This window comes from Dendrobates tinctorius, unplaced genomic scaffold (assembly GCF_039654945.1).
Source record: "Dendrobates tinctorius isolate UK_male_01 unplaced genomic scaffold, ASM3965494v1 ptg000163l, whole genome shotgun sequence".
NCBI lineage: Eukaryota > Metazoa > Chordata > Amphibia > Anura > Dendrobatidae > Dendrobates > Dendrobates tinctorius.
In genome coordinates, this window is record NW_027361830.1 from 7,255,393 (window position 1) to 7,399,571 (window position 144,179).

The following is a 144,179-nucleotide window of genomic DNA, read 5'->3' on the forward strand; positions in this document are numbered from 1 at the left end:
TTGTTGTCCTCCAGGGGCAGAGGCGTCCCTGTTCAGGGGGCCCCACGTTGCGCGCCACTGTCGAGGTAGCTATTTTGGGAGGGCTAAATTAACCCTTCACGGTTGATCCAGTGATTTCCAAATTATTCCAGTGTTGCTAGCAACTCAAATGACCACACGGAGACTGGGGTCTCTGTACGGGAGGATCGAGGCAGATCACTAAGCCCCTTTATTTTAGTGACATCTTTTATAATCTTTTGCTAAACTATGCAAGGTTCTCAAGTACCAATAGCATCATTTCACTTTATAAGCCAATAATATTGCAAGAAAACCGGAAACTACATATAAGTCCGTATCCAAATAGAAAGTAGTATAATGGCATATTCTTCAGAGTTTAACATTCCCACCTCCCTTATCTTATACAGATGGGAACAGTCTGGTTTCATGACAGCCCATGCCAATTATAAAAATTTATCTTACAACAACAAAAACGGAGAAACGAAACCTTACAAAGAAATGGAGAAGTGAAACTTAAGCTCTGATTTTAGTATTAACCCCTCACAGTATAATGCACCTCATAGTCATTCATACAGTATAATGCACGCCCCATAGTCCTGCACGGGCTATATAGTATACTGCATACCACATAATCTTCCATACAGTATAATGCACCCGCCATAGCCTGCTAAATCGTGTAATACACCCCATAGTCCTCCATACAATATTATGGCCACCACAAAGTACTTTCTGATTAAAAAATATATATATAACAATGTTCACCTCTCCTCATTCCCCCGCTGCTCCTGTCTCTGCAGCGGGCATTCCAAAGCACCACCACATCTCTGGACAAGGGTTGCCATCATTGTGTCTGCTACACTAAGATGTCAGACACCGAGTGGGAATGATGGGAGAATGAGCTTCAGCTGACGCTCCCTCTGTCATCATTTGTTTTAACTACTGTACATCCGCATTTGGTAAGCCGATACAGTTGAATGTGCGATGACAGGTGGAGGGCCCGTGCTGGTGCTGGCACCACCCCGTCTCATGGGCCTCATAGCAACTGTGTGGCCTGCCACTGTTGGCGGAGGGCCACTGATCAGACTATGTATGAGTTACAAAGTGGGGGCATCAATCTGTTGGGGGGTAGTGCTGTGGAGACATCACACTGTGTGTGAGGGGCACTGTGGCAGCATCACACTGTGTGTGGGCGAATGCATTGTGTAGACATCAGTCTGTGTGTGGGTGTATTTGAAACACAGGCCAAAAATTGTTTTATAGAGCAAAAAAATACCTCTAGATGCCCCCCTGGGGTGGTGGCTTACTGCATCTACACGTAAAAGCACTGGGCACTTTGTAAGTATGTTTACTCTTTGTGGCTTGATCTACCTAAAACCTTACACTCTTTCTTAAATGATTGAAGCACTTTGATTTTGTATTTAGCCTTATGAGTTATGCACTTGCACTTTATATTAGGCTCTTAGCATTCATGCATTTATAATTACAGTCATATGTAAAAGTTTGGGCACCCCTATTAATGTTAACCTTTTTTCTTTATAACAATTTTGTTTTTTGCAATAGCTATTTCAGTTTCCTATATCTAATAACTGATGGACTCAGTTATATTTCTGGATTCAAATGAGGTTTATTGTACTAACAGAAAATGTGCAATCTGCATTTAAACAAAATTTGACCAGTGCAAAAGTATGGGCACCCTTATCATTTTCTTGATTTGAACACTCCTAACTACTTTTTACTGACTTCCTGAAGCACTAAATTGGTTTTGTAACCTCATTGAGCTTTGAACTTCATAGCCAGGTGTATCAAATCATGAGAAAAGGTATTTAAGGTGGCCACTTGCAAGTAGTTCTCCTATTTGATTCTCCTATGAAGAGTGGCATCATGGGCTCCTCAAAACAACTCTCAAATGATCTGAAAACAAAGATTATTCAGCATAGCTTTTCAGGGGAAGGATACAAAAAGTTGTCTCAGAGATTTAACCTGTCAGTTTCCACTGTGAGGAACATAGTAAGGAAATGGAAGAACACAGGTACAGTTCTTGTTAAGCCCAGAAGTGGCAGGCCAAGAAAAATATCAGAAAGGCAGAGAAGAAGAATGGTGAGAACAGTCAAGGACAATCCACAGACCACCTCCAAAGACCTGCAGCATCATCTTGCTGCAGATGGTGTCACTGTGCATCGGTCAACAATACAGCGCACTTTGCACAAGGAGAAGCTGTATGGGAGAGTGATGCGAAAGAAGCCGTTTCTGCAAGCACGCCACAAACAGAGTCGCCTGAGGTATGCAAACGCACATTTGGACAAGCCAGTTACATTTTGGAAGAAGGTCCTGTGGACTGATGAAACAAAGATTGAGTTGTTTGGTCATACAAAAAGGCGTTATGCATGCGCTGTATTGTTGACCGATGCACAGTGACACCATCTGCAGCAAGATGATGCTGCAGGTCTTTGGAGGTGGTCTGTGGATTGTCCTTGACTGTTCTCACCATTCTTCTTCTCTGCCTTTCTGATATTTTTCTTGACCTGCCACTTCTGGGCTTAACAAGAACTGTACCTGTGTTCTTCCATTTCCTTACTATGTTCCTCACAGTGGAAACTGACAGGTTAAATCTCTGAGACAACTTTTTGTATCCTTCCCCTGAAAAGCTATGTTGAATAATCTTTGTTTTCAGATCATTTGGGAGTTGTTTTGAGGAGCCCATGATGCCACTCTTCATAGGAGAATCAAATAGGAGAACTACTTGCAAGTGGCCACTTTAAATACCTTTTCTCATGATTTGATACACCTGGCTATGAAGTTCAAAGCTCAATGAGGTTACAAAACCAATTTAGTTCTTCAGGAAGTCAGTAAAAAGTAGTTAGGAGTGTTCAAATCAAGAAAATGATAAGGGTGCCCATACTTTTGCACCGGTCAAATTTTGTTTAAATGCAGATTGCACATTTTCTGTTAGCACAATAAACCTCATTTGAATCCAGAAATATAACTGAGTCCATCAGTTATTAGATATGTGAAACTGAAATACCTGTTGCAAAAACCAAAATTGTTATAAAGAAAAAAGGTTAACATTAATAGGGGTGCCCAAACTTTTCCATATGACTGTAACAGCTTTGAGGTGTAAAATCTATGGATAGGTTCAGCCAGGATAGTGTAATATTTAATATTTAAATTTTGCCCAATATGAAGGCTCTATACAGGATGCATTCATTGATGTTTTGTAAGTAACTATTGTTCTACCTGCTTGAATTTTTAATAATATTTTAATATGATTCAATCTCTATATATAAAAATGAATGTGTGTGTGTGTATCACCAACCAATCACGAAGCATCTTTCATTTCACTAGAGCTGTTCAAAAGAAGCTGAGCTTTGATTGGTTGCTATGAGCAACAGTTTTCCTTGCAAACAATCACTAAGCATCTCTCATTTCTCCAGAGCTGGTTAAAAGAAGCTGAGCTGTGATTGGTTGCTATGACCAACAGTTTTCCCACTTGACAACACCTCAGCAGACAATGACATGGTGGGAGAAATCTAGCATCCCTGGGAACATAAGCTCCCAGCCATTGTCTGCCCCCCGAAAGGAGCAGAGAGCACATGACAGAAATGAATCCCCCCATCCTGTGCCCATATACACATCACACATCCTCCATCATATAGGCACATCTTCCCTCTTAAAGGGATCATTGGTATGGAAGTCAGAGCAAATCCATCCAGCGTTTTGGTTTTGACCCCAGGCCTCTCTTAAAGGGATCCCCGGTATGGAAGTTAGGACCATTCCACTCAGCTCTGTGGTTCTGACCCCAGGGTCTCTTAAAGGGATCATTGGTATGGAATTTAGGGCAAATCCACTCTGCGCTTTGGTATTGACCCCAGGCCTCTCTTAAAGGGTTCCCCGGTATAGAAGTCAGGGAAATTGCCTTCAAATGCTCTGGTACTGACCCCAGGCTCTCTTAACCCCTTTACTCCCAAGGGTGGTTTGCATGTTAATGCCCAGGCCAATTTTTACAATTCTGACCACTGTCCCTTTATGAGGTAATAACTCTGGAACACTTCCATGGATCCCGGTGATTCTGACATTGTTTTCTCATGACATATTGTACTTCATGATAGGGGTAAAATTTAATTCATATAACTTGCGTTTATTTGTGAAAAAAATGGAAATTTGGCGAAAATTTTGAAAATTTTGCAATTTTCCAACTTTCCAACTTTAAATTTTTATGCTCTTAAATCACAGAGATATGGCACTCAAAAAACTTAAGTAACATTTCCCACATGTTTACTTTACATCAGCACAACTTGGGAACCAAAATTTTTTTTTGTTAGGAAGTTATAAGGGTTAAAAGTTGACCAGCGATTTCTCATTTTTACAACACCATTTTATTTTTAGGACCACATCACATTTGAAGCCACTTTGAGGGGTCTATATGATACAAAATACCCAAAAGTGACACCATTCTAAAAACTGCACCCCTCAAGGTGCTCAAAACCAGATTCAAGAAGTTTATTAACCCTTCAGGTGCTTCACAGGAATTTTTTGAATGTTAAAAAAAAATTAACATTTAACTTTTTTTCACAAAAAAAATTACTTCAGGTTCATTTTTTTTTATTTTACCAAGGGTAACAGGAGAAAACGGATTGGAAAAGTTATTGTGCAATTTGTCCTGAGTACGCCGATACCTGATATGTGGGGGGGAACCACTGTTTGGCCGGGGTCACACTTGCGAGGAATACGGGAGAGTGAGAGGCGCTAAAAGCACGCATTAGACACGGACCAATGATTCTCTATGGGGTCCCTCGCACCAGCCGTATATTTCTCCTCAGTATCCTATGCTCCGTGACACTCGCAGCATGCATCATGCATCCGTAATACACCAATGCAAGTCTATGGGTGCGCAAAAAATACGGATTACACACGGACCACACATGTGACTTGCGAGAAATACGCACCCGGTGTCTTTTAGCAAAGCCGGCAATTCAGTGCCCTATACAGTAAACTCACACTGACAGTTTTAATAAAGAAATGAAAGAATAGACATAGACACATAGAATATATATATATATATATATATGCATTCTATGTGTCTATATCTATTCTTTCATTTCTTTATTCAAACTGTCATAGGGCTCCATTATATGTCCAATTTGCAAGCCTGCGAGAAAACTCACCATACGGATGCCATACGGATTACATACGGATGCTCACATGCGCAAAATACGCGACCACACCTTGATTACGGATGACATACGGAGCACTGTTTAGGGGTCTGTCATCCGTATTACGCATGTAAAATACTGACCGTATTTTGCGCAGGTTAGTGTGACTCCAGCCTTTGGGTGCATGGCAGAGCTCGGAAGGGAAGGAGCGCCGTTTGACTTTTTCATTCCAAAATTGGCTGGAATTCAGATCGGATGCAATGCCAAGTTTGGAGAGCTCCTGATGTGCCTAAACAGTGGAAACCCCCCACAAATTACCCCATTTTGGAAACTAGACCCCCCAAGGAACTTATCTAGATAAGTGGTGAGCACTTTGAACCCCCAAGGGCTTCACAGAAGTTTATAACGTACAGCCGTACAATTAAAAAAAATCATATTTTTTCCACAAAAATGATCTTTTCACCCCAAATTGTTATTTTCCCAAGAGTAACAAGACCCCAAAAGATATTGTGCAATTTGTCATGAGTACGCTGATACCCCATATGTGGGGGTAAACCACTATTTGGGCTCATGGCAGAGCTCGGAAGGGAAGCAGCGCCATTTGACTTTTTGGCTGAAATTGAGATCAGACGCCATGTCACGTTTGGAAAGCCCCTGATGTGCCAAAACAGTGGAAACCCCCCAATTCTAACTCCAACCCTAACCCCAACACACCCCTAGCCCTAATGGCAAAATGGAAATAAATACATTTTTTTTTATTTTGTTATTTTTTAAGGGGTTCAATAAAGGGGTTAACTAGTGGGACAGTTTTATAGGGCGGGTCGTAACGGATGCGGCGATACCAAATATGTGTACTTTTATTGTTTTGGTTTTTTTTATTTTCAAAAAATGAATTTATTAGGGAATTTTTTTAATTTATTTAGCAATCTTTTATAAATTATTTTTACACTTTTTTTTTTTTTTTTCACTTTATTACATTGTCCCAGGGGGACATCACTCTCATGTGACAGATCGCTGATCTGCCACATCACAGATCGCTGTGACAGATCAGCGATCTGTCACAGGCAGTGCTGCAGGCTTCCTCATGCCGGAGCTTTGCAGGCATGAGGAAGCCGCCTCCCTGCAGGCCCCTGAAGGTCCCCGCCGCCATTTTGGATTCGGGGACCTGCAGGGAAGGAGACCCCTGCAGCAGCGCTGCTGTGGGGAGCCCAGGGAAGCACGGAGGGAGCGCCCTCCCTGCCGATGCTTCCCTAAACCCCCGGTACACTGCGATCGTGTTTGATCGCAGTGTGCCAAGGGTTAACCTGTCGGGGGCGGTCCGTGACCGCCCCTGACACATAGTGCCAGGTGTCAGCTGTGATCGCGCTAGATGTACTATTCCGTCCTTGGGACTTAGGTCCCAGGTCACATGTACGTCTAATGTAGGAAAGGGGTTAAAGGGATCTGTTATGCCGCGCTCACCAGGAGGCGGGGCTTCGGCCCCGACGTCACTCCCTCCGGTACGGCGGTCCCTCAGGGGTCCCCGTCGGGTGCGCACGCGCAGCTCTCGTCCCCGGGTCTCCTCCTCCATGTCACGTTTGCGCTTGCGCGCTCCTGTCTGTGCTGTATCGGGCTCGGTCCTCTCTATGGTATTGGAGGTCCTGACCCGGAACCACTAGTGGTCATGTGCTTTTTGGCTAGGTCCTGACCCGGAACCAGTAGTAGTCATGTGCTATATCAGACGACCTCCCCCTAGGGGAGGTGCCTGATTATTGTTGTGCTTCCTGGCTGGGTAAGCTGTGTCCCAGCCTGGCTGTGCGCTGTTCTCAGGTCCTCTGCTCTGTCTGCTATTCTGTGGTGCTTCTAGCACTTGCTCTGAACCCTTGTTGCTTCATGCTCAGTTGTGCCTCCTGGCACATCCTCTCGTATCCTGTCCCTTGTTTCTTGCTCCGCCGTGCCTCCTGGCATTCACTCTATTCCTGTGTTCTGTTACTTGCTACACGCCTTATGTGCCCACGTGTACCCGTCTAGCACTACCCTGTACTCAGCGCACTCCCGTGTACTCTCCTGTGTTCCCTAGTATCCTGCACCCTCCAGTCACACAGTCTCGTATCTCCTGTGAGCCGGCCGCCTGGTGCCAGCAGTCATGGTATCGTATCCCCTGGGGCTTGCTCCTGACACTCCCTGTATAGGGGGTGGTCCTCACTAGGCTAGCTCGCCCTGGGAGGGTTGGTGCCGCGACCCAGAGGGTCCACTCCAGGAGTCGCTAACACTCTAACAGGATCTCCTGTATGGAAGTTAGGGCAAATCCCTCGGCACTCTGATTCTGACCCCAGGGTTCTATTAAAGTGATCATTGGTATGCAAGTCAGGGCAAATCCACTCAGCGCTCTGGTTCTGACCCCAGGCTCTCTTAAAGGGATCCCCGGTATGGAAGTTAGGGAAAATCCACTCAGCGCTCTGGTTCAGACCCAAGTCCCTTCTTAAAGGGATCCTCGGTACAGAAGTGAGGGAAAATCCACTCTGCGCTTTGGTACTGACGCCAGGCCTCTCTTAAAGGGATCTCCGGCATGGAAGTTAGGGTAAATCCCTCAGGGCTCTGATTCTCACCCCAGGCTTCTATTAAAGGGATCATTGGTATGGAACTCAGGGCAAATCCACTCAGCGCTCTGGTTCTAACGCCAGGCCTCTCTTAAAGGGATACCCAGTATGGAAGTAAGACCGTTTCACTCAGCGCTCTGGTTCTTACTCCAGGCTGACGGGATGATGTGGGATATTAGTGGTAGTTGTCCGGTGGCTCTGGCTGATGGGATGATGTGGGATATTAGGAGTAGTAGTCCAGTGGCTCTGGCTGACGGGATGATGTGGGATATTAGGAGTAGTAGTCCGGTAACTCTGGCTGACGGAATGATGTGGGATATTAGTGGTAGTTGTCTGGTGGCTCTGGCTGGTGGGACGATGTGGGATATTAGTGGTCGTTGTCCGGTGGCTCTGGCTGATGGGACGATGTGGGATATTAGTGGTCATAGTCCGGTGGCTCTGGCTGATGGGACGATGTGGGATATTATAGTGAATGTGGCTATGCAGAATGGGCGGGGCTCTGCACTCAGCTTTATATATATATATATATATATATATACTAGCTGAAGAGCCCGGCGCTGCCCGGGCATAGTAACTAACTGTGGTTAGTTATAACAAATTATAATTATCCTCCATCCTATAGTCCCGTGCCCATATACCCATCATACATATCCACGATCCCATAGGCCCGTGCCCATATACCCATCATACATATCCTCCATCCTATAGTCGAGTGCCCATATACCCATCACACATCCTCCATCCCATAGTCCCATGCCCATATACCCATCATACATATTCTCCATCCCATAGTCCCATGCCCATATACCCATCACACATCCTCCATCCCATAGTCCCATGCCCATATACCCATCATACATATTCTCCATCCCATAGTCCCATGCCCATATACCCATCATACATATTCGCCATCCCATAGTCGAGTGCCCATATACCCATCACACATCCTTCATCTCATAGTCCAATGCCCATATACCCATCACACATCCTCCATCCCATAGTCCCGTGCCCATATACCCATCATACATATCCACGATCCCATAGGCCCGTGCCCATATACCCATCATACATATCCTCCATCCTATAGTCGAGTGCCCATATACCCATCACACATCCTCCATCCCATAGTCCCGTGCTCATATACCCATCATACATATCCTCCATCCCAGGGGTCCCCAACCGCCGGTCCGCGGCCCAGCACTGGGCCGCTGCAGTGCCCTTGCCGGTCCGCGGACACAAGGTGAGCCAGGGGCGGTCAGTGGCGTAGCGGGGGCTGGGGCGGCGCGCAGCAGCTCTTAGCGGCGGGCAGGGAGCGATCAAGCAGCTCCGCTGCCTGCAAGAGGGAATAGCAGGAGCGGAGCTGCAAGGACCCGTCCACTGCGTCCAGCTTCCTGCCCGCCGCCCGCGCTTCCTGTCTCTGACACAGAGAGGAGCGCGCCGCTGCTGTGTCAGTGCGAGGAAGCGCGGGCGGCGGACAGGTGAGAGGAGAGAGGTGGTGTCTGTGTGTATGTGTATGTCTGTGTCTGTGTGTGTGTATAATGTGTGTACATGTATGTCTGTGTGTGTGTTGGTCTGTGTTTGTGTAGCCTGGCCCTGGAGGAGATGGGGACATGAGGAGAAGGCCATGAGGGGAGTGATGGGGTGAAGGCAATGATGGAGAGATGGCAGTGATGGGGTGAAGGCAATGATGGGGAGAAGGGAGTGATGGGGTGAAAGCAATGATGGGGAGACAGCAGTGATGGGGTGAAGGCAATGATGGGGAGACAGCAGTGATGGGGTGAAGGCAATGATGGGGAGACAGCAGTGATGGGGTGAAGGCAATGATGGGGAGACAGCAGTGATGGGGTGAAGGCAATGATGGGGAGACGGCAGTGATGGGGTGAAGGCAATGATGGGGAGATGGCAGTGATGGGGTGAAGGCAATGATGGGGAGACAGCAGTGATGGGGTGAAGGCAATGATGGGGAGACAGCAGTGATGGGGTGAAGGCAATGATGGGGAGAAGGGAGTGATGGGGTGAAAGCAATGATGGGGAGACAGCAGTGATGGGGTGAAGGCAATGATGGGGAGACGGCAGTGATGGGGTGAAGGCAATGATGGAGAGACAGCAGTGATGGGGTGAAGGCAATGATGGGGAGACAGCAGTGATGGGGTGAAGGCAATGATGGGGAGACAGCAGTGATGGGGTGAAGGCAATGATGGGGAGAAGGGAGTGATGGGGTGAAGGCAATGATGGAGAGATGGCAGTGATGGGGTGAAGGCAATGATGGGGAGAGGGGAATGATGGGGTGAAGGCAATGATGGGGAGACAGCAGTGATGGGGAGAAGGCAATGATGGGGAGAAGGGAGTGATGGGGTGAAGGCAATGATGGGGAGAAGGGGGTGATGGAGCACTTATTCAAAACCTATGGTGAGTTGAGTCACATTATAAATGTTATTTAATTATAAGTATGCACTGCTACACTACAACCGTGTCCATAGCCCCGCCCCCTTATGACCAAAGCCCCGCCCCTGCCACACCTCCATCCCCGCCCTGCCGGGCCATGGAAGAATGGTCTTGCTTGAAACCGGTCCCCGGTGCAAAAAAGGTTGGGGACCACTGCTCCATCCCATAGTCCAGTGCCCATATACCCATCACACATCCTCCATCTCATAGTCAACCATTATGACATCATAATGAGCGGCGGGGCTTGCAGCCTATGGTGACATCAGCGTCGCCATGGCAACCATTGTGACATCATAATGAGGGGCGGGGCTTGGTACGCACACACTGTTTCCCCATTATGTAGATAGGGGCATTACGACATCATAATGAGGGGCGGGGCTTGACGCACACACACTTTTTCCCCAGTATGTAGATAGGGGCAAAATTGTTTGGTGAATTGGAATGCGCGGGGATAAAATTTCGCCTCACAACATAGCTCAGGACATCAGACGGTGTGTGAGGGGCACTGTGGAGACATCAGACGGTGTGTGAGGGGCACTGTGGGGACATCAGACGGTGTGTGAGGAGCACTGTGAGGACATCAGACGGTGTGTGAGGGGCACTGTGGGGACATCAGACGGTGTGTGAGGGGCACTGTCGGGACATCAGACGGTGTGTGAGGGGCACTGTCGGGACATCAGACTGTGTGTGAGGGGCACTGTGGGGACATCAGACGGCGTGTGAGGGGCACTGTTGGGACATCATACGGTGTGTGAGGGGCACTGTGGGGACATCAGACGGTGTGTGAGGGGCGCTGTCGGGACATCAGACGGCGTGTGAGGGGCGCTGTGGGGACATCAGACTGCGTGTGAGGGGCGCTGTGGGGACATCAGACGGCGTTTGAGGGGCACTGTGAGGACATCAGACTGCGTGTGAGGGGCACTGTGGGGACATCAGACGGCGTGTGAGGGGCACTGTGGGGACATCAGACGGCGTGTGAGGGGCACTGTGGGGACATCAGACGGCGTGTGAGGGGCACTGTGGGGACATCAGACGGCGTGTGAGGGGCACTGTGTGGACATCAGAAGGCGTGTGAGGGGCACTGTGGGGACATCAGACGGCGTGTGAGGGGCACTGTGGGGACATCAGACGGCGTGTGAGGGGCACTGTGGGGACATCAGACGACGTGTGAGGGGCACTGTGGGGACATCAGACGGCGTGTGAGGGGCATTGTGGAGACATCAGACGGCGTGTGAGGGGCACTGTGGGGACATCAGACGGCGTGTGAGGGGCACTGTGGGGACATCAGACGGCGTGTGAGGGGCATTGTGGGGACATCAGATGGTGTGTGAGGGGCACTGTGTGGACATCAGACGGCGTGTGAGGGGCACTGTCGGGACATCAGACTGCGTGTGAGGGGCACTGTGGGGACATCAGACGGCGTGTGAGGGGCACTGTGGGGACATCAGACGGCGTGTGAGGGGCACTGTGGGGACATCAGACGGCGTGTGGGTGAATGCATTGTGCAGACATCTGACTGTATTATGTGAGGGACACGGTGGAGACATCATAATGTGTGAATGTGCATCTTGTTGTCTCAAACTATGTGTTGGGCCATGAAAGTGCTGCTGTAATGGACAGGAACACTAAAGGGCTTCATTAGGGGGACTGTTTTTTATGGGCGCACGAAGAGTGCTGGGTGAAGTCAGTGTTTTGTATTCGTTAACAATGAGCTGCGCCCCGCAGTAGTGGCCTCTTTCTTGACATCACAGTTGGGAGTTATGGTTTTTGTTATCATTTCCATTCCAATAGCTAAAAGCTATTGTAATTTTCAGCTCTGCCGCTAGATGGCAACATAAGATCTCCCACAAGCTGCCAAGTAGACAGAACCCTCTTGACGGCAGAAAAATGCCATATAAACAGGAAGAAGCGCGGGAGGCGGGGTCAGTACGGGACACAGTTCTGCTGGAGACACGCTGCATAGTGTAGCCGGGGCTGCCTCTCTCCTGCGTCAGTCCTGCTGGCTTCCCCCGTTTCCTCCCCGTGTGACCATCTTTGTTCAGGCTGGACTCCCTCACGCAGTCGGTCATGCTGCTGCTGGCCGCCGCCTTCTTAGTGGCGTTCGTTCTGCTGCTGTACATGGTGTCTCCGCTCATCAGTCCCAAGCCCCTGGAGCTGGCAGGTGCCCATGTTGTGGTGAGTGCCCTCCCTGCTGATGGGCTGTGTGACGTCACGATCCCTCTGTATATGCCTGTAGGACATACAGGTGCAGATCATGAGGGGGCTGTTCTTGTTCTTTCTGATCATGGCTTCCACGCACTTGTGTGTTATACTCTTGTGGGAATAGATGATGGAGCTCAATATGGAAACCCTTGTTATGTTACCAGTCTAATACATGTACAGAGCGGTGGAGACCTCACGTCCTGCAGCGCGTGTAGTCACACATGTCACATGTAGCTTATTGATGTGAGCAGGCTGCGGGATGCAGTGACTGACAGGAGGCAGAGCACGGGTTAGCAAGTTTAATAACAGGAATACTCCACACAGGGAGGTAAAGCGTTAAACAGTATAAATGGCAAAGGATGTTGTGAGGTGAAGAACGGTTCGGATAATGGCAGTTCGGTTGTACACTTATCATGTCAGAAGTCTCTCCTACTGTAGATGCTCCTTGAAAGTCAGTAGTGCTGACAACAGCTGGCGCAGTGCTTGTCCTGGTGATGACTGTGGTCTGTCTTCTGGTTACAGTGTCTGGTACCTTCCACTGGGCCCCTAGTCCATATGCTGATGAGGCCAGAGGAGCATGGGCCACGGCACTGTCTGAGCCCGATGTGGCCCCCTCAAGTCTCTGGCAGCGGTGCTTGGGCGCGGGCCTACGCTGTATGGATGCTCTGGGGCCGGAGTACTCACTGGTTCCTGCTACAGTGTCTGACAAGGGTATGGGCCACAGTCCTGTACGAGCCCAACGTAGCTCTGCAAATATTTACTGGCAAAGTCAGGGTGCAAGTGTCTGTCCCTTTCCCCGTCACTCTTATGGGGCATGTGTTCTGTAGTTACGGAACGTTCGGCACCTTGTCCTCTGGTAATCACCGGGCTCACATTGTATATCTGTCTCGTCTCTTTTCTCTCTCTGCAGGAGACGGTGGGCGCTGGCCTGCACGATGCTAGTGCTCCCCGGACGGAGCACTCCTCTGTGGTCTTCTATAGACCCAGCTTCCCTGAGCGCAGTAGTCCCTCTCTTTCTGGTCTGCAGCAGCACGCCTGGCCCTTCTCTCTGCTGGGCCCCCTCTGCAGGCAGTGGGGCCTGTTGCAGTGCCAGTACTGTGTGGAGGGATGGAGCGCAGCGCTCCTCTGACCGTGCGATGCCCCGGTTTCGCACCAAACTCCGCTGCTTCGCACACTCTGCCTTTTTATCCCCCTGCTATTCTGTCAGGAGGAACTTCCATCCCACTAATGCTTACCCCTGGCAACAGGGGATGCAGCCTCAGCAGTTCCGGACCCGGCATGCAGGTACCCGCAGACCGGTCGTCCCCCTTACATTGATATCATGGCACTACTATGATGGCCCTTGTTAAATCTGGAATAAGGCAACTTTCCCTTGCACATCTTTCTGTATAAATCTGATAAGATCCCCTGGAAACTGACCTGCAAGTTGGGTTATTAACTGCAGCAGGTCGGTGGTGCATGGGTGCTCTGTAGACTTGTCACTAGGATGTACTCCCCTCTTAGTAAAGATATACTCGCCCCGTGGCAGTCAGTATAGTGGCTTGTAGCCATAACGTGACTGCTGCAGTGATCCTGTTGACTCGACATGTCACTGGTGGGGGGGACACACGCTATACAGAGAATGGCAAGGTCCAGACAGGCATTATAGGGGCATCAGGGGATTGCAGATGTGGGTATACAAGTATCTGCACTTACGGTATATGTTGCTGTGGATTCATGCAAACGTCTGTGAGTGAAAATCCATTCCGCCTATCTGAATAAAGCCTCATTCAGACGTCCGTGCATACACTGTCCAGAGTCTCCTGACCCAAACTTGACAGTCTTAGGAATGTATGAGGCTGTGAAGTTCAGGACCTGCATCACTGTCCCTACGTTAAACTTATTACACTGACACCTGAATCAAATTTTGATGGCAAGCACTTAGTTTTCTGCATCACGTATTTATTGGAAAATCTGTTTTTAATAGTCACATCCATTACAAAACTACCCAAGGACCATAAGATACGTAATCCTAATAAGGATCAAAGTTGGAGCTAGGACTTTGCAGTTTGGGTCTTAGCATCGCACATAACAATTCTGTTTATGGTTTAGTTAATTGTATTTTTTTTTTTCTTTTTATTTCTTTTAAAAATAGGTGACTGGTGGCTCGAGTGGTATTGGTAAATGTATTGCAGTTGAATGTTTCAAGCAAGGCGCTTTTATCACTTTGGTTGCTCGTGATGAGGTAAGTTTTTATTGTATGTTCTTTACTTACATTTAAACTTTTGTACTGTAAACTCAGACAGCAGCTGGAAATAAAGCAGAAATGTAACTCCAGGTAAAACTGAGTATATTGAAGTATAGTATCCACATGCCCTCACTCTCCCACCCATCTGATTTAAAGCAAACCTGTCAGCTGAATTGTGCACAGTAACCTACAGACAGTGTCAGGTTGGCGCCGTTATACTGATTACAATGATACCTTGGTTGATGAAATCAGTCTTGTGGTTATTTCTTAATCTTTATTTTCAGTTAATGAGATTCTCATGCTCTGGGGGGTCTGCATGTGGGCTCTGCTTACATAATCATCTATGATCCCTCACTGACCTGCCCCCTATCTTATATACTGCATAGATGTGTGGGGAAAAAAAATTAACATTCATAACACAGGCGGTGGTACCTGCACTATAGCATGATCCAATTCCTAATATGCATTTATGATTTAGTCATATAGTAGTGTGTGGGGGGGAAAAAATAGTCATCAAAATGGTGGCGGCGGCCTGCGCAGTAGCATCTATTGCGTTCCGATAGAGGCTACTGCGTAAGCACTGGCGCTATTTTGCTGGAGCCTTTTTTTTTTTTTTTTTTTTTTTTCCCTCAAGCAAAATGGCCGCGCCTGCACAGTAGCATCTATTGGAATGCGATAGATGCTATTGCACCATTTTGATATTTTTTTTTTTTTATACACAGTACTATGACTAAATCATAAATGAATATTAGCATTTTATCCATTGTCATGCTACTGCGCCTGCGTGATAAATGTTAATTTTTATTCCCACACAATATTTTATGCAGTATGTAAAATAGAGGGCAGGTTAGTGAGAGATGAGTGACGTGTCATAAGCCATACAGATACATATGTAAGCACTACATAGGCCGCCCCAAAGCTTGAGAAACTCATTAATTGAAAACTACAAATAAAGATTAAACAACCACAAGACTGATTTCTTCAACCAAGGTATCATTAATCAGTATAATGACTCCAACCTGACACTGTAGGTTGCTCAGCACAGTCCTGCTGACAGGTTCACTTTAGAATACTCCTTTAGCTGCTTTTAATGTTTGATGCTTCCCCCTGCCGTCTGGTTGCTGGGGGGGGGGAGGTTACGCTCCTATAGATTCAGTCTGGACCAGCAGCTTGGTCGTGTTGCTGGTGCGATCAGTGTGCTCTCCCCCATGCTGCTAGGAGAGGCACATGGGACGGAGTCTGTCTGGATTTAGTCTTCGGCCCTGCGTCTAAGTGGCTTGAGCAGGTTGGAGAGCATGGAGCCTGCAAATGGCATTCTCTTATCTATCCCAGGAAATGAGCTGTGTACTACAGAATTTAGGAATGAAAACTGATACTTTTAACTGGGTAATTGCGAAGTTATTGTTTTTACAATTTCTCTGCAACTTTAAGAATTTGATAATATCTTACGACCACCCCCCTTTAATGAAACACTGATCTATGCTTCAGTACATTTACTTAGCAAATCTGGTTAAACTGTCCCGTACCCTCAGCAAGTATGCGATGTGTCAATATGCCCTATACGTTTACCTAGGGATGATCTGGCCATTGGTGTTTTCTCCACTTTGTGTTCCTGAAAATAGTAATAGACACATATGGTGCACAGACCCACACTTGGCGCAATGAAGAAATATTGGCAAGTATAAAGCATACAGCTGCTTATGATAAACTGCAGGGCTCCGAGACTGAAAAGGTGCCAATAAACCATCAATACCTGTGATTTTCCTAGGGAGAGAGTAAGAAGGTGTCAGATGTGTCAGCCTCACTGGCAAAAGGATCAGGGATGTAAACTCGATGTTCCCTATCCACCATTATCTGTCAGGAGGCCAGATTTGACGGGTCTGTCTGCAATCATAAGCAAGTGAGGGGATAACTGTCTACTAATACACATCTCTCTTAGGTGGAGAGTTGCTTAGCCAACCTTTTATCCATATTTCACTGTCTCGCACCCAGGATAGATTTAGTGCAGCACTATTTGGTATTTTCAATCTTCCAAAAAAAATTATTTTTGCAAAAAATATTCAGACAATCTGAATGTGGCAGCTGTAGGTTATGCACCTGCCTAATGTACAAAATTATAACATATTGGTGGGGGGATAGTAGAGAGTCCTTTGGGCACTACCAGTAGCATGTTGAGGAATGGTGGAATGTTTCTGTACATCCATGATGATCACATTGCAATAAATATGTAGAAATATAAGGCTATGTGCACACGTTGCGGATCCACAGCGGATTTGGCCCTGCGGATTCGCAGCATTTTCTGCTGCGTTGTACAGTACCATTTTAGTCAATCTAAAATGGAAAACGCTGTGCAGACATTGCAGATTTTTCCATGCGAATTTTCTGCAGATTTAAATCCGCAGCATGTCACTTCTTTGTGTGGATTCCGCAGCGGTTTGGCACCTGCTCCATGACGGGTGTCAAACCGCAGGGCAAAACCGCTGTCTAATCCGCAAGAAAATACGCAGGTCATTGGACCTGCGGATTTTGACAAATCTGCGTGGAAAAGTCTGCAGCAGAATCCGCAACGTGTGCACACACCCTTAGGGTAGGACGGAGTAGATCAGTGTTATTTTCTGTGTAGGCTGGCCTACATTGCTGGCACTGTTCATTTTCTGATCTGTAGATCACTTTCTGCATAAAATGCACGTACTTATTAGAAATGTAATCTCAAAGTAAACTTTTACTATGGACAGAAATAGAAGAAAGGGATGTTGGCTGAACTTCAACCTGTACTATCTAGAAACTGCACTGAACTAAGCTGAGCTCTTCGTTGTAGGTTTTTTTTTTTTTTTTTTTTTTCTCCTCTGAGTATTTGGCTGACGTCTAAGAGTAGTTGATTTGACATTTGAACTTAAATTTTTTTTTCCGTTCATTTCAGAGCAAACTAGTTCAGGCCAAAAAGGAAATTGAAAAGTATGCTATAAATGACAAACAGGTAAGACTTGTGTGGAACATTGTAGTGCTACAAGTATTGCATTTTTTTTTTTTTTTTATTCCGGTTTTAACCCATATCCGACATGCGTCGTACATATACAGTGCTGCAAAAACTCCGTTCCCACAAACCACAGTACATGCATGGTGCCGCGATCGCTGGGGCTCTGAGTGCCACTGCAATCGGATGCGGATGTCAACACTTTGTGAAAGCCGACACCCTCCAAAATTGCCCACAATCGGTGCTAGCACTGATTGCACATGTTTAACCCCGCTAATGCTGCTGTCAATAGTGACAGTGACATCGAGGAGCATCGCACAGGGAGGGAGCTCCCTGCCTGCTCCCAAAAGCACAATGCGATGTGATTGCGTTATGCTGATTGTCTCCATGGTGACCTATGCCTGCTGGGTCCTGCAGGAAAAGTGGCCTGTCAACGCCTGCTAAGGGTACTGTCACACTTAGCGATGTACCAGCGATCCCGACCAGCGATATGTCGCGGTCAGGATCTCTGGTACATCGCTAAGTGGTCGCTAGTGAGCTGCCACACAGGCAGATCTCACTAGCGACATCGCTGGGGACGGGGGTCGCTACTTACCTGTCACACCAGGCGATCCTGCGTCCTCCTGCCCGGCTCCACGCGTCACTCGTCGTCACAGCAGGAAGCGCCGCAGGAAGCTGACGAAGAGAAACAGTCCAGCCTGTTCTCGCGCGATCAGCGATAAGCAGCGGGGGAGCGGTCGGAGGTGAGTATCAGACACAGCGATATCGCTAGCAATATCGCTATAACGTCACTAGTTATAGCGATATTGCTAGCGATATCTTAGTGTGACATGCCCTTAAGAGCTGAAGCTGACAAGCCTCCTCCCCTGCCTGACGTTTGGTGCTGCTATGCTCTGCAGTGCAGAAGTATTGCAGAGTATCAGAACAGCGGTCTGTCAATGCAAGATGATATTCCGTCCTGGGACATTGGGGATTTTTTTTTTTTTTTTTCGTACAAAGAGCAAAAAAGGAAATGCAAAAATATTAATCCAATAAATATAATATTTACACATATTTGGTTTTGCCGCATCCGGCACGACCCGCTCGTTAAAACTATCCCACTACTTAACCCATTAAGTGAACATCATAAAAAAGTAAATAAAAATGTAAATAGAAATGGTATCTCTAAAAACATAATTTTGTCCTGCAAAAAAACAAGCCGTCATAAAGCTCCGGCAGCGGAAAAATAAGCTTTAAATCTCAGATTAAAACAATGCAAAAATAATTTCTCTTTCGCCTCATTGGGGGACACAGAGACCATGGGGTGTATGCTGCTGCCACTAGGAGGCTGACACTATGCACAAAAAAGGCTAGCTCCTCCGCAGTGTACACCCCACCGACCAGCAGGAAATTCCTCAGTTTAGCTTAGTGTCAGTAGGAGGTGGACACGGGTCTTTCATTAGACCCCTATCTACCTCCATGTGCGTCGTTCCTTTTCAGGTTTCCGGAGGGATACAGTGTGAATGGTCACAACTGTACTCCCACAAAGAGACTGAGTACGGCGTGTACTGCCACACCGTATCCTCATAGCTCTGTTTCGGGACCACAGCTTAGCACGGGTGCGTGCCAGCGATCCGGAGAGTCCTCGCCCCCCCCCGCCTTCCGCCCACTCGCCTACCAGAGCCGGTCGGTCGGATGAGGTGCGGATACCACAAAACACGCAGACAGCGTGGGATATATCAGGTACCTTTATTGCAAACGGAGGTGAGTATGCAGTCCAAGACACGGCCCCTGGCGGTTTCAGGATTCTTGGGAGCGGTCGCAGAGGGAGTACTGTGGAGTCTCTGCGCCGCCCGTGCCTCCCGGAGGCCGCCGCATTCTTACGGGCCCCGGCTGTTGCGTGGGCCTTGTTCTATGCTTCTCCTCGGCGTTCGGCAGGGGATCCAGGTCATAGGTAGGGAGGTGGCCGCGGCGACGCAGCGAGACCTCTGCGCCACCCCGCGCTGACAGGCGGCCGCTGCCATTAATTTAGTCCCCGGCTTTATTTCGGGCCTTCTCTGACGTCGCGGCCACGCCCCCGCTCTCTCTCATAGGCGGGCTTTTCTCCCACCCGTTCTAGGACCACCCACTGCCTCTCAGAGCCTGCGGTGGGCAGCGGGCGGTACCCTCTGGCTCAGTGGCTAGCTCCGCTCATCTTCGTTTGAAGGCGCGCATTTATCCTGGTTCCCTCAGGCTGCCGCCATTTTATTAGCCTGTCAGCCGGACACACAGGGATTCCACGTTCTCCTCTGCTGGGGCCCTGCATCTTCAGACGAGCTGTGTATCAGCACCTTTGGGGACACCGCATCATGAGTAACTCTGCAACTGCAGACTGACACCCTTCTCTGCCTTCTGTCCCCAAACCTTCCAGCATTCTTCAGGGATCTTCTTTTCTCCTTCATTACGCCTAACTCTAAGGCTGATCGTGGCCGTCTGCCTGCCCCCACGGGCTCTCTAGTCCAGTTCTTTGCATGCTCCTCTTGCAATCGCAAACTTCGCTCAACGACCCCGTCCAGGAGCCACCTATTGTGCAATGTGAAAGCGACACCCCCCCCCCCCCCCCCCCCATTCCTGGTTGGGCCTTGTCTCTTTCACAATCTGTGGCAGACTTCACCAGGGTGTCTAAGTCCCTAGTAGCCGTCCTTGATAAGTTGCCCCTGGACACTTCTGCAGGGTCCAGCAGGTCACAGGAAGCTCCATCTGAGCCAGCCAGCAGAAGCTGCAAAAGTCCCAGACAAGATCTCCGGCCGGGATCCCCTCCTGGCCTCACATCCCCACGTAGTCCTTCCCAGCAGTCGCCCTCCCGTGCTTCCTCACCCGAGTCAGGTGAAGCGTTCTCGGATGTGTCATCCGAAGGGATCTTGGAGCTGGACGCGGACATGAAGGTTACGGTACAGAACCTCATTGCTGCGATTAACCACACCTTCGAAATCTCAGACTCCCCTGCAAAATCCTCAGAACAGGAGGTTTCGTTCAGACGGGCAGAAACGCCTCCCACTCTTGAGTTTGGCAAGATCCTTACCAGGGAAAGAGAATATCCGACCAGGCGATTTCAAAGAGGGAAGCACCTTGGCGTGCTGTACCCGTTTACCAAAGAGCTCACCGACAACTGGTCTGCTTCCCCCTCGGTAGACGCACCAGTGTCCAGACTGTCTAACAACACGGTTCTCCTGATTTCAGGTGTGGCGTCACTAAAGGATTCTAATGATCGGATTATAGAATCTTTAGCAAAGTCAACATTCGAAGCGGCTGCAGCGGTGCTAAGCCCAGCCTTCGCTTCCTCTTGGGTAGCGAAGGCCATAGCCACTTGGGCAGAGGATCTCCGCAAGGGCATCCTAGATAAGGCCCAACCAGAGCAATTGGCCGAAGTGGCCAACCAGATCTCCCATGCAGGGGATTATCTGCTCGATGCCGCGTCTTGCGCAGTTCAGGCATCAAGCAATGTTGTGGCAATCCAACGTACAATTTGGCTCAAGGCTTGGCAGGCGGATTTGTCTTCAAAAAAAAGTCTCTTACCAATCTGCCTTTTCAGGGAGCGCGTCTCTTCGGATCCCAGCTGGATCAGATTATTAAGGACGCCACTGGAGGCACGAGTTCCCTCCTCCCTCAGTCCAAGCCTCGCAGACCTCCGCTAAAACGTCAGTTTTGGACTTTCCGCCGCTTCAATACGGCAGACAACTTCTCTAACCAACAGAGAACGCAGGCACGTCAGGATAGAAAAAAGGTGTCTTTTAGACCCACTCCCTCCTGGCGATCTCACTCCTCCCATGGCAGATCCTCCAGATCTGGACGGTCGACATCAGCATGACTATCAACGAACTCCCGAGGGTGCTTCCCAATTGGGAGGTCGACTTCTTTTCTTCAGAGACGTCTGGCTTGCCTCAGTACAGGACGCTTTGGTCAGGGAGGTTGTATCATCAGGGTACAAGATAGAGTTCATGTCTTGGGATCGTTTCTTCGAGTCCCAACCTCCAAAAGATCCTGCCTTAGTTCCGGGGTTCTTTGCGTCCATCGCCTCTCTCCTCAGTTCAGGAGTGATCGTGCCTGTTCCTGAGTCAGAACTGTTCACAGGGTTTTACTCAAACCTGTTTGTGGTACCGAAAAAAGGGTGGTACAGTTCGCCCCATCTTGGACCTCAAGTTACTCAACAAGACAGTCCGACTGCGTCATTTCCGAATGGAGTCTCTTCGGTCGGTAATCGCTTCCATGGAGACGCAGGAGTTCTTGTGTTCAATAGGCATCTTGAATGTCTATCTACATGTTTCCATTTTCTCCGGCCATCAAATTCCTGCGTTTCGCCAGGAACATTACCAGTTCGTGGCACTGCCGTTCAGTCTCGCCACCACACCCAGAGTATTTACGAAGATCATGGCAGCGTTGATGGCCTTGTTGAGAATCAGAGGTCTCGTTCTTTTTCCGTACCTCGACGACATTCTGATCAAAGCTCCATCCTTTCATCAAGCTCGCCAAAGTCTTACCATCGTCCTCTACACCCTGTCCAATTTCGGGTGGCTCTTCAACAAAAAAGTCCTGCCGTGTTCCGACACAACATCTTGTGTTTCTGGGTCTATTGTTCGACACTCGTCGATCGAAGGTTTTTCTCCCACAAGAAAAGATTTGCTCCCTGCAGCGGGATGTACGATCGGTGCAGATCTTACGACTTCCATCACTCCGGACAACCATGAAAGTCCTGGGAAAGATGGTGGCGGCGACAGAGGCAGTTCCCTTTGCCCAATTTCACTCCAGACCTCTCCAACACGCCATAATGTCTCGGTGGGACAGGTGTGTTCTCTCCCTGGACCACCCATTTCGTCTTTCATACCGGGTCAAGCAGTCCCTAAATGGTGGTTGACGTCTCCTCTCATCTCCCTAGGACGGTCATTCCTCCCCTTTCACTGACAGATTGTGACATCGGATGCCAGCTCCTCGGCTGGGGGGCAGTGTTCCGCAAACACTGTTCAGGGTCGATCGACTCAGGAGTCAGCTCAGCCGATCAACGTCCTTGAGATACGAGCGATTTTTATCTGTCTCTCGTTCACTGGGAGAGGGTTCTCAAGGGCCTGCCTATCTGGATTCAGGCAGACAATGCCACAGCGGTGGCATATGTCAACCGCCGGGGGGGGGGACACGGAGTGTCTCAGCCCTGGCAGAAGTGTCCAAGATTCTTCATTGGGCAGAGATTTCAGTACCGGCAATATCTGCGGTGCATATTCCCGGCGTGGACAACTGGGCCGCCGATTTTCTCAGCCGCGAGGGTCTCGCGGCGGGAGAGTAGTCCCTACATCCGGAGGTATTTCTTCAGCTTTGCCGTCGTTGGGGAATCCCGGACGTAGATCTGCTAGCTTCTCGCCTCAACAGGAAAGTCCCACAGTTTGTATCCAAGGCTCGAGATCCTCTAGCACTAGGCGCCGATGCTCTGGCCATTCATTGGTCGCAGTTTGAGCTCCCCTACCTGTTCCCTCCCCTGCCTCCTTCCCAGGCTGTTGAAGAAAATCAAGGCGGAAGGAATTCCAGTCATCCTCTTCGCCCTGAATTGGCCCAGAAGGTCTTGGTTTGTGGTCATCGTCAACCTTCTCGCGGACTCCCCCTGGAAGCTTCCAGACAGGGCAGATCTGCTGTCTCAAGGTCTGACTTGCCACCCCAATTCTCGGCCGCTCAATTTAACATCGTGGTTGTTGAGACCGAGGTTTTGAAACGATCAGGCTTTTCGGATCGAGTTATTCATACCATGATCCGGGCCAGAAAGCCATCGTCTTCCAAAATGTATTACTGTACTTGGAAGGCCTATTTCACTTGGTGCGAGGCCAACGACATTCCGCCCATGCAATTTTTGCTTCCTTCGGTTCTGGCGTTTCTTCAGGCAGGGCTTGATGCAGGCCTTGCCCTCAACTCTTTAAAAGGTCAAGTTTCGGCGCTGTCCATTTTATTTCAGAAGACGTTGGCATCCCGTCCTCAGGTCAATACCTTCCTTCAAGGAGTGGCCCATACGGTTCCTCCGTACCGAGCGCCAGTAGATTCTTGGGATCTTAATCCGGTTCTCGAGGTTCTGCAAGGTCCTCCCTTTGAACCTCTCAGGGAAGTTTCCCTATCTCTCCTTTCATGGAAAGTAGCCTTCCTAGTAGCCATCACCTCCATCCAGCGCGTGTCGGAATTGGTGGCCCTCTTGCCGCTCTCCTTTCTTGGTACTCCACCAGGGCAAGGTAGTTCTGCGGTCTCGGCCCTCTTTCCTTCCTAAAGTGGTGGCCACATTCCACCTGAATGAGGATATTGTTCTCCCGTCCTCTTGTCTGGGTCCAACTCACCCTCGGGAGCGCTCCTTAAACAAGCTGGACTTGGTCAGGGCAATGAAGGTCTACCTAGCTAGGACGACTCCTTTGCGGAAGACAGACTCTCTTCATCATTCCGGATGGAGCGCGAAAAGGTCAGCCGGCCTCCAAAGCTACGATTGCTCACTGGGTCAGGTCGGCAATTTTTGAGGCCTACCGGGTCAAACATCGAGTGGCCCCTTCGGGAATTAGAGCGCACTCTACCCGGGCAGTGGGTGCCTCCTGGGCGATACGTCACAGACTTCCGCGCTGCAGCTTTGCAAAGCTGCAACCTGGTCATCGGTTCACACGTTTGTGAAATTCTACAAGGTCCACACCTACGCTTCGGCGGACGACAGCCTAGGTAGAAGGATCCTGCAGGCTGCGGTAGGGAGTCCGCTGGCCTGATGGAAGTTTGTGGGTTTTTTTTTTTTTTTGTTTTGTTTTTTTTTTCTCCCCACCCCAGGGACTGCTTTGGGACGTCCCATGGTCTCTGTGTGCCCCAATGAGGCGAAAGAGAAAACAGGATTTTTGGGTTGCTTACCGTAAAATCTGTTTCTCGGAGCCTTCATTGGGGGACACAGCACCCTCCCATGTTCTACAACTCCTGTTATTATGTTTGTTGCTTGTTTACAGTTGAGTTGTTCTGTTTTCAATCTATTCTGTTACTTCTCCTACTGCTTTCTCACTAACTGAGGAATTTCCTGCCGGTCTGTGGGGTGTACACTGCGGAGGAGGAGCTAACCTTTTTTTGTGCATAGTGTCAGCCTCCTAGTGGCAGCAGCATACACCCCATGGTCTGTGTCCCCCCCCCCCCCCCCCCCCCCCAATGAAGGCTCCAAGAAACCTTTTACGGTAAGCAACCCAAAAATCCTGTTTATAGAAGAAAAAAGTTTGTTTTGTGTAAAAGCACCAAAACCTAAAAAAATACAAGTGGGGTATCCCTGTAATTGTACTGACCCAAAGAATAAAACGGCCTTATCAATTTTACCACACGCAGAACTGTATAAAAAAAAAAAAAAAAAAAAAAAAAAAAAATTCTGAATTGCTGTTTTTTTTTCTCAATCTACCTCCTAAAAATCGGAATAGAAAGCAATCAAAAAATGTCATGTGCCCAAAAATGGTACCAATAAAAACCTCAACGTGTTCCCCGAACAACAAGTCCTCATATGACTGTCTGCCGACATATGGAAAAATTATCTGTCTTAAATATGGGAATGCAAAAAAACCAGTTTTTGCAATAAGTGTAGTTTAGTGTGTGATGGCAGCCAAACATAAAAACCCAATATAAATCTGGTATCGCTGTAATTGCACCGACCAAAAGAATAAAGTCATCTAATCACTTATACTGCACGAGGAACAGCATAAAAAAATAACATAAAGCTAATTTGTCACCTGCTGGGGTTTTGTTTTGTTTTGTTTTTTTTTTTTTTTTTTTTTTTCTTAATTCTGCCTCCCAAAGAGGCGCTTACACCGGGGTTTCCGTATAAATCTCTGAAGTACGTTATTCAGACGGGACCTCCGGTGGAAGATTCTCTGAGGCAGATGGTGTCACTGTGGACACCGTCTGACCTGTGATCTGGCGGTGTCCAACTTTTTAGATGAATATAAAAGCACTGTCAGCCTCAGTTTTGTGCACTTCTGAAAAGGACAGCCCTGCACAGAGGCCAGACTGAGTCCAGAGTAGCTCTGCTGCCTCATTATAGTGAATGGATCCCGCGGGGGTTTCATCTGAATCACGTCACTCAGAGATTTGGATGGAAACCCTAACGTAAGTGCTCAGCGTAAAGCGCCGGAAAAATGTAGTCTTAAATTTTGTTAAATATTCCAAATGAAAGCTTCCACTTGGTCTGCAAAAAAAGCAAGTCCTCACTCAGATCTGTCATCTTAACGGAAATATAGGGGGCTTCCACGTTACTGGTAGCACAAAGGCCCTGGAAAAGCAAAATGGCTCCTCGCCCCTCAAAAGAAATTCAGAAAATTCTGAGCCCCAGTGTGACTAAACCACATTTAGCGCCCACATGTATGGCATTTCTGTAGTCATGAGAGCCCACCTAATTTGCGGGTGCGTGTCTCCTTAAGCATGAGCTGGGCATAATGTACTGGTCACTACAGTGGCATTGTGCAATCTCCACTCAGCAACTTCCAGAAACAAGTAGTAGTGGATAACACTCATGGAGTCTAAATCGTTACTACACCTGTAGATAAATTCCCAAAGAGCTATAATTCCTAAAATGGGGTCACTTGAGGGGGAATTCTGCTTTACTAGCACTTGGGTGCTCTGTATATGGAGTCCTTACGCCATTCTAGGCAAATAGTGCTCCTTCCCTCCCGAGTCTCACCATGTAGCTATGCAGTACTGTACAGCCACATATGGCATATGTCTGCATTGAGCAGAAATCGTGGGATAAATTCTGGTGCCATTTGTACACATTTCACAATATGAAAATGTAAAATTTGGGGCTAACAGTCTTGGTGGTAGAAATGTAAATTAATTTTTCTTCACTGTCCAATGCTCTAAGTCTGACATGCCTGTGGTGTCAATATGATCACTGCACCCCTAGATGAATTCACTAATTGGTTTATTTTGTAAAATGGGGTCACCATTGGGTTCTGCCATTCTGGCACCTAATGGGCTTTGCAAATGTGACCTGGCACTGTCCAACCAGACCAGAAAAATCTACATATGGCTCTCCTTCCCTTCTGAGCTTTGCACTCTGTCTCAAAAGTAGTATTCCCTGACATATGGGGTATTTGTGAGCTGAGGAGAAATTGCATAACAAATTTTGGGGTGCATTTTCTCCTGCCATCCTTTTGAAAATGCAAAATTTTGGGCTAAAAAAAAAAACTTGTGGTTTAAAATATATTTCCCAATGAAGGCTCAGAGAAAACTTGTGTGAAGCAGAAGGTGCTCACCACACATCTATATAAGTTCCCTGAGGGGTCTAGTTTCCAAAATTGTATCACTTGTGGGAAATGATATTTATTAACTATTTTGTGTGACATGACTCTGATTTAAAGGCTGTGGTGTAGTAGTGACCACTCTGTCCGCTAGGGGGCGCTGTGTGGTTGTCCCAGGACGAGAGTATAAGCATTTCCAGTGTCCTTTCTCGTCTGGGAGAGATGGGGCTGTCTTCCTGACAGCAAGGAACGCTGTGTTGAATGGCTGCACGTGCCTGATTCCCTGGAGGGAATGAACGTCTGCAGCATGATGAAGGAACTATGAGGAAACCCTGACGTGTGTGAGATAACTGAGGCTGAAGAGCCTGTGTATGCATAACCTGTGTGACCACAGGATAAGCAGAGTGAAGCTCTGTCATGGACGTTATGCTGATGTTATGAAGTTTATGTTGCTGCTGTGGGTTTATGATGATAAATAACCCACATGGACTATGATTGTTTATGGAAAACCCGTGCCGGATGTGGTTTTGTGGCTGCTAAGCGAGTATCCCCTACTTGAATAACAGCGCTACCTTACAAGGCATAAAAATTAAGTTTGAACATTTTTGCCAAATTTCGTTTTTTTTTTTTGTTTTTTTTTTTTTTTTCCCCCACAAATAAATACAAGTCATATCAAAGAAGTTTTTTCCACTATCATGAAGTACAATGTCATGAAAAAATAGTCTCAGAATCAGCGGGATCCATTGAACGCGTTCCAGAGTTTAACATATAAAGTTACACTGAACAGAATTGAAAAATTGACCTGGTTAGTAAGGTGAAAAGAGGCTTCGGTGTAAAGAGGTTAAGTATTTCATTTTTTTTTTTTTTTTTCTTTAGGTTGTGTTGTGTATATCAGTTGACGTGTCCAAAGATTACAGACAAGTAGAAAATGTCATAAAACAGGTAAGGTAACTTCTATATTTTGTGATTCCTATGTATAATTTGGGCATTATCATTGAATGCAAGTGTACATGTCTCCTTTATGCCCTGTGATATCTGCATAATGGAAGTGCTATTTTACTAGCAGGAAGGATGTTAGTGTCCCTTCATTGTCCCCACCGAATATATTTGGGTCTGACTAGTTTCTCTCATGATATCCAACAATTTTAGCAGACAAAATAGCGCATCATGCTTTTTGTTTTGTTTTTTTTTTACAGAGAATACCCAATGTCATCATACCCTCTAAGTTCATTTTGGAAGGGTTTGTCCTTTTGTTTCTGCATCACTTAAACGCTACGTGGGCACATAGCCTAAGTCCGGACACTGAAAACCGGATTCCTTCCCAGAAATCGTGCGTTTTTTTCCGCGCGATTTCACCGCATGTGATATTCAAGCACTTTCCCAGCGATTTGAAGCATCGCTTGGAAAGTGATTGACAGGTTGGTCACACTCGTCAAACATAGTGTTTGACAAGTGTGAGCAGCTTTTTACTATTGAGGCTGCCTATGCGGCCTCAATAGTAAAAGATAGAATGTTAAAAATGATAAAAAATCGGGGTATATTTACCTTCCGACGTCCCGTGCTGTCTCTGCGACTCTCCCGTTCCCAGCGATGCCTTGCGAGACCTGTGATGACGTTGGTCTCGCGTTGCTATAGCGATCTCACGAGACCACGTCATCACAGGACCTTGCCGCAAGGCATTACTGAGAACGCTGAGGCCGGGAAGGCAGCACGGGACGTCGGAAGGTAAATATACCCCGATTCATAATTATTATTTTATTTTTTTTTTATTTTTTTTTACAGGGCTATGGTACCCAGGGCCTGGAGGACAGTCTCCTCTCCTCCACACCGTGGGTACCAACCGCACATGAGACTCTTAACTTCGCGCATGGTGGGCATAGCCACATGCGGGAAGTAAGCGATTCTCATGCGTTTGAATGGGTGCGGAATCGCAGCAATTCTTTGCGATTCCGCACAAAAGAATGAGCATGCTGCGATTTTGTTTTTTTTTTTTTTTCCCGCGATTCGATTCCGCCGCGGAAAAAAGCGCAGCATTAGCACAGCATGTGCGGAATGCCATAGGAATGCATGGGGGGCGTTCTGTACATGATTTTTAAACGTTTTCGCGGCAAAAATGCTTAAAAATCGCATCGTGGGCACACAGCCTAAATGTTCCTATAATAAAGTAATGCGTTCCTCATTAAGGTCAATGGAGAAATGCTGCAATGTATAGTTTATGCAGTTCATGGTGGGTGGTAAAAGGGCACTTGGTATCAGCAGCAGTTCTGCACTTGGTATGCATATAAAGTATACCACCTACCAGATGACACCAATAACCTATGTAGATCCAGCCTGAATGGTTGAAGTTGTGTACTTTATAACAATGAGGAGGTCATTGACATTTATATAGAAAACTAACAATACTGCTGAGGATCTAGTTTACAGACTTGTACATAATATGATAGCTGCATTATTTGTTTTAGGCTCAGGAAAAGCTTGGACCAGTGGATATGTTGGTGAACTGCGCTGGCACATCAATTGCTGGAAAGTTTGAGGAGATAGACATTGATCGTTTTTCAGTAAGTTGTTTTTTATTTAGTTTTTTTACCTTTTGTGTATATTCACACAGGTTGGTGATGGTGCAGCAAAAATAAATAACGACAGGAAAATAAAATTAAAGTGCATGTTAATCTGTAATTGTGGGAAGAAAAGTCCCGCACCACACCAAACTTGAATCACCAAGTTAAGTTGCATGTTCACCAAGATATATGCATTGATTCAGCCTTTACTCGTCCCTCTCAATGCATGTATCCGCGTAAACGACGACTACTTTTGCATCATGTCTTGAGCGCTGCAGATCTTCTTTTTACAGTTTTTGGAAGTTTAGACGAGGACATTATACTGCTCTTCACCCTATTATTGTACTGCTAAGGCCAGGTTTACATGTCCATTATCCATAGTCTGTGCTTCAATCACAATACCCGGATGGGCTGGCAGTGTAAAATGAATTGCCTGATGGGCAAAGTTCAGGTGAGAGGCTTGACTGGCATTGTGATCCAAGCATTCGTGTATCATGGACACATGAACCTAGCTGAAAGAAGAATGCTATTTGAAGAATGGATCTCTTTTGGCAAGTGGTAATTTAGCAGAGAAACACCACCTTGGTGGCATACAAGACCTTAATATCTTGTAAATTTAAACTTGATCCTATGGAGTGAGAAATTATTTATGTATTTTCATAGCCCTAATAAGTGTTCTTGTTTCCATAGTGATCCATGTCAGAATTGCTGTGGGATCATTTTTTAACCCTTTAGTGACAGAGCCACTTTGGTACTTAATGACCAGGCCAATTTTTACAACTCTGACCACTGTCATTTTTATGAGGTTATAGCTCTGGAACACTTCAATGGATCCCACTGATTCTCAGATTTTTTTCGTGACATATTGTACTTCATGTCAGTGGTAAAATTTATTCGATATGACTTGAGTTTATTTATGGAAAAAAAAAAACACGTAAATTTGACAAATTGAGAATTTAGCAATTTTCAAACTTTTAAATTTTGTACCTTTAAATCAAACATTGGTGTCACAAATAGTTAATAAAAAAAACATTTCACACTTGTCACCTTTACATCAGGACAATTTTGGAAACCTTTATTTTTTTTTGTTTTGTTAAAACGTTAAGGGTTAAAAGTTGACCAACGATCTTATTTTTCCAACAAAATGTACAAAACCATTTTTTTGTAGGGGCCACCTCACATTTGAAGTGCGTTTGGGGGGATCAGTATAACAAAATACCCAAAAGTGACACCATTGTAAAAACTGCACTCCTCAAGGTACACATAACCACATTCAAGAAGTTTTTTAACCCTTCAGCTGCTTCACAAGAATTGAAGCAATGTGAAAGGAAGAAAATAACTTTTTTCACAAAAAATTTACTTTGGAACCATTTTTTTTTATTTTCACAAGGGTATCGGGAGAAAATGGACCACAAAATTTGTTGTGCAATGTCTCCTGAGTACGCTGATACCCCATATGTGGGGGGAAAAGCCACTGTTTGGGTGCATGGCAGGACTCAGAAGGGAGGGAGCACTGTTTGACTTTTTGAACGCAAAATAGGCTGGAATCAGTGGTGGCGCCATGTTACATTTGGAGACCCCCCCTCCGATGTACCTAAACAGTGGAAACCCCCCAATTCTAACCCCAACACAGCCCTATCTCTAATCCCTAACCACAACACTAATCCTAGCTTTAGCCTAACTCTAAGGCTGTGTTCACACGTTGCTTTTTTTTGCGTTTTTACCAAATAAAACGCTTAAAAGTAGCTTCCCATTCATTTTAATGAATTCCACACTTTCTGTGCATATTGATGCGTTTTTTTTCCGTGAAAAAACAGCATCGCAGAAAAAAATGCAGCATGCTCATTAATTTTCCAGAAAGTTCCGCATTGCTAGCTATTTTCTAGGTGACTGGGACCGCTCCGGAAAAGAACGCATTAAAAATGCGTGCTTTTTGCACAAAAAAGTGCAGAAAATGCGTGGAAAACTTGCAGAAAAAACGCGCGTTTTCTGGGAAGGAGTCAGGTTTTCATGCAGAAATTTTCTGCGTACGTGTGCACATAGCTAACCCTAATGGAAAAATGGAAATAAATAGTTTTGTTTTATTGTTTTTCCGTAACTAAGGGGGTGATAATGGGGGGGATTTATTTATTTTTTTTTTTTTTTTTTTTTTTTTTTAATTTTGATCACTGTGATAGGGAGTATCACAGTGATCAACATGAACGAATAGGAAAAAGTTCCTACTGTTGCAGGGTGCCAGCCAGCAGATCTCGGTGGGGACACTGCACATGTGCCCGCCATATTCTCCCGGAAGAAGATGCCAGCATCCCGGGGGACTTCATAGGGGGTTTCAGGGAAAACTGAGGTACCGAGGGGATAGGGGGACCCTACTTTTCTCTCCTCTGATGTGCGATCACATCAGAGGAGAGGGAGAAATTAATTGGAAAATCTGACTTTTTTTTTATTTTTGCAGTCACCGTTATACCATTAACCCCTTCACCCCCAAGGGTGGTTTGCACGTTCATGACCGGGCCAATTTTTACAATTCTGACCACTGTACCTTTATGAGGTCATAACTCGAACGCTTCCATGGATCCCGGTGATTCTGACATTGTTTTCTCGTGACATATTGTACTTCATGTTAGTGGTAAAATTTCATTCAAATAACTTGCGTTTATTTGTGACAAAAATGGAAATTTGGCAAAAATTTTGAAAATTTCGCAATTTTCCAACTTTGAATTTTTATGCCCTTAAATCAGATACGGCACACAAAAAACTTGATAAGTAACATTTCCCACATGTTTACTTTACATCAGCACAATTTTGGAACCAAAATTTTTTTTTGTTAGGAAGTTATAAGGGTTAAAAGTTGACCAGCGATTTCTCATTTTTACAACACCATTTTATTTTTAGGACCACATCACATTTGAAGCCACTTTGAGGGGTCTATATGATAGAAAATACCCAAAAGTGACACCATTCTAAAAACTGCACCCTTAAGGTGCTCAAAACCACATTCAAGAAGTTTATTAACCCTTTAGGTGCGTCACAGGAATTTTTTTGGATATTTAAAAAAAAAATGAACATCTAACTTTTTTTTTCATAAAAAAAATAATTCAGGTTCAATTTTTTTTATTTTACCAAGGGTAACAGGAGAAATTGGACTGCAAAAGTTATTGTGCAATTTGTCCTGAGTACGCAGATACCTGATATGTGGGGGGGAACGACTGTTTTGGCGCATGGCAGAGCTCAGAATGGAAGGAGCGCCGTTTGACTTTTTCAATGCAAAATTGGCTGGAATTCAGATCGGACGCCATGTCACGTTTGGAGAGTCCCTGATGTACCTAAACAGTGGAAACCCCCTACAAGTGACCCCATTTTGGAAACTAGACCCCCCAAGGAACTTGTCTAGATATGTGGTGAGAACTTTGAACCCACAAGGGCTTTACAGAAGTTTATAACGTACAGCGGTACAATTAAAAAATCATATTTTTTCCACAAACGATCTTTTCACCCCAATTTTTATTTTCCCAAGGGTAACAGGACCCTAAAAGTTATTGTGCAATTTGTCCTGAGTACGCTGATACCCCACATGTGGGGGTAAACCACTATTTGGGCGCATGGCAGAGCTCGGAAGGGAAGCAGCGCCATTTGACGTTTTTGGCTGGAATTGAGATCGGACACCATGTCGCGTTTGGAAAACCCCTGATGTACCAAAACAGTGGAAACCCCCCACAAATGACACCATTTTGGAAACTAGACCCCCCAAGGAACTTATCTAGATGTGTAGTGAGCACTTTGAACCCCCCAGTGCTTCACAGAAGTTTATAACGCCCGGGCGTGAAAATAAAAAATCCGTATTTTTTCCACAAACATGATCTTTTAGTCACCATTTTTTTTATTTTCCCAAGGGTACCAGGAGAAATTGGACCCCAAAAGTTGTTGTCCAATTTGTCCTGAGTATGCTGATACCCCATATGTGGGAGAAAACTACTGTATGGGCACACGTCGGGGCTCGGAAGGGAAGTAGTGACGTTTTGGAATGCAGACTTTGATGGAATGGTCTGCGGGTGTCATGTTGCCTTTGGAGAGCCCCTGATGTACCTAAACTATTGAAACTCCCCACAAGTGACCCCATTTTGGACACTAGACCCCCCACGGAACTTATCTAGATGTGTGGTGAGCACTTTGAACCCCCAAGTGTTTCGCAGAAGTTTAGAACACTCGGACGTGAAAATAAAAAAATCATATTTTTTTTTCCACAAAAATGATATTTTTGCCCCCAATTTTTTATTTTCCTAAGGGTAACAGGAGAAATTGGACCCCAAAAATTGTTTTGCAATTTGTCCTGAGTAGGCTGATACCCTACATGTGGGGGTAAACCACTGTTTGGGCGCATGGCAGAGCTTGGAAGGGAAGGAGCACCATTTGACTTTTTCAACTCAGAATTGGCTGGAATTGAGATCAGACGCCATGTTGCATTTGGAGAGCCCCTGATGTGCCCAAACAGTGGAAACCCCCAATTATAACTCCAACCCTAACCCCAACACACCCCTAACCCTAGCCCTAACCCTAAGGCTGTGTGCACACGCTGCGGATTTTGCTGCGGTTCAGCAGCAGTTTTGGCCGCTGCGGACCAGCAGCAGTTTTTGCTGCGGTGTACAGTACCATGATTCCCTATGGGAATCAAAAACCGCAGTGCAGACGGTGCGGAATTTTCCGCGCGGATTATCTGCGGTTTTCAATCCGCAGAAAGAATTGACATGTCAATTCTTTCTGCGGATTCCCCTGCGGTTTGCCATCTCCTCTATTGAGGAGATGAAAAACCGCAGGACAAAACCGCAGAGCAATCCGCAGGTAAAACCGCAGGTCTTTTGACCTGCGGTTTCACCTGCGGATTTTACAAAATCCGCGCGGATGAATCCGCACCTAATCCGCAGTGTGTGCACACAGCCTTACCCTAACGGGAAAATGGAGATAAATCCTTTTTTTTTTTTTTTTTTTTTTAGCTTTATTATTTTTCCCTAACTAAGGGGGTGATAACGGGGGGGTTTGACTTACTATTTATGGCGGTTTTTATGTTTGGCGGCTGTCACACGCTAAAAGACGCTTTTTATTGTAAAATAGTTTTTGCATCACCACATATTGAGAGCTATAATTTTTCCGTATTTTGACCCACTGAGTCATGTGAGGTTTTATTTTTTGCGGGACGAGTTGACGTTTTTATTGGTACCATTTTCGGGCACGTGACATTTTTTGATCGCTTTTTATTCCTATTTTTGGGACGCAGAATGAACAAAAACCAGCGTTTCATGAATTTCTTTTGGGGGGGTGCGTTTACACCGTTCCGCCTGCGGTAAAATTGATAAAGCGGTTTTATTCTTCGGGTCAGTACGGTTACAGCGATACCTCATTTAGGTCGTTTTTTTATGTTTTTGTCGGTTTTATGCAATGAAAACTATTTTATATAAAAAATTATTTTTGCATCGCTTTATTCTGTGAGCTATAACTTTTTTATTTTTTCGCTGATGATGCTGTGTGGTGGCTCGTTTTTTGCGGGACAAGATGACGTTTTCAGCAGTACCATGGATATCTATATGCGTCTTTTTGATCGCGCGTTATTACACTTTTTGTTTGGCGGTATGATAATAAATCATTATTTTTTTGCTTCGTTTTTTATTTTTTTAAGGGGTTCGCTAAAAGGGTTAACTAATGGGACAGTTTTATAGGGCGGGTCATTACGGACGCGGCGATACCTAATATGTGTACTTTTATTGTTTTTGGTTTTTTTTTATTATTTCCAAAAAATGGGTTTATTGGGGGACTATTTTTTTTTTTTTTTCTAATTTATTTGGCGATTTTAAATTTATTTTTATTTCTTTTTATTTTTTTTTTACTTTATTACATAGTCCCAGGTGGGACATCACTGTCCTGTGACAGATCGCTGATCTGTCACATCACAGATCACTGTGACAGATCAGCAATCTGTCACAGGCATTGAAGAAGACTTCCTCTTGCCTGCGCTTTGCAGGCACTGAGGAAGCCAGCTTCCTCAGGTCCCCAAAGGCCCCCGTCGCCATCTTGGATTCGGGGGCCTGGAGGATAGGAGCCCCCCGCAGCAGCGCTGCACATTGCGCTGCCGTGGGGGGCTCAGGGAAGCACGGAGGGAGCCCCCTCCCTCCCGATGCTTCCCTTTAACTCCCGGTACACCGCGATCATGTTTGATCGCGGTGTGCAAGGGGTTAAGGTGTCGGGGGCGGTCCGTGACCGCCCCTGACACATAGTGCCGGGTTTCAGCTGTGATAATCAGCTGACACCCGGCCGCGATCAGCGGCGCTCACCATGTGGGCGCCGCTGATCGCGGTAGACGTACTATCCCGTCCACGGTCATATGGGCCCGGGTACCGTGGACGGGATAGTACGTCGGATGTCGGGAAGGGGTTAATAACAGCAATTGCAACACCGGGGTCAGTAAAAACCGACCCGAATCATTTTCTCTGGGGTCTGCCACCCCTGGTAGCTGAGACCTCGGAAAAATTCCGACTCTGGGGGGTGCTATACCCTTATTCCTCAGCGCTGTTAAAAAGCAGCGCTGTGGTTGAAGTATCCTTAAAGGGAATCTGTCACCCCTTTTTTTTTTTTTTTTGAGATATCGTATAATGATATTCAACTGTGTGTCGCGTAAGGATTCTCTTAGTACTTTTGCTTCTCCCTGACCCCGCACCTTTCATGCATAAATTACCTTTTTTATATCAGTTCAGATGTATGTAAACTGCCATGGTCCGGTCTGATGGGCGGGGCTTATTCACATGCTCCCCCCTCCCTGTCTTGAAGTCTGAACTGAGAAAAGTAAGTTAATGTGTATGCACAATGTAAGTGCATATTAACACATGACCATTAACCAGAGAAAACAAAAAGCAAAAAACACAAATAAAAAGTGAAAAATAAACTGCAAATAATGCATAAAGGTAATAATAAGGGTATTTAGTAAACATAATTTTGATCAAAATAATGTACAAGCCATCCCACCACGTCACGGCAACCCTTGTGGGACAGTCCTACTCTAGTATTTAAAACCTTTTCACTTGCCAAGTGACGTGAATGTGAACAAGGATTGAGTGACTGAACCACTAGTAAAAGCATAGGCCAGACTGGAGGGTGAAAGTGAAAAGGTTTTAAATACTAGAGTAGGGACTGTCCCACAAGGGTTGCCGTGACGTGGCGGGATGGCTTGTACATTATTTTGATCAAAATTATGTTTACTAAATACCCTTATGATTATTACCTTTATGCATTATTTGCAGTTTATTTTTTATTTGTGCTTTTTGTATCAGCCTAGGTAACTTCAATATCGGGCAGAAAACTTACTAAAAGGATGATACATATATAAGTTAACCCTTTAGTGGCAAGCCACAGCTTAGCAGAAAACTAGTTGGTCTGTGAGAATCTAACTGCTGAGTCCTGTACTGATGAATAGAACGGTGAAATTGTAGCCCTGTCAGGATGGAGCTGCAATGCACATGTTTGACCATTGCTTTTATTCATCCCTTTTTCCAAGCAATGCAATTTGGTTTTTCTGTAGCCCCCATAGAGAATGAATGGGGCAGAGGTGGAGAACCACCTCGTACTTGACTAAATCAATGGCCCTTCTTTTAATAAGCCGATCTGGTGTAGCATGACTCGCTTGAGTTGGCACCAGAGGGAGCTGTGCGCCAGCAATCACTGATGGGTGTCAGGTGATTCTGTCAGCTGACACCTGGCTCTCAGTGCCTGCACTGCATCCTGTACATTTAACCCTAAATGCTGCAATGGGTGAGATTGCAGCAGAGAGCAGGCAGAGGGAATGACGTCCCGATCGTGGCCAGGGTGAATAGATGTAGTCATGACATCCGGGTCACCAGACACTAAGAAGTTTGTCACATCATGATCGAACCGTGTCTGCAAGGCTGACGGGCTATAAGGTATATCAATATTCCTGCAATGCTATACCTTTCAACTGTGACCATACTACAGTAAGGCAAAATCCCATTGTAGGACTGTTTTAAAAAAACAAAAAAGTGTATGTGTGTGTATATATATGTGTGTGTATATATATATATATATATATATATATATATATATATATGTACAGTCCCGCCCACTCCGCATAGCCACATTCACTATAATATCCCACACCAGCCAGAGCTACTGGACTACTTCCCCCTAATATCCCACATCACCCCTTCAGCCAGAGCCATTTTACTACTACCCCTAATGGCTGACATCATCCCTTCAGCCAGAACCACCGGACTACTACCCCTAATATCCCATATCGTGATTGGTTTGTGATGCACACATAATACACAAAAATATAATCTCTATCTCTCTATCTCTCTATCTCTCTATCTCTCTATCTCTCTATCTCTCTATCTCTCTATCTCTCTATCTCTCTATCTCTCTATCTCTCTATCTCTCTATCTCTCTATCTCTCTATCTCTCTATCTCTCTATCTCTCTATCTCTCTATCTCTCTATCTCTCTATCTCTCTATCTCTCTATCTCTCTATCTCTCTATCTCTCTATCTCTCTATCTCTCTATCTCTCTATCTCTCTATCTCTCTATCTCTCTATCTCTCTATCTCTCTATCTCTCTATCTCTCTATCTCTCTATCTCTCTATCTCTCTATCTCTCTATCTCTCTATCTCTCTATCTCTCTATCTCTCTATCTCTCTATCTCTCTATCTCTCTATCTCTCTATCTCTCTATCTCTCTATCTCTCTATCTCTCTATCTCTCTATCTCTCTATCTCTCTATCTCTCTATCTCTCTATCTCTCTATCTCTCTATCTCTCTATCTCTCTATCTCTCTATCTCTCTATCTCTCTATCTCTCTATCTCTCTATCTCTCTATCTCTCTATCTCTCTATCTCTCTATCTCTCTATCTCTCTATCTCTCTATCTCTCTATCTCTCTATCTCTCTATCTCTCTATCTCTCTATCTCTCTATCTCTCTATCTCTCTATCTCTCTATCTCTCTATCTCTCTATCTCTCTATCTCTCTATCTCTCTATCTCTCTATCTCTCTATCTCTCTATCTCTCTATCTCTCTATCTCTCTATCTCTCTATCTCTCTATCTCTCTATCTCTCTATCTCTCTATCTCTCTATCTCTCTATCTCTCTATCTCTCTATCTCTCTATCTCTCTATCTCTCTATCTCTCTATCTCTCTATCTCTCTATCTCTCTATCTCTCTATCTCTCTATCTCTCTATCTCTCTATCTCTCTATCTCTCTATCTCTCTATCTCTCTATCTCTCTATCTCTCTATCTCTCTATCTCTCTATCTCTCTATCTCTCTATCTCTCTATCTCTCTATCTCTCTATCTCTCTATCTCTCTATCTCTCTATCTCTCTATCTCTCTATCTCTCTATCTCTCTATCTCTCTATCTCTCTATCTCTCTATCTCTCTATCTCTCTATCTCTCTATCTCTCTATCTCTCTATCTCTCTATCTCTCTATCTCTCTATCTCTCTATCTCTCTATCTCTCTATCTCTCTATCTCTCTATCTCTCTATCTCTCTATCTCTCTATCTCTCTATCTCTCTATCTCTCTATCTCTCTATCTCTCTATCTCTCTATCTCTCTATCTCTCTATCTCTCTATCTCTCTATCTCTCTATCTCTCTATCTCTCTATCTCTCTATCTCTCTATCTCTCTATCTCTCTATCTCTCTATCTCTCTATCTCTCTATCTCTCTATCTCTCTATCTCTCTATCTCTCTATCTCTCTATCTCTCTATCTCTCTATCTCTCTATCTCTCTATCTCTCTATCTCTCTATCTCTCTATCTCTCTATCTCTCTATCTCTCTATCTCTCTATCTCTCTATCTCTCTATCTCTCTATCTCTCTATCTCTCTATCTCTCTATCTCTCTATCTCTCTATCTCTCTATCTCTCTATCTCTCTATCTCTCTATCTCTCTATCTCTCTATCTCTCTATCTCTCTATCTCTCTATCTCTCTATCTCTCTATCTCTCTATCTCTCTATCTCTCTATCTCTCTATCTCTCTATCTCTCTATCTCTCTATCTCTCTATCTCTCTATCTCTCTATCTCTCTATCTCTCTATCTCTCTATCTCTCTATCTCTCTATCTCTCTATCTCTCTATCTCTCTATCTCTCTATCTCTCTATCTCTCTATCTCTCTATCTCTCTATCTCTCTATCTCTCTATCTCTCTATCTCTCTATCTCTCTATCTCTCTATCTCTCTATCTCTCTATCTCTCTATCTCTCTATCTCTCTATCTCTCTATCTCTCTATCTCTCTATCTCTCTATCTCTCTATCTCTCTATCTCTCTATCTCTCTATCTCTCTATCTCTCTATCTCTCTATCTCTCTATCTCTCTATCTCTCTATCTCTCTATCTCTCTATCTCTCTATCTCTCTATCTCTCTATCTCTCTATCTCTCTATCTCTCTATCTCTCTATCTCTCTATCTCTCTATCTCTCTATCTCTCTATCTCTCTATCTCTCTATCTCTCTATCTCTCTATCTCTCTATCTCTCTATCTCTCTATCTCTCTATCTCTCTATCTCTCTATCTCTCTATCTCTCTATCTCTCTATCTCTCTATCTCTCTATCTCTCTATCTCTCTATCTCTCTATCTCTCTATCTCTCTATCTCTCTATCTCTCTATCTCTCTATCTCTCTATCTCTCTATCTCTCTATCTCTCTATCTCTCTATCTCTCTATCTCTCTATCTCTCTATCTCTCTATCTCTCTATCTCTCTATCTCTCTATCTCTCTATCTCTCTATCTCTCTATCTCTCTATCTCTCTATCTCTCTATCTCTCTATCTCTCTATCTCTCTATCTCTCTATCTCTCTATCTCTCTATCTCTCTATCTCTCTATCTCTCTATCTCTCTATCTCTCTATCTCTCTATCTCTCTATCTCTCTATCTCTCTATCTCTCTATCTCTCTATCTCTCTATCTCTCTATCTCTCTATCTCTCTATCTCTCTATCTCTCTATCTCTCTATCTCTCTATCTCTCTATCTCTCTATCTCTCTATCTCTCTATCTCTCTATCTCTCTATCTCTCTATCTCTCTATCTCTCTATCTCTCTATCTCTCTATCTCTCTATCTCTCTATCTCTCTATCTCTCTATCTCTCTATCTCTCTATCTCTCTATCTCTCTATCTCTCTATCTCTCTATCTCTCTATCTCTCTATCTCTCTATCTCTCTATCTCTCTATCTCTCTATCTCTCTATCTCTCTATCTCTCTATCTCTCTATCTCTCTATCTCTCTATCTCTCTATCTCTCTATCTCTCTATCTCTCTATCTCTCTATCTCTCTATCTCTCTATCTCTCTATCTCTCTATCTCTCTATCTCTCTATCTCTCTATCTCTCTATCTCTCTATCTCTCTATCTCTCTATCTCTCTATCTCTCTATCTCTCTATCTCTCTATCTCTCTATCTCTCTATCTCTCTATCTCTCTATCTCTCTATCTCTCTATCTCTCTATCTCTCTATCTCTCTATCTCTCTATCTCTCTATCTCTCTATCTCTCTATCTCTCTATCTCTCTATCTCTCTATCTCTCTATCTCTCTATCTCTCTATCTCTCTATCTCTCTATCTCTCTATCTCTCTATCTCTCTATCTCTCTATCTCTCTATCTCTCTATCTCTCTATCTCTCTATCTCTCTATCTCTCTATCTCTCTATCTCTCTATCTCTCTATCTCTCTATCTCTCTATCTCTCTATCTCTCTATCTCTCTATCTCTCTATCTCTCTATCTCTCTATCTCTCTATCTCTCTATCTCTCTATCTCTCTATCTCTCTATCTCTCTATCTCTCTATCTCTCTATCTCTCTATCTCTCTATCTCTCTATCTCTCTATCTCTCTATCTCTCTATCTCTCTATCTCTCTATCTCTCTATCTCTCTATCTCTCTATCTCTCTATCTCTCTATCTCTCTATCTCTCTATCTCTCTATCTCTCTATCTCTCTATCTCTCTATCTCTCTATCTCTCTATCTCTCTATCTCTCTATCTCTCTATCTCTCTATCTCTCTATCTCTCTATCTCTCTATCTCTCTATCTCTCTATCTCTCTATCTCTCTATCTCTCTATCTCTCTATCTCTCTATCTCTCTATCTCTCTATCTCTCTATCTCTCTATCTCTCTATCTCTCTATCTCTCTATCTCTCTATCTCTCTATCTCTCTATCTCTCTATCTCTCTATCTCTCTATCTCTCTATCTCTCTATCTCTCTATCTCTCTATCTCTCTATCTCTCTATCTCTCTATCTCTCTATCTCTCTATCTCTCTATCTCTCTATCTCTCTATCTCTCTATCTCTCTATCTCTCTATCTCTCTATCTCTCTATCTCTCTATCTCTCTATCTCTCTATCTCTCTATCTCTCTATCTCTCTATCTCTCTATCTCTCTATCTCTCTATCTCTCTATCTCTCTATCTCTCTATCTCTCTATCTCTCTATCTCTCTATCTCTCTATCTCTCTATCTCTCTATCTCTCTATCTCTCTATCTCTCTATCTCTCTATCTCTCTATCTCTCTATCTCTCTATCTCTCTATCTCTCTATCTCTCTATCTCTCTATCTCTCTATCTCTCTATCTCTCTATCTCTCTATCTCTCTATCTCTCTATCTCTCTATCTCTCTATCTCTCTATCTCTCTATCTCTCTATCTCTCTATCTCTCTATCTCTCTATCTCTCTATCTCTCTATCTCTCTATCTCTCTATCTCTCTATCTCTCTATCTCTCTATCTCTCTATCTCTCTATCTCTCTATCTCTCTATCTCTCTATCTCTCTATCTCTCTATCTCTCTATCTCTCTATCTCTCTATCTCTCTATCTCTCTATCTCTCTATCTCTCTATCTCTCTATCTCTCTATCTCTCTATCTCTCTATCTCTCTATCTCTCTATCTCTCTATCTCTCTATCTCTCTATCTCTCTATCTCTCTATCTCTCTATCTCTCTATCTCTCTATCTCTCTATCTCTCTATCTCTCTATCTCTCTATCTCTCTATCTCTCTATCTCTCTATCTCTCTATCTCTCTATCTCTCTATCTCTCTATCTCTCTATCTCTCTATCTCTCTATCTCTCTATCTCTCTATCTCTCTATCTCTCTATCTCTCTATCTCTCTATCTCTCTATCTCTCTATCTCTCTATCTCTCTATCTCTCTATCTCTCTATCTCTCTATCTCTCTATCTCTCTATCTCTCTATCTCTCTATCTCTCTATCTCTCTATCTCTCTATCTCTCTATCTCTCTATCTCTCTATCTCTCTATCTCTCTATCTCTCTATCTCTCTATCTCTCTATCTCTCTATCTCTCTATCTCTCTATCTCTCTATCTCTCTATCTCTCTATCTCTCTATCTCTCTATCTCTCTATCTCTCTATCTCTCTATCTCTCTATCTCTCTATCTCTCTATCTCTCTATCTCTCTATCTCTCTATCTCTCTATCTCTCTATCTCTCTATCTCTCTATCTCTCTATCTCTCTATCTCTCTATCTCTCTATCTCTCTATCTCTCTATCTCTCTATCTCTCTATCTCTCTATCTCTCTATCTCTCTATCTCTCTATCTCTCTATCTCTCTATCTCTCTATCTCTCTATCTCTCTATCTCTCTATCTCTCTATCTCTCTATCTCTCTATCTCTCTATCTCTCTATCTCTCTATCTCTCTATCTCTCTATCTCTCTATCTCTCTATCTCTCTATCTCTCTATCTCTCTATCTCTCTATCTCTCTATCTCTCTATCTCTCTATCTCTCTATCTCTCTATCTCTCTATCTCTCTATCTCTCTATCTCTCTATCTCTCTATCTCTCTATCTCTCTATCTCTCTATCTCTCTATCTCTCTATCTCTCTATCTCTCTATCTCTCTATCTCTCTATCTCTCTATCTCTCTATCTCTCTATCTCTCTATCTCTCTATCTCTCTATCTCTCTATCTCTCTATCTCTCTATCTCTCTATCTCTCTATCTCTCTATCTCTCTATCTCTCTATCTCTCTATCTCTCTATCTCTCTATCTCTCTATCTCTCTATCTCTCTATCTCTCTATCTCTCTATCTCTCTATCTCTCTATCTCTCTATCTCTCTATCTCTCTATCTCTCTATCTCTCTATCTCTCTATCTCTCTATCTCTCTATCTCTCTATCTCTCTATCTCTCTATCTCTCTATCTCTCTATCTCTCTATCTCTCTATCTCTCTATCTCTCTATCTCTCTATCTCTCTATCTCTCTATCTCTCTATCTCTCTATCTCTCTATCTCTCTATCTCTCTATCTCTCTATCTCTCTATCTCTCTATCTCTCTATCTCTCTATCTCTCTATCTCTCTATCTCTCTATCTCTCTATCTCTCTATCTCTCTATCTCTCTATCTCTCTATCTCTCTATCTCTCTATCTCTCTATCTCTCTATCTCTCTATCTCTCTATCTCTCTATCTCTCTATCTCTCTATCTCTCTATCTCTCTATCTCTCTATCTCTCTATCTCTCTATCTCTCTATCTCTCTATCTCTCTATCTCTCTATCTCTCTATCTCTCTATCTCTCTATCTCTCTATCTCTCTATCTCTCTATCTCTCTATCTCTCTATCTCTCTATCTCTCTATCTCTCTATCTCTCTATCTCTCTATCTCTCTATCTCTCTATCTCTCTATCTCTCTATCTCTCTATCTCTCTATCTCTCTATCTCTCTATCTCTCTATCTCTCTATCTCTCTATCTCTCTATCTCTCTATCTCTCTATCTCTCTATCTCTCTATCTCTCTATCTCTCTATCTCTCTATCTCTCTATCTCTCTATCTCTCTATCTCTCTATCTCTCTATCTCTCTATCTCTCTATCTCTCTATCTCTCTATCTCTCTATCTCTCTATCTCTCTATCTCTCTATCTCTCTATCTCTCTATCTCTCTATCTCTCTATCTCTCTATCTCTCTATCTCTCTATCTCTCTATCTCTCTATCTCTCTATCTCTCTATCTCTCTATCTCTCTATCTCTCTATCTCTCTATCTCTCTATCTCTCTATCTCTCTATCTCTCTATCTCTCTATCTCTCTATCTCTCTATCTCTCTATCTCTCTATCTCTCTATCTCTCTATCTCTCTATCTCTCTATCTCTCTATCTCTCTATCTCTCTATCTCTCTATCTCTCTATCTCTCTATCTCTCTATCTCTCTATCTCTCTATCTCTCTATCTCTCTATCTCTCTATCTCTCTATCTCTCTATCTCTCTATCTCTCTATCTCTCTATCTCTCTATCTCTCTATCTCTCTATCTCTCTATCTCTCTATCTCTCTATCTCTCTATCTCTCTATCTCTCTATCTCTCTATCTCTCTATCTCTCTATCTCTCTATCTCTCTATCTCTCTATCTCTCTATCTCTCTATCTCTCTATCTCTCTATCTCTCTATCTCTCTATCTCTCTATCTCTCTATCTCTCTATCTCTCTATCTCTCTATCTCTCTATCTCTCTATCTCTCTATCTCTCTATCTCTCTATCTCTCTATCTCTCTATCTCTCTATCTCTCTATCTCTCTATCTCTCTATCTCTCTATCTCTCTATCTCTCTATCTCTCTATCTCTCTATCTCTCTATCTCTCTATCTCTCTATCTCTCTATCTCTCTATCTCTCTATCTCTCTATCTCTCTATCTCTCTATCTCTCTATCTCTCTATCTCTCTATCTCTCTATCTCTCTATCTCTCTATCTCTCTATCTCTCTATCTCTCTATCTCTCTATCTCTCTATCTCTCTATCTCTCTATCTCTCTATCTCTCTATCTCTCTATCTCTCTATCTCTCTATCTCTCTATCTCTCTATCTCTCTATCTCTCTATCTCTCTATCTCTCTATCTCTCTATCTCTCTATCTCTCTATCTCTCTATCTCTCTATCTCTCTATCTCTCTATCTCTCTATCTCTCTATCTCTCTATCTCTCTATCTCTCTATCTCTCTATCTCTCTATCTCTCTATCTCTCTATCTCTCTATCTCTCTATCTCTCTATCTCTCTATCTCTCTATCTCTCTATCTCTCTATCTCTCTATCTCTCTATCTCTCTATCTCTCTATCTCTCTATCTCTCTATCTCTCTATCTCTCTATCTCTCTATCTCTCTATCTCTCTATCTCTCTATCTCTCTATCTCTCTATCTCTCTATCTCTCTATCTCTCTATCTCTCTATCTCTCTATCTCTCTATCTCTCTATCTCTCTATCTCTCTATCTCTCTATCTCTCTATCTCTCTATCTCTCTATCTCTCTATCTCTCTATCTCTCTATCTCTCTATCTCTCTATCTCTCTATCTCTCTATCTCTCTATCTCTCTATCTCTCTATCTCTCTATCTCTCTATCTCTCTATCTCTCTATCTCTCTATCTCTCTATCTCTCTATCTCTCTATCTCTCTATCTCTCTATCTCTCTATCTCTCTATCTCTCTATCTCTCTATCTCTCTATCTCTCTATCTCTCTATCTCTCTATCTCTCTATCTCTCTATCTCTCTATCTCTCTATCTCTCTATCTCTCTATCTCTCTATCTCTCTATCTCTCTATCTCTCTATCTCTCTATCTCTCTATCTCTCTATCTCTCTATCTCTCTATCTCTCTATCTCTCTATCTCTCTATCTCTCTATCTCTCTATCTCTCTATCTCTCTATCTCTCTATCTCTCTATCTCTCTATCTCTCTATCTCTCTATCTCTCTATCTCTCTATCTCTCTATCTCTCTATCTCTCTATCTCTCTATCTCTCTATCTCTCTATCTCTCTATCTCTCTATCTCTCTATCTCTCTATCTCTCTATCTCTCTATCTCTCTATCTCTCTATCTCTCTATCTCTCTATCTCTCTATCTCTCTATCTCTCTATCTCTCTATCTCTCTATCTCTCTATCTCTCTATCTCTCTATCTCTCTATCTCTCTATCTCTCTATCTCTCTATCTCTCTATCTCTCTATCTCTCTATCTCTCTATCTCTCTATCTCTCTATCTCTCTATCTCTCTATCTCTCTATCTCTCTATCTCTCTATCTCTCTATCTCTCTATCTCTCTATCTCTCTATCTCTCTATCTCTCTATCTCTCTATCTCTCTATCTCTCTATCTCTCTATCTCTCTATCTCTCTATCTCTCTATCTCTCTATCTCTCTATCTCTCTATCTCTCTATCTCTCTATCTCTCTATCTCTCTATCTCTCTATCTCTCTATCTCTCTATCTCTCTATCTCTCTATCTCTCTATCTCTCTATCTCTCTATCTCTCTATCTCTCTATCTCTCTATCTCTCTATCTCTCTATCTCTCTATCTCTCTATCTCTCTATCTCTCTATCTCTCTATCTCTCTATCTCTCTATCTCTCTATCTCTCTATCTCTCTATCTCTCTATCTCTCTATCTCTCTATCTCTCTATCTCTCTATCTCTCTATCTCTCTATCTCTCTATCTCTCTATCTCTCTATCTCTCTATCTCTCTATCTCTCTATCTCTCTATCTCTCTATCTCTCTATCTCTCTATCTCTCTATCTCTCTATCTCTCTATCTCTCTATCTCTCTATCTCTCTATCTCTCTATCTCTCTATCTCTCTATCTCTCTATCTCTCTATCTCTCTATCTCTCTATCTCTCTATCTCTCTATCTCTCTATCTCTCTATCTCTCTATCTCTCTATCTCTCTATCTCTCTATCTCTCTATCTCTCTATCTCTCTATCTCTCTATCTCTCTATCTCTCTATCTCTCTATCTCTCTATCTCTCTATCTCTCTATCTCTCTATCTCTCTATCTCTCTATCTCTCTATCTCTCTATCTCTCTATCTCTCTATCTCTCTATCTCTCTATCTCTCTATCTCTCTATCTCTCTATCTCTCTATCTCTCTATCTCTCTATCTCTCTATCTCTCTATCTCTCTATCTCTCTATCTCTCTATCTCTCTATCTCTCTATCTCTCTATCTCTCTATCTCTCTATCTCTCTATCTCTCTATCTCTCTATCTCTCTATCTCTCTATCTCTCTATCTCTCTATCTCTCTATCTCTCTATCTCTCTATCTCTCTATCTCTCTATCTCTCTATCTCTCTATCTCTCTATCTCTCTATCTCTCTATCTCTCTATCTCTCTATCTCTCTATCTCTCTATCTCTCTATCTCTCTATCTCTCTATCTCTCTATCTCTCTATCTCTCTATCTCTCTATCTCTCTATCTCTCTATCTCTCTATCTCTCTATCTCTCTATCTCTCTATCTCTCTATCTCTCTATCTCTCTATCTCTCTATCTCTCTATCTCTCTATCTCTCTATCTCTCTATCTCTCTATCTCTCTATCTCTCTATCTCTCTATCTCTCTATCTCTCTATCTCTCTATCTCTCTATCTCTCTATCTCTCTATCTCTCTATCTCTCTATCTCTCTATCTCTCTATCTCTCTATCTCTCTATCTCTCTATCTCTCTATCTCTCTATCTCTCTATCTCTCTATCTCTCTATCTCTCTATCTCTCTATCTCTCTATCTCTCTATCTCTCTATCTCTCTATCTCTCTATCTCTCTATCTCTCTATCTCTCTATCTCTCTATCTCTCTATCTCTCTATCTCTCTATCTCTCTATCTCTCTATCTCTCTATCTCTCTATCTCTCTATCTCTCTATCTCTCTATCTCTCTATCTCTCTATCTCTCTATCTCTCTATCTCTCTATCTCTCTATCTCTCTATCTCTCTATCTCTCTATCTCTCTATCTCTCTATCTCTCTATCTCTCTATCTCTCTATCTCTCTATCTCTCTATCTCTCTATCTCTCTATCTCTCTATCTCTCTATCTCTCTATCTCTCTATCTCTCTATCTCTCTATCTCTCTATCTCTCTATCTCTCTATCTCTCTATCTCTCTATCTCTCTATCTCTCTATCTCTCTATCTCTCTATCTCTCTATCTCTCTATCTCTCTATCTCTCTATCTCTCTATCTCTCTATCTCTCTATCTCTCTATCTCTCTATCTCTCTATCTCTCTATCTCTCTATCTCTCTATCTCTCTATCTCTCTATCTCTCTATCTCTCTATCTCTCTATCTCTCTATCTCTCTATCTCTCTATCTCTCTATCTCTCTATCTCTCTATCTCTCTATCTCTCTATCTCTCTATCTCTCTATCTCTCTATCTCTCTATCTCTCTATCTCTCTATCTCTCTATCTCTCTATCTCTCTATCTCTCTATCTCTCTATCTCTCTATCTCTCTATCTCTCTATCTCTCTATCTCTCTATCTCTCTATCTCTCTATCTCTCTATCTCTCTATCTCTCTATCTCTCTATCTCTCTATCTCTCTATCTCTCTATCTCTCTATCTCTCTATCTCTCTATCTCTCTATCTCTCTATCTCTCTATCTCTCTATCTCTCTATCTCTCTATCTCTCTATCTCTCTATCTCTCTATCTCTCTATCTCTCTATCTCTCTATCTCTCTATCTCTCTATCTCTCTATCTCTCTATCTCTCTATCTCTCTATCTCTCTATCTCTCTATCTCTCTATCTCTCTATCTCTCTATCTCTCTATCTCTCTATCTCTCTATCTCTCTATCTCTCTATCTCTCTATCTCTCTATCTCTCTATCTCTCTATCTCTCTATCTCTCTATCTCTCTATCTCTCTATCTCTCTATCTCTCTATCTCTCTATCTCTCTATCTCTCTATCTCTCTATCTCTCTATCTCTCTATCTCTCTATCTCTCTATCTCTCTATCTCTCTATCTCTCTATCTCTCTATCTCTCTATCTCTCTATCTCTCTATCTCTCTATCTCTCTATCTCTCTATCTCTCTATCTCTCTATCTCTCTATCTCTCTATCTCTCTATCTCTCTATCTCTCTATCTCTCTATCTCTCTATCTCTCTATCTCTCTATCTCTCTATCTCTCTATCTCTCTATCTCTCTATCTCTCTATCTCTCTATCTCTCTATCTCTCTATCTCTCTATCTCTCTATCTCTCTATCTCTCTATCTCTCTATCTCTCTATCTCTCTATCTCTCTATCTCTCTATCTCTCTATCTCTCTATCTCTCTATCTCTCTATCTCTCTATCTCTCTATCTATCTCTCTATCTCTCTATCTCTCTATCTCTCTATCTCTCTATCTCTCTATCTCTCTATCTCTCTATCTCTCTATCTCTCTATCTCTCTATCTCTCTATCTCTCTAACTCTCTATCTCTCTATCTCTCTAATCTCTCTATCTCTCTATCTCTCTATCTCTCTATCTCTCTATCTCTCTATCTCTCTATCTCTCAATCTCTCTAACTCTCTATCTCTCTATCTCTCAATCACTCTCTATCTCTCTATCTCTCTATCTCTCTATCTCTCTATCTCTCTATCTCTCAATCTCTCTATCTCTCTATCTCTCTATCTCTCTATCTCTCTATCTCTCTATCTCTCTAACTCTCTATCTCTCTATCTCTCTATCTCTCTAACTCTCTACTCAACAATCTCTATCTCTCTATCTCTCTATCTCTCTATCTCTCTATCTCTCTATCTCTCTAACTCTCTATCTCTCTACACACTATCTCTCTATCTCTCTATCTCTCTATCTCTCTATCTCTCTATCTCTCTATCTCTCTATCTCTCTATCTCTCTATCTCTCTAATCTCTCAATCTCTCTATCTCTCAAACTCTCTATCTCTCTATCTCTCTAATCTCTCTATCTCTCAATCTCTCTATCTCTCTATCTCTCTATCTCTCTATCTCTCTATCTCTCTATCTCTCTATCTCTCTATCTCTACTCTAATCTCTCTATCTCTCTATCTCTATCTCTCTATCTCTCTATCTCTCTATCTCTCTATCTCTCTATCTCTCTATCTCTCTATCTCTCATCTCTCTATCTCTATCTCTATCTCTCTACTCTCTATCCTCTATCTCTCTATCTCTCTATCTCTCTATCTCTATCACTCTCTCTCTCAACTCTCTATCTCTCTATCTCTCTATCTCTCTATCTCTCTATCTCTCTATCTCTCTATCTCTCTATCTCTCTATCTCTCTATCTCTCTATCTCTCTACTCATCTCTAACTCTCTATCTCTCTATCTCTCTATCTCTCTATCTCTCTATCTCTCTATCTCTCTATCTCTCTATCTCTCAATCTCTCTATCTCTCTATCTCTCTATCTCTCTATCTCTCTATCTCTCTATCTCTCTATCTCTCTATCTCTCTACTCTCTATCTCTCTATCTCTCTATCTCTCTATCTCTCTATCTCTCTATCTCTCTATCTCTCTATCTCTCTATCTCTCTATCTCTCTATCTCTCTATCTCTCTATCTCTCTACTCTCTCTATCTCTCTATCTCTCTATCTCTCTATCTCTCTATCTCTCTATCTCTCTATCTCTCTATCTCTCTATCTCTCTATCTCTCTATCTCTCTATCTCTCTATCTCTCTATCTCTCTATCTCTCTATCTCTCTATCTCTCATCTCTCTATCTCTCTATCTCTCTATCTCTCTATCTCTCAATCTCTCTATCTCTCTACTCTCTACTCTCTCACTCTATCTCTATCTCTCTATCTCTCTATCTCTCTAATCTCTATCTCTCTATCTCTCTACTATCTCTCTATCTCTCTATCTCTCTATCTCTCTATCTCTCTATCTCTCTATCTCTCTATCTCTCTATCTCTCTATCTCTCTATCTCTCTATCTCTCTATCTCTCTATCTCTCTATCTCTCTATCTCTCTATCTCTCTATCTCTCTATCTCTCTATCTCTCTATCTCTCTATCTCTCTATCTCTCTATCTCTCTATCTCTCTATCTCTCTATCTCTCTATCTCTCTATCTCTCTATCTCTCTATCTCTCTATCTCTCTATCTCTCTATCTCTCTATCTCTCTATCTCTCTATCTCTCTATCTCTCTATCTCTCTATCTCTCTATCTCTCTATCTCTCTATCTCTCTATCTCTCTATCTCTCTATCTCTCTATCTCTCTATCTCTCTATCTCTCTATCTCTCTATCTCTCTATCTCTCTATCTCTCTATCTCTCTATCTCTCTATCTCTCTATCTCTCTATCTCTCTATCTCTCTATCTCTCTATCTCTCTATCTCTCTATCTCTCTATCTCTCTATCTCTCTATCTCTCTATCTCTCTATCTCTCTATCTCTCTATCTCTCTATCTCTCTATCTCTCTATCTCTCTATCTCTCTATCTCTCTATCTCTCTATCTCTCTATCTCTCTATCTCTCTATCTCTCTATCTCTCTATCTCTCTATCTCTCTATCTCTCTATCTCTCTATCTCTCTATCTCTCTATCTCTCTATCTCTCTATCTCTCTATCTCTCTATCTCTCTATCTCTCTATCTCTCTATCTCTCTATCTCTCTATCTCTCTATCTCTCTATCTCTCTATCTCTCTATCTCTCTATCTCTCTATCTCTCTATCTCTCTATCTCTCTATCTCTCTATCTCTCTATCTCTCTATCTCTCTATCTCTCTATCTCTCTATCTCTCTATCTCTCTATCTCTCTATCTCTCTATCTCTCTATCTCTCTATCTCTCTATCTCTCTATCTCTCTATCTCTCTATCTCTCTATCTCTCTATCTCTCTATCTCTCTATCTCTCTATCTCTCTATCTCTCTATCTCTCTATCTCTCTATCTCTCTATCTCTCTATCTCTCTATCTCTCTATCTCTCTATCTCTCTATCTCTCTATCTCTCTATCTCTCTATCTCTCTATCTCTCTATCTCTCTATCTCTCTATCTCTCTATCTCTCTATCTCTCTATCTCTCTATCTCTCTATCTCTCTATCTCTCTATCTCTCTATCTCTCTATCTCTCTATCTCTCTATCTCTCTATCTCTCTATCTCTCTATCTCTCTATCTCTCTATCTCTCTATCTCTCTATCTCTCTATCTCTCTATCTCTCTATCTCTCTATCTCTCTATCTCTCTATCTCTCTATCTCTCTATCTCTCTATCTCTCTATCTCTCTATCTCTCTATCTCTCTATCTCTCTATCTCTCTATCTCTCTATCTCTCTATCTCTCTATCTCTCTATCTCTCTATCTCTCTATCTCTCTATCTCTCTATCTCTCTATCTCTCTATCTCTCTATCTCTCTATCTCTCTATCTCTCTATCTCTCTATCTCTCTATCTCTCTATCTCTCTATCTCTCTATCTCTCTATCTCTCTATCTCTCTATCTCTCTATCTCTCTATCTCTCTATCTCTCTATCTCTCTATCTCTCTATCTCTCTATCTCTCTATCTCTCTATCTCTCTATCTCTCTATCTCTCTATCTCTCTATCTCTCTATCTCTCTATCTCTCTATCTCTCTATCTCTCTATCTCTCTATCTCTCTATCTCTCTATCTCTCTATCTCTCTATCTCTCTATCTCTCTATCTCTCTATCTCTCTATCTCTCTATCTCTCTATCTCTCTATCTCTCTATCTCTCTATCTCTCTATCTCTCTATCTCTCTATCTCTCTATCTCTCTATCTCTCTATCTCTCTATCTCTCTATCTCTCTATCTCTCTATCTCTCTATCTCTCTATCTCTCTATCTCTCTATCTCTCTATCTCTCTATCTCTCTATCTCTCTATCTCTCTATCTCTCTATCTCTCTATCTCTCTATCTCTCTATCTCTCTATCTCTCTATCTCTCTATCTCTCTATCTCTCTATCTCTCTATCTCTCTATCTCTCTATCTCTCTATCTCTCTATCTCTCTATCTCTCTATCTCTCTATCTCTCTATCTCTCTATCTCTCTATCTCTCTATCTCTCTATCTCTCTATCTCTCTATCTCTCTATCTCTCTATCTCTCTATCTCTCTATCTCTCTATCTCTCTATCTCTCTATCTCTCTATCTCTCTATCTCTCTATCTCTCTATCTCTCTATCTCTCTATCTCTCTATCTCTCTATCTCTCTATCTCTCTATCTCTCTATCTCTCTATCTCTCTATCTCTCTATCTCTCTATCTCTCTATCTCTCTATCTCTCTATCTCTCTATCTCTCTATCTCTCTATCTCTCTATCTCTCTATCTCTCTATCTCTCTATCTCTCTATCTCTCTATCTCTCTATCTCTCTATCTCTCTATCTCTCTATCTCTCTATCTCTCTATCTCTCTATCTCTCTATCTCTCTATCTCTCTATCTCTCTATCTCTCTATCTCTCTATCTCTCTATCTCTCTATCTCTCTATCTCTCTATCTCTCTATCTCTCTATCTCTCTATCTCTCTATCTCTCTATCTCTCTATCTCTCTATCTCTCTATCTCTCTATCTCTCTATCTCTCTATCTCTCTATCTCTCTATCTCTCTATCTCTCTATCTCTCTATCTCTCTATCTCTCTATCTCTCTATCTCTCTATCTCTCTATCTCTCTATCTCTCTATCTCTCTATCTCTCTATCTCTCTATCTCTCTATCTCTCTATCTCTCTATCTCTCTATCTCTCTATCTCTCTATCTCTCTATCTCTCTATCTCTCTATCTCTCTATCTCTCTATCTCTCTATCTCTCTATCTCTCTATCTCTCTATCTCTCTATCTCTCTATCTCTCTATCTCTCTATCTCTCTATCTCTCTATCTCTCTATCTCTCTATCTCTCTATCTCTCTATCTCTCTATCTCTCTATCTCTCTATCTCTCTATCTCTCTATCTCTCTATCTCTCTATCTCTCTATCTCTCTATCTCTCTATCTCTCTATCTCTCTATCTCTCTATCTCTCTATCTCTCTATCTCTCTATCTCTCTATCTCTCTATCTCTCTATCTCTCTATCTCTCTATCTCTCTATCTCTCTATCTCTCTATCTCTCTATCTCTCTATCTCTCTATCTCTCTATCTCTCTATCTCTCTATCTCTCTATCTCTCTATCTCTCTATCTCTCTATCTCTCTATCTCTCTATCTCTCTATCTCTCTATCTCTCTATCTCTCTATCTCTCTATCTCTCTATCTCTCTATCTCTCTATCTCTCTATCTCTCTATCTCTCTATCTCTCTATCTCTCTATCTCTCTATCTCTCTATCTCTCTATCTCTCTATCTCTCTATCTCTCTATCTCTCTATCTCTCTATCTCTCTATCTCTCTATCTCTCTATCTCTCTATCTCTCTATCTCTCTATCTCTCTATCTCTCTATCTCTCTATCTCTCTATCTCTCTATCTCTCTATCTCTCTATCTCTCTATCTCTCTATCTCTCTATCTCTCTATCTCTCTATCTCTCTATCTCTCTATCTCTCTATCTCTCTATCTCTCTATCTCTCTATCTCTCTATCTCTCTATCTCTCTATCTCTCTATCTCTCTATCTCTCTATCTCTCTATCTCTCTATCTCTCTATCTCTCTATCTCTCTATCTCTCTATCTCTCTATCTCTCTATCTCTCTATCTCTCTATCTCTCTATCTCTCTATCTCTCTATCTCTCTATCTCTCTATCTCTCTATCTCTCTATCTCTCTATCTCTCTATCTCTCTATCTCTCTATCTCTCTATCTCTCTATCTCTCTATCTCTCTATCTCTCTATCTCTCTATCTCTCTATCTCTCTATCTCTCTATCTCTCTATCTCTCTATCTCTCTATCTCTCTATCTCTCTATCTCTCTATCTCTCTATCTCTCTATCTCTCTATCTCTCTATCTCTCTATCTCTCTATCTCTCTATCTCTCTATCTCTCTATCTCTCTATCTCTCTATCTCTCTATCTCTCTATCTCTCTATCTCTCTATCTCTCTATCTCTCTATCTCTCTATCTCTCTATCTCTCTATCTCTCTATCTCTCTATCTCTCTATCTCTCTATCTCTCTATCTCTCTATCTCTCTATCTCTCTATCTCTCTATCTCTCTATCTCTCTATCTCTCTATCTCTCTATCTCTCTATCTCTCTATCTCTCTATCTCTCTATCTCTCTATCTCTCTATCTCTCTATCTCTCTATCTCTCTATCTCTCTATCTCTCTATCTCTCTATCTCTCTATCTCTCTATCTCTCTATCTCTCTATCTCTCTATCTCTCTATCTCTCTATCTCTCTATCTCTCTATCTCTCTATCTCTCTATCTCTCTATCTCTCTATCTCTCTATCTCTCTATCTCTCTATCTCTCTATCTCTCTATCTCTCTATCTCTCTATCTCTCTATCTCTCTATCTCTCTATCTCTCTATCTCTCTATCTCTCTATCTCTCTATCTCTCTATCTCTCTATCTCTCTATCTCTCTATCTCTCTATCTCTCTATCTCTCTATCTCTCTATCTCTCTATCTCTCTATCTCTCTATCTCTCTATCTCTCTATCTCTCTATCTCTCTATCTCTCTATCTCTCTATCTCTCTATCTCTCTATCTCTCTATCTCTCTATCTCTCTATCTCTCTATCTCTCTATCTCTCTATCTCTCTATCTCTCTATCTCTCTATCTCTCTATCTCTCTATCTCTCTATCTCTCTATCTCTCTATCTCTCTATCTCTCTATCTCTCTATCTCTCTATCTCTCTATCTCTCTATCTCTCTATCTCTCTATCTCTCTATCTCTCTATCTCTCTATCTCTCTATCTCTCTATCTCTCTATCTCTCTATCTCTCTATCTCTCTATCTCTCTATCTCTCTATCTCTCTATCTCTCTATCTCTCTATCTCTCTATCTCTCTATCTCTCTATCTCTCTATCTCTCTATCTCTCTATCTCTCTATCTCTCTATCTCTCTATCTCTCTATCTCTCTATCTCTCTATCTCTCTATCTCTCTATCTCTCTATCTCTCTATCTCTCTATCTCTCTATCTCTCTATCTCTCTATCTCTCTATCTCTCTATCTCTCTATCTCTCTATCTCTCTATCTCTCTATCTCTCTATCTCTCTATCTCTCTATCTCTCTATCTCTCTATCTCTCTATCTCTCTATCTCTCTATCTCTCTATCTCTCTATCTCTCTATCTCTCTATCTCTCTATCTCTCTATCTCTCTATCTCTCTATCTCTCTATCTCTCTATCTCTCTATCTCTCTATCTCTCTATCTCTCTATCTCTCTATCTCTCTATCTCTCTATCTCTCTATCTCTCTATCTCTCTATCTCTCTATCTCTCTATCTCTCTATCTCTCTATCTCTCTATCTCTCTATCTCTCTATCTCTCTATCTCTCTATCTCTCTATCTCTCTATCTCTCTATCTCTCTATCTCTCTATCTCTCTATCTCTCTATCTCTCTATCTCTCTATCTCTCTATCTCTCTATCTCTCTATCTCTCTATCTCTCTATCTCTCTATCTCTCTATCTCTCTATCTCTCTATCTCTCTATCTCTCTATCTCTCTATCTCTCTATCTCTCTATCTCTCTATCTCTCTATCTCTCTATCTCTCTATCTCTCTATCTCTCTATCTCTCTATCTCTCTATCTCTCTATCTCTCTATCTCTCTATCTCTCTATCTCTCTATCTCTCTATCTCTCTATCTCTCTATCTCTCTATCTCTCTATCTCTCTATCTCTCTATCTCTCTATCTCTCTATCTCTCTATCTCTCTATCTCTCTATCTCTCTATCTCTCTATCTCTCTATCTCTCTATCTCTCTATCTCTCTATCTCTCTATCTCTCTATCTCTCTATCTCTCTATCTCTCTATCTCTCTATCTCTCTATCTCTCTATCTCTCTATCTCTCTATCTCTCTATCTCTCTATCTCTCTATCTCTCTATCTCTCTATCTCTCTATCTCTCTATCTCTCTATCTCTCTATCTCTCTATCTCTCTATCTCTCTATCTCTCTATCTCTCTATCTCTCTATCTCTCTATCTCTCTATCTCTCTATCTCTCTATCTCTCTATCTCTCTATCTCTCTATCTCTCTATCTCTCTATCTCTCTATCTCTCTATCTCTCTATCTCTCTATCTCTCTATCTCTCTATCTCTCTATCTCTCTATCTCTCTATCTCTCTATCTCTCTATCTCTCTATCTCTCTATCTCTCTATCTCTCTATCTCTCTATCTCTCTATCTCTCTATCTCTCTATCTCTCTATCTCTCTATCTCTCTATCTCTCTATCTCTCTATCTCTCTATCTCTCTATCTCTCTATCTCTCTATCTCTCTATCTCTCTATCTCTCTATCTCTCTATCTCTCTATCTCTCTATCTCTCTATCTCTCTATCTCTCTATCTCTCTATCTCTCTATCTCTCTATCTCTCTATCTCTCTATCTCTCTATCTCTCTATCTCTCTATCTCTCTATCTCTCTATCTCTCTATCTCTCTATCTCTCTATCTCTCTATCTCTCTATCTCTCTATCTCTCTATCTCTCTATCTCTCTATCTCTCTATCTCTCTATCTCTCTATCTCTCTATCTCTCTATCTCTCTATCTCTCTATCTCTCTATCTCTCTATCTCTCTATCTCTCTATCTCTCTATCTCTCTATCTCTCTATCTCTCTATCTCTCTATCTCTCTATCTCTCTATCTCTCTATCTCTCTATCTCTCTATCTCTCTATCTCTCTATCTCTCTATCTCTCTATCTCTCTATCTCTCTATCTCTCTATCTCTCTATCTCTCTATCTCTCTATCTCTCTATCTCTCTATCTCTCTATCTCTCTATCTCTCTATCTCTCTATCTCTCTATCTCTCTATCTCTCTATCTCTCTATCTCTCTATCTCTCTATCTCTCTATCTCTCTATCTCTCTATCTCTCTATCTCTCTATCTCTCTATCTCTCTATCTCTCTATCTCTCTATCTCTCTATCTCTCTATCTCTCTATCTCTCTATCTCTCTATCTCTCTATCTCTCTATCTCTCTATCTCTCTATCTCTCTATCTCTCTATCTCTCTATCTCTCTATCTCTCTATCTCTCTATCTCTCTATCTCTCTATCTCTCTATCTCTCTATCTCTCTATCTCTCTATCTCTCTATCTCTCTATCTCTCTATCTCTCTATCTCTCTATCTCTCTATCTCTCTATCTCTCTATCTCTCTATCTCTCTATCTCTCTATCTCTCTATCTCTCTATCTCTCTATCTCTCTATCTCTCTATCTCTCTATCTCTCTATCTCTCTATCTCTCTATCTCTCTATCTCTCTATCTCTCTATCTCTCTATCTCTCTATCTCTCTATCTCTCTATCTCTCTATCTCTCTATCTCTCTATCTCTCTATCTCTCTATCTCTCTATCTCTCTATCTCTCTATCTCTCTATCTCTCTATCTCTCTATCTCTCTATCTCTCTATCTCTCTATCTCTCTATCTCTCTATCTCTCTATCTCTCTATCTCTCTATCTCTCTATCTCTCTATCTCTCTATCTCTCTATCTCTCTATCTCTCTATCTCTCTATCTCTCTATCTCTCTATCTCTCTATCTCTCTATCTCTCTATCTCTCTATCTCTCTATCTCTCTATCTCTCTATCTCTCTATCTCTCTATCTCTCTATCTCTCTATCTCTCTATCTCTCTATCTCTCTATCTCTCTATCTCTCTATCTCTCTATCTCTCTATCTCTCTATCTCTCTATCTCTCTATCTCTCTATCTCTCTATCTCTCTATCTCTCTATCTCTCTATCTCTCTATCTCTCTATCTCTCTATCTCTCTATCTCTCTATCTCTCTATCTCTCTATCTCTCTATCTCTCTATCTCTCTATCTCTCTATCTCTCTATCTCTCTATCTCTCTATCTCTCTATCTCTCTATCTCTCTATCTCTCTATCTCTCTATCTCTCTATCTCTCTATCTCTCTATCTCTCTATCTCTCTATCTCTCTATCTCTCTATCTCTCTATCTCTCTATCTCTCTATCTCTCTATCTCTCTATCTCTCTATCTCTCTATCTCTCTATCTCTCTATCTCTCTATCTCTCTATCTCTCTATCTCTCTATCTCTCTATCTCTCTATCTCTCTATCTCTCTATCTCTCTATCTCTCTATCTCTCTATCTCTCTATCTCTCTATCTCTCTATCTCTCTATCTCTCTATCTCTCTATCTCTCTATCTCTCTATCTCTCTATCTCTCTATCTCTCTATCTCTCTATCTCTCTATCTCTCTATCTCTCTATCTCTCTATCTCTCTATCTCTCTATCTCTCTATCTCTCTATCTCTCTATCTCTCTATCTCTCTATCTCTCTATCTCTCTATCTCTCTATCTCTCTATCTCTCTATCTCTCTATCTCTCTATCTCTCTATCTCTCTATCTCTCTATCTCTCTATCTCTCTATCTCTCTATCTCTCTATCTCTCTATCTCTCTATCTCTCTATCTCTCTATCTCTCTATCTCTCTATCTCTCTATCTCTCTATCTCTCTATCTCTCTATCTCTCTATCTCTCTATCTCTCTATCTCTCTATCTCTCTATCTCTCTATCTCTCTATCTCTCTATCTCTCTATCTCTCTATCTCTCTATCTCTCTATCTCTCTATCTCTCTATCTCTCTATCTCTCTATCTCTCTATCTCTCTATCTCTCTATCTCTCTATCTCTCTATCTCTCTATCTCTCTATCTCTCTATCTCTCTATCTCTCTATCTCTCTATCTCTCTATCTCTCTATCTCTCTATCTCTCTATCTCTCTATCTCTCTATCTCTCTATCTCTCTATCTCTCTATCTCTCTATCTCTCTATCTCTCTATCTCTCTATCTCTCTATCTCTCTATCTCTCTATCTCTCTATCTCTCTATCTCTCTATCTCTCTATCTCTCTATCTCTCTATCTCTCTATCTCTCTATCTCTCTATCTCTCTATCTCTCTATCTCTCTATCTCTCTATCTCTCTATCTCTCTATCTCTCTATCTCTCTATCTCTCTATCTCTCTATCTCTCTATCTCTCTATCTCTCTATCTCTCTATCTCTCTATCTCTCTATCTCTCTATCTCTCTATCTCTCTATCTCTCTATCTCTCTATCTCTCTATCTCTCTATCTCTCTATCTCTCTATCTCTCTATCTCTCTATCTCTCTATCTCTCTATCTCTCTATCTCTCTATCTCTCTATCTCTCTATCTCTCTATCTCTCTATCTCTCTATCTCTCTATCTCTCTATCTCTCTATCTCTCTATCTCTCTATCTCTCTATCTCTCTATCTCTCTATCTCTCTATCTCTCTATCTCTCTATCTCTCTATCTCTCTATCTCTCTATCTCTCTATCTCTCTATCTCTCTATCTCTCTATCTCTCTATCTCTCTATCTCTCTATCTCTCTATCTCTCTATCTCTCTATCTCTCTATCTCTCTATCTCTCTATCTCTCTATCTCTCTATCTCTCTATCTCTCTATCTCTCTATCTCTCTATCTCTCTATCTCTCTATCTCTCTATCTCTCTATCTCTCTATCTCTCTATCTCTCTATCTCTCTATCTCTCTATCTCTCTATCTCTCTATCTCTCTATCTCTCTATCTCTCTATCTCTCTATCTCTCTATCTCTCTATCTCTCTATCTCTCTATCTCTCTATCTCTCTATCTCTCTATCTCTCTATCTCTCTATCTCTCTATCTCTCTATCTCTCTATCTCTCTATCTCTCTATCTCTCTATCTCTCTATCTCTCTATCTCTCTATCTCTCTATCTCTCTATCTCTCTATCTCTCTATCTCTCTATCTCTCTATCTCTCTATCTCTCTATCTCTCTATCTCTCTATCTCTCTATCTCTCTATCTCTCTATCTCTCTATCTCTCTATCTCTCTATCTCTCTATCTCTCTATCTCTCTATCTCTCTATCTCTCTATCTCTCTATCTCTCTATCTCTCTATCTCTCTATCTCTCTATCTCTCTATCTCTCTATCTCTCTATCTCTCTATCTCTCTATCTCTCTATCTCTCTATCTCTCTATCTCTCTATCTCTCTATCTCTCTATCTCTCTATCTCTCTATCTCTCTATCTCTCTATCTCTCTATCTCTCTATCTCTCTATCTCTCTATCTCTCTATCTCTCTATCTCTCTATCTCTCTATCTCTCTATCTCTCTATCTCTCTATCTCTCTATCTCTCTATCTCTCTATCTCTCTATCTCTCTATCTCTCTATCTCTCTATCTCTCTATCTCTCTATCTCTCTATCTCTCTATCTCTCTATCTCTCTATCTCTCTATCTCTCTATCTCTCTATCTCTCTATCTCTCTATCTCTCTATCTCTCTATCTCTCTATCTCTCTATCTCTCTATCTCTCTATCTCTCTATCTCTCTATCTCTCTATCTCTCTATCTCTCTATCTCTCTATCTCTCTATCTCTCTATCTCTCTATCTCTCTATCTCTCTATCTCTCTATCTCTCTATCTCTCTATCTCTCTATCTCTCTATCTCTCTATCTCTCTATCTCTCTATCTCTCTATCTCTCTATCTCTCTATCTCTCTATCTCTCTATCTCTCTATCTCTCTATCTCTCTATCTCTCTATCTCTCTATCTCTCTATCTCTCTATCTCTCTATCTCTCTATCTCTCTATCTCTCTATCTCTCTATCTCTCTATCTCTCTATCTCTCTATCTCTCTATCTCTCTATCTCTCTATCTCTCTATCTCTCTATCTCTCTATCTCTCTATCTCTCTATCTCTCTATCTCTCTATCTCTCTATCTCTCTATCTCTCTATCTCTCTATCTCTCTATCTCTCTATCTCTCTATCTCTCTATCTCTCTATCTCTCTATCTCTCTATCTCTCTATCTCTCTATCTCTCTATCTCTCTATCTCTCTATCTCTCTATCTCTCTATCTCTCTATCTCTCTATCTCTCTATCTCTCTATCTCTCTATCTCTCTATCTCTCTATCTCTCTATCTCTCTATCTCTCTATCTCTCTATCTCTCTATCTCTCTATCTCTCTATCTCTCTATCTCTCTATCTCTCTATCTCTCTATCTCTCTATCTCTCTATCTCTCTATCTCTCTATCTCTCTATCTCTCTATCTCTCTATCTCTCTATCTCTCTATCTCTCTATCTCTCTATCTCTCTATCTCTCTATCTCTCTATCTCTCTATCTCTCTATCTCTCTATCTCTCTATCTCTCTATCTCTCTATCTCTCTATCTCTCTATCTCTCTATCTCTCTATCTCTCTATCTCTCTATCTCTCTATCTCTCTATCTCTCTATCTCTCTATCTCTCTATCTCTCTATCTCTCTATCTCTCTATCTCTCTATCTCTCTATCTCTCTATCTCTCTATCTCTCTATCTCTCTATCTCTCTATCTCTCTATCTCTCTATCTCTCTATCTCTCTATCTCTCTATCTCTCTATCTCTCTATCTCTCTATCTCTCTATCTCTCTATCTCTCTATCTCTCTATCTCTCTATCTCTCTATCTCTCTATCTCTCTATCTCTCTATCTCTCTATCTCTCTATCTCTCTATCTCTCTATCTCTCTATCTCTCTATCTCTCTATCTCTCTATCTCTCTATCTCTCTATCTCTCTATCTCTCTATCTCTCTATCTCTCTATCTCTCTATCTCTCTATCTCTCTATCTCTCTATCTCTCTATCTCTCTATCTCTCTATCTCTCTATCTCTCTATCTCTCTATCTCTCTATCTCTCTATCTCTCTATCTCTCTATCTCTCTATCTCTCTATCTCTCTATCTCTCTATCTCTCTATCTCTCTATCTCTCTATCTCTCTATCTCTCTATCTCTCTATCTCTCTATCTCTCTATCTCTCTATCTCTCTATCTCTCTATCTCTCTATCTCTCTATCTCTCTATCTCTCTATCTCTCTATCTCTCTATCTCTCTATCTCTCTATCTCTCTATCTCTCTATCTCTCTATCTCTCTATCTCTCTATCTCTCTATCTCTCTATCTCTCTATCTCTCTATCTCTCTATCTCTCTATCTCTCTATCTCTCTATCTCTCTATCTCTCTATCTCTCTATCTCTCTATCTCTCTATCTCTCTATCTCTCTATCTCTCTATCTCTCTATCTCTCTATCTCTCTATCTCTCTATCTCTCTATCTCTCTATCTCTCTATCTCTCTATCTCTCTATCTCTCTATCTCTCTATCTCTCTATCTCTCTATCTCTCTATCTCTCTATCTCTCTATCTCTCTATCTCTCTATCTCTCTATCTCTCTATCTCTCTATCTCTCTATCTCTCTATCTCTCTATCTCTCTATCTCTCTATCTCTCTATCTCTCTATCTCTCTATCTCTCTATCTCTCTATCTCTCTATCTCTCTATCTCTCTATCTCTCTATCTCTCTATCTCTCTATCTCTCTATCTCTCTATCTCTCTATCTCTCTATCTCTCTATCTCTCTATCTCTCTATCTCTCTATCTCTCTATCTCTCTATCTCTCTATCTCTCTATCTCTCTATCTCTCTATCTCTCTATCTCTCTATCTCTCTATCTCTCTATCTCTCTATCTCTCTATCTCTCTATCTCTCTATCTCTCTATCTCTCTATCTCTCTATCTCTCTATCTCTCTATCTCTCTATCTCTCTATCTCTCTATCTCTCTATCTCTCTATCTCTCTATCTCTCTATCTCTCTATCTCTCTATCTCTCTATCTCTCTATCTCTCTATCTCTCTATCTCTCTATCTCTCTATCTCTCTATCTCTCTATCTCTCTATCTCTCTATCTCTCTATCTCTCTATCTCTCTATCTCTCTATCTCTCTATCTCTCTATCTCTCTATCTCTCTATCTCTCTATCTCTCTATCTCTCTATCTCTCTATCTCTCTATCTCTCTATCTCTCTATCTCTCTATCTCTCTATCTCTCTATCTCTCTATCTCTCTATCTCTCTATCTCTCTATCTCTCTATCTCTCTATCTCTCTATCTCTCTATCTCTCTATCTCTCTATCTCTCTATCTCTCTATCTCTCTATCTCTCTATCTCTCTATCTCTCTATCTCTCTATCTCTCTATCTCTCTATCTCTCTATCTCTCTATCTCTCTATCTCTCTATCTCTCTATCTCTCTATCTCTCTATCTCTCTATCTCTCTATCTCTCTATCTCTCTATCTCTCTATCTCTCTATCTCTCTATCTCTCTATCTCTCTATCTCTCTATCTCTCTATCTCTCTATCTCTCTATCTCTCTATCTCTCTATCTCTCTATCTCTCTATCTCTCTATCTCTCTATCTCTCTATCTCTCTATCTCTCTATCTCTCTATCTCTCTATCTCTCTATCTCTCTATCTCTCTATCTCTCTATCTCTCTATCTCTCTATCTCTCTATCTCTCTATCTCTCTATCTCTCTATCTCTCTATCTCTCTATCTCTCTATCTCTCTATCTCTCTATCTCTCTATCTCTCTATCTCTCTATCTCTCTATCTCTCTATCTCTCTATCTCTCTATCTCTCTATCTCTCTATCTCTCTATCTCTCTATCTCTCTATCTCTCTATCTCTCTATCTCTCTATCTCTCTATCTCTCTCTCCCACTGCATTTGGGACAGCCATGTGATAAAGTAGTTATTTTATGTCATGTACCACGTGTAAAACCTTTTATTGCTGTGCTCCTTTTGTGGGGTTTTTTTTGTTTATCCTTCTCCCATCGCATCTTAATTTAGAGGCTGATGGAAGTGAATTATTTGGGCAGTGTGTACCCCAGTCGTGCAGTGATCTCTACTATGAAGGAAAGGCGAATGGGAAGAATTGTATTTGTTTCGTCACAAGCCGGACAGCTGGGGCTTTTTGGATACACTGCTTATTCTCCAACAAAGTTTGCACTCCGAGGCCTTGCAGAAGCACTACAAATGGAGGTATGTTACATACAGCAAAGCACTTATAAGCCCCCATACTCATTACACAGAAGCTGGCCAAAGCACCCCTTATCTGAGATGAGTCAGCTGTATAAGGCTGTGTTCACAAAGCAATGCCTTTTTTTTTTTTTTTTTTTTTTTCTTTTTTTCTTGGCCTTTGTGTCATTTGTCTAGTTTCCACCTTGCAATATAAATTGCATCTTGTTTTGTAGTGTATACGATTTAAGTTAAAGGCAATCTGTCACCCATTTTTCGTCTATAAGCTGTGTCCACTGCCATTAGGGGCTTATCTACAGCATTCTGTAATGCTGTAGATGAGCCCCTGTTGTAACCTGAAAGATAGGAAAAACAACTTGGATTATACTCACCCGGGGGGGGTGGTCCGGTCTGCTAGGTGTCGCGGTCCGAGTCCGGCGCCTCCCATCTTCATGCGATGACGTCCTCTTCCTTGCTGCCTCTCGCGGCTCCTGTGCAGGCATACTGTATCTGCCCTGTTGAGGGCAGAGCAAAGTACTGCAGTGCGCAGGCGCCAGGAAAGGTCAGAGAGGCCTTGTGCCTGCGCACTGCAGTACTTTGCTCTGCCCTCAACAGGGCAAATAAAGTACGCCTGTGCAGGAGCCGCGGCAGAAGTAAGAAGGAGAACATCATTGCACGAAGATGGGAGGCGCCGGACCGCGACACCTATCGGACTGAACCACGGGTGAGTATAATCTAACTTGTTTTTCTTTCAGGTTACATAGGGGCATTACAGAATGCTGTAGATATAAGCCCCTGATGGCGATGGCTGCAGCTTACATACGAAAAAATAGGTGACAGATTTCTTTTTAATTAGTACCTACTCCACCCTTACATTCACCAGTATCTGCATGCAGAGGATGTCTGGACAGAGGTGGTAAGGGCGGCCGTGGCGTGCAGCCAGCTTTTTTGCTATCCTGATCCGTGGGGTTGATATGACCCACTGACCATAATTTGGGCGCTAAGCAAAAGGGCCAGGTATGGCATGTCTTTTAAAAAAAGAAAAAAAAAAAAAAAAAGCTATAGCCATTGACTTGGGGGTATGAGGACAAAGACATCAAAACTAACCTTCCATAATGCAACCCCACCCATGCTTAAATCCTTCACCCAACACCCCCCCGGCGTGTTTTTGTTTTCTTTCATTGTTTACGGTTTACTGATTGGATTAATTTATTTGATGTTTTGATCAGACTTTTATACATGTAACAATGCCAAATGTGTGCTTATTTTATTTTTAGTGAGGCAAAAAAGGGGTGCTATGAATTTTGAGTTTTGTTTATTTTTTTTTTTAAACTTACTGTAATTTATCATTACTGTTATACATATACATGCAACATCACTGCTAAAATCACTGTCTTCTATGAACTTTGGAATGATGCCTTTCACAGGAGGATCATGACCTTCCTGTGGGTCTTTAGCAGACCCATGGCTGTTATGGCAACCCATTGGCATCCCGCGATCATGTCATGGGTGCGCTGATGGGCATGTGGAATGACTGTCCTGACCACCGGCCAGCGTGTGCTAAATGCCACTGTCAGAAATTGACAGTGGCATTTAACATGTTAACAGTCACGGGTGGTCCACCAGCAGCTGTTAAAGGCGTGTCATCTGCTGGGAAAGAGGCAAGCTTGTCATGCAAGCCCACATCAAAGGTAAGGAGCCAGCATATGACGCACCAATACGTCATATGATGGTAAGTGGTTAAAATTGGTGGTGGTATAGTATGGACCCTTGATTTATCCACTAGTAGAAAAGGGGTATCCTGTGTGTGTTTGTGAGTGGAAAAGTCAGTTTTTTTCAAGTATACCCCTTTTTAAATTTGTTGCAGGGGGGGAAAACATGGCATGTGGTACAATAAAGAAAAGTCTACAAATTTTTTTTTTTTTTTTGTTAGCAGCTAGCTGTTCTGATTTAAGTAGAAAAACTTTGTCACACAAATTGCTGGTGTGCAAAAAAAAAAAAATATATATATATATATATATATATATATATATATATATATATATATATATATATATATATATATATATATATATATACACTGTATGTGTGTATATGTGTATATATATATATATATATATATATATATATATATATACATACACACACATACAGTGGGGCAAAAAAGTATTTAGTCAGTCAGCAATAGTGCAAGTTCCACCACTTAAAAAGATGAGAGGCGTCTGTAATTTACATCATAGGTAGACCTTAACTATGGGAGACAAACTGAGAAAAAAAAATCCAGAAAATCATTGTCTGGTTTTTTTTCATTTTATTTGCATATTATGGTGGAAAATAAGTATTTGGTCAGAAACAAGCAATCAAGATTACTGGCTCTCACAGACCTGTAACTTCTTCTTTAAGAGTCTCCTCTTTCCTCCACTCATTACCTGTAGTAATGGCACCTGTTTAAACTTGTGATCAGTATAAAAAGACACCTGTGCACACCCTCAAACAGGCTGACTCCAAACTCCACTATGGTGAAGACCAAAGAGCTGTCAAAGGACACCAGAAACAAAATTGTAGCCCTGCACCAGGCTGGGAAGACTGAATCTGCAATAGCCAACCAGCTTGGAGTGAAGAAATCAACTGTGGGAGCAATAATTAGAAAATGGAAGACATACAAGACCACTGGTAATCTCCCTCGACCTGGTGCTCCACGCAAAATCCCACCCCGTGGGGTCAGAATGATCACAAGAACGGTGAGCAAAAATACCAGAACCACGCGGGGGGACCTAGTGAATGAACTGCAGAGAGCTGGGACCAATGTAACAAGGCCTACCAAAAGTAACACACTACGCCACCATGGACTCAGATCCTGCAGTGCCAGACGTGTCCCACTGCTTAAGCCTGTAATGTCCGGGCCCGTCTGAAGTTTGCTAGAGAGCATTTGGATGATCCAGAGGAGTTTTGGGAGAATGTCCTATGGTCTGATGAAACCAAACTGGAACTGTTTGGTAGAAACACAACTTGTCGTGTTTGGAGGAAAAAGAATACTGAGTTGCATCCATCAAACACCATACCTACTGTAAAGCATGGTGGTGGAAACATCATGCTTTGGGGCTGTTTCTCTGCAAAGGGGCCAGGACGACTGATCCGGGTACATGAAAGAATGAATGGGGCCATGTATCGTGAGATCTTGAGTGCAAACCTCCTTCCATCAGCAAGGGCATTGAAGATGAAACGTGGCTGGGTCTTTCAACATGACAATGATCCAAAGCACTCCGCCAGGGCAATGAAGGAGTGGCTTCGTAAGAAGCATTTCAAGGTCCTGGAGTGGCCTAGCCAGTCTCCAGATCTCAACCCTATAGAAAACCTTTGGAGGGAGTTGAAAGTCCGTGTTGCCAAGCGAAAAGCCAAAAACATCACTGCTCTAGAGGAGATCTGCATGGAGGAATGGGCCAACATACCAACAACAGTGTGTGGCAACCTTGTGAAGACTTACAGAAAACGTTTGACCTCTGTCATTGCCAACAAAGGATATATCACAAAGTATTGAGATGAAATTGTGTTTCTGACCAAATACTTATTTTCCACCATAATATGCAAATAAAATGAAAAAAAAAAACAGACAATGTGATTTTCTGGATTTTTTTTCTCAGTTTGTCTCCCATAGTTGAGGTCTACCTATGATGTAAATTTCAGACGCCTCTCATCTTTTTAAGTGGTGGAACTTGCACTATTGCTGACTGACTAAATACTTTTTTGCCTCACTGTGTGTGTGTGTGTGTATATGTGTGTATATATATATATATATATATATATATATATATATATATATATATATATATATATATATATATATATATATATATATATATATATATATATATATATATATGCAGCAACTGCGTGAAATGCAATATCTGTATTTTTCAAAAAACAAAAAATTTCATGGGCTCACATAATTTTCAGAACCAGCAGAGGGAATGCCTATGGCTCAGGGCTGATGATATATTTCTTGAAAGGAGCCAATAGCCATAAAGGTTCCCAGGGAATTAATATCAGCTCACAGCTGTTTACTTAGCCTTTACTGGCTAGTTTACGGGGGAACCCCAGAAAAAAATTGACATGGGGTCCCCCTATAAAATCGAACCAGCAAAGGGTAGGCAGACAGCTGCAGGCTGAAATATTAATAGCCTGGGAAGGTGCCATGTTTATTGGCACCCCCAGGCTAAACACATCAGCTCTCAGCTGCCCCAGAAATGGCACATCTTATAGATGCGCCAATTCTGGCACTTAGCCTCGCTCTTTCCACTTACCCTGTAGCAGTGGCAAGTGGGGTTCAGTTTGTGGGGTTGATGTCACCTTTGTATTGTCAGTTAACATCAAGCCCACACATTAGTAATGGAGAGGTGTCTACAGTGGGTACAGAGAGCATTCAGATCCCTTTACATTTTTTACTCTTTCATTGCAGCCATTTGGTAAATTCAAAAAAGTTCATTTTTTTTCTCATTAATGTACACTCTGCACCCCATCTTGACTGAAAAAAGCAAATTGTAAACATTTTTGCAAATGTATTAAAAAAAGAAACTGGAATATCACATGGTCATAAGTATTCAGACCCTTTGTTCAGTATTGAGTAGGAGCACCCTTTTGTGCTAGTACAGCCATGAGTGTTCTTGCGAATGATGCAAAGTTTTTCACACCTGGATGTGGAGATCCTCTGCCATTCTTCATAGCAGAGCCTCTCCAGTTCTGTCAGGTTGGATAGTGAACGTTTGTGGACAACCATTTTCAGGTCTCTCCAGAGATGCTCAATTGGGTTTAGGTCAGGGCTCTGGCTGGGCCAGTCAAGAATGGTCAGAGTTGTTCTGAAGCCACTCCTTTTGTTATTTTAGCTGTGTGCTTAGGTTCATTGTCTTCTTGGAAGGTGAACCTTTGGCCAAGTCTGAGGTCCAGAGCACTCTAGAAGAGGTTTTCATCCAGGATATCTCTGTACTTGGGCCGCATTCATGTTTCCTTAAATTGCAACCAGTTGTCCTGTCCCTGCAGCTGAAAAACACCCCCATAGCATGATGCTGCAACCACCATGTTTCACTGTTGGGATTGTATTGGGCAGGTGATGTGCAGGGCCTGGTTTTTTTTTTTTTTTTTTTTTTTTTTTTTTTTTTTCTCCACACATACCACTTAGAATTATCACCAAAAGGTTCTATCTTCGTCTCATCAGACCAGAGAATCTTATTTCTCATAGTCTGGGAGTCCTTCATGTGTGTTTTTTTTTTTTTTTTGTTTTGTTTTTTTTTTGTTTTTTTTTTAGCAAACTGTGCGGGCTTTCATATGTCTTGCACTGAGGAGAGGCTTCCGTCGGGCCACTCTGCCATAAAGGCCCAACTGGTGGAGAGCTGTAGTGATAGTTGACATTGTAGAACTTTCTCCCATCTCTCTATTGCATCTGTGGAGCTCAGCCACAGTGATCTTGGGGTTCTTCTTTACCTCTCTCACCAAGGCTCTTCTCCCACGATTGCTCAGTTTGGCTGGACAGCCAGGTCTAGGAAAACTTCTGGCGGTCCCAAACTTCTTCCATTTAAGGATTATGGAGGCCACTGTGCTCTTAGGAACCTTGAGTACTGCAGAAATTCCTTTGTAACCTTGGCCATATGTGTGCCTTGCCCCAATTCTGTCTCTGAGCTCCTTGGCCAGTTCCTTTTTGACCTCATGATTCTCATTTTGGTCTGACATGCGCTTTGAGGTCTTATATGGACAGGTGTGTGCCTTTACCAATCAAGTCCTATAAGTTTAATTTAAGACTGCTGGACTCCAATGAAGGAGTAGAACCATCTCAAGGAGTATCACAGCTTGTGACTTAAATGAGTGTCGAAGCAAAGGCTCTGAATACTTATGACCGTGTGATATTTCGTTTTTCATTTAATTTGCAAAAAATTCTACATTTGTTTTTTATTTTATTTTTTTCAGTCATGATGGGGTGCAGAGTGTACATTAATGATTAAAAAGGAACTTCTTTGAATTTACCAAAAGGCTGCAATGAAACAGTGAAAAATTTAAAGGGGTCTGAATACTTTCCGTACCCACTGTATAAGACACCTATCCATTACTAATCCTATAGTTATATGGTAAATAAACACACAGCCAGAATAAAGTCCTTTATTTGAAATAATCACACACTCCTTTATTGAATCTACATTAACCATACTTACTGAAGGTTTAATCCCCGACGCCCTCGTCTCCTGCAAACAATCAAAAAATAATAAACAAACATATAATACTATTCTGTCTGATGTAGTCCATTTAATACCGAGCGTCCTGAGGCGATCTCGCATGTAGAACAGTCACATCAGGAGATGTGACTGCTCTACCCGGCCTCCGACGATACACTGCGGGAGCGATTACACTGACAGGAGGAATCATTGCGCTGCCGGGAGAGTTCACCGGAGTTCATCAGCTCCGGTGCTCTCTGCACTACCGCTGGGTGAAAACTTTCTCATGCAGCAGTGCTGTAAGTGAGCGCACTGGAGCTGATCAGCTGATGTACTTCGGTAACGCTCATGGCTGCTCAGTGATACACTGACAGGAGGTACTCGCTCCCGCCAGGTAACACCGACGTGGGACACTCTGTATTAAATGAACTACGGTGGACAGCGAGTATATGTTGGTTTATTCATTTTTGATTGCCTGCAGGAGACGAGGTCATTGGGGATTAGGTGTCCGGTGAGTATGTGTATTGTATGTGAATGGTGTGTTTTGTGTTTGTTTGTTTTTTTTTTTTTCCCTTACATTGAACTTGGGTGCCAGATGATGAGACTATTCTCCCATCATCGGTTCATGCGGTCTCTTTGTATGTGTCAAAAGATGTAGCCGGATGGGAGTAGTATTCCCATCTGACAATGCCTAAGTACCATCACTATGGGCTGTTCGTCGCATGGGCGTGCACACACACATTCCCCCCCCACCACCACCACACTTTCTCCTTCCGACATGATTTCCTTTGACAATTCTGCAGCGTTTTTTGCAGCAAATGCACAAACCTTTTTACACCTGCGTTTTTGCTGCAGATTTGACTGACTCAATTGAAGTCAATGAGTCAAACGCTGCAGGAACGCAAAAGGAATTGACATGCTGCAGGAATTAAAATGCTGCAAATATGGACAGAAATGTATGAATCATGTGCACAACACTTCAGGATTGTCATTGCATTACCTTCCTTTAGTATTCCATTGCGTTTTTGGAGCTTTTCCACATGTAAAAAAAAAGCTGTGAAAACTCATCAAAAACACATCGTGTGCACATAGCCTAAAATTGGTGTTACATTGATCCTTGAAATATACTTAATGTGAAACTTTGTAAAATAATGTAAAAATGAGATGTGAGTAAATGTATTACCAGATTTGCTTAGTGTGCACGCAAATATTATCTAACATATGGCAAATAAAAGTAGGAAGAGGGTGTTTTGTTTTTTGTTTTTTTTTGGCAATTTCTTCACAATACCAAAGCATGTTCAGTTTATTTTATCACATAATCACATATTTTACATAACCTCACCAGTTTTTGTAAATCTATTATGCATCTTTCTCTCACCCATGACAGCACCACAGAGAGAGGGGATCCGCCCTTCAGGGACAGGAACCTACAGATAAAAGGGCGGTACCTCTCCTCCGCCTCCAGTTGGGTTCCTGTCCCTGACGGGGGACCCACAGGACGGTACCTTTTGGCTGTGTCCAGGATCCGGGGCCGGCCTGACCGGTGATGGCAGCGGGGAGGCTCCTGCCTCGGGAAGGTGCGGTGCCCGAAGCCGCCACTGCTGGGGCCGATGCGGGCTGCCAGGTGAGCGGGCGCGAGAGCCGCCGCTCCGGAGAGGAAGTCAGGGCTCGCGAGGGCCCGGCGGGCAGTGCCAGGGTACAGAGGTGTACCAAGATGGCGGCCGCCCCAGAAGTAAGCCGGGTCCTGGGAACCGGATCATGCGCAGCAGTGCTCTCCCCAGCGACCGCGGTGCAGGATGGGAGCGGTGACGTCACAGCCGGGAAACTTAAATTGGTGGCTGCACAAGCACTTCTGGCTGGAAGCAATCCTGAACATGGGGGATAGCGACCAGCAACAGGAGCAGCAAGCCAGGCAGGAGCTTAAGCAGCAGCACCACCATCATCGCCAAAAGGAACGCGACAGGGATGGTCGTTCCGGCTGTCGCTCCACGCAGCGTAGCACGTCAGCTGCAAGGAGAAAATCGCCACCAGGAGAGCAGCATATACAGGACCTGACTCCATCTCCCGAATCGGTACCTGCAGCCGCATACTTCTGGGTGAGTGATCTTCGTGAATGTTCACCATTGTAATAAAATCCCTTTTCCTTACTAGGGAAAGAAGAAGGGGAAAAAGAACAGGGAGTGCCCCACTTGTACTAGGCCCCTCCCCTTCTTGGGAGAAAAAACACTGAGTCATGTACGAAAGAAATCCTCTGTCAGGAAACTCTGGATTTCGTCTCTGACCTAAGAGCCACAATAGATTCGGAGGTTCAGAGTGCCCTTACATCCCTTAAGCATAGGGACAAATCAAAAAAGACACAATAGTGACTTCCCAGTCGGATTCCTCGACCTCGGGAGAAATCATGTCCAAAACCTCAGATTCCGGTTCCTCAGACGAGGAAACAGATGGGCGTCACTGCTTTCCCCCTAGATGAGGTAGACAACTAGTGAAAGCGGTAAGGTCTACCATGGGGGTGTTGGACCCTAGGCCCGATAAAACAGTCCAGGACATAATGTTCGGGGGACTGGGCCAGAAAAAGGAGTGTTCCCGCTAAATGAAAATGATCGGGGTCTAATCAAAAAAGAATGGGATAAACTGGACAGGAAAAGCACCACAGTCCCTTACCTTAAAAGAAAATATCCCTTCGAGGAAGAGGCATCTACATCGTGGGATAAAGCTCCGAAGCTCGATGTAGCCGTCGCAAAGGCCTCAAAAAAATTCGCTCTCCCCTTTGAGGACATGGGCACCCTCAAGGATCCCCAAGATAAAAAGGCAGCTACCTTTCTTACAGGGGCATGGGGAATCAGCTGGGGATAACCTCAGGCCAGCCATAGCGACAACATGTACTTCGAGAGCCCTAATGGTTTGGGTGGACCAACTCGAAAAGCAACTAAGAGAAGGGACACCAAGGGATAAAATCCTAGACTCTAACCCAGTAATAAGGGGAGCGGCTGCCTTCTTAGCGGACTCATCGGCAGATTCAGTCCGGTTATCGTACAAAGCAGCAGCACTCTCAAACGCAGCACGTAGAACACTATGGCTTAAAAGCTGGCCAGGGGACCTACAGACTAAGATGAAACTGTTCAATCCCCTGTGAAGTGAAATTCCTTTTTGGGGAGACGTTAGATGACCTCCTCCAGAAAGCGGGGGACAAGAAGGGGTTCCCAAATTTGGGGCCTGCCGCATTTAAGAGGCCCTTTCGGAATAGGAAGTTTTTTTTCGTCGGAGACCACCAAGAGAGCAAAAGTGGGATGAGAAGAGAGACGGTTCCTCTTCGGCAACTCGTCCCGAGACAAAAAGCCCTCTAAGTGACAGTTTGCCCAGGGTGGGGGGAAGGTTAACACTTTTCCTCCCAGCCTGGAAACGAATCTCCAACAATCCATGGATGGTAAACCTAATCCAGGAGGGCCTAAGGATAGACTTTCTCTCCCTCCCGCCTCAAAAATATCTAAACTCCGCTAAGATCCAGTATGCAAGAGCAGGAAACCCTAGAGAACGAAGTCCTAAGCTTGGTAGGGAAAGGAGTCCTCCAGGAGGTTCCCCTGCAGGAAAGGGGCAGGGGGTTCTACTCCCCTCTTTTCCTGGTGACCAAACCAGACTGCAAGTTTCGAACGATTATAAATTTAAAAAAATTAAACAGATACATCAGGAATCAAAGCTTCAAAATGAAGTCGATCAGGTCCACCACCAAAATCCTGTTCCCGAATTGCTTCATGACGGCGTTGGATCTCAGCGACGCATATTATCACGTCCCCGTTCACAAAAACTCCAGAAAATATCTCAGGTTAGCCGTCTCGATAAAGGGCGCGATAAGAACTCCAGTACAGAGCCTTGCTGTTCGGAATATCCATAGCTCCACGGGTATTTACCAAAATAGTAGCGGAAATGATGGCCCACATAAGGGAGCAAGACATAATAATCCCGTATCTGGACTATTTTTTTTAATAGCAAGCAGCTCGGCTGAAAAATGCCGGGAACAGAGGGACAGGGTGATGGACACTCTGCAGGGACTGGGCTGGCTCCAAAAGCTAAAAAAATCAAGATTAGAGCCCAGCAGAGTACAGGAATTCCTGTGTCTAACATTGGACTCAAACAGCCAAGGGTGCTGCCTCCCAAACCGCAAGAAGGAGAGAATCGCTCAAATGGTAACGAACCATCCAAAATTCCTCCATGACATTAAGGAAGGCTGTCACTACTGGGTTCTCTTTCCGCCTGCCTGCCAGCAGTCCAATGGGCTCAGTTACACGCGAGAGATCTACAGTGGGATGTACTAGCCAACCAGTCTGCAGTAGGGGAACACCTAGATGGTAGTATTACCCTAAATTCAAAAACTACTCATTCCTTAACCTGGTGTCGAAGCCAAGACAGCCTTTCCACAGAGATCCCCTGGGTAACAAAAATAACAGTTACCACAGATGCCAGTCCCACGGGGTGGGGAGCACACATGAGCAACAAAGTGGCCCAGGGTGCGTGGGGAGGTCAAGAATTAGAGGCCTCCTCGAACCAGAAAGAGCTCTTAGCAGTGGGTTACGCATTAACACACTTCTTACTCCTACTCCGAGGTCATCATGTCCGCATATTTTCGGACAATCGAGTCACAATAGCATATATAAATCATCAGGGGGTAACCAGGTGCCGAGCCCTAATGGACACATCCTCCAAAGTCCTCTAACTAGCAGAGGCAAACCTGTTATCCCTGTCAGCACTACACATCCGGGGCACGGAGAATCAAAGGGCAGACTTTGAGTCGCACCCAATTACGACAAGGGGAATGGGTCCTAAAGTGGTCCGTTTTTCGGCAGATTGTAAAAATGTGTGAGGCCCCGGACATAGATCTGTTTGCCAACTTCAGAAACAAAGTGGAAACCACCTGCTCCATAGACCCCAGGGGGAATCCTCTAGTTCTGGACGCCTTCATGCTCCCATGGACACAGCCTAACATATGCCTTTCCCCCGATTATGCTGATCCCAGCAGTGCTAAGAAAAGTCAGGGAGGACGGGGCAAGAATGATTTTAATAGCCCCCTTCTGGCCCAAAAGAACCTGGTTCTCCTGGCTAAGAATGCTCTCGGTAACCGACCCATGGATCCTACCGGATCTCCCGGACCTGCTGTCGCAGGGCCCAGTGCTACACCCTCAGGCAGGGAGCCTCCATTTAACAGCATGGAATTTGAGAGGGCACTGATGCAGAGAGAGAGGTTTTTCAGAGAACCTGATAACTACGTTACAAAAAAGTAGGAAACCGGTTACAATGAGAGCCTATGGGAGAACGTGGAAAAAATTCTTATCCACTTCGGGGGTAAAGGTTCGGGACGGGGTTCACATTGATAAAATCCTAGAATTTCTACAAAAGGGCCTAGAACAGGGTCTAGCGGTCAACACATTAAAGGTACAAGTAGTGGCCTTGGGCGCCCTTTATAACCATGATGTGGCAGGTAATCCTTGGGTGGCAAGATTTATTAAGGCCATATCCAGATTCAGGCCGATAGCTAATCAAAGATTACCATCATGGGGCCTAAATCTTGTACTCTCCACACTAACAGGCCCTCCGTTCGAACCTATTCACTCAGCATCCCTAAGAGTCCTGTCGTTAAAAACAGTGCTTCTAGTGGCACTAACATCAGCTCGCAGAGTGAGCGACATGCACGCTTTATCAGCAGGGCCACCTTTCACAAAGATTCTAGAGGATAGGGTCATTCTAAAGCCTGACCCGGCCTATCTACCAAAAGTGTCATCACATTTCCATAGGTCCCAAGAGGTAGTACTTCCTTCATTCTGCCCAAATCCGAAAAATTCCACACCTTAGATGTAAAGAGGTGCCTAGTACAGTACTTAGAGGCCACCAAAAAATATAGGAAAGAAGGCTCTCTTTGTGTGTTTTCAGGGACCTCGGAAGGGACTCAAAGCATCTAAGAGTACCCTGGCAAGGTGGATAAGGGATGCGATTGCCCTGGCATATTCATCCAGTGGAAATACCATCCCGGAAGGGTTGAGGGCCCATTCCACAAGAGCGATGGCGACCTCATGGGCTGAAAGATCTGAGGTATTGATAAAACAAATCTGTAAGGCGGCCACCTGGTCATCACCCCTTCAACCTTTTTCAGACACTATCGATTAGATCTAGGCTCTACGTCTGACCTGGCCTTCGGGAGAAGGGTCCTTCAGGTGGTGGTCCCTCCCTAAGCTACCAATCTCTGTAATTCTCTCCGTGGTGCTGTCATGGGTGAGAGAATAGCTTAGTTACTCACCGGTAACAGTGTTTCTCGAAACCCATGATAGCACCCGCTTATTCCCCTCCCCTTCACGAGTGTGGTGAGCACGTTTTTACTGTTCGTAGAGTGTTTCCGTTTAGGCACGGTGCTTCTGATAAATAAGCAATATTATAATGTTGTACATATTTCTGTTGTCTAACTAACCTGGAGACCCTCTGATGCTCTGTAACCAACTGGAGGCAGAGGAGAGGTACCGCCCTTTTATCTGTAGGTTCCTGTCCCAGAAGGGGCGGATCTCCTCTCTCCGTGGTGCTGTCATGAGTTCCGAGAAACAGTTATCGGTGAGTAACTAAGCTATTCCTTAAGTTAGATAACTAATATTTATTATTCTTTCCAGGTCAAACCATATAATATTTATGTGACTGTTGCTTATCCTCCGGATACTGATACACCTGGGTTTGCAGAAGAAAATAAATCTAAGGTAAGCTGTCCATACATTTATTGCAGTAAACGTTTTAACTGTTCTGTAAAACTGAAGTTTGATGTCTATGCTCCCTTTAGCAATGTAAGCTAGTTAAAGGGGCTATTTGAGACTTTTGAAAAAAAAAAAATAAATGTGACTAAGCATTAACGGGCAGGTCCATAAAAAGAAAGGAGGGTGGCGCACTCATCGTTCTGGTTAAAAAACAAAAAAAAACCTATATTGTGCATGTCCCATTGAAGCGCAGGAGACGCAAAACTGCTGTAGTCTGTCCTTTTACGCCTCCACTTTTCTCCCTGTCTCCATGCTTTTAAGGGACATGCAATAAAGGTTTGTTTTTTTTTACCAGAACAGTAAGTGCCACCCTCTTTGTTTTTTTTGTTTTTTTTTTTCCCGTACATTAATGTGTTGTATGTATGACATGGACATTAACAAAGGCGATAAGTGATTTTGGTGCCGGTTCTTTCTCCCTCAAGTTACACTAACGGGCAGGTAGTTGTTACCTACCTGCCTGTTGTGCCCGTCCCCATTCTCTGCTGACTCAGAGCGGTCACAGACTTCCGCTGATGTCACATCAACAGAGCTGCAACTTTCCTGTTGACAGGGCGAGACTACTGGACTTGCTGATGGACAGTCGGCTACCCGTGCCTAATTGGTGGAAGCTGGTTGTCAATCAGCATGATGCTAGTAGTCCCGCCCTGTCAAGGCAGCTCTGGTGACAGGGAGCAGTTGAATCTCTGGCAGGAGTGGTTAATGACCGGTGCCGTGTACAACAAGCAGGTAGTTGCCTCTGTGAACAATTACAAGCCTGTTTAGTGCTTTGGCACTTTTTTTTTTTTTTTGTTATAAAGTTTACTGTGTCTTTTCCTTCCTTTAGCCCTTGGAAACTAAACTGATTTCTGAGACTTCAAGCCTTTGCCAAGCTGATCAAGTGGCCAAAGTAATCGTTAAGGATGCTGTAGTAAGTATGTGCTCATAGAAATTATCCTCATTTCAAATTGTCTCTTCAAAGAGGAAGAGGACTAGAGCTCTAGTGCCACCTAGTCCTCTTCCGCTCTGAAAAAACAATTCGCATATTTCCCAGAGGAGCATTGTAAGGCTCAAGTCTCCTCACCTGTGCATGTCTCGTTTGTCCTGTTACTCTACACAAGGAGAATTGTTACCCCTTGGATCCTCATTTCAGGGCATCCATTAAACTTCCCTGTAAAACAGTTTGTGTGTGTGTGGTGTTACAAATTAAAGGCAGCCTGTCTGTTCTGAGAAGTGCAGTCAGAAGTTTTGCATGGTCAGAAGTGGATTGCCGTTTAAGTATACCTTTTTGTTTATGGTGTTTTATTAGCTTCATTATTTATTTTTTTAATTTAATCCAATACATGATGCTTTATAAGGGCCCTTGCATTGAGGTGCTCTTGGCTGTCATGTAGCTTTAAATCTGCTACATTTTGCTTGCCTATAGTGCAGTTTCAGACAACCTGCTGTTACCTACTAGACCATAGCAGAAGCCTGTAGCCTTCAGAGCATGGCAAGACCTTACAGCAGACCTGTCACTTTATAAGCTACAGGGCTCAATGTGGGAAGGCCTGCTGCAAACACTGAACACCTCAGTGGCTGTACAGTGTAAAGGGGGCACAAGTCTTTTATTATAGTAGTCAATATACTCTTGGAAGTGAAGGCTGCAGGGACTCATTCAGTCTTCCTGCCTTACTATAGGATTACACAAACTATCATAAGTAATTGTTCAGCTGCATTTTTATTTCTTTGTCTCTTTTCAATTTATGTGCAATAAGTACCTAAGGTGTGAACTGTGCTTAATCTGGCAACTAACATTTTTGTTTTTTTCCCTCTGTGTTTCTATCTGCAGCAAGGTAACTTCAACAGTTCTGTTGGTTCAGATGGCTATATGCTGTCATCACTGACATGTGGCATGTCCCCTGTCACCACTATAACAGAGGGTCTGCAGCAAGTAAGACACATCATGTTGTTTTTATAGTTAACTAGACAATCTGTATAATAAAAAAAATGCTATACAGACTGTGGAAAAAGTAGCAGTAACTCCCTCCATTTTAAGTTTAACCCTTTCTGACATGGGCAGTTTCAGTTTTGGGGTTTTAATTTTTTTCCTTCCCTTTTTCCTTCCCTTCTTCCATTTTTTTTTTTTTTTTTTTTTTTTTTTTTTTTTTTTCTTCCCCCTGTCCATATCGATTTATAAGGGCTTGTTTTTTTTTTCCCCGGACAAGTTGTGCTTTTGAGTGACATCATTCATTTTACCATTTTAGTTGATTTGAAAACCTGGGGGAGAAAAAATTCATGTGCAGCGGAATTGCCGTTCTGACTTATTAGTTTAGTGGTTATTAAATGAAAAGTCATCTTTTTCCTATTTTCCTAAACCCATAACGCTTTCCTTTCTCAACTGATGGAGTTGTTTGAAGGCTTATTTCATATTTAAATAATTAAGCAACATTTTTCTTGGTGACAATTTTGTGATAGATATGACATTTTGATCATCTTACATCCTTTTACTGTGGAGAACGAACAAAAAAACAAACGCAATTTTGGCGCTTAGCGTTTTTTTGTTTATGATGTCTACTGATTGGATTAATTTTATATTTTGATTCAACTTTTATGGACTGGACTTCAACAGACTCCTGGATGTCATCACAACCTATCAGCACCTTGTGATCTTGTTACATGAGTGCATAGTATGACATACCCCCATAGTGGCATGCTGTTAATGCTTCTGTCACCGTTTGACAGCACTATTTTCAGGTTAAGTCGTGGGTTTCTTTTCTGGGGTTCCCCTGTAAACTACCCATTAAAGGCTAAGTAAACAGCTGTGAGCTGATATTAATAGCCTGGGAGCCTATATGGCTATTGGCTCCTTCCCAGAATATTAACGTTAGCCGTCAGCTTTCCCTCTGCTGGTTATGAAAATTATGTGGGAGCCCACACTTTATTTTAAAAAGGAAAAAAAAAAAAAAACATTGCGCTTCACGCAGATTTCATGTGTGTCTTTAACTCTTTATGCACAGTTTTATTAATGAGGGTATCTGGCTGACACCTGTTCATTACTAAACCTATTTCTTCAATGGAAAATGAAAGCGGTTGAACAAGCAAATGACATCACAATTTTTTTTTTTTTTTTTTTTTTAATATATCTTTATTTGGCTCTATGGATTTACAAAAACTCATAAAAACACGTGGATTTTCCATTGAATTTTTCTGCTAAGAGTTGCATAAATTTCTGCAAGCAAATACGCACCATGTGCACATAGCCTTAGGCTATGTGCACACGATGCAGATTTCCTGCGGATCTGCAGCAGATTTTTCCGCTCAAACGCTGCAGATCCGCACTGTGATTTACAGTACAATGTAAATCAATGGAAAAAAAAACCGCCGTGCACACGCTGCGGTTTTTTCCACGCGGGTTTTGTGCGGTCCAAAAAAAGCAGCATGTCACTTCTTTCGTGCGGTTTTCCACCTGCTCCATTCTCCAAATCCGCAGGGGGAAAACCGCACAAAAACCGCTGGAAAACTGCAATAAAAAAGGAAGAAACCTGCAGGAAAAATGCAGGTCATTTGACCCGCGGATTTCTTAAAATCTGCGCGGAAAAATCCGCAGGGCGATAATCTACGTGTGCACATAGCCTCATAGTATCCCCAGAGGACTTAAGGCGAACCTGTGAGCAGTTTTAGCTGATATAAGATATGGCCACCGCCTTTCAGTTCTTAGCTACAGCATTCTATAATATTGGAGCTCCCGGTCTGACCTGCAAGATAAGAAAAATAAGTTTTATTATACTCGCCCGCGTGACAGTCCAGTCCGATGAGTGTCACAGGTCCCGGTCTGGCACCTCCCATCTTCTTATAATCGCCACTTTCCTGCTTGCTTTTTGGCTCCCCGGCAACGCGCTCCTGCGTAGGTGTACTTATCTGTCCTGTTGAGGGCAGACCAGGGTACTGCAGTGCGCAGGCACTGGGAAAGGTCTGAGAATCCCAGCGCCTGCGCACTGCAGTTCTTTGCTCTTCCCACAACACGGCAGAGAAGTAAACCTGCACAGGGGCATGATGCCGGGGAGCCATGAAGCAAGCAGGAGGGTGGCATCACAAGAAGATGGGAGGCTCCGGACCAGGACCTGCGACACCCATCAGACTGGACCGCCCACCGGGTGAGTATAATAACACTTATTTATTCAGTCGTCCATGACAGCACCACCTGAGAGAGGGGATCCACCCTTCAAGAACAGGAAATCCTACAGATGCATAAGGACGGCACCTCTCCCACGCATCAGTTGGTTTCCTGCTCCTAAAAGGACAGGATTCCCTACAGATCGTATCATCATGGACGAGGAATCCCCAGGCCGACTGACCGACTCAGGTAGCGGGGGGGGTCTCCTACCTCGGTCAGTTCGGGGTCCCTGGAAGCGCCACGGTGGGTCCGGGTAGGGCTCCACGACAGTGTGCGGAGCAGGTGGGAGCGGGGTCCGGAGGATGCCCGTCTCCAGGGCCAGCATGTGAGTATGTTGCCCCCGAACCCCCGTCCTGGTCTCCTCCTGGAGCAGTCCAGGCTGTCATCCGGGGCCGGCTGGCGTGGTGGCGGGCACGGAGCGGATCGGGCCATGGCGCCGCTGTGATTTTTTTTTTTTCGCACCCCCACGTGTTCACTGAAGCCGTATTTTCTCTGTTCGCCACTGGGTGGCGGCGGCGCGGGTGCCGACGTGGAGGGGGGGAGGGAGGAAAATGGAACCCCTGGCATATCGCCTACGGACCCGGGTTTCCGGGGGGAGGAGCATAAAAGGCCACAGAAACTCTTCAGGGCTGCTTTTGGCCCATTTGCAGCAATGGTTGATCCGGAAGCTCCCGTGCAGGAACGTACAGTACAGAATGCTGTAGATAAGCGCTGAAAGGCAGTGGCTGTATCTTATATCAGACATTCATGGTGACAGGTTCCCTTTAAATGGAACCAGGCACCATGCTATAGAGCAGGGAGAGCTGAGTAGACTGATTATATAGCTTTGTGAGAAAACATTCAGTATAAACATGTGTTTAGTTTCTTTTAAACCTTTTGCTCGTTCAGAGAAAACTCTCAATCACGGAGACCGCCTACTGGACCGAAAATCTCAGGTTTAAATATCTAAAATGCAGGTTATTCTGAATTTCTTATCACAAAACTATAGATTACAGTAGTCAGCTGCTCCTTTATAACATGGTTAAAGCAGATTGTACTTTTATTTTCATGGTGACAGGTTTTTGTTAAGTGTTGTGATTGTTTGACCTTTTATAGATAATATTGAATAGCAGACCATGGTAAGACTCATAAGTACTGATGGGCTGACAGATGGAGTCCTCTCCCTCTGTCATACTCATTGGGTGCTTAGGCTGCCAGCTGGAGAAGCACAATATCCTCTGTACAACGCAGCAGGCACGGTTCTTGTACTGGCGAATCACTGCATTGTGAAAGTGCAGAGCAGAAGGTAGCTACCGTAATCCTTTGTTGCACTCCAGTACAGGTCTCTGTTTTCATTGGTCTAGACTAGTGTGATCTTGTATGGGCAGTGGAACAACACATGCCAACATTGAATAAAATGTATAGAATATAAACGAGCGCTTTGAATGCAAGTAAACCTGTAATTTGCCCAGTCCTGATTGCTAATTATACTGCCCCATCCTTACAGGTTGTCACAATGGGACTCTTTCGAACAATTGCGTTGTTTTACCTTGGAAGTTTTGACAGCATTGTCCGTCGCTGCATGATGCAAAGGGAGCGCTGTGAGAAAGAAGAGAAAACGGACTGACCATTACATGCCAAGAACTGCATATGCTTGCTGCTAAAGAGCATATGACCTGATTAAAATCCTACCCTTTCACTTCATCAACTTTCCAGCGTGACACTTATATGTACAAAGATCATGAACGTGCATATTGATAATGTTTGCTGGCAACCAGCATGATACTATGCAAACTGCCTTGAAAGTCCTTTACACTTTGACTTTTGTCTCAAAAGGAAAATGAATAAACTGGAGATGGTGCATACTATGCTACTTATTTAATGTTCTTTTTGATGCACTATTTTTTCCTGTAAACAGCTAGCTTTTCTTTAGTAGCCAGATTTGCATCTTCTAGACGAGACAAATTGCTGGTGTTCAAAATATAAATGATGCTATGGTTTGTGTACCCTCTTGTGCCTCACAGATATTTCTACAGCCTGTTATCTACTGTATGTATGTTATGGGCAAAGTCTTTCATGTGAAAAATAGTCTAATATGAAAAAAAGTTTTAACATTGACTCTACAGAAATTCTTATTTTTATGATTGGAGAATTGGTGTATTTCAAGTTCTTAAAGGGGTTGTTAACTTTTTAGAACATCCCCTTCTTAATTGCTATATTCCAATTATAAAAAAAAATAAATGGCCTGTATTTTATGTTCCAGCGATGTCTGAGCCTGGTTTCCCAAGGTTCGCATGATATGCTGCGTGAGTCCAGCAACCAATCAGTGGTTGCTTCACTCTCACTTTCATTGAATGTAACTAACATTCAGAGGAAACCAAAGAGCAGCCACAGCTCTTCCTAATTCTGGGTGTCCATTTCACCTGAATGACGTGAGTGAAGCTGCCACAGATTGGTAGCAAGGCTCATGGGTCATATAGCATCCTGCACTCCCTAGAAGACCAGGTGCTGACATTATGGTGCAGAAGTCATTCCAGCAAACGAGTATAGACCTCTGTGGTTTTACACTGGGGAACATTTAGCAATTGAGTAGGAGTTGTCCAATTAGTGGACAACTATTTTTTAAGATTTGCTGTAGTTGAAATGTTTTAGACATGGCTTTCTCTTTTACAGACTTTCACATATTTCATTATTATGCAATAGTATTAATCTATTAGGGAATGCTTACACAAATTTTTTTTTTTGTGTGTGTTATATGTGGTGGTCAAAAATGCTTGTTTTTTTTTTTTTTTTTTTGTTTTTTTTTCTTCAAGCAGAAGCACTGCAGAAATTGCTGCTTTTTCACTGGAGTTTTGTAAACCTGAATCATGTGGGTTGGTTTTTTTTTCAGCATTTTTTTGCTTATCTTACTTGCTTTTTTTTTTTTAACCAATGAAGAAAATATAACTTTTAAAGATTCCTGACAAAACGTTTGGGTGTCTTCCTAGCGAAAAATGCCAGAATGTCACTTATTTTAAGTCATTGGACTCCTCCTCCCCCTGTTAGGTGTAGCCTCCGGTGATAAGCCTGTACCTTTTCCGACACATGACAGCTGACCTATACAGCTAATGTGCCCGGAACAGCCGCGGGTGGAATCGTGATTCACCCATGGCTGTTAGCATGTTAAATGCTGCTGTCAAACTCTGACAGCGGCATTTAACATGGACGTGCAGGAAGCGCGTCATTACCTCCTCCCATCGGCACCCGTGTCACATGACCAATGGTGTTGTTCAAAAGTACAATTTGTCCTGCAAAAAAACAAGCCCTCACATGGCCATACTGACCAAAAAATTAAGTTATGGCTCTGGGAAGAAGGGGAGCAAAAAATTAAAATGCAAAACCAAAAATACCCCTGGTTGTTAAGGAGTTAAACACCGGATGTCTTTGAAAGCCTGAACTCATGAACATTGGTTTTCCTATTTAAAAATTAACAGGACCGTTATTTTTTATCTTTTTGTTACCACTTATCCCTTTTTTTTTTTTTTTTTTTTTTTTTTTCAGCGTGCGCTCGCTCAAAAAAAAAAAAAAAAATGCTGTTTGAACATACCCTATTTCTACCTCTGTGCAACCTCCAATGGATAATTCAGGAAATTTCAACTATAATCAGTATTTTAAATTTTTGATAGTATGGCATCATACATGACTGACTAGTGTTTGATAGTTTTTCTTACTGATATGTCTCATGTGTAGTGCAATAACAAAGCGCAAATGCCTTTTTTAAAAAGTTTGTGATTACCTAAAGGAGAACACGGCTTGCTTGAAATGAATTTTTTTTTTTTTTTTTTTTTGCAATATATAGTATATTGATGAATCCTGCTTCTGTACAATATTTGCATATTGGCTTTATTCAGGGACATTTCACACTGTCTGAAATCTGATGTTTAGGAATGCCAAGAGAGCATGCTTTGTTGGAGATTCTAACTGTAGTAAAATTTCTCCATTTTGACTCATCGCGTCAATTATGCTGGTGACTATGATGAATTGGCTTGCTAGCTTTTCCGAGTTAGGCCTGATTTCAGATGGGCCGTATTTCCTCACATAAGAGAAAAATTGACATGTTATTTTGATCAGTGCATGGCCTAAGTGCCATCAGCAAACTACTGTCCAATGGAAGGTAATGCGATTTTAGCCAGAACAATTTACAAATGATGCAAGTTATCTGCTGCAGATACTAGACATCAAGTATGGACTGGGACTAAAATTCATCCCTGGCATTTGATATCACACAGGCCCATGTTGTCCCCGTCCCAAAGCACCAGATGCATATATATTTTACTAATATTACCCTGGATGGAAGAAAAGACTATTTACTACAAGACCAATATTTCTAATGATACCTGCTGGGGTAAGTGATGGAGTCAGTAACTTTGTGTTCAGTCACAACTCTTGACAGTATGGGTGTCTTGAACACCGATTCTGTTAATAATGTAGCAGATAAGACTGCCCACGACCAGACAGGCCCTTCTGGTATTTGCGAAATGGCCAATTCGGCCCTGCTAGACATGCTATACTTTTTTCAAATTTAACCAAAACCTAGAGTAAAAGCAATGAGCAAATACCCTGCAGTATGTAAATAGCTAGTAGTACATGTAAATAACTGGGTAACTTGGTTGACATTTTTGATCAAAAGAGCGTACAAGCCATCCCACCGGGATAAAGTCTACCCTATCCGACCGGTACCTAACAATAGCATCACACCTCACTGTGCCATCAGGCTTCAAAATAGACATAGCAGGACTTTAACATGATTTCACACCTGCTTGGGGTCAGCCAAATAAATGAGATGCACAGGCCTAAAAAAGATCAAATTTGTAACCGGCTCGGCTAGGGCTACAAAGCAACCTTCGCCGCAACACGCCTCTTGCTAGGTGTTCCTAAACTGCAGCGTAAAACAAGTGAATGTAGCCCTAGCCTAATATGGACTTAATTGTTGTAAGGTGTTTTTTTTTTTTTTTTTGTTTTTTTTTTTTTGGCACAATGGGTAACATAAACCCAGACATATGCCATATGTGAGCCAAGCCTTGGCATATAATCATACTTTTGTCATTAATCATTGAAAACGTAGGTGGTCTATTGGGGTTCTTTGACTGCATTAATAGCTGTAGTCTGTGTGCTCATGTTGTCAGAGTTGATTGCAGCGCTTGCAGAACAATAGTGTGGACCTGGTGCATTTGTTTTTCCTTGTGGAAATTTTGCATTGATTATGTAGAATTATTCTCAGTAACAAGTGCTGTGGAGACTCCTAAAATATATAATTGGGTTCAGTAATTCAGTGCAGGATGTGATGAATATTTTTTCATAAGAATTTGGGAAAGTTATGAAATGTCCTATAAATGTCTGTCTTATTCCTGTTCTGGGAATCTTCTTTTAGCTGAGGTGAATCTGTGCTGCACTTTTTGCACATGCTCAGTAGTGAGGCAGTGCTGTGGAGTCGGGAGTCAGGGAAATGCCCTATAAGGGTATATATAACAAAAATGGGGCGCACCAACTGTACCAATCACAAGTGCTTTTGATGAAGTGACCCAAGTATTGCCTTTTAAAACCAGGCTCAAAGAGACTTTGGACAGATATGATAGGGATATTACCCATAAGAAAAAATCCAAATTTCACAGAGATCGTAGAGATTTTGAGGAGAAGCAGGTATTCCAATGGAAACACAAAGGGAATATTAGCCGTAAGGCCCCTATGGATAGGGCCCCAGAGAGAACTGTGGAGTTGGCCCGTAAACCTGATTATACATCGGGTAGTGATTTTTTTATCTTCAGCTGAGAGCGAGGCCGAAATCGGACAAGAAGGGGCCATCGCAGGCGGGAGGATGTTCACAAGAAACACCCGCTTCAGGGGACGCAGGCCCCCCGCAGTACAATCAGTACAGGAATTTTCGCAAGTAGATGAGGAGATTGTCGTGGAGGATGGGACTACGGAGATACAGGTACAGGAGAATGTGCTTCAAATCATTAACCTATCTCAATATAACCTTTCACCTTTGGAAATTTCTGTGTTACAGAGGGGTTTGACTTTTTCGCCTGTTATAGGTATGGATAAGTTCACTTTGGTTAAGGACCTTTTATATTTTTTGCAGACAATTAATTCTTCAGGTTTTACACAACAAGCCACGGATGGTGGATGGTTTGGATCAAACGGATCGTCAGGTGTTACAGGATCTATTGGATCTTTTACAGGAGGACATGACACATGGTAAAAATCGATTTCCTTATAAAAATGAATCAATGGTAGCCCCGCCTTTTTCCTTGGTTCCAGCTGTGAGGGTTTTTTTTGAGTTGGTCAAAAAAGATTTTTTGGCCATTCCTGCTAGATCACATCATGTGGATAATCTACATGCGGGGGAAAGACTGGCTGTGGATAATTTAAAATCTAACAAATTGTTTTTGATTAAGGAGGCTGATAATTGGATAATGTTCGATTCTACAAAAGATTACCGTCAGATCCTACTGGACCCTTCTCTATTAAATTCAAGAGACTACTAGATAGGGCTTTTGAGTTGGGTATTATTAACAAGGAGATGGAATTTTTGTGGGTTGAACATCCAATCACTCCTACCTTTTACATTTTGCCGAAGGTCCATAAGGATCTTGTTAGGCCTCCGGGCCGACCTATAGTTGCCAGTATAGGCAGCTTATGCGAAAAGGCCTCTATCTATGTGGACTATTTCCTTCAACCGATGGTGAAGACGTTACCATCCTATATACAGGATACCTCTCATTTTATTAGGAAACATCGTGATGTTACTCTACCCCCTGGGGCCTTGTTGGTCACTTGCGATGTAGAATCGCTTTACTCTCATATTGACCATTCTGATGGCATCACTGCAGTACTGTATTTTTTTGATCAGATAGTTCATTCGGATAGAATGCACGATTCATTCATTGTGGATCTGTTAGGTTTTGTGATGAAGCATAATTTCTTCCTTTTTGACAGGTCTTATTTTCTCCAGACCTCCGGTGTGGCTATGGGGGCCAGATGTGCCCCGGTTTTGGCTAATTTGTTTCTCGGATGGTGGGAGGCCACTCGGGTATATGTGACACAAATGTTCAGAGATAAAGTGCGACTTTGGTCGCGCTTTATCGACGATATTTTTTTCATTTGGACTGGTACGGTAGAGGAATGTGATATCTATATGGGATTATTGAATTCCAATCCATACAACATTGTGCTCACTTATACTGTGTCCTCTGTTTCAGTTAACTTCTTGGATCTTACGGTCTCTAATATCAATGGGGGCATCTCTACAAGACTGTTTAGAAAACCTACTGCTACAAATAGTCTTTTGGACTATACAAGTTTTCATCCAGCCCATACGAGAAATGGGGTGCCCATAGGGCAATTTTTGAGAGTACGAAGAAATTGCACATCGGAGGTAGTGTTTCGTGAGGAGGCTGCACAATTAACGAAGCGCTTCAGGAAGAGAAACTATCCTCGGGGTAGCATTTCACGAGCTTATCAGCGAGCGAATGGTACTACGCAGGACTCTCTCCTGGTTACTCGTGACAAGATTCGGAGTGTGATGCCCCGGTTCATTACGCAATATAATAGTCAGTGGTCACAGGTGAGAGAAGTGATTGGGAGACATTGGGGTATACTTACGACGGACTTGCAGACGTCTGCTCTGGTGCCGGAACGGCCCTGTATAACAGCAAGGAGGGCTCCAAACTATAAGGATATTTTAACAAAAAGTCACTATATGAGACCAGTAATTGGGTTGGAAAGGGGAATAATGCTTAGGGGCTCATTTGCATGTGGCAATTGTACCATATGCCCCCATATGCATTCCTTCAGGGATTATTTTGTGAACCCAAGAGACGGCACTAGACATAGGTTAAGGTCATATATGAACTGCAAAACTACTTGTGTGGTTTATGCATTAATCTGTCCATGTCATCAGGTTTACGTTGGTCAAACTTCTCAGGAATTACGCCGGAGGATCCAGAAGCATTTCTCAACAATCAACCTGGCACGTATTGATCAAACAAAGGGCAAGGTGTTAACATCTGTGGCAGCCCATTTCTTGAACCACCATGCTGGTAAGATTGCTGGTACTATGGTGGTCGCATTGGAGAAAATATCTTTATCCAATAGGGGGGGTTCACCCAGAAAGCTATTACAAACAGAGTCCAGATGGATTTTTAATTTGGACTCACTGAGCCCAAGGGGTCTAAATGAGGAGCTCTTATTTACTGGATTTCTGGGATGAATATTTATGATGTTCTCTTCTCTCCCCTCATGCAGTTATCCTATTGGACATCACTTCTCATGGGGAAGATGGTTACCCATCACCTCATTGGAATCTCAGTCTGGATAGACTGTGTTAGGTCTTCGTTCTCTTATATGTAACTAAAATCTGAATAAAGTTGTACTGTACTGATTCATATGGTTCTAATTGATAGGTTTACACGATGTCTCTGTAGTCTCTTTGAGATATTCCTTATTATCTTCTGTTTTCTGTATAGTAGGTGTCTGATGTGAGGGGGTCTTTATCATCATATCATTTTTGGCTGTGAGGTTTTACCTTATACTGCTTGGGACATTAATCCCTTTATGGATTTTCTATCTAGTTCTATTGTATATTGTGACCTTGGAATAATATGGTGGATCCCTAGGTTTGAGCTCATGGGGACCATTGGGTTGGACCTGGGGATAGGTAGCCATTGTTATATTCTTAATGTCTTTTATGACATGTACCGGTGTTCATGCTTCACATTAACCCTAATTAGCTTATGGCTCCTTTTCATGTTGTGACCCCCTCCCTATGTGTTTCTGTCTGTCTCATTGTTGTGTCTGTTCTTCATGTTGCATGCTCTTGTGAGCACTGTGTCGTTGGAGCTGCAGCCTCGCGCCCGGGTGTGGGTTACCGCTCGGTGCTGACCTTGATTGACTTCTTTGGCCAGCATGTGGGGGTGTGAGGCTTGCGTTCCAGGGGAGAACTCCATGCGTCTCACTGGACGCAGGTGCAAAAAGGAAAGGGAGAAAGAAAAAAAAAAAATAATAAAAATTTTTCGAAGAAAAATTTTTTTGAAGGATTTTTTTTTTTTTTTTCTCCCCTGTTTTATCAACACTCCTCACACAGCTCATTGCGCATGCGCGGCGGCCATGTTCCTTCAGTGACCGGGACGCCGGTCTTTTTGTAGTGATTGGAACTTTTGGATGGGGGCAGTTCACCTGTGGTGCATGTGCGAGTCATTTGAGTCTTAGTAAGGTATATAAGGCTGTTGGATCATGATCAGTGTACCTCCCCTGATGAAGCCGCATGGGTTGCGGCGATACGCGTGGGGTATGATCCTGGGTGTAGCACCCACTTGGTTATAGCTGTATTTTCACTGCGACCTTATTATTGGTTGCTCTGGAGTAATTTTTGTGTGGTACAATTGAATATTGGATTGTGGGCATTGGCCATATTGCTGTTGGCTTATTATGGCCTGTGTGCCCTAACCAGTGAATATTTAGGGACACATGCAGTGATTGTGCAATATTAGGGCCCTTGGTCTCCATGAGCAGGTTTATGGGGTGGTTGTTATTAATTGCAGTGAGGTTGGACCACATGGTTGATATACAGGTTATTACAGCATAATCTATAATTGTGATATGCCATACTTCACTGTTATATATTGTGGGATGCTTCATATGTTTTTATTATTTTTTTAATTGTATTGCTGCATCAATAAAACATTGTTTTTGTACTGGTTCAGTGTGCGCTATTTGCAGTGGTTCTTTTTCTTCTCTTCTATAAGGGTATATGCACACCTTGCGGATTCTGCTGCGGATCTGGCCCTGCAGATCTGCAGCAGATTCTCCTGCGGTGTACAATACGTACCCATTATATTCAATGTAAAAGAAACGCTGTGCACATGCTGCTGAAAAATCCGCGACGAAATGCAACAGTTTTGAATCCGCAGCATGTCAAGTCCTTGTGCGGATTCCGCAGCGTTTTTACACCTCTTCCATTCTAGGAATCCACAGGTGTAAAAACGCAGGGGAAATCCGCACATAAACTGCATAAGATCCACAGGAAATCTGCACTAAATCCGCAGGTAAAAGGCAGGTCATTTTACCTGCTGATTTAGTAAAATCCGCAACGTGTGCACATACCTTTTTAATGTCTGTCCTGTTCCTGATCTAAGGATCTCTGCTTTTAGTTGAGATGAATCTGCTGCATTTTTATGTATATGGGGTGCTCATTAAAGATTTCCCCTGACCCACTTCTATTCATCGTAGGACGCTGAAACTGCACATGTGGTGTGAGGTTTGATAATGGACCCAGTGGAATATAGAGCAGTCATCATTTGATAAGATGAAAGAGGTTTATGGCAATGATTCCCCATCATATGATGTAGTCAAACTTGTATTGTCAGTTTAAGGCCTCATACCCATTGGCGATTAAAAAAACGGTCCGTTTTCGGTATGGAAAAATGGGATGATTGTCATGCGATTTCTGTGCGATTTTTCAATACATCATCCGTTTTCCACAGAGCTAGAAGGCAGAATCAAATAGAAATCATTAGACCCAGCCCCATATAAAGGCATTTAGCAACATATCTGATTGCTTGATGTGATTTTACACATGTTTATTTGTGTATTGCAACCAAGCAAGCATGGTAGCTAATAATCTAAGTCTTGATCCTACTGAGGAGCTCTTCTTTAACTGGGTGTTATCCCGGGAGTATGGTGTAGGATATTCCCCTGTAGTAGCTCCGAGGAGGCGGCACCGATTCTGGGTGCATCCGCTAATCACCCAACGCCCAAAAAAAGGACGTTTTCCGCATATCTATGGCAAGCTACGGAGGCATCGTGACAAGTTTTTTGCATACACGAGGATGTCACTTGAGACATTTGATATTCTCCTTGCCGCACTTCGCCCAGCCATCACTTTCCAAAACACACGTTTGCGCAGGTGCATTTCAGCGGAAGAACGGCTTCTGTTAACCTTGAGGTATCTTTTGAGGCAAAATAACAACTTGTACATATTTCTTTATGTAGATGTAGTGTTAATTTGTTAATTCTTGCCCTCTTTAAAGGATGTGATAATTTTTTTCAAAAATGTTTTTGTAAGGTTTGTCATTCCATGACATCATGTGAGGTCATAATAATTTAACTATGGCCCACACAAGACACCAAGACTGTGTATTTGAGAATCATTATTATGAGTGTAAAGTTAAAACACCTTTTCTTTCCAAGATTGGACACACAACAGATTAACGTTAAATAGTGGCATCTGGGTCACATGCTGATTGTTGTTGGAAGTGGCCTCAGGGGCCACCTCATCCAACGTAGTCAGGGCCCATGTACCCAGAGTGTTTCCTTTAGCCAGCTTGCGGAACTTTAGTCTACGTCCCCACGTTAGCATATCCAGCAATGTTAACCTACCCTTATGTTACTTTATTTCTCCTATTTTTAAGGTTTTAGGCAACGGGACAATTGTATGCATCCCTCCATTTAGTTTCTTCTTGGTGTAACTACAATCTCAAATATAGTCAAGCACACATGTTCCCAAATATGGATTAGCCTCAAGGCCAAAGTGATGCCGGAGCCCACACCCGAACATTGGGAACGCATCGCCAATGGGATCTGAGACTTGCCAGTTTCCCAATTGTGTGGGTGCTCTAGATGGGAAGCACATCCGGGTCAAGAAGCCGCCGAACTCAGGGTCCTTATACTAGAATTATAAAGGATATTTTTCACTTGTCTTGTTGGCCTTAGTAGACAGCAAGTACAATTTTATAATTGTAGATATAGGGGCCTATGGAAGAACGGGAGATTCACGAATATTCAATTCTTCCATTATGGGTCGGCGACTGAAGGCCAATGAATTGGGTGTCCCACCACCAAGGAGTCTTCCTTCTGTTGGCCAACCAATGCCTTATGTAGTAGTTGCTGATGAGGCATTTCAACTTACACATTCTGTAATGAGGCCTTATCCTAGACGTGGTCTGGACAGACGTGGCCGCATATTTAATTACTGACTCGAGCCTGTCGGCTTATTGAATGTGCCTTTGGCATTTTGAGTGCTAAATGGAGGGTCTTACTCAGTGTCCTCCAGTTAAGCGAGCAAAATGTAAATTTGGTAATCAAGGCCTGTGTAATCTTGCATAATTTGACCCGCCAACATGATTGCTCTGTGTCTCAGGATGTTGTTGGACAATTACCAAGCAATCCTTCACACATTTCCCTTGATTTGCCCAGAGTGAGACAGCTTTCAGGCCTCAGAGTCCGCATTCTATTGGCAAATTATTTTGTCACCTGAGGGAGCAATACCGTTTCAAGAAAATGTATACACATGATTTTTAAATTTTCACCTGTATTGATTATTTTTGTGACAACCTTAATAACATTTGTTTAACGTTTCAGCCAAAATAAGGTATTTGTGTGGTCTTTACTAGACCAACATATTTTGATGTAACCCAAAAAATACTTAACAATTAAAATAACATAAAAATTTAAAGAAGCTTCGTTTTGCCTTAACAAATAGCTTGCCTACGTTGGTGAGGCTTTTTTGCTTGTAAAAAATGTATAACATTACAAGGGCAAAAAAGACGGCTGGGATGCTGAGGGTGAGGATGTGGTTTGTGAGGTTTGTCTTTGTGATGGATTGTGGGAAGTTGGAGCCAAAGATACATTGTGTGCCTGTGTTGTGATATGATGTTGGTTGTTTGTTTCCTCACTGTGGCTATACGCCTCATGTGGGCCATGTGCCCAACCAGGAGCATTTTCAGACTGGTATGATCCTCTTGTTCCGCGTTGGCCAAAGCGACCTTGCAGCTGTTGTCCTTGCTGAAAATAGTCAGCATGGCCATATGCATCATAAAAGCTGCTTTGCGGACCATGGTGGTACCGGTCAATAAAATGAGATGGACCAGATGCTGGAGGCATTTGTGTGTAGCTATGAGTAGGCCTCAAAGTTTGTTGGCCATGGAGATGCTGCTAATCCTGGGAATGTTGTGGTTGGACGATTGCGTTATGACCTGTCTCTATCTGTTGCCCAGTGTTTGCAGTGTGATGTGTATGAGTCTGTTGTTGACTGGCTGGTTGCGGATGGTTTGATGGTGGTGGTAATGGAAGTGTGGCAGAATCAGTGGTGTGGGGAATTTGTGCAAGAATTTGTGTTTTGATACATTCTATGAATACATTCAAAGATAGCTTGTGGGTTATTTGGAGGGATTGCGGCAGTTAGAAGCTGGAAGATTGCTGTTTTAGTTGGTAGGCGGAAATGTGTAGGAATTTGGCGTAGGTGCTGTGCCAAACTTCGACCAAAGGCTTCCTCCCCATCATCAGTGATTGTGTGTTGAATATAGTCCAGCACGCGACTATCAACCTGTCTGCGGATAGATTGTGTTGGCTGCTCTCTCCTTCGCAATCTCCGCGGAATAGCAGTTGCTTGGGGTGAGGTATCAAGAGCCAGAGTTGGGCTGCTGCTTCGTGCCTGCTCCTCTTGTTCAGTTCCAGTTTGTGCTGGCAAATCAGCTACTTGTTCTTCCTCTGCAGAAAGTCCAGGAGCACCCTCCCCTGCGGTTCCTGTTTCTTCATTTTGGGAATCTGCTTGCTCTGCTTCAGATGGTGGCTCTGGATCTGCTAAGTTTGATTCCGTTCTAGCAAACGGATACAAAATATTCAATAATTCTGGAAGTCAAATTTATAGAACACAATTAAAAAAGAAATTACTTACGGTCTTAAATCTATGATTGGTGCCAAAAAATTAAGGCGGCTATTATACAAATATGGTCTTTTTCTCGATGCTGCCGACCCACTTTTCTTACGATTCTGCCGTTCCCTCCTGTAGGTATCTCTATCTACAGTTGCGCCATCTACGTTGCACATCTTGCACTTTGAAATTAAAAAGCAAAATCAAAACTTAGCCCAAAAATGTGCAGAACAATTGACCAAAACAAAACTAGGGCTCAAAAATTTTAAAAGATTTATAGTAAAATTTTTATACCATAAAAAAAAAATGGAATGGCCAAATATCAAACGATTTAGAAGGGAATTGTTAAATAGTCCAAACAGCTTGCCTTCAGATGCAATAGTTCTATTTTGAAAAAAAAAAAAAGTTAACAAGTACAGACTGATTTAAATCAGACATACTTGTGGACAAGGCAAGGGGCTCGTGTTCGTAATTGCCCAACTCAAATGTTGAAAACAGAAAAAAAAAAATTGGCCCTTTAACATATATTTTGGATAACACGACCACAAACTTATTTTGAAGAAAAAAAAAAAAAAAACACATACTAATTCCCAACTGCACATCAGGATCACTTGCGGCATAATTTGTAAACAATTGGCGACAGATATATGTCCTAATGCGTCCTTCAAACTACGGTTTTGATAGTTGGTGTCTCTGGGATCCCACAGCTCAGGCCGTTCTTGGACAAGTACCAACATAAGCTCCACATTTATGTTTCGGGGCATTGCAAATTTTGCACACAAAGTAAATCTGTAGAGGTTTGTCTCATGCAAGGCTTGCACACACTCCTTTTACAACCAGCCCTCTCCGCACTACCCTGTTTGCCACTTCCTGTTATGGGGTTTTTTTTTGTTTTTTTTTACAAACTTTTTGTTTGCTTTTGCACCAAAAACGGACAGAAAACGGATGGTCCGTTTTTTGTCTGTTTTTTAATCACACCCATTGACTTATATAGGTGAAAATTGCAGCATGCTGCGATTTTTTTTTTTTTTTTTTTTTTTTTTTTTTTTTTTTTTTTTTTTTCCTCTTTCTCAGACCGATTTTGGCTGAGAAAAAAATCGCAAGTGAGATGTCACCCATTCACTAATATGGGTCACAGTGCAATCCGATTAAAAATCGGATTGCAATCATCCGATTTAATCGCCAATGGGTATGAGGCCTAAATGTTGACTTTGGTGCAAACCGCTCCAATTCCAGGGCGACCCCACTCTGCTATTGATGAACATACCATCCAGCAAGTGAGGGTTGCAATTTTGGAAAATTTCCGCATAACCATTCAACACCTAGCCGAAAGTGTCAAGATTAGTGTGGGGTCCATGGAAAAAAATCGTCCAAGACCTCTTCACATGCATAAGGTATCTGCTCGCTCGGTTCCCCGACTGCTCACACCTTGCCAGAAGCAGGAATGAGTCAAATGCTGTATTGACTGTGCCATGGAAACCAGGAGGACTTTTTCAACCAACTGATCACACAGGTTGAAAGCTGGGTCATCACTATGATCCTGAGACAAAAGTCCAGTCAATGCAATGGAAGTATCATGGCTCACCGCCTCCAAAGAAGGCATGTGTCAAACCCCCTTCAGGCAAGGTCATGCTCACAGTATTTTGGGACTACACAAAGTAATATTGATGGATTTCTTACGGGTGTTCATTTGAGAAGGCGTGTTGGAGGAAGTTATCTGACTTTTGCTTGGTTTGTAAGTGTTGTAATTCCCTATCTTGGTTTATTCCTCTTCATGCACTCCCCGGTGCATTCCTCTGTTATGTGAGTGAATATTTTGTATGCCTAGAGTTTACTGTTAACCCTTGTTTGTGTTGCTGTACTAAGGTGCACAATAGCGCCCCTCTTCCCTGGGTGGAGGAAGAGAACAGACGGAGGGCTGACTCAGGAGATAAGGCAAGGGTGGAGACCCTGGCATCTTCACCTTCAGAAGTGTTCCGGGGAATAGGGCGAGCTAGGGCCCCCCCTAATGTTTTGGACAGGGAAGGATCCCTTGGTCCCGAGTCACGGACAGCTGGGTCATGATGACAATGCACCAGTTTCATAACTCGCATGTTGCCCAAATGGAAGCATGCTACTGTGGCTTTGAAATTCTACTGCATCCCCCTTATTTACCCGATTTCACACCATCTGACTTCTACCTCTTTCCAATATTGAAGTTATTTTTGAAAGGCAAGCATTTTCCAGATGATGAGACTCTGATTTGTGAAGTCACAATGTGGCGCAAGTTGTCGACTTCTACAAGTGAGGTGTTTACAGTTGCTTAAAGAAATGGGAGAAGTGTGTCCCTAGGTGACACCTATGTGGAGAATGACTAATAACTGTGCCAAGTTTCATTGCTCTAAGTTGACAGGAAGTGGGTCAGGGGTAAATCTTTAATGAATGCCCCTCGTACATGCTCAATAGTGATGCTCCTCTTCCACAGATCGGAGGAAAAAGGCATTGGGAAGGAATGCCTGCACTCACCTCTGAACTGTTGTATTCCAATAAATATATTTTATGTTCTATCTAAATAGCTTGATTAGTGTATCATAATGGTGTTGGAAAGCCTGATGTTACAATTTTACTACGGTAAATGTATCGCCTAAACGTGAGCCATGTATGAGGGAGTCCTGAGTCAGGGAAATTGAGCTTGGCTTACCGACTCCACAGCCCTGCGAGTAACAACACAAGTTGTTGCTAAAAGGTAGTATTTCAGCACAAAATGACAACTAAACTGAGCCAAGATGCTTGGTGCTCTTTGCATGGCCATACCCAACTACTTGCCTTGCATGAATCTCAGCACTTTCTTCCTTGATTGACAGTTCTGGCTTTATAGGGACCAGAGGAAGGTGACATAGGTGGGAAGGTGTGGACTGTGCCCACTGTACACAGCACCTGTGCTTTGAACAGTCCTGACAGACTCCCTTGAAGGATTAACGGACTAAGTGAAGTACCTAAATCGAATAACTCATTCCAGGTTTTGTTCTTTTGTCGTGTACTTTGTTAACCTGTATTAGATATTTTCTATGTTTTTGTCTTTTTTTTTTTTTTTTTGTGATCATTACAGATGGTGTGAAGCTCATAACCACTTCCAGCATTCCTCTATTGGTATTACCATGCCGTCTTACTGTGACTGTAAACGGAAGGCTTTTTTGTCACCATAAATTTCATGTTGTTGAGTTCATTTGCCGTTTATTGCCTAAAGTTGTCTCTGCAGCTGCAGTTCATTCCTCCCAAGGTTACAAAATGGAATAAATTAAAATAAAAAAAACATACGTTGAGTTCTTAATATATTAGTATTTGCATTGATTACCATAATACAGAAAGGCATTTTTTTTTTTTTTTTTTCTGTTCGATGAGCCTGACAGAACTGATTAAATCAGCATTTGGTACATGCTGTAGAGAAATATGATCCGTATCTCTAGAGAATTGACCTTTTACTGATGCTATTGGTTTCAATCTGCATTTCAACAATAAGTATTAAATTGAATAGCTGTACTAAGTGATGTAAAATTAAATTTGCCTTATAACAATGACTGAGTAAAATAAGGGGTCACGTTATGTCATAAATATACATAGCACTGAAAGCTCCACATAGTAATTGTGTATGGACACAACTTTCATATGACATGTACATCTAGTTTATTGGGTAGCTGTATGTTAATGCTGCTCCTTCTTATGATATTGAAGCAATATACCCAAGTCATAGACTTCTAGCATATCCATGGGACGAGGTTTCTATGGCCACATACAGAAGAAGACTGGTGATGTGGCTGCATGACTGTTTAAGAAAATAGACAAGTCTTCTCTATGTGGCTGACACTCACTGCACATCCTGTGAATTTTCAGAAACTTTTAATGCAAGAATATCCAAGAATGCATCGTTGCTTCTTTCATATTATTTTTTTTTTTTTTTTTGTACGTTTTTCTCATGCCAAAGACCATGTCAAATGCTTTGCACCTTACTTTCAATATGTGATTCACGGTTCTTCACACTTTTGAAATTCCATCTATGGATACTCGTTCTTTTGGTCACAGATGTCGATGTAAAATTGGGGCATGGCTGCAATCTCCCTATGATGACATTTTGTCCATCAGTCTACTGAGCCTACAACCAATCAGCCATCAGGTGACTGGATGAGATGTCATTACTTCTGGTCTAGATGGAAAGAGTGGTGGGGGTTCAGTGGTGTGAAGAACACATTTCTTTATTTTATAAAGGCTCCTACCAATTTTAAATGGTACTTTTTTAATGGTCTGGTTTTTTTTTTTTTTTGTTTTTGTTTTTGTTTTTTTTTTTGAGGTGGGAGGAAGAATACTTGTGCCACATCATGGAATAACCTTTCATAATTATGGTGTAAAAACATAAAAATGCTATGTGATTTTACGTTAACTGAATTGATATATGGAACATTGTAAACTGAAAATCAAATGGTCTTCATGTCATCCATATTAAAGCAACAAAATTCTAATTATCATTCACGTTTCCATTTTATTTTTGCGCTACCCCACATTCTAAATCCTCTATTCATTACCCCAACGTCAACATAGAACACATATCAATTATGTTTTTCATGGACTTGTAAAAGTAGAAGCTTAAGAAACCTCCATTTGAGAAATGGTTAACACCCAGATGGTAAAAAGACATATGAACCAAACAATACTAGAACTGGTCCATTGCTAATTTGTGCAAAACTGTAAAGCGCTGTGGAATATGTTGGCGCTATATAAAAATATTATTTTTTGTGACTGAGCGAAAAATTGTCAATCGGGTCTTGGGGGTCTGTATATTACTTGGATTAAAAAAGTGAGTTTGCAGAGAATTTGGCCATGTCCCTGAGCCCTAGGAGTGTGGTGTACCTTTCTTTGTGATACTTTTTTCAGGCTGTGTTCAGATACATGTAGTTTTATTCAGTTTGCAGTGTGTGTGAACAATACATTGCATGCAAACAACACACTGACCAGTGTTTAGTAAAAGTGCAAGATCTATTGACTAAGATCTAACGTCTGTGTGGGCAAGAATTCAGCATCCACTAGTCCATGATACATCAGAGCGCATTGAGCTATAAACCGACAGTGCGCACTTTGTAAATGCAGTCTTAGGCCTGTTTCACATTTCCGTTTGTTGCCATCAGTCAAAATCCGTCATTTTGCGAAAAAAAGGATTTTTTTTTTTTTTTACGGATCCATTTATTTTTGCCTTGCATTAGCGGCAGATTTTGACTGATGGTCATCCGTTGGATCCGTTTTTTGACTGACCCGCCATAATTTTGGCGTCCACTGACTTCAGTCGATGGATAATGAAACGTTGTTTGTCAGCATCAAAACAGCGGATAGCAACGGATCCGCTGCTATCCGCCATTCGTTATAATGGTCGTCTGTGGGCGGCGGATCCACTGCCAACCGTTAATTGAGAGAATCTGGCAACGGATCCGCTGCTATCCGCCATTCGTTATAATGGTCGTCTGTGGGCGGCGGATCCACTGCCAACCGTTAATTGAGAGAATCCGGCAACGGATCCGCTCTTTTACACTGAGCATGCCTTGAATAATTTCCTGCCCAAAAATTTAACCCCAAATTCCGTTCTGGCGGCGGAAAATATTCTCTCCCTCTCGCTAAGTGGATCCGTCAAATGGATCCGGTGGCATCCGTTTGTGTCACAACGGAAACGGATCCTTTTTTTCACAACCTGCCGGATTTTGACTGACTTCAAATAACTGAAATGTGAAACAGGCCTTTAAAGGGAATTTGTCACCATGTTGAGGTTATTTAATCAGTGGAAGAGAGCCTGATTACAGTGATGTCACTTACTGGACTGTGTAATGAAACTGCAAAACAATCAGTGTTTTATCAGCAGGAGATTACCACCACAGGACAACTGGCCTCATGCTTCCTAGTCCAGCCATGCAAACACCACTGCTTAGCATCTGTCACTATATAATGTACACTGAAAGCTGTGATGTGGGTGGGATTATACACAGTTTAGCAACTGAGCTCTGCTAAATTTTGAACAGATAAGAACAGATAAAACTATGATTGTATTATAACTGCTGCGTCCAGTAAATTAAGTGACATCACTGGAATCTGAGTCTCTATCCCTACCTCATGCTGCTGTTAGATTACATAGTAAAAACCTGTTGATTCCATTTAAGACTTCTGCCGTGTTGGCATTGTAATATCGGTGTACCTGTGAGAGAAATGAGCTGATGTCATGATTGATTTCATTATTTAAATAAATGTTGACAAACAATAGTTCAAGGTCCAAAAATAAAGTGTGTATAATCTTGAAATCACCTTTTTTAATGTGCTAAATTTGATTTTAAGGACATAGTTTGTGAACTTTTGATCAGGGTCATTTGGCTTTCTTCTGGCGACTTGACCATGCAGCCCATTTTTCTTCAAGTGCCTCCTTATTGTTCCTCTTGAAACGGCCACACCGCTAGTTTTCAGTGCAAAAAAAAAAAAATAAATAAAACGCGTAATTCCTTCTCGATGGGGTCTGCCTCACATCCCAGTTTCAGAATACGCTGCTACAGATGTATTACTGCATAAACTGCAATGTGTAAATAATGCACCTGCTACACCCGTGGTTCCCAAGATCAGATCTTGGGGGCCAAATCTTGAATTGGATATGTATGTTCAATGTGTCTTTGTACTAGTTTTGTTAACTTTTTGTTTAACCCCCTTCACCATCAAGCCTGTTTTCACCTTCTTGACTGGGACAAATTCGACCAGCATCACTTTACGTGATAACTCTGGAACTCTTCAATATATCCCAGCGGTTTAGAGTTGTTGTTTTTTTTCTGTTTCATGTTGGTGGTAACTGTTGGTCAATATGATTTTGTTTTAGGAAAATATTGAAAATCTGCTAGTTGAACATACCCCAATTTTAAAGCTTTTAGTTTTTATACCCTTAAGGCTGCATTCACACGTTCATGTTTTTTCGGCGGTTTTTACCTTGCGATTTTGCCGCGAAAACGCAAAATAAAAGCATCCCATGCAATCCTATGGGATTATGCTAATGCTGGGGATTTTCCCATGGCGGAATCGCATCGCGGAAAAATACGCAGCATGCTCATTAATTTGCAGAATCGCGTCGATTCCGCCCACATAGGAATGCATTGTTCTGCTTACTTTCCACGTGTGGCTGTGCCCACCATGTGAAAAGTAAGCAGAACATTTGCGGATGGTACCCACGGTCCGGAGGAGAGAAGGCTGTCCTCTGGGGTCTGGGTACCATATCCCTGTAAAAATTAGAATTAAAATAAAAAAGTCGGGTTATATTCACCTTTCGATGTCCCCAGGTGGCAGCTTGCGATGACCTTTGCTTGAGACGTCATCAAAGGTCATCGCAATGCATCACTGGGAATGGGAGCATGTATCGCTGAAGTCTGGGAACACTGCGCGGGATGTCGGAAGGTGAATATAACCCGACTTTTTTTTTTTTTTTTTTAATTATTTTTACATTAGATCTTTTTACTACTGATGCTGCATAGGCAGCCTCAATAGTAAAAAGTTGGTCACACTCGTCAAACACTGTTTGACGAGTGTGACCAACCTGCCAATCAGTTCTCCAAGCGATGCTACAGAGCTCGGAAAATACTAGCATTCTGCAAGCTAATTACGCTTGCAAATCGCTAGTTTTTCCGTGGGAAAATCACGGGAATTTGAAATGCAATTTTCCCACGGAATGGAATTCTCGCGGTAACTTCCGCGAGAGTTCCGCAATGTGTGAGCTTAGCCTAAAGCAGATAGTTATACCACACAATGAATAAATTGATAATGTTAAATTGGTGAATGTTTAACCATTCGGTTTTTTGTTTTTTTTTTCAACCAGATTTACAAGACTGTGAGGGACCACATCCCATTTGAAGTGACTTAGTGGCCTATGTGACAGAAAATTCCCAAAAGTGACACCATTTTAAAAACTGCACCCCTCAAAGTGCTCAAAACCACATTCAAGAAGTTTAACCGTTCAGAAAAATTAAAGCAACCTGAAGGAAAAATTACAAATTTTAGTTTTTGCCCACAATGTTGCTTTAGCTCCAATTTTTTCATAAGCGTAACAGGAGAAAATGCACCATAGCATTTGTTGTGCAGTAGCTTCTGAGTACGCCGATACCCCATATGTGGTGGAAAACTGTTTGTGCTCACGGCAGGGCTTGGAAGGAAAGGAGCACATTTGACTTGGAGCTCAAAATTAGCTGGAACAAATAGCGGAAGCCATGTTGCAGGTTGAGAACCCCCAATGTGCCCAAACATTAGAGCCACAGTGCAGTGTCTCCCTCCCCCCCCCCCCCCCCCATTTTGGAAACTGCACCTTTCAAGGAACTTATCTAGTGGTTCTGTTACAAGCTTTTCACTGTTTTTACCAGTTTTTAATTTTTCTTTATTGCTACAATGCTTCTCTGTCCAAACTCTTTAGTTTGCAACAAACAGTATTTTGCGCAGTAAAAATAGTTAACACAAATGGGGGTAGTGAGAAGCTGGGGGGGTTACATTATTTAATTTTCATTTATAGTTTTCCCAGAGGACTTAAAGGGAACCTGGCACCATGTTGTAGAGCAGGGAGAGCGGAGTAGATACTGTATATAGTTTTGTAAGAAAAGATTCGGTATAAACCGTTTCTTATATAAACCTCTGCTCTTTTTTGGATTTTTTTTTTTTTTTTTTTTTTTAAACATTTTTATTGATTTTGTAATGAAGTTGTATATTGCAAATTATAAACATTGCATTGAATTGCTACAAAGAACATATTTAAACATGCTGATCACCTAAGCCTGAATAGAAGCAAAAATAAACTTATCAAATATAAAATTATCAAACCCCCTTACGTCCACATTTTCATAGATTACATTGACTGAAATCAGACGCCTTATCTCCAGCTCCACCTTATCCTCCAAATAGCTCATATAAAGGCCCCGTCACACACAGTGATCTCGCTAACGAGATCGCTGCTGAGTCACAAGTTTTGTGACACAACATCGCTGTGCTGATAGCTGGTGAAGCTGCCTGTTTGACAGCTCATCAGCGATCATGTAGCGATTCACCAGCGATCCTGACACGTTGATATCGTTGTCGGGATCGCTGGTGAGTCGCTATGTGTGACGGAGCCCTAACACATTTCAGTTTACCCAGATTACCACTCAAATCCTCTAATAGATGGCAATCAGAATCCACAATGGCGCTCATTAAGTCTTGAATTTCTCTGGTTCCTATAAACACTCCATTTTTAAAAAAAAAAAAAAAAAATTCATTTTATCTTTCTTTGTTTCTCTTTTTTCCAAAAATAAGACCGATGTTAAACCTTCCTTGATCTCTTTTATCCCTGGGAGTGTTTTAGCTAGCCAGTGTTGCAGAATTAAACGTTTTGTCAACATTGCAATGGTATGAAACAAGTCATGTAGCCGTCCCCCTCTTGTTTTACCTGTCGTAAAGTGAAACAACCAACACAGTGGATCTACGTCTACCCATATCCCACATATCTTCTGATACATATCCTGGACTTTTCACCAGAGTTCGTGTCCTGGGACATGACCACAATCCATGTTCTGTGTCTGTTTTGGGCATTGTACATTTTGGGCATCTTGTCTGCCTATCAGAATTCTGTGGAGTCGGAGGTATATTGAAGCCACATATTGTTTTATGCATTATTCTGAACTGACTATCTCTCCATTGTTCATTAATGATATGCTTTCTTAACAAATCCCAGCCCCGCAGAATCTTATGCTCAAGTTCTTCATCATGTATATGTTTTTCTCATTTGTGAAATATTTTGCCCTTCCCTGAAGGGCGTAAAATGTCCCTCAGCATCCCATATATTGAGGTGATAGATATTTCTCCAATGTCTTTGGTAACTAAGTCCTCCCATATTTCTGAATCTATTTCCTTCCTCACATCCTGAATGAGGTCTAATACATAATGCTTTAATTGACTATATAACATCAAATGTAATCTCCACAGCTCAAATTTGTCTATCACTTCCAATCCCGTCAACCAGCGGCCTTCTTGTAGATGTAGTAAGTCCCCTAACGTCTGTATACCTTTCCCCAACCACTCTGTGTATAATTTATTTTCTCTTCCTAATCTAAAGGCAGGAAATGCCCAAGGATTCAGGTGTTTTGACACTCTCCACGACATTTAGTTTTTTTCTTGCTGCCTTCCATGTGGCAATGGTATCTTTACATATTACCGAATATTTGATGTGTGGAGGTATGTGTGACAGCGGCGTATGTAGCAGCGCCGTCAGGTCCCACAAACCACAAAATTCCGTTTCCATTTTGTAGTCAGTATATCGCCCTGTTTTTTTAATCCAGTCTATTACATTCCTCATTAAACACGTTATATTATATCCCCTAATATTTGGCAATCCCACTCCCCCTCCCTCCTTTGTGTGGATTAGAGTTCTTGTAGCCAATCTCGCCATTTTACCCCTTCAGATGAATTTAGAAAAGGCCCTGTTTAATCTGAGAACAGCTGCGTGACGAATTAACATTGGGATAGTTTGCATTGGGTACAGTAATCTCGCAAAGCTTGTCATCTTGATTAGGTGGCAGCAACCCAGCAGCCAGAGGGGTAGATTTCCCCACCTCTCCAACTCCTTCTCTATTTTGTCTAGGATAGGCTTATAATTGAGATCATAAATCTGTTTGGGCGTTCTCCCCAAATAAATTCCCAAGTACTTTATAGATGTTGTCGCTTTCGGGATACCCATTATATTACTCTCCTGGCCACGTTTTACCTCACTCCTCATGAACAGAAGCTCACATTTAGACTTATTTAAACGAAAGCCTGAGAATTTTCCAAACTTTTCAATTTCAAGCAGCAACATAGGGAGATCTTCCTCTGGGTTGTTCATGAACAGAATTATGTCATCTGCAAATAGGGCATTTTTGACTCTCATTTCCCACCTTTATCCCTTTTGTAGGAACTGCAATCACTTAAATATCTCGACATAGGTTCTATCGCCAAATTAAACAGTAAAAGGGACAGCGGGCTGCCCTGCCTCGTTCCCTTTTTCAGCTCGAAGGCATCTGAGAGAAACCCCGGCGTGTATACCCTTGCTTTGGGATTCTGATATAGTACCGCCAAAAATTGTCTAAACGGACCTACCAGATTTATTTTATCCAGCACTTGACCCAACCATGGCCACCTCACATTATCGAACGCTTTTTCTGCGTCCAGTGTGACCATAGCTGGATCCTCTCCCTTATCCAAATGCTTCCCTCTAATCTTGTCTAGCAATAACATGGCTTTCCTTATATTAGTAACGGCTGATCTTCCCTTCACAAAACCTGTTTGTTGCTTTGATATCAATCTAGGCAGTATCCTAGCCAGCCTGTCTGCTATTATTTTTGAGAGAAGTTTAACATCTTGATTTATTAATGATATCGGTCTATATCCTGAAGGGTCTTCCAAATCCTTCCCTCCCATCGGGAGAAGCTTTATGTAGGCCGTATTCATCCTTTCTGACATAGCTTCGCCTTGCAAAATGTGATTTATATAAATCTTTAAGCGTGGGAACTATTTTCTCTCTCCGCGCCTTATAAAATGAACCATTAAATCCATCGGGCCCTGGAGCCTTATTGGCCCCCAATCCTTTTATTGCCATACTAATTTCTTCCTCCATGATGCAACCATTTAAATCCTGTAATTCCTCCTCCGTCAGTTTAGGGATACCAACTCTACCCAGCCATGTCTCCCCCCGCTACATCTTGATGATCCTCATACTTATATAATCTAACATAGAATTTGCCCAGCACTCTGTTTATATCTTTGGGATTAGTCAGTCGTTGTCCTTTTTTATCTCTAATTGCCATTATAGATGTACCCACATATCTTCCCCTAGCCAAATTAGTCAGTATTCTCCCTGCATTGTCACCATACCTATTTAATTCTACCTCCCAGTGATTTCTATATAATTGCTCTTTTTTTGCGCCCATTCTTCAAAAAATTTTTTGGGCCCGCATCCATTTCTTTGTCCTCATCCAGTAGTGAGTTCTTATATTTTGTATAGGTGCTCCTAACTTCACTGCTTGCTGCGAAGTACTGGTCTTTTATTCGTTTTTTTATTCTCTGCGTGTAAGCCATGATCTTTCCCCTTATCACCACCTTTGATGTTTCCCAATATAGTCTAGGGTTAGATTTGTGCTCCTCATTATACATTGCAAACTCTGTCCACCATTCCCCCATCCGTTTCACAAAATCTTGCTCTTTTGTCATGTTTCCTGGAAATCCCCATAAATAGGCCGTCCCTTTCTGATGTGCGTCAGCTAAAGGGCATGTCACACTAAGAGATATCGCTAGCAATATCGCTATAACTAGTGACGTTATAGCGATATTGCTAGCGATATCTCTGTGTCTGATACTTACCTACGACCGCTCCCCCGCTGGTTATCGCTGATCGCGCGAGAACGTTCAGGACTGTTTCTCGTCGTCAGCTTCCTGTGGCGCTTCCTGCTGTGAGGACGAGCGACGCGTGGAGCCGGGCGGGAGGACGCAGGATCGCCTGGTGTGACAGGTAAGTAGCGATCCCCGTCCCCAGCGATGTCGCTAGTGAGATCTGCCTGTGTGGCAGCTCACTAGCGACCACTTAGCGATGTACCAGCGATCCTGACCGCGTCATATCGCTGGTCGGGATCGCTGGTACATCGCTAAGTGTGACAGTACCTTAAGTCAAGAGATATAGGACTATGATCAGATATCACCATGTCTTCAATATTGACATCACAATTTTGTGTAGTATCTTATCTGACGTTCTCGACCAAGTCTTGTGTGCATGAGAGTAATGTGAAAATTCCCGATCCATAGGGTGTGACGTTCTCCACACATCTTTCAGCTGCCAATTCGATATCATATCTTACAAATAACCTTTTTCCCCCATATATCTCTTCCCTTATCCTGGGTTTAATCTTATTAAACTCCCTTTTCTGTCCTCTTCCACCTCATTACAATCTCCTCCTATGATTATGTTACCACTATCAGCCAGTATTTTGTTCTGTAAGGACATAAAAATTTTCTTTTGATTTAAGTTCGGGGCATATATATTGTACAGGGTAATACTTTCATTATTTATCTCTAATGTCAAACGGATTAACCTACCCTCCTGGTCCATTTCTACGGATGAAACTCTGTGTGCCAATGCTTTATGTATAAGTATTAGGACTCCTGCTTTTCTGTCTACTGAGCTAGAATCATAAACTTCTCCCACCCATAATTTCTTCATTCTAAAAGTCTTCTTTACCCAAGTGTGTCTCTTGAAGCAAGGCTATATCTGCTCTCAATCTTTTCAGGTGACGAAGTATCATCATCCTTTTATGTGGTGAGCGCAACCCTTTTATATTCCATGTTATTAATCTAACCATTTTTAATTACAAAATGGTTTCTTCTGCGAGGACGTGTGAAGCTTCTCCCTCTCAGGTATGGACTGACAGTCAATGCCATCTCAGTCAGTAATAAATTAATTAGTACAATAGCAGTGGGCTCATAAACTTTAACTTTCCTCCCTTTCCCCCCCCCCCCCTTCTCATCTCACCCTCTTACCATATAACAACCTCTTTGTTGACTCCTCTTTTTTCTGCCATTATCCAAACCAAAAGACAAACAATTTCCCGCCTGCCTATTATCCCATATTTATCATGTTGTACCTATTTTATATCCATTCTCTATCTGAGCCCTGACCCTCATGTAACCTTGAAACTCTGAAATCTTAGATCAACATCTATTTCCCTTAATTTGTCATATCAATTTCCTAACATCATAATTTTCACAACCATATTATCTTAAAGTCCTTCTCCATCTCTCCTTTTTGATGTCAGAAAGGTATAAAAATACTTTACTCCCACCCCCTTCATCCTCCTAAGCAATATCTCCCAGTGTGAATCTAGCATTTGTATGATACATTCCCCCTGGAAGATATCTTAATTTAACACAAAATACTCCCATCAACATTCAATGAAGATCTTGTCTTCTACCTAGTATATTCATCACATCTGGTCATTATTATCCCAACTTTATATATGTCTTTTTGTTGTGAAAACCTCACAATGTCCATAAACCTGGAAGTCACAAATTTTCCGTCAGCCAGTATGATCAGCTTGCAGACCAATTAAATCCGCACCCCAAATTCTCCATTCGGTCCACCAGAACCTGTGAAAAGAAATAAGATGGGGAAGAAAAAAAAAAAATAGAAGGGGGATCTCTCCACCAGCTGTCCTGTAGTCTTCCTTGAACATACATAGTTCCGTCTGATATTGACCCGGTCGGGTGAATATACCTGTAAATTTTGTACACCACCATGTAGTTCACAGATGATATCCCTTATTACTGTACGTCTTCCTATTTTAGGTGATTGGGAGTGTAAGTAGTCTTTCTGTAGCTCAACCTGGACCATAAAAATTTCTCCCTTCCATCTTCATATTCTCATGTGAGGTATTCCAGTCATACTTTTCACTTATGCTGACCCCAGGACATATCTTGACACAATCTCATAAGCATTAGATCATTTAGTATTCTGTCTTGTTTGGTTCTTCCTGAACGCCCTTGTCATTGGGGTTCTTTGTTCCTTAAGGCCCTTTTACATTTAGCGATGCACCAGCGATCCGACGAGCGATCCGACCCGGTCAGGATCGCTGGTGCATCGCTAAATGATCGCTAGTGAGCTTTCATACAGAAAGATCTCACAGCGATGCAGCAGCGACGCAGCGCACGATACTTACCATTCACACACAGCGATCCTGGCGTCCTCCCGCACGCGTCGCTGGACGTCACAGCAGGAAGTCTCAGCAGGAAGCGCCCGACGAGAAATGGAGCCGGACATTCTCGCGCGATCAGCGATGAGCAGCGGGGGAGCCGGTCGTTGGTAAGTATCACACATAGCGATATCGCTAGCAATATCGCTATAACGTCACAAAACCAGTGACGTTTTAGCGATATTGCTAGCGATATTGCTTAGTGTAAAACCCCCTTTAGCCATTGTCTCTCTTTCATTATCTCCTTCCAAATGCAAATCTGACCTCTGGCTATATGGATAGGGTCTCCCCTCTCGTCCTCAGCATCTCCCCCTGTCTCCTCTCTCGGCGGGCTGGTATTTTCAGGTGATTGTTGTCCAGATGAAGATTGCTGCTGGGACATAATTTTCATGGCCTCTTTGGGATCTGTAAATGACCTCATCACACCATCTCTTGTCCTAAAATGCAGCTTTGCTGGGTAGTTTAACTGGAATCTGATGTTGCGTTTAAACAACAGAGTGCATGCTTCGCTGAATGCACTTTTCCGTGTCACCTCTGCTGAATAGTCTCCAAATAAAAGGACTTTATGTCCCTGAATTATCAGCGGTCGCCTTCTTCTTTATAAAGCCCTGAGTATTTCTTCCTTATCTTTAAAGTTTAAGTACTTTGCCACTGCCTGGCGTGGTCTGTGAGCTTCCTTGTTGTTCTGTTTATTCCTGCCCCTCTCAGTCGCCTCTCTGGGGGGGCCTATCCTGTGTGCACGCTCCACTCTGCAGTTATGTGACAGTCCCAGTGCTTTTGGCAATTCCACCTCATAGATATCATTTAGCTGCTGTGTTTATTGTCTCTGGGAGGCCTATCATTTTCAGATTGCTTCTGCGGGACCTAGTCTCCAGATCCTCTAGTTTATCCACAGTGTAGGAGGCTTGTTTCTTTAAGTCACTGACTTGTTTTTCTAGCTGAATAACTTTGTCCTCCGCCTCAGAAATTCTCTGCTCAGCTTCCTGCAGTTTCTGCTCCTGATGAGTCATCTTGCTTTGCAGCTCTTTAGTGGTAGATTGGATCATGTCAGCCTCTGCCTGGTTAAAGTCTTCAGCAAGGTATGATGCCATTTCTTTTGCTAAATGTTTAATGATCCATGAGCAAGTAGCTGTGTTTCCAATGTGCCTCTTGCCTCCATTGTCTCCCCCTGGCTGAAATTTCCTTCCTCCTCCCGTTCTATCTCCTCTTGTGCTTGCCCTGTTTGTGCCTGTGTCTCTGTCGCCATCACTGTGCTCCCACTCTGCAGGCCTCCTCCGACCTCCTCCTCCCTCTGCTCTTTCCCTGCGCCTCTCGTGACAAACCTATCCATGTTGCGGACGGTCCTGGATGGTCTCACGATTATACCAGTACCTTTTGTGAGTCAGGGCTCTGTGTAAAGGCAGAGTACTTGTGGCGGTCAGCAGGAGCTCCCTCACATGTGTCTGCACATGGCGGTGCCGGAACAGGAAGTCCTTTTTGGAGTTTTGAACCGTGCATAACAACTTTCCTTGTGCAAGTGTGCATACAGACCGTCTAATGTGTCTAAACATTGAAAACCCCACTCCCCCACCAGAAATGACCCCATTTTGGAAGCTATACCTCCCAAGGATATTATTTAGAGGTGTGGTGAGCACCTTGAACCCACAGATGCTTCTCAGGATTTTATAACATTGAGTCATGAAAAAAATACATTTCCTGCAAAAATGTTGCTACAGCCCCAAATTTTTCACTTTCACAAGGGTAACAGAAGAAACTGCCAATACAATTTGTTGTACAATTTCTCCTGCCTACACAGATAACAAACAAACAAACATACATACATACATACATACATACATACATGCATACGTGGTGGAAAACTACTGTTTGCGCATATGGCAGGGTTCTGAAAGGAATAGCCCCAATTGAATTCTGAAGTGAAGTTTTGGCTGGAACAGATTGAGGATGCCATGTCACATTTGAAGAGCCTCTGACATGCCAAATAGCAGAAACCCAAACAAGTTACCAAATTTTGGAACTTACACCTTAGGGAATTCATCTAGGGGTATACTGAGCATTTTTAATGCTCAAGCAATTCACAGAATTGTACAACATTGGGCTGAGTAAGCTGAAAATTTAGTTTTTTTTTCCACTAAAATGTTGCTTTGGACCCACATTTTTAATTTTCAGTTTGCAATAATTAGGAGAAATTTTGTAATAAGTTGTATAGTTTATTTTTTCCTGAATTTGCCAGTACCCCATATGTGGTCAAAACCACCATGGTTACTTACCGGTAGCCGGTTTTTCTGGAACCCATGACAGCACACCTGAGAGAGGGAAACGCCCAGCCAGGACAGGAACCTACTGAAATATAAGGGGTGGCACCTCTCCCCCACTTCAGTTGGTTACAGAGCATGAGAGGACTTCCCAGTTAGTTACATGTTTATTCAACACCACATCACACACATACACCCTACTAACGTGCACACCCATACGGTGAAAAAGGGGGGGGATATACGGGTGCTGTCATGTGTTCCGGAAAAAACAGCTACTGGTAAGTAACCATGGTGGTTTTCCCTTCACCCTTGCCAGCACACCTGAGAGATTTTTGGAGACTTCGAAACACCTTAGGGAGGGACCACCGCTTGTAGCACCCTTCTACCAAAGGTCAAGTCAGCAGAAGAGGATAGGTTTAATCTATAGTGTTTAAAGAAGGTTGATGGTGAGGCCCAGGTAACGGCCTTACGAATTTGATCAATTGATACCTCTGCCTTTTCAGCCCAGGAGGTCGCCATGCCTCTGGTGGAATGAGCCTTGATTCAGTCAGGAATCGCAACACCACTAGCCGAGTAGGCTATACTAATGGCCTCCCTAATCCATCTGGCAATAGTCCCTTTTGACACTCCATAGCCCTTTCTGGCACCCTTAAAAGCTACGAACGGACTGGGACCTCCTCCACTGGCTATTCACAGATATATATTCTAGCAGGGCTCTCTTATCATCCAAATTGTGGAATTTTTCCTCCCCTGGATTTTTTGGATTTTCGCAGAAGGAAGGACAATCTCCTGACTTTGATGGAAATTTGATACTACCTTAGGCAGATATGCGGGGTCTGTTTTTAATATCACCCTGTCCTGAAATACTTGTGTATAAGGAGGACTTACTGAGAGCCTGCAAGTCACTTACTATACGGGCCGATGTAAGGGCCACTAAAATAATTGTTTTTAGGGTAAGATACTTTATGAGTATTTGTTGAATAGGCTCATATGGTTCTTTTGTAAGGGCCTCTAATACCAGGTTTAGATCCCATGGAGGAGTTATTGGTAATGGGATAGGTCTGGACCTATGGCAGGACTTAATAAATCTAGCTACCCATCTGTTTGCTGCCAAATTGCAGTTATAAAGTGCGCCCAGTGCAGATACTTGCACTTTGAGGGTATTTACCGCTAACCCCAGCTGTAATCCTGATTGTAAAAACTCCAAGATAGCCCTAATCGGGGGCTCTTGCTCTAACGGCTTACCTAAGAACTGCAGGAATTTATTCCATGTTCTGCCGTAGATATTAGTCGTTACCGGTTTCCTACTTTTTAGCAGGGTGGCCACCAACCCGGGAGAGAAACCTCTATCCATTAGAAGTAACCTTTCAAATTCCACGCCGTCAGATGGAATCCCTTGACCTGAGCGTGAAATATTGGACCCTGAGTTAACAGGTCTGGGATTTTCGGCAGAATCCATGGGTCTGAGAGGGACATCATTCGCAGCAGAGAGAACCAGGGTCTTTTTGGCCAGAATAGGGCTATTAGGATCAGGAAATCGGCTTCTATGTTCTCTACCCCCTTTATATGCAGTGCCGTCAGAGAGAGTAGGTGCTGTTCTGCTCTGTGAAAAAGGTCGCTGGCTGCCTTCATTAGGGAGTGTGATCTTGTACCCCCCTGGTGATTGATATATGCCACTGTTACTTTGTTGTCTGACATGATACGGACATTGCGGCCACTGAGGAGGGGAATAAAGTCTCTTAGGGCTTTGCTCACTGCCCACAGTTCTCTCAAGTTGGAAGATGTGCCCCGTTCTTGAGGCCCCCAGGACTCCTGGGCCTCATGACCCCTTAGGTGCGCCCCCCACCCGGAAGAGCTCGCATCTGTCAGAATTATGTCGGTCACTGGTTTGTCCCATAGCATCCCTGATGCCAAGTTTGTCCTGTCTAACCATCAGTTGAGAGAGTCCCTGACCTCTAAGGAAAGCTCCAGTCTTCCTTCTAAACGCCCTCTCAGCGATCTTTGTGATGCTAGAATTTCCCCTTGAAGCTGTCGGGTGTGGAATTGTGCCCACCTGACCACCGGGATACAGGACTTCAGGGTACCTAGCAAGGACATCGCGTTCCTCAGGGTCATGTGGGGTTGGTCTAGGGCAGCCAAGGTCACATTCCTCACTTTCATTGTCTTGGCCTTTGGTAGTAGACAGGCTTGTTGCTCGGAATCCAGGATAAACCCTAGAAAAGTCTGTTTTTTTAGGGACTGTAACCTTGATTTTTTTTTTTACCATCCACCCCAGTTTCTGTAGGGTGTCGGTCACTCGTCTCAACTGTACAGTACAGTGATCTTCTGAGCTGCCCACTATCAGGAAATCGTCCAAATAGGGTATTATGATCGCGTCGTGAATTCGGAGGAAGGCTGTCATTTCCGCTACGACTTTGGTAAAAACTCTTGGGGCTATGGATGTGCCGAATGGAAGGGCCCTGAATTGAAAATGTCTGAGAATGCCCTGGATATAGAGGGCCACTCTTAAGTATTTTTGATAGCCTGGTTGGATGGAGATGTGATAGTATGCATCCTTTAAATCGACTACGGCCATAAAACAATCGTGATGCAGCAGTTTTATGGCTGTAGCTACCGACTCCATCTTGAAAGTCTGTTTTTTGGTTTTTTTTTATCCACTGATTGAGGCTTCTGAGGTTTATGATTGTTCTGAATGACTGGTCCGGTTTTTTTTTATCAGGAAGAGGGGCGAGTAGAACCCTGATTTCTCCTGTTTGCTCGGGACTTCAGAAAGAACCTGCTTGTCTAGCAGGCTCAGGATTTCCGATTCTAAGGCCAACTGTTCTTCTATCGCCTTCCTGATAGGGGTAATGACAAGTGCTGTTTTCGGCTGATGTGAAAAAGGAATCTTCAGGCCTTCCCTTATGATGCTTAGGATCCAGGCATTGGAAGAGATGTTTTCCCAGGCCTGGGAAAAGAGCGCCAATCTCCCCCCTACCGGAATACTGGCGACATTGTGGGGATTTCGTGGAAGTGGAGGTGGCTCCACCAAACATAAATCCTGACTCCTTTTTCCTTTTATCTTCCCATTCCCTTCTATCCCCCGGGGGACGGCCCATGTTGAATTTTCCTCTCCGAAAGGGTGGCCTCCTCTGATCTGCTGGAAACCTGGAGAAGCCCTTCTTTCTGTCACTTGCCTTCTCTAGGATGTCATCTAGGTTTTTCCCGTATAAAAACCGACCATCGCATGGGAGAGAGCACAGATTAGCTTTAGACTGCAGATCTCCTGGACAGCCCTTAAGCCACAATGCGCGCCTTGCGGCGTTTGATAATCCTGCCGCCCTAGCTGTCAACCTCATAGTCCGCAGAGGTGTCCGCCAAAAAAGCTGCCGCCCCATACAGAAGGTACATATCTGCCAGTATTTTTTCTCTCGAGACTTTTGAAGCCAGTCTCTCTTCTAATTGCTGCAGCCAAATCGTTAGGGAATGAGCCATGCAGGTGCCAGCTATTGCAGGCTTCAATCCTCCTGCTTCCCATGCATACCTTAAGTAGGAATCTGCTTTTTTATCTAGCGGGTCCCTAATTACCCCTGAGTCTTCCAAGGGCAGAGCCGATTTTTTTGGATGACCTGGACAGCGCCGCGTCAATCTTTGCGACTTTGTCCCATATTTCTGTGTCCTTATGCTCAAAGGGGTACCTCCTCTTAGAGGAGGAGGGATGAGCCCCTGACCTCTCAGGCTTCCTCCATTCTCTCTCAATGAGTGCCTGGACCTTTTCATTGACTGGAAAGGTCCATTTCTTCCTCTCTTGTAGTCCCCCAAACATGACGTCCTCCAGGGACTATTTTTCCTCCTGTAGGCCCATCATCACTCTGATGGCCTTGAGGAGAGCATCCGTATCTTCTACTGGGAAACACGGCTTGCCACCCATGTCACTGTCTGAGGAGGAGGATGGGTGTTCGGCCTGAGATAAGGCCGAGGACGAGTCTGAGATAGAGCTAGGGGGATTCGTCCTACTCTTTTTCCCTTTTTTTTAACAATGCTTTAAGCGAGTCTTCCATCTCCGACCTGATAACTGATCTAAGGTTGGTTGCAAAACTAGGCGCTTCCTCTGCCATGGTACACTGGATGCAGCAGGCGCAAAGGTCCTTCTGACAGTCTCTTGCTAGGGCGCTTTTACATATGGCACAATCTCTGTTGTTCTTCTTACTCCCTGCTTTCTTAGGTTTTCCTAAGGAATTTAAATATACAAAAGAAGGCCCCTATTAACAGCTTGCTAACTTTCACGAAGATCACTCACCACCCATAATCAAGGGTACCGGACTCGGAGGCTGTGGAGGAGCACGTGATCTGTGCTCTCTGGATCTCGATGATTCCCCCGACCTACGGCTGGGGCGACTGCTGCTTGATCAGCTGCCATGCTTGTGGATGGAGGGTTGTGAAGGAGGTGGAGACGGTGACCGCTCCTGCTCTGACCCCATGGTTACCCATCAGTACCGACCGCCTCCTCCTTTAAATAGTCTGCCTCGGTCCTGTGAGCATTTCCTCCCCTCCCCCCCTGTGACCGCCGGCCGAGCGCTGCATCTCCCTGCTTAGGAAAGGCCGGCGTCACACCAGGCGCCTTGTTACCGTCGCCTAACTGACATCAGCCGGCGCGCTCCCAGGATGCCCTGCACCGCTGACATCAGCGGCCGGAAGACGCCCGCGGCCCTCCCTCGCTAGGTGTTCTGAGGGAGCGAGACTGCGGGCATACGCAAGGGGAGAGAGGCGCGATGGAGCCCCAGGGATCTCCGGGGACTGCGCTTCCAGACACCCGACGGCTGGCGCTACAGGTGAGGCACCCTGTTCTTCCCGCGCCGGGACGGGCCTGGGACCTTTCACCTATGACATGCACCGCCACTGTCAGTGGGATTCCCTTCCAGGACAGGAACCCAACTGAAGCGGGGGAGAGGTGCCGCCCCTTATATTTCAGTAGGTTCCTGTCCTGGCGGGGCGGATCCCTCTCTCAGGTGTGCTGTCATGGGTGAAGGGAAAAACTTTTTGAGGCACAGTGCAAAGCTCAGAAGGGAAGAAGTGCCATATTGGAGTTCAAACATCGCTACCTACAGGAAGCCAAACATATGGACGCTAAATGTGGTTTAGGCACACTGGGACTCCGATGGGAAAGGGCATTTGGATTTGGGAGCGCTGGATTTCTTTTGGGGGGTGAGGAGCCATAATGCTTTTCCAGAGCCTTTGTGATACTAGTAACATGGAAGCCCCTATATTTCCATTGACAGATGATAGACCTGAGTGAGTTTTTTTTGTGAATTGAGTTGACGCTTTTATTGGAAAAATTTTATATAACATTGGGGTTTCCATCTAAATCTCTAAATGTGATTCAGATGAAACCCTGAGGGATCCATTCACTATAATGAGGCAAATTGAAACAATATCATCAGAACAGAAAAATTAATATATTATATCAAAGGCCCTATTTCCCTCAGAAAAGCCTTTTACAGTAAGAAAATTGGACACTCCAGTCATGGAATATACTACTGAAGACAAAGTCCAAAGATACAAAAAATGTCGGACTTATATATTCATATTGCCGAACTGAAGAGACCCAGAAAAGATAAAAACATTAAATTTATTGAGATAAGTTAATAAAACAAAATAACCAGCAAGAGGTAGAACACCAAAAACCCAACAGAAATAATTATATATTTTGTAGATAATCCTATGCATAAATCCCATATATCCAAGGCAAATCAGCATAAATTAGCGGCTGAAAATGCAGACACAATATTAATTATATTGCAAATTGCATATAGATCCGGATAATATAATGCACCTATAGTGCCAACACAATATAAGTTGTAATACTAGTTATATGTAAACCTAGGCACTAAACTCGGTTCCCTCAGCACAATTAACATCATCATGGATAACAATCCTAAGTGCAATAAAGAAAGTGAGGATTATAAAGGGACAATTTACCTCATGTGAGCAAGCGTCTATAATGGTGCATAGCGTGTCCTCACCTACCCCAACGCGCGTTTCGCAGTCGCTTCTTCCGGGGGCGTGTCAGGTGAGTGTGTCAGGAGGTTATATACCCCAGGGAGCCAATAGGCAGCCGTTGCATGTCGCAAGAAAAAAATCTGTTCCTTCAGATATTTCTGGCGTGTGCGCTGATCTGTGCAGCCCGGTATAACGTCACTTCCGGTGACGCGCTCCTTGAGCCGCACACTAGTGCGCATGCAGCTCAATGGTGGAGCGCTCCTGGAAATGAACGGTGCTACAGATTCTGCGCACGTGCGCGCTATCATCAGGGATATAGATATAATAAATATACTGTGCCGCAAAAATATATAAGGTGAAGGTGAAGAAAATAATCTATATCAGTGTTTAATTTTTATAAATCAATGATCTCAAATGACAAAAGAGATCAGTATAATCAAGTGAACGATAATAATAGTGCACATTAAATAAGGTAATGCAAAATTCAGTGAATAGTGATATATATTTAATAAGGTGAAAAATTAATAATAAGGTGCATAACAAAAGGACAATTCCATATTTCATTTTATATAAAAAAAATATATACAACCGACCATGACATAAATATAAGTATGTAAAGTGACAAGTGTATACTAATATATCCACCCTGTTCCAAACATGATAAATATATTCCTATATACAAATGTAAAAAATATCAAGGACATATTAAAATAGTCATTAATTGAACTTCTCTAAATTCAACAATATTCTAAGCATGCTTGAATCTGAATCTCACTCCAAATGCTAATGCGAAAAAGAAGGGGGGACCATAATACATATAGCAGCATTTGAATCTCGTCCCCTGAGATCTCGGCACGAGATCTGAAGCTGCGCATGCGCCGTCCCCGAACCGGCGGCCGTCTTGCCGGCGTCCATGCTCCCGGAGGCCACCGCAACATGGCGGCGCCCAGCAAGGGGTGTGCGAGGGCCTCTGGGCTGCGAAGAAACGCCGGCGGAGCCGCCGCCCCTGCACTGGAGCACAGCCCGCTGCCACCACCGCACCGCAGAGCGCCGCCCGCTGCCACCACCGCAGAGCCCACCTGCCCCAGCATAGCTGCCCCAGCCCAGCTGCCCCAGCACAGCTGCCCCTGCCCCAGCACAGCTGCCCCTGCCACAGCTGCCCCTGCCCCAGCACGGCTGCCCCAGCACAGCTGCCCCTGCCCCAGCACAGCTGCCCCAGCACAGTCCACCAGCCCCAGCGCAGCTGCCCCAGCACAGAGCCGCCGCCACCGCACGAGCCTGGACCACTGAATGACCCCTGTGACTACTTCTCCACCTGTGGTAAGCTGAATTCGGACTGTAAGACGGACCCCTATTTGACACATTATTATTTTTTTTCCCTATTTTCCTTCTGAAAATTGGGGTGCGTCTTATGGTCCTGTGCGTCTTATAGTCCGAAAAATACGGTAATTATTTCTGTTGGTTTTTTGGTGTTCTACCTCTTGCTGGGTATTTTGTTTTTTTAACTTATGTTAATTATCTCAATAATGTTTTTATCTTTTCTGGGTCTCTTCAGTTCAGCAATATGAATATATAAGTCTGACATTTTTTGTATCTTTATGGTTTATGAAGTGTCAGAATATTTGATGTAAGGACTATTTTGTGGATTTATTGAAGACAAAGTCCACCAATAAAGTTATGAATTTTTATTAAATCATAACAGTAGGCAAATACATTACATATATAATAAGGACAAATGAATAGTAGACTTGAGTATTAATGATATGAGGTCCACATAAAAGAATAGGGGCAGGGAGAATGCATAACCTAGAAATACAATAAATGTAATAAAGTGCTAGTGCTGAGTAATATTGGTACATACTAGTAGATGCAACTATTAATCTTTACAAAAGTATACAACAAGTAGATGACTGATCAATGTAACAGTCCTAAGTGTATATCTATATGCCATGCATTCTACATAGAGTAAAGGAGTGCTTCTAACTAAAAACCATATCGCTCAGTAAACCAGGTTACATGTTCTTACCCATATGTTCCCTTGTGGAATAGCACACTAGCAACCCAGGGAAACCCTTGCTTAAGCACTCAGTGTAGAGAGCAGGATAAATGAGTTGAGCCTTACTGCGATCTTTAGGAGGCAGAATGAACAAATCAACAGCAGGCAAATAATAAGTTTTTAATTTTCTTTATGCGGTATAAGTGATTACATGACTTTATTCTTTGGTTCAGTGTGATTACAGCAAAACCAGATTTATATTTTTATATTTTGCCAACTATCACTATAAAACACTTTTTTAGTTATTTTTCTATATTTCTGCAAACAGTGTCATGTGACTGCTTGTTTTTTGCAGGACGAGGTGTCATTTTTATTGTTAGCATTTTCGGGCATATGACATTTCTTGATCGCTTTTTATTCCCATTTTTTGGAGGCAGAAATAACAAAACCAGCAATTCAGGAATTGTTTTTTTTACGTTTAGTGTGGTAAAATTGATCAGGCAGCTTTATTCTTTGCTTCAGTATGATTACAGCAATACCACATTTTTTATGTTTTGCCGCTTTTACACAATAACTTATAGTAAAAAATGTTTTTGCATCGCTATATTCTGAGAGCTATAACGTTTTGTTTCTTAACTGATGGTCTATATGGTAGCTTGTTTTTTTGCAGGACAAGATTGTTTTCAATGATCCCATTTTTATTTACATTGAAGTCTTTTATTGCATTTTATTCCACGTCGGTATGATGGAAAACCAGTTTTGCCACTTTTTTTTTTTTTTTTAGTGTTCGCTGAAGGGGTTAAATAGCAGGTGATTCCAGACACAACGGTACCAAATGAGTACTTTTTTCACGTAAATTACATCGTGGGGTTACTAACCGAGTGAGACCCTCTCTCTCCTAGCCTTTTTAAATGCTGCAATAGATGGCAGAATTTAAGAGGTTAAACAGTTGGGTGTGGGCGGGCATCGCACTGGCTGTGACAGACGGGGCTCAGCTATCACTTAAGCTGAGCTCAGAATGCCACTTATTATGAGGGCAATCTGAACACGAGCTCCCTGTGGAGCCTCACCACCATTATTATCTGGCAACAGGCCAGATTGCCCCCATTGTTACTGTCCTGCAAACAGGGACGTACATAGAAATCACAGTGACCCATAGTACAAGTTGGTTCCCCCACACCTCTAAAAATACATATTTTTATATTTCTTTACTGAGATGGAGATATATACAGGATATATATATATATATATACGCATCGGGTATTCTAGAATATGTATGTAGTAGCGCAGGCCATTTCCCAGCTGCGGCGCCGCTGACCTCCGTGCGGCAGGAGATTAGTTTTACCATGGTGTGTACTGCCGGGCTTTGTGGGACGTTATCTGTCCAGAATTTATGCCCCTGCTCACCATGGAGAAGTGGATGCAAATCGCTGAAAAATTCTGGACAGTCTGCAATTTCCCCAACTGTTTGGGAGCGGTGGATGGGAAACACATCCAGATAATAAAACTATAATTGCAAAAAGTACTTTTCCACAGTACTCATAGCCATTGCGGATGCAGACTGTGTGCTTGTTGCAGTGGACATTGGGGCATTTGGCCGTGGGAATGACTCCCAGGCTTTTAAGAACTCTGACATTGGATGGAGGTTGTATGGCAACCATTTCAGTTTTCCCATGCCACAGCCTCTTTCCCACACCGAAGGTCAGGCACAGCCATTTGTAATGGTTGGGGATGAGGCATTTCAAATGTGCCAAAACCTGATGAAACCCTACTCCAGCCGGGACTTGAACCACACCAAAAAAATATTTAATTACAGACTGACCAGGGCAAGAAGAACTGTTGAGTGTGCTTTTGGTATTCTTGTATCCAGATGGCGCATTCTCGGCACAGCCATTAATCTTAAAATGCAAACAGTGGATGAGGTGGTGAAGGCGTGTGTGGTTCTTTATAATTTTGTGATGGCTAAAGAGCACCCAAATTTCAAACTCTATGAACCACCTGCAAACCCATTGCCTGAATTCACTCAGCACCCTCTCAGGTCATCAGTTAAAGTTGGCCAAATGAGGGACCAATTTGCGGCCTACTTTATCTCTGATGTAGGACGTGTGGAATGGCAAGATCAAATGGTGTGAAAGTGTTTTCTTGTGTGTATGTTAATAAAAAAACCTATTTTGATACCTGTACCGAGTGCCCTCTGTTTTATACACTCCAATACAATAATCACCTGCCCAGGTGTACCAGTGAATTCATGATCCTGAGTTTTGTTCATCATGAATGTACTAGTACTCATGGCCAGGTGACTACCTACACACAAGTTGTATGACCTTTATCATCTCTATAGTTTTTGTTCAATGTGCAGCCACGGTGGAGATAATACAACTAATATTTGTATCACATGGCCTGATGTTACAAATAGTGATTTTGGGATGCAATTTTATCCTTGACTTTATAAATATTAGTTGTCGGATCTCCACTGTGGCTACAGTATGAACGCAAACTGGAGAGATGATAAAGTTTATACAACTTCTACAATCACCAGGTCGGGTGTCATGGTGGTGTTATCACACCTGGGCAGTTGAATACACGTATGAGAAACTACAGCCTTGCTACAGTCTGCGTGCAATAGATAATGCAGACTGAAGCGACAACGCAGGTTAACTCATATATGTATTCACCTGCCCAGGTGTGAAAAATAGTTATGATACCATGCCAGGTTATTGTACATATGACGTGTATTTTCTCCATCATCTCTTCAGTTTATTCACCACACACTGAATAGAGGATGTGGTTAATTACAAGGTATATCTAGAATCCCCTTTCCTGGTGTCACAAAGAGTAAAATGATGATGTTAAAAACACACCATCCTAAATTCACTCTTTTTGATACCTGGCAAGGTAACAATAGATATGACTTGCACTCAACACCATCCTCTATTCAGTCTGTGCAATATTAGCAGACTGAAGAGACTGGTGGTGAAAATACAAGTCATATAGTGTTTTTTTGACTACACATATCTCCAGGAATGACACAAGAAACATATGTCAGGTAATGGAGCTATGTGGTGGTAAAAACACAAAGTGTATGGCGCAGTGTGTGTACGGCGCAGTGTGTGTAGCCGGCGAAAGACACATTCATCAAACATTATTATGGTAAACCATAAATTACCATTTAAAAAAAACATTTTACTGGGACTGACGTTTTGGGGAATATGGAGGCAATTTTGGGGTGTGGAGAGATAAGGAATGGCTTAAAGGGGGAAGGGGAGACGAAAGTAGTGGGGGATGGGAGTTCAGGGATGGAACTGGAGGCAGGTTGAGACACAGTGTGAGGTGATGGGGGAGGGAAGGTAAGAGTCCTCTTTTTGTGCCTCCTGTTGCCTTGTGGGTCCTGCCTGGAGCGCCTGCTACTTGTGGACCACCTTGTGCTGGGTGACCGCCTAGAGCTGGTGGACCTGGGCCTGGATTCGGAAAATATGGAATGCGGGTCACCCCTCTGCTGCTGATGCTTGGTGGTGGCAGTGGCAGTGCTGGTCCAGGCAGGAGGAGCAGTGGTGGTGCTCAAAGCAGGAGTAGCGGTGCTCCTATCAGGAGGGAGTGGTGGTGGTGCTCCTAGCAGGAGGAGCGGTGGCGGTGCTCCTAGCAGGAGGCATGGTGGCGGTGCTCTAGCAGGAGTGTTGTCGACAGTACTCCAAGCAGGAGGAGTTGTTTCGGCGGAGGTGCTCCAAGCAGGAGGATTCTTTTCGGTGGCGGTGTGCCAAGCTGGAGGAGTTGTGGTGGTGGAGGTCCAGACAGGAGCAGCGCTTGGCATGGTGGTGATGGAGTGTCCAGCAGCACTCGGCCTTGAGGTGGTGTCCGGCTTGGCTTGGAATGCAGGTAGCTGTGCAGTGGTATGCAGCAGAAGTCGGGAGTGAGGTGAAGCGAGTCAGTTGTGGCACAGGTGGAAATGCCACCACTGACTGCTGCCCGTACTGACTCTGCTGCATATCCTGCAAGAAAGCATTGTTGCAGGCCTGCATCTCAGTCAGCTGGAGATCTGGACTAAGGTGTTCCGCCATGGCCCGCTCAATTTTGCTGGTCTGTTGAGGTCGGATTCCAGGCGGTCAAGGCAACTATCGACAGACTGGAAGTGGTGGTCCATGTGGTTAAAACCGCTGTCTACTCGGTTAAAACCACTTTCCACTCTGTCTGCCAGCGCCTTGAGGCCATTCTTAAAGGCCGATCTCAAGTGAAGGAACTCTGGCATGACATTCCTGTCCGAGGCCCTCTGCCACTGGTGGGAAGTGCCCGTAAAACCAGTGGCATAGATCTGGGACAGGGCAAGACCTGACATACCAGCTTCCTGGTCTCTAGTTGTCTGTGTTGCCGACCTGCAAGCTGCTTCCAGGCTGTCGGATTGCTGGGACGGGTCCGAGGTCGTTTGATGAAGGACCGCTCCAGGGACAGGTTGCAGGGTGCTGCTCCAGGTGCTGTGAAAAGAAAAACATTAGTATCATTCATTTACAAGCGCCAACTGCTGTGGAATAGAAAAGCACAGATTAAAAAACTATATAATACACCAAAATACTTTCGCTCTGGTGGCAAGGACCAGTCGTAGGAACGCCAACTCCCAATGATATCGGTATTTCATTCTGGTCCTTGCCACTGAACCACTGCGAACCTGGCCCTCATTACGAACATCCCTGTTGAAGCGGTCCTTCATCAAGCGCCAACGAGTTCTGACTTTGTTCACTGTGGGAAAAAGAAATAAAAAAAAAAATTATACAATGCACTGATGGGCAAAACTCTAGCATCACACACACCTGTGTGTTCACAGCCAAGAGTCACTGCGGCATGGCATCACAAATCAATACAATATACAATGCACAGTTGGCCATGAAAGCACAGATGTGTATGATGCTAGAAGATCTCTAGTATCACTCACACCTGTGTGTTCATAGCCAAGAGTCACTGCGGCATGGCATCACAAATCAATACAATGCACAGTTGGCCATGAAAACACAGATGTGTATGATGCTAGAAGATCTCTAGCATCACACACACCTCTGTGTTCACAGCCAAGAGTCACTGCGCCATCACAGAGCATTGAAATCCTTGCGGACCCTTTGAGAGGCGTTGTCCCAGCCATTCATCAGCGCTGAGGCCACCTCATTCCAGAGCCGCCAGATCACCACCTTGTCTGAGTGCTGCGGCTCACAGCTGTCCCACAATGGGACTTGCTCCTGGACCAAGTTGATCAGGGCGTCGTTGTCCAGGGTGATTTCTTCGTCCCGTTGTGGATCCTAGAAAAAAGAAGCAAGATAGAAGATGGAAAACAGGACAGGAAAAAAGGCAGGGGGGGGGGAAAGCACATTCACAGTCAGACTATACTTACATGCTGTCTCACCACACGCACTTGGCTTGCCTGCTGCTGCTCCTCCTGTTCTTCCTCCGAAACCATGGCCGATGTGGCCTGATAAAAGAAAAAAAAAATTATTTTGCCAAATGTGTACATGCAGCTGCGAATACTTACCCAAACTGTAGGGCAGGAAGATACTCACTTCACGCTCTGCTTGGGCCAGTTCACCCCGGGCCGGTTGGTATTCTTCTCCAGAAGACATGCTGCAATAAACAAAATAAAAAAACATTAGCACATAAATTTAAAAAGGACAGGCAGACATTAGGTTGAATGCTCACATTCTTGAAGTTCCTGCTTGTCTCAAAATGCCTGGATCCTCTTGTGTCGCTTGTATGCAGTCTGTAGAATAGTGGTTTGCCAGTGCAAACACCTTCTTTTATCTACACTACCCCACAAACAATGTTTCTTTGTTTCCAGAGGTGGTTTAAACCAGTGTCTAGACATTGTTTACTCAAAAATCGCATACGCTCAAAAGCGCTGAAGTGTGCATGTCCAAGCGTACGCCTGTGACCCCATAGACTGTGTTATTTTGGCGCATTCCGGGCGCACGCGATCGCATGCGCTTTTTTAACGAGATTGGACGGAACAAAAAATGCAACATGTAGCGTCTAGGCGCACACCTGGAAAAAGCGCATACGCACGAAAACGCTGATAAAAGCGTTCAAACGCTAGACCATGCGCCCCCCATGTTAAACATGGGGGCGCATGGCGCATGCGGTCGATGCGCTGCGCGCAAAAACGCTAATCTGAAACCAGCCTAAATGGTAAAAAAACAAAATTACAAACTTTACTACAAAATAAAGCGCCATTTTCCGACACCCATAGCGTCTCCTTTTTTCACGATCTCGTGCTGGGTAAGGGCTTATTTCTTGTGTGCCGGTCTGTCGTTTTTAATTTTACCATTTTGGTGTAGATATGATTTTTTGATCGCCCGTTATTGCATTTTAGCCAAAAAAACGTAATTCTGGCATTTTGACTCACTGCACCATTCAGCGATCAGGTTAATCTGTTTTTTGATAGATTGGGCGATTCTGAACGCGGCCATACCAAATGTGTATGTTTGATTTTATTTTTTTGTTCCATTTTGAATGGGGTAGAAGGGGGGTGATTTGAACTTTTTTATTTTTATATACTTTTTTTTTTTACTTTTGGCATGCTTCAATAGCCTCCATGGGAGACCAGAAGCTGCCACAACCTGATCGGCTCTGCTACATGATCAGATCGCCTCTATTTAGCAGATTTACTCACTATGAGCACCGACCAATGGGTGGCGCTCACAGCAAGCCGGCACTGACAACCATGGAGGTCTTCAGGAGACCTCCAGTTGTTATGCCAATACACCGGTGACCCGCGATCACGTGACTCGGGTCACTGGTTGGAATATTTCCGGAGAGATTGCTGTAAGCGCTTGTTAAATGCCTCTGTCAGAGTTTGACAGTGGCATTTAACGGGTTAATAGCCACGGGTGGATCACTATTCCACCAGTGGCTATTCCGGGCACATGTCAGCTGTTCAAAACAGCTGGCATGTCCCGGGAAAGATGTGGGCTCACCACCGGAGCCCACATCAAATGGAGGGAGTCCGACATTGGGGTACTATTACGCCTGATGTCTAAAAGGGGTTAAATAATGTCTGGTATCTGTTCCATCTGGTGGTATACTACAAATAAAAGTATGGAATATTGTAGCAGACTGCACTATTCCATACAACGGTATCCTGTAACATACATGCTTAAAGTATTTACTTTTTTTTATAGTAGATGTTGAAACCACTATATGGCATCCATAGGAGGCAACAGTTTAGCATATACTCATGATGCATATGTTAAACAGAGGCCATTTGGCCGTAAAGAGTTATCCCCCCCAAACTCCCAAAAATCAAGTTATTCCTGATGATAGGGATAACTTACTGATTGTTGGATATCTGACTACTTGGAACCTCAGAAATCCTGAGGACAGGTCTCCACTGCTCAGCCATGAATGGATTGAAAGTGTGCATACTCAACTTCTGCTCTGTTCATTGTCTATGGCACTGATGTAAATATTTGAGTGTAGCGCTCAGCAGCTCTATAGATAATGAATAGAGCAGAGTCAAAGTATGAACAAATGAACAATGTTGATCCATTCAGGATGAGACTGCACTGCCCTGTTCTTGGAATCTCTAGGAGATCCAGCAGTTGGATACCCAGTGATCAGCAAGTTATCCCTTATACTATGGATCTGAGATAGTTTAATTATTTTAATAACTCTTTAGAGAGCCAGGTTAGTTTTCTTCCTTAAAATTTCAGAATCATACATAAACCAACAACAAATATGCTCACGCACACATACTGTCTCAGAAATGCCGCAACAGAGCAGAAGATTGCAGCGTCTGGTTTCACAACTCCTGCACTGTTTAGAAGAATTTCACCATCTTATTAAACAGAGCAGGTTTTTTCCTTTCTGGCAGGGCAAGGCTTAATCTGTTAACTTGAAGCTCCTGGAGCTTTCCTACCTGGATTGTCTCAGCTGTTCAGTGTTGACCACTCCCTTCTGTAATATATGCTCACCTCCAGTACTTAGAAATTACCAGTGTTAGTTCTTACTGCCTGGTTAGGAGGTGGAGTTCGTGGTTGGAGTTGGCGTTTGGAGATTTGTTCAGAAGATTGTTCCTTGGAGTTTTGTTTGTGTGCACATCCTCATCCTCTCCTATTTGGTTTAGCCTTCCTTTAACTCCTCTGTGTTCCTGTCTGGTGAGTCTATATTGTATGATTGTTATTTTCATTAATTCCTGTCCATCTTCCCTTGCTTCTCTGGTTAGTGCTATCCTATACACTTTGGCTTCCCGCCTCCCTGATGTGACGCTAGTCACTTCTCTCTGCCAAGCCGTGAGTCAGAGTGATCAAGGAGTCCAGGAGGGTGCGTCATAAACAGAAGGAAGAGACAAAAGGCGTAGTCAGTTAACTTTCCGAGGTCAGAGTACCAAGATGATAACTGATCAGAGCTGAAGGGGTTAACAGGTGGATAGTCAGAACAAAGTCCAAGGTCAGGCAACAGATCAAGCATATAGAACTGAAGGCACAGGAAAGCACAAACCTCACAAGATGAATGTACGCCTGGCAGTTGGAGAAGCTGCTCAGTTACCTAGGCATGGCATTTACCCAGGATAGTGAACACCTGGAGACTGCCGACGCCTCCCAGTCACAGATTGGCTAGTCGATGCACTACGTGACACATACACACCTATATATATACACATGCAAACATACACACAGTGGCGGACACAGATAGAAAAGGGCCCCTGTGCAAGAACAGTATATGGGTCTATTTAAAGTCCAATAGTTCTGTCTATGAGAGAAGAAGCTTGCTGATTTGGATGTGCTAGAGCTCCCTTACCTCTTGGGCCCCCATGCAGCTGCACCAATGATTTGTTCACCCCTGCATACAAACCATACATACATACATACATACATACATACATACATACATACAGACACGCGCACACACACACATGTCCGAAAGTGTTGGCGTCCCTGAAATTGTTCCAGAAAATGAAGTATTTCTCCCCAAAAAATTATTGCAGTTACAAATGTTTTGTTATACACATGTTTATTTCCTTTGTGTGTATTGGAACAACACAAAAAAACAGAGGAAAAAAAAAATTGGACATAATTTCACATATGAAGCACTGTGGCATGTCCAGGACTCCACATGTCCAGCAGCAGTACCGGACCGCTTTCAATGGTGACCAAGTAAGGGCCTGGGTGAGTTGCTTATTTTATTGCCCCATGTTGATCTTCACAGTGGACAGACTCCAGCATGTGGTTCTCCCTCCAAAGACAGGAAACTGATGTGTTGGAGAGGCATCCGTTTTACTCCATAGGTTTCCTGCCCTTGAAGAGTGAATGCTCTCTCTGTGGGTGCTGTTATAAGTAGAGTTGAGCGAAACGGGTCGAAAAAATTCAAAAGTCGCCGACTTTTGGCAAAGTCGGGTTTCATAAAAAGAAACCCGACCCTAGGATGAGGTCGGCCACGAGCTCGGCGACTTACGCGCCAAAGTCGCGTTTCAAATGTTTGTTTTGCGCTCTTTTTCAGCCAATCAGGATCCACGGACACTGTGGGCAACGTGATGACCTAGGCACGGGTCACCACCATCTTTCAGAAGGGCATGCAAGTGATTGGCTTGCTTTGGTGGGCGTCACAGGGGGTATAAAAGGGCGTGCACGCCGACCGCCATCTTACTTCTGCCGATCTTAGTATAGGGAGAGGTTGCTGCTGATTCTGTAGGGAGAGCGTTAGGCAGGGAAGAAGACAAAAAAACTGCTTCTGCTGCTAGCGATTTGGCCTGCACAACACACAAGTCACTGTGTGTGCAGTGCAAGGGGAGGCTATATTGTGGTGTATCAGTGGTGTTGGTTGTTGGGCTGCCTTTTAAGGCTTCCTGACACGCTGGCATTGCTGTTTACCCACTGCTCCGCAAACTGCTTTTTTAAAAGCAATCCAATCTCCCTTATCCTCTAGTCACTTTTGTCACAGCTGTGCCATCGAGCCTGTCACATAGCGCTCAGATATCAGTGGGCCTCACACAATCCACAAGTGTCCAGTGTCCAAAAGTGTGCGCAGAGATTCAAAATCTCCATTATCCTCTCGTCACTTTGGTCACAGGCAGCTGTGCCATCGAGCGTGTCACATAGCGCTCAGATATCAGTGGGCCTCACACAATCCACAAGTGTCCAGTGTCCAAAAGTGTGCGCAGAGATTCAAAATCTCCATTATCCTCTCGTCACTTTGGTCACAGGCAGCTGTGCCATCGAGCGTGTCACATAGCGCTCAGATATCAGTGGGCCTCACACAATCCACAAATGTCCAGTGTCCAAAAGTGTGCGCAGAGATTCAAAATCTCCATTATCCTCTCGTCACTTTGGTCACAGGCAGCTGTGCCATCGAGCGTGTCACATAGCGCTCAGATATCAGTGGGCCTCACACAATCCACAAGTGTCCAGTGTCCAAAAGTGTGCGCAGAGATTCAAAATCTCCATTATCCTCTCGTCACTTTGGTCACAGGCAGCTGTGCCATCGAGCGTGTCACATAGCGCTCAGATATCAGTGGGCCTCACACAATCCACAAGTGTCCAGTGTCCAAAAGTGTGCGCAGAGATTCAAAATCTCCATTATCCTCTCGTCACTTTGGTCACAGGCAGCTGTGCCATCGAGCCTGTCACATAGCGCTCAGATATCAGTGGGCCTCACACAGTCCACAAGTGTCCAGTGTCCAAAAGTGTGCGCAGAGATTCAAAATCTCCATTATCCTCTCGTCACTTTGGTCACAGCTGTGCCATCGAGCCTGTCACATAGCGCTCAGATATCAGTGGGCCTCACACAATCCACAAGTGTCCAGTGTCCAAAAGTGTGCGCAGAGATTCAAAATCTCCATTATCCTCTCGTCACTTTTGTCACAGGCAGCTGTGCCATCGAGCCTGTCACATAGCGCTCAGATATCAGTGGGCCTCACACAATCCACAAGTGTCCAGTGTCCAAAAGTGTGCGCAGAGATTCAAAATCTCCATTATCCTCTCGTCACTTTGGTCACAGGCAGCTGTGCCATCGAGCGTGTCACATAGCGCTCAGATATCAGTGGGCCTCACACAATCCACAAGTGTCCAGTGTCCAAAAGTGTGCGCAGAGATTCAAAATCTCCATTATCCTCTCGTCACTTTGGTCACAGGCAGCTGTGCCATCGAGCGTGTCACATAGCGCTCAGATATCAGTGGGCCTCACACAATCCACAAGTGTCCAGTGTCCAAAAGTGTGCGCAGAGATTCAAAATCTCCATTATCCTCTCGTCACTTTGGTCACAGGCAGCTGTGCCATCGAGCCTGTCACATAGCGCTCAGATATCAGTGGGCCTCACACAGTCCACAAGTGTCCAGTGTCCAAAAGTGTGCGCAGAGATTCAAAATCTCCATTATCCTCTCGTCACTTTGGTCACAGCTGTGCCATCGAGCCTGTCACATAGCGCTCAGATATCAGTGGGCCTCACACAATCCACAAGTGTCCAGTGTCCAAAAGTGTGCGCAGAGATTCAAAATCTCCATTATCCTCTCGTCACTTTTGTCACAGGCAGCTGTGCCATCGAGCCTGTCACATAGCGCTCAGATATCAGTGGGCCTCACACAATCCACAAGTGTCCAGTGTCCAAAAGTGTGCGCAGAGATTCAAAATCTCCATTATCCTCTCGTCACTTTGGTCACAGGCAGCTGTGCCATCGAGCGTGTCACATAGCGCTCAGATATCAGTGGGCCTCACACAATCCACAAGTGTCCAGTGTCCAAAAGTGTGCGCAGAGATTCAAAATCTCCATTATCCTCTCGTCACTTTGGTCACAGCTGTGCCATCGAGCCTGTCACATAGCGCTCAGATATCAGTGGGCCTCACACAATCCAAAAGTGTCCACTGTCCACAAGTGTGTGCAGAAATTCTAAATCTCCCCTGTCCTATAGACACCTTGTACCTTGTTTTACATTACTATATAGTTTGTTGGATTTTGACTACATTTCTACCAAAAATGAGGAAGGCTGGTGGAAGAGGCCGTGGAATTGGGCGGGGGTTGGCAGCTGGTAATGATGGTGTTGGTGGTGGATCTGATGGTAGTGGCAAGAGCAAAATAGGACCGAATGCAGGAGGTGCTGACCCTGCGTCATCGTCTGGCTACATAAGGCCTCGAACGCTTAGTTTTCTAGGAGTTGGCAAACCGCTTTTAAAGGCAGAGCATCAGGAAAAAGTTTTGTCTTACATTGCTGACTCAGCCTCCAGCTCTATCGCCTCCTCTTCTTCAGTTGTAAAAAGTAAAAGCACTGAGTCGTCATTGGAGGCTCATGTTCATGAACCACACCTTTCCTTGTGTCCTTCACCCCAACCAAGATTGAAGGATGACGCAGGCCATACTACTGATTACTCCATGGAGCTGTTTTCACATACCATGCCTGGATTATCAAGTGAAATGGTGAATTACCCAGGCCAAGATGAATCTGACATGGAGTGCACTGATGCACAGCCGCTGATGGATGATTCTGCTGGTACATTCACTCAGAGCACTACATTGTCCTCGCAGTGTACAGAGCCAGATTTTGACCCTGATGAGACTCAGGTGCCCCTTCCCGCACACTATACCACCATACACGGTGACACAGAGAAAGGTGCACATGACATAGAAGAGGAGGTGATGGATGACCCAGTTGTTGACCCAGATTGGAATCCATTGGGGGAAGAGGGTGCTGCTTCCAATAGCTCAGATGAGGAGCATCCACAGCAGACATCGACATCGCAACAGCTGTTATCTGGCAGGCCCGGAGCACTCCAAAGACAGGTTCCAAACATCAAAAGAGTTGCTGGACAGCTTGTCCAGAGGGTCAAAAGATCACAGCGTGCTAGGCCGCAAAATGTCTGCCAAAGTAGGAAGAGTGCAGTGTGGCACTTTTTTGAACAAAATCCTCATGATCAGGCCAAGGTTATCTGTAAGAAGTGCGCAAAGACCTTTAGCCGAGGGAAAAATTTGAAAAATTTGAATACCAGTTGCATGCTTAGACATTTAACCAGCATGCACTTGCAAGCGTGGACACAACACCAAACCTCAAGTGCCACATGTGCAACTGATCACAACGAAGGTAGTCAGCAACGCTACATTGTTTCCCCCACTGTAAGCCCACCGGTTAGCACAGCAGCAAATGTTGAGGTGTCGTTGCAAGACCACAGCAGTCAGGGAATCCCACTGTTATATCAAAGAAAGACTGATTCTAGGCCATCAGAAAGAACACCAACTCCATCACCATCATCAACCCTCTCTCAGTCCGCCCTGTCCACCGCTACTTCCACCATATGCAGCTCTCAAGTCCAGCTCACCCTCCCAGACACTATGAGTAGGTCAAGAAAGTACTCAGTCTCTCATCCGCGTACACTGGGTTTGAACGCCCACATTGCCAAACTAATCTCGTTTGAGATGATGCCCTTTCGGTTGGTGGAAAGCACAGCTTTCCGCGAACTCATGGCCTATGCAGTACCACGCTATGACCTACCCAGTCGCCACTTCTTCTCTCGCAAAGCCATCCCAGCCCTCCACCATCATGTGAAAGACCGCATTGTCCATGCACTCAAGCAGTCAGTGAGCGGAAAGGTGCACCTCACAACTGATGCATGGTCCAGTCGGCATGGCCAGGGCCGTTACGTGTCCATCACTGCGCACTGGGTTAATGTGGTGGATGCAGGGTCCACAGGGGACAGCGGTGGTGGGACAGTGCTGCCTAGCCCACGGTATAGGAAACAGTTGGCTGTAGGCGTTCGACCCTCCTCCTCCTCCTCCTCCTCCAGAAGCGAAAGCTCGTCCACAGAGCGCAGTCGTACGAGCACTCCATCTGCAGCTGCCACTGTTGCACACGATGTGTCCCCCTATCGAGCAGCTAGTGGAAAGCGTCAGCAGGCTGTGTTGCAGATGATGTGTTTGGGCGACAGACACACCGCAGAGGTGCTGGCCGAGTACTTGAAGCGACAAACTGAGTCATGGCTGGGCAGTGTACATCTTGAGGCAGGCAAGGTAGTTAGTGATAACGGCCGTAATTTTGTGGCAGCCATAGCCCTTTCAAAACTCAGCCACATACCTTGCTTGGCTCACACCTTGAACCTGGTGGTGCAGTGCTTCCTCAAAAATTATCCGGAGTTAACAGCCCTGCTCCAGAAGGTGCGAAGACTGTGCGCGCACATCCGCTGGTCGCCTGTACACTCCGTTCGTATGCAGAAGCTGCAGCGATTGCTCCACCTTCCCAACCACCGCCTCATTATCGACATTGCAACAAGGTGGAACTCCACCCTGCACATGGTGGAGCGGCTGTGCGAGCAGAGGCAGGCCATAATGCATTTGTGGGAGGATACACGGCCAGGCACTTTGAGAGCAGACATGGAGTTGACAGGCATGCAGTGGTCGAAGCTGAAAGACCTTTGTAAAGTCCTTCAGTGTTTTGAGGAATGCACACGGCTGGTAAGCGCAGACGACGCCATCCTAAGCATGAGCATCCCACTTATGCGTCTGCTCATGCAAACTTTGACGCACCTTAAGGAGCAGGCGTCTGCAGCCAATGTTGATGAGGAGGAAGAGGAGGAGGGAATCCTTGATGACATTCAGCCATTGTCTGCTCAGGGACCTCTCCTGGACGAGGTGGAGGAAGAAGAGGAGGAGGAGGAGGATGATGGGGATGATTACTTAGGGGAGGAGGATGCATCTCGTGGGGCAAGTGAAAATGTTGGCGTGGCAAGGTCTGGTACAGGGTTTGTGCGTGACTGGAGGGATGTGGATTTGCCAGAAAGTGCTCCTCCACCCAGCACTCGCAGTGCATCATTGACACCGGGAACATTGGCCCACATGTCAGATTATGCCTTGCGGATCCTAAAAAGGGACCCCCGCATTGCCAAAATGATGAACGATGACGACTACTGGTTGGCCAGCATCCTGGATCCACGCTATAAAGGCAAATTACAAAACATCATGCCACAGGAGAACCTTGACCTAATATTGGCTAATAAACAAGCAACTCTGGTAAATCGGTTGCTTGAGGCATTCCCAGCACACAGCAGCGGTGATGGTTCTCACACGAGCCGTACGGGCCGGGGGCAGCTTGGCAGAGGTGTTCGTGGTGCACACAGCAGAAGTGGCGTTGGAGACAGGGGTTTCATGACAATGTTGTGGACTGATTTTTCAAATACCGCTCACACAACTGGTAATACTGCATCGATGGAAAGTGACAGGAGACAGCAGTTGTCAACTATGGTTACAAACTACTTTTCCTCCCATATCGATGTTCTCCCACACAGGTCATTCCCCTTTGACTATTGGGCCGCTAAACTGGACACCTGGCCTGAATTGGCCCAATATGCCTTACAGGAGCTCGCTTGCCCAGCTGCAAGTGTGCTATCGGAAAGAGTCTTCAGTGCAGCTGGATCAATCCTGACAGAAAAAAAGGACCCGTCTGTCAACCCAAAATGTGGATGATCTAACCTTCATTAAAATGAACCACGCATGGGTTTCCAAGGATTTTGTCCCACCTTCCCCTGATGACACATAGGGTGACAGAAAAATGGCTTGCTTTGGTCCACCTCTTCCTGGTACTTCACCTATTTCGCCTTTTGCATCAGCTGAATGTCCAACATCAACATATGCCACTTTCTAAAACTCCCTAACTGTGCTGCCTCCCCCCCCATGGCCGGGGTCACCACCTAGCGCACGACACCGTGCGAGTGCCGTTGCCCTGGACAGGTGGGTAGGCCGACTCTTGGGCGCGGGCACTGGCACAGGGTCCCTCATAGTGCAATCAAGTGTCTCTGACGGCGGTGGTGCACACCCGCCGTCAGACACACCGCTGTACTATGAGGGGCCCAGTGCCAGTACCGACGCCCACGAGTGGGCCCCCCTTGCTTGGGCAGGGCCCCAGCATTTGCAATCTTTACCTCTCCCTGCTCCTCCGCTGTGTAATCTGGGCCGTCAAATCCATACTGTGCCTGACACCGTCTGAGCATGCCTCCTGAGACATATATTTTGAATGTGTACGCTATCCATACATGTTATCCGGGGATACGGTACCCTTTCTAACCTTTGTGCAATCACGTGCAATCCATACAGGGCCTAACACCGTCTGAGCCTGCCTCCTGAGACATATATTTTGAATGTGTACGCTATCCATACATGTTATCCGGGGATACGGTACCCTTTCTAACCTTTGTGCAATCACGTGCAATCCATACTGGGCCTGACACCGTCTGAGCCTGCTTCCTGAGACATATATTTTGAATGTGTATGCTATCCATACATGTTATCCAGGGATACGGTACCCTTTCTAACCTTTGTGCAATCACGTGCAATCCATACTGGGCCTAACACCGTCTGAGCCTGCCTCCTGAGACATATATTTTGAATGTGTATGTTATCCATACATGTTATCCGGGGATACGGTACCCTTTCTAACCTTTGTGCAATCACGTGCAATCCATACTGGGCCTAACACCGTCTGAGCCTGCCTCCTGAGACATATATTTTGAATGTGTACGCTATCCATACATGTTATCCGGGGATACGGTACCCTTTCTAACCTTTGTGCAATCACGTGCAATCCATACTGGGCCTGACACCGTCTGAGCCTGCCTCCTGAGACATATATTTTGAATGTGTACGCTATCCATACATGTTATCCGGGGATACGGTACCCTTTCTAACCTTTGTGCAATCACGTGCAATCCATACTGGGCCTGACACCGTCTGAGCCTGCCTCCTGAGACATATATTTTGAATGTGTACGCTATCCATACATGTTATCCGGGGATACGGTACCCTTTCTAACCTTTGTGCAATCCATACTGGGCCTGACACCGTCTGAGCCTGCCTCCTGAGACATATATTTTGAATGTGTACGCTATCCATACATGTTATCCAGGGATACGGTACCCTTTCTAACCTTTGTGCAATCACGTGCAATCCATACTGGGCCTAACACCGTCTGAGCCTGCCTCCTGAGACATATATTTTGAATGTGTACGCTATCCATACATGTTATCCGGGGATACGGTACCCTTTCTAACCTTTGTGCAATCACGTGCAATCCATACTGGGCCTAACACCGTCTGAGCCTGCCTCCTGAGACATATATTTTGAATGTGTACGCTATCCATACATGTTATCCGGGGATACGGTACCCTTTCTAACCTTTGTGCAATCACGTGCAATCCATACTGGGCCTGACACCGTCTGAGCCTGCCTCCTGAGACATATATTTTGAATGTGTACGCTATCCATACATGTTATCCAGGGATACGGTACCCTTTCTAACCTTTGTGCAATCACGTGCAATCCATACTGGGCCTAACTCCGTCTGAGCCTGCCTCCTGAGACATATATTTTGAATGTGTACGCTATCCATACATGTTATCCAGGGATACGGTACCCTTTCTAACCTTTGTGCAATCACGTGCAATCCATACTGGGCGTGAGAACGGCTGGCGAGCTGTTAAGCAAGCTACAGCACCTGTCCAGACAAGTACAGGGATTCCCTAGCGAGGAGACTTATTTGATTGTTTTCAATGTTGGGACAGCAATTTTTGGGGAGCACTATACTCTGGAGAATGATAGATGGGGCCCACCATACACTGGAACATTCCAAAGGTGGACATCAGACACTGGAGCAGCATTTACAGGGCCCATTATACACTAGAGCATTAGAAATGGGGCAAATTATGTTTGGAGCATTATTTGGGCCCATAAGACAGTGGAGCTTCATCCATGGGGACCAACATATACTGTAGCATTATGTGGAGCTCATCATATACTGTTTCAAACATTATATGGGACCAATGATTCTGTATGGAGAAATAGATGGGCCTCGTCATGAGATGTAAAAAGTGAGGTATTTTTCATTGTACTATACCGCTATTTATCTGCCGTATCGGAGCATGATGAGTTGTGGTATGTGTTAAAGGGGCGCTCTTTCGCCCAGGGCACATGAAAACCTGCAGCCAGCCCTCCCCCCCCCACAACTTTAGCCAAATAACCCCCATTTTTCAGTGCATAACTTGTATTATGAAGTTAATTAAGGTTGACAAGCTTAAGTAAGAAGAATTGATGCTTTTGGCATTCAAATGGGCACTGTAGGTGTGTTTCCTGTCCTCCTCTCACTGACGACTTTTATTCCCCATTGACTTACATTGGGTTTCGTGTTTCGGGACGACCCCGACTTTTCCCTATAATCGGACGATCTTGCTCGACCCGACTTTTGGAAAAGTCGGGTTTCACGAAACGAAACGCGACCCTAAAAAAACAAAAGTCGCTCAACTCTAGTTATAAGTAATAGTAACATGTATAATTCCAAAGCCACAGAGTTCGGACCACTGGACTATAAAATGCAAACAATGAAGAATGGCACCAGTCATTTGAAGAAAGTGCTGCACCACACCAAACATCTCACTGTAAAATTATGCAGGGGGCTGTTTTTTGTAACAGTCATTGGACTGATAACATTAATTTGGGGCATTATTGGAGGAAAGTATGAGAGGACAGTATTAAAACTCATAGCAACAGTTTAAAATCCCAAAACTTCTCAGCTCGTGTGCCAGACAGAACATGGAAGGTCCGCGGTTGTGTAACGCCTATGCTTATGCTACATTCATAGTCAGTTAGCTCATAAGTACAATTGTAAATTGCAATCGAACAATAGCTTGTCATGTCTTGCTACCTAATTTATAGTTCAGCACGCCGTCACTTGCCCAAGCTACTATTGGACCTGTAACATTGATGAGGTGGGTCTGTGTAATTTCATTGCATATCATTTTTGTTTTCCTACGAAGAAATATCTACTACACATCATCTTCGATCGTTAATATAGGAAGGCTCCTTGGGAATGTGTTAATTTCATGTACTATAAGGATTCCATTAGTATTATTGCGATTAAGATATTGGGCAAATATTGAAACTGCATAGAAACTGTTTCTATGTCATTAATAGCTCCGACATGTCAAGATTTTCCACTGACATGGAAACTTTACAAAGTGCAGTTTGGTAAAAGTCCAATATCAAACTTCCCTCTAATGTGCTGGTTTATCATAAATACTTTAACTGTTAATTTTTTCATGTTTTCACCATACAGTATTTGCGTGGGTTTCCTATGAGTACTCCGGTTTCCTCCCACACTCCAAAGAGTGTGAACTCTAATGGGACAGTAATGATAATATTTTTAAAGTGTCGTGGAATTAATGAAGCTATATAAGCGAGTAAAATTAATAAAAATAAAAATATATATAATTTTTATGTTGTAAAGCTGATTGTGTCTCCTAATATAATAGTGCTCTAAAAATAAATAATAATAATAATATATTCAAATAAAAACTAATATAGAAAAAGGGAAATTATTTAAAAACCAGTGTACTAAAAGCCTGGTGTGAATATAGCCTAAGATTCTAAGAGTTGTGAGGATATAGAAAACTTACAAATTGGTTATGTTGATTTTCTTAACATTTCTAATATTACTAAATGTATTCACAGAATTATACACTTTACTCAGCTTTTACAAAATACCCAGCTTTACAATAAAGTTCTCAAACTCAAGGACTATGGTTACTTGACCAAAACATAAAGTGACTTTTGTCATGGCACATGGGTGTTGAAAGAGTTAGACTGTACAGAAACACATACCTATGACAATAGAAATGCTAACGCCCAGTTGTAGTTTTATTTATACATTTCTAGGAAGTATAACAGAGGAATGTTACAATAAAGATTACTGAGAAAACATGATTCAGAATGATTTCTTTTGGAATACAGTATTTAGTAAATCAGACGTGTCAGTAATGCTTGGTGATTGGATATTGTCTCTTTTGAGTCTATGGTTGTATTGTACGGGTCGGCCAGGACCGTAGTCATAGCCGAGGACACCGGGGCTCGGGTGTCCTTGCCTCTTCTCACAGAAAAATCATACTCACTAGTCAGCATACCTGTGTCTCCGGATTCAGCTCCTTCAGGGTCCTCCCTATGCAGTGGGAGGCTGTTTCCAGGAAACTTCACATCAACTGAGACACAGTCCATCATAAGTTCAACAATAACATCTTTACTTGGTTCAATACACAGCATTTCCAACAGGCTTCTCATAACAAGGTTCCTCCTCTTTCCCTGCACTGCTTTCACGGTTACACAGTATGGTGGCACCATCCCTGACCATTTTTCAGTTTCCTCTCTGTTCAACTCTGCTACGGTTAAACATCCCTCGGTCTGTTTCGCCCCAGACACAAGATCATTAGTCGCCGGAGTCAGTAGCAACTGAGAATGAGACCTGATCTGATGTATTGCCCTCTGTACTAGCCCCGCTTCTTCTCCATCTGTACTCACTGCTTCTGTGGGTTCCCCTGGCCGTTTTGCCCCAGTCTTAAGGGTATGTTCCCAAGCAATGAGTTGCCACATTCTGCTGTAATGGCCCGTTGTTGTGCTGGTACGATGGATGGCTGGGCTTCTCACTTTTAATGTTGCGAGACTGCTGCCGCGTCCTGGGCTTATAGCCAGTGTGGACCCTTCATGCGCCTCTCGCCCTCTGCCTATTCTAAGACTTCACACTGGCTTACCATTCAGCAGCCCCTCCTACAATTAACTATGTGTTTATACTATCTTCACTATCTGGGAACTGTGGACATTAACATGCCACCCATCTAGTGGCCAACCCTACCAACTGCACTTTCCCTAACCTTGTGCACATCAGTGTAACAATATACTTGTCATACGTTATACATGTAACAGTAAATGGTAATACACTTTAAATGTGTAGCAATACCACAACTAAACATTGGTAATACACCTAAGGGTGTAGCAGTACCAGCATAAAGATAAACAAACATGTTTTTCTCATCCCCTTACACTATTAAGGTGCTTGACTGTTGTTGCTCTCACAGATTCTGTTCAGGTGTACAATATATCACATTAAAAGGAACTGTTTTTGTGTTGTCACGGGTCACAGTTGCAGAATACTACAACAAGAGATTTGGCACGCTGGTGTCTCACACGCCTTCTCTGCACAGCCCTAATAACTGCATTCACCACTCTGATTCCCCAGCGTCAGACTATCTTCTTGAGCTGCCTTGTGCTCACTGCCCGCTCTGCTCCTAGAGGATCTCTGCCTATCTTTAGAGGGATATGGCCGGAACCTACAGGAATTTAACCCTGCTATATCCTGCAAGGTATACATTCCCCAGCCTATCCCTAGGCAACAGCGGGCTTTTTAGGAAGTTCCTCCCACCACTCCTGGCCCAATCATTGGTTCCCAGTTGCTTGTCTCTGGAACTTGTGGGTGCATGTTTGTTCTGTCTCTCCTGCTATTGACCCACCTCTTTTACAATTTATCCTGACCTCGGTTTTGTATACTGAACCTGTGCCTGTCCTAACACTGGATTGTCTGACCACGTCTTTACCTCTGTCCTCTTGTACCTCATACCCATGTCTCTGACCCTCCGGTCAGCTGCTACAGACTTGGGGACTGACGTGGAGTGGTAAGTAGTGTCTATCGGCTGCCCAGCGTATCCTCACTGTCAGGTGCTCTAGTGAAGACCTGGTAGACAGTTACACCCATCCAGTGTAAGCCCAGCCTGTGGTGCAGTGGATCTACACCAACCAGCCCTACAAGATGTTTTACTTCCTTTTTGACTGATCCATCATACATTACTGCAGGGGCAGACACAACATTAGTGCAATGGGTACAGCTACACAAGGTTCAAGAGGTAAGGGGGCTCTCTCCCATATCCAAATCAGGTGGAATTGTCCATTATGATGAGCCATTTGGGCTACAAAGGGCCCATATATTATTCTTGCACAGGGGTCCCCTTCTTCAAACTGGAGCAAGTTCAGAAAAGAGTGACCAGAATGGTGACCGGTCTGCAAACCCTGTCTTATGATGAACGGTTCCCAAAAGTTCAAAAGAACACATTTGAAAAGGTAGACTCACCAAGACCCTGACTAATGCACTAGCAGGATGCAGTAGACCTCCATTGATAAAGGCTGGGGCAGCACAGGTGCATACCACTGATGAAAACAGCCAGTAACCCAAAGTGGTCTGGCTGCCTACTGGAAAAAAATGAACACAAATAGGGCTTGCATAGGACATCAGTCACACAGATAAGTGTGGTGCAAAGTGTCTGAACAGCCTATTAATGACGCCCATAGTATTAGCAGGCGGGCTGCACAGCACTATATATGCGCACTTATGTGCGCTATTATGATGAACGGTTGCAGGATTTGGTAATGTTTAGCTTGCAGAAGAGAAGACTAAGAGGAGACTTAGTAGCTGTCTACAAATATCTCAAGGGCTGTCACATTGTAGAAGGATCATCTTTATTCTCATTTGCACAAGGAAAGACTAGAAGCAATGGGATGAAACTGAATGGGAGGAGACACAGATTAGATATTAGAAATTTTTTTTTGACAGAGTGATCAATGAGTGGAACAGGCTGCCACGAGAAGTGGTGAGTTCTCCTTCAATGGAAGTCTTCAAACAGAGGCTGGACAGACATCTGTCTGGGATGATTTAGTGAATCCTGCTTTGAGCAGGGTGTTGGACCAGATGACCCAGGAGGTCCCTTCCAACTCTACGATTCTATGATTCTATATTGGTCCACCACTGTGTAAGGGGGTGTAGAAACTTATATGCCCCTACCCCTTTAAGCCGTCACAGTTAATGTGTGTATTTTGATGTACCTATTTCTGCTACATATTTGTATGTAATGTATATATACTGATTTGATACTGTTATATGTTCTTGAGCATTGTGTGTATGTATATATATATATAGAGAGAGAGAGAGAAAGTGTAGTACCCCTAATCGGACACTAGATGGGGCACACTATAGTTGATTAGCAAGAGCCCTGTACATAGTTAACTTAGGAGGAGCCAGCCATGGGTAAGCTAGGGGAATTTCCTGTTTTCTAGTCAGTAAAGCTTGGGAGCTGAGACAGGTTAGTCGGGCCTGTAAGCCCAGAAGGGCCAGAGGGCCCATGTGGGGCGGCTGGACTCCGTAACAATTAAGGAAGATAGCCCAGCCATCCAGGTCCTGTAGTGAGCAGCAAAGACAACAACAGTCTGACAACAGTGTGGAGAAGAAGCAAGAGAAGTTGTCCAAAGCTGTACAGGGACACAGGTCGCTCATCATGTCGCAGATCATCGCATGGGCTGATGCCGTCAGATCTGGGGCGAAACAGCTGAGGGAACCCCCCAAGCGCAGAGAGGGAGGACGCTGCATTACCGCAAGAGGTGGTACGACCCCATAATGTACTGAAGGACATAGAAAGGAGCGCAGGGAAAGTAGAGAATGTGGACTGTATGGAACCCTATGCTGGTGTTGTTACTGACAAGGATGTGCTGTGCAAAGAAGAGAGTAAAGTGCTATGTTTTGAGTTTGAACTGGACTCTGTCTCTTTATATGCAACAGCGAACACAGCAGAACTTCAGTGACCCCGATGGGACCCGGACGGTGCAGAGGGTGAAGCAGAAGGTATGCTACAAAGGGGACAGTACTTTCATGCAACGGGAGGCCAGGGCGCGCTAAAGCCCTGGTCCTGGCCCTCCCTCACAACTGGATTACTGATTATAACATCTGCATAACCTTCACCATGCAA

At 43.4% G+C, this 144,179-nt stretch overlaps 1 protein-coding gene and 1 long non-coding RNA gene across 2 annotated transcripts; both read left to right on the forward strand.

The window, feature by feature from the left end:
- The first annotated feature begins 12,106 nt into the window (after nucleotides 1-12,106).
- KDSR (3-ketodihydrosphingosine reductase) lies at nucleotides 12,107-84,059 on the forward strand. The gene is made up of 10 exons (XM_073550175.1): nucleotides 12,107-12,346; nucleotides 14,508-14,597; nucleotides 17,521-17,577; nucleotides 27,675-27,740; nucleotides 29,261-29,356; nucleotides 64,681-64,872; nucleotides 77,693-77,776; nucleotides 78,654-78,737; nucleotides 79,638-79,739; nucleotides 83,449-84,059. Exons 1-10 carry the CDS (start codon nucleotides 12,239-12,241, stop codon nucleotides 83,566-83,568), a joined length of 999 nt encoding a protein of 332 aa, XP_073406276.1. The 5' UTR covers nucleotides 12,107-12,238; the 3' UTR covers nucleotides 83,569-84,059.
- A 4,125-nt stretch (nucleotides 84,060-88,184) lies between these two features.
- LOC141052864 (uncharacterized) lies at nucleotides 88,185-95,951 on the forward strand. Its single transcript, XR_012220908.1, has 2 exons — nucleotides 88,185-89,547; nucleotides 89,884-95,951. It is a non-coding gene; the product is annotated as an uncharacterized lncRNA (long non-coding RNA).
- Nucleotides 95,952-144,179: the final 48,228 nt, after the last annotated feature.

What these genes read in the sequence shown, in the direction of transcription:
- KDSR (XM_073550175.1), top strand. Translation starts at nt 12,239, where the DNA reads ATGCTGCTGCTGGCCGCCGCCTTCTTAGTGGCGTTCGTTCTGCTGCTG. An exon ending in CAGAAGAAAATAAATCTAAG is followed by an intron (nt 77,777 to 78,653) that starts GTAAGCTGTCCA and finishes TCCTTCCTTTAG; the next exon opens with CCCTTGGAAACTAAACTGAT. An exon ending in TAATCGTTAAGGATGCTGTA is followed by an intron (nt 78,738 to 79,637) that starts GTAAGTATGTGC and finishes TTCTATCTGCAG; the next exon opens with CAAGGTAACTTCAACAGTTC.